The sequence below is a fragment of the Rhinolophus hipposideros genome (assembly GCF_964194185.1).
Source record: "Rhinolophus hipposideros genome assembly, chromosome: 9".
Lineage (NCBI taxonomy): Eukaryota > Metazoa > Chordata > Mammalia > Chiroptera > Rhinolophidae > Rhinolophus > Rhinolophus hipposideros.
The window spans coordinates 21,814,174-21,958,352 of record NC_138055.1 but is presented as its reverse complement, the minus strand read 5'-3'; the positions used below and the strand labels follow the sequence as shown (position 1 = coordinate 21,958,352).

Sequence of the window (144,179 nt, the reverse complement as noted above, 5' to 3'; positions counted from 1 at the left end):
CGAATGTTGACATAAATATTCCAGTTCTTGGTAAATAAAATAGCTTTTTTATTTGCAGTATATATTTGAGCATTCATCTTTTTGATAACAGAATTTACAGGTATTTTTTTCCTATCAGAGGTACCGTTAATTATACTAGGCTCCCCAAATACCAGCAACTCAATTCAATTCCCACATCTGTTGGGTTGGGTGAATTGGAATTGTATTACATTTATCATTGATTTTAGGAGTATTTACATCTTTAGGGAATTGAGATTACATTTTAATGAACGTGGTATAACTTTCCATGTATTTAGGTCCTCTTTAACACATTTAAATAAAGTTTTATAATTTTCTTCATAAAAATCTCATCAATATTTTATTAGACTTATTCCTAGACACTATTTTTGGTTGTTTTTATAAATGATTTCTTTTAAAAAAACAATATTTTTAAAATCTTTGTTGTAGGTATATTGGAATTAATTGATTTATTTTATACATTGATCTTCTATATAGCAACCTTACTAAATTCTTAATTTCAATAATATACAGTTTTTTTATTTTCCTGTGTAAACAACCATATCATATACATGTACATACAGTTTGTTTTTTCTTTTCCAATCCTTATAGCTTTTAGTTGTTTTTCGCTGTTAATTACACTGGCTAGAACATTTAGTATATTTTGAATAGTCACAACATTGGAAGACTGGTGATTTTCCTTTTTATTTTATAAAGTAAGCAATGTGTTTAAAAAGATTTTTTTATCCAGCACTAAGTGTTTTATGCTGATAGAATTCAAGCTATCTAATGTGAGCTATTGCTAGACTTATAGCCTGTCATTAATCATTTCCCATAGCTTTACCTTTTCTACTAGTTGAATTGCTCTTTATACACTTTCTAAGTTCATGTTTTAAAATTCATTTTTTCTTATTTCCAGTGGTATATTTTTGTGAACATGAATATTGATTACGAAATCAGTTCCTTACTGAGAAATTATCTTTCTTCATTCAAATTACTTCTTAATCTCATGGCTTCCAGGAAAAACTTAATTACAAGTGAAATTACTTTCAAAGACAATGAGATGACCGTGGATCCACCTAACAGTTCAGTGAAGTTTTCTTTAAATGTTTCTAGTATTTCAAACATGCAGGTTGCTTTGTTGCACAACATCAGAGGCACCACACATATCATTGTCTCTGTGAACGCTACGCCCTGGTGTTGTGCAGTGCACAATTAGCTTGCCTATATATTTCACTTTTCTGTCTAACTAGGAATTTGGGGTCTCTCTCAAGCAAATAGTAATAATGTGCAAATGTCTGACTCCAAAAACAAACCTAAAAGTGTTTCAAAAAGACTCTTTGGCTGCAAGCAGAGAAATATTAACATGTTTCCCTAAAAATAAGACCTAACCGGACAATCAGCTCTAATGCATCTTTTGGAGCAAAAATTAATATAAGACCCGGTATTATATTATAGTATAGTATAGTATACTTATATATTATAATATTATGTATATTACATATATATTATGTATATATTATATTATATATTATATTATATATTATAAGGTCTTATAGTAAAATAAGACTGGGTCTTATATTAATTTTTGCTCCAAAAGATGCATTAGAGCTGATTGTCCGGGTAGGTCTTATTTTCGGGGAAACACAGTATGTCTGCGAGACATGTTACTATAATGTAGCTTTAGTAGGGTCTTCTACCCCAAATCAGTATTGCTTCAATGTTCTTTACTGTAGTATTATGTGATTAAGTGAATTGTCACTTCTGCTTATATAAACACAATTAGAATGAGGTTAAAAAATGTGAAGAGTGGGGAGGAATTCCTGGGGGAAAGAATCAACATAAAACTAATATAGTTATAAATCTCATAGTCATAATAATAATATTTGTAATGAGATAATGATAATAGTAAGGTGGTAATGATAATAATGAATCCTAGTTGTTTGGCTTAGTTCCAAATTTAAGCTGCATTATAGCTTAGTTTTTGTCATAAAAATATTCTTTAAAAGAGAGAGAGACAAGATCACATAGCAAAGCTGCTTCTTTCTCACCAAGGGAAGTCAGTGTTGATGAATGCCAAACATATAGTGACACCAGATTTTCAATTGTAACTTTTTGAACTGCCATCTCATGTTCAAGCAAGGTCAAAGTATATTTTATCTGACTGAAACCATAAAGTTCTCTTTAGAAAGGCAGATATTTAGTTATAGAATAAAAAGGGCATTATATATATTCATTATATATATTTGTGGAATGATTTTGCTCCGTGTTCATTCAGTATTGAATAGCACAGGTCTAGACCTCACAAGTGGTAATACCACAAAGGAAGTAATATGTGCTAGGTGCAAAATAAGTACATGGAACTGGGTTGCACTATCAGAAAAAAGCACTGGATGGAGCCAAAAGAAGAGTGAAAATCAATCGTGACCTTGATAGAAAAGGATCAAGTTTAAATGCTCTGACCTATTTATAAATGATGATGATAGCTAAACAGAAGGCAAAAATAGAAATCAAAGGTTATAAGAAAAAGTTATGAATTGTCACAAGTTCCAAAGCAACTTAAAAAGCAAAGGTAGTCTACATGGGCAACGTATAAGATATCACCAGTGCCGGGCGCAGAATAAATTCTCAATAAATATTTGTTGAAAATGGAGGGAGAATGATCAATTAAATAGCTGTGCAACCTAGTTAAAAATATCCCAATTCACCAACGTCATATGTGGTTAAAGAAAATCTGTTTCTGAGTTGTTTTTGTGGGTGTGGTTCCCAGGCAGCATGGGTGACGCATCAGGAAAGATGGCAAACAGACTGAGAAAAAGTGCTGTAAAAAGTGATCTCACTATAACAGCATGGGTGGGCCTGGTAGGTCAGTTCTCTCTACAAGCACATTCATTCTAGAAAGTTCTAATACGAATAAGAAGAAGCTGACAGAAATTGAACAGATTTCTTCATTAAACAAATAGAAAACATCAAATAGGTAATGGAAAATGTTAATTGAGGACAGGAAGAAACATTTTTACTTTCATTACAATCTCTTGCCTCTTACATTCCCTTTCGCAGACTCAGTTCTCGCCTCCCTTCTCCCTCACCCGCTTCCAACCGTACCCAGTCAAGGCAGGGATGTTTCCCTATGATCAATTCAAGAGCACTGTCTTTGGAGATTAAGTAACTTGCCCAAAATCACCAGAAAAGAGACAGCCAGGATTTGAAAAGTTGGAATCTAGAGCTGTTGGCTATTACCATTCTACTAAATTAGATTATGCTGGATTATGCTGTAGTTGCATGGCAGGTAGAAAGCAATCTGCCTTCAAGTACCCCCCCCATTCCATCTTTAAGCAGCAATTATCTTTCAACTCAATCAAAGATTCTGACCTTTCTTACCGGAAAAAGCCACCCAAAAGTTTCTAAATTACCCATCCATATAAAACAATAACAACAAAAAAACAAACACCAAAGACCCATAAATCTCCAGGAATAAAGAATAAAGGTGAGAGAGGACATGGTGAGCATGTTACCTCCCAATTAACTTCATTCATATAATGGGAATAATAACACGTATTTTTATAGGTTTTGATAGGATTAAATAAATTAATTAAAGCACTTAGAATAATGCTTGGCACATAACATTTAATAAAAGTTAAAACATAATAAAAAAGTATTATATTTCTTTGTCCTTTCAAGTGCTGTGGAAATATTTTTCTTTTTCCTAATTAGCTTAAAGAAAATTTCAATATCATTGAATGTCTTTATATTCTGTAGTCCAAGAATGTGATTTCTAGCATGTAATAATATTTCCAAAAACTCTATACAACTTATTTGGATATTTCTTGTAGTGAAATACAACATACCATAACTTACCGTTCATATTTTAACAAAAGTAAATTAAAAGATTATTTATCATGCTACAAATGTAGAGGTGAAATGGTTATGAGCCCAGACTCTGGCAGTCTAACTCTAGTTTAGAATCCCAGATCTTTTACTCATTAACAGAATGAATTTGCGCAAATTGTCTCTCCTCTGTATGCCTCAGTTTCCTCCTCTGTAAATTGGGATAGTAGTAGTAGTATCTACTTCATATATATGTTATGAGGATGAAACGAGTCATTATATGTAAAGTTCTAAGAATAGTGTCTTGTACATAGTATGCACTTATGTGAATTATTATTTCTTTTATACTTTTTCTATATAGCTGAAAATATATTTTGCTAATTAATTAAAAAAACATATCAGTAAAATGTTCATAAGGAAACATTCAAATGTCCCCACTCTCAAAGCCTGAAATATATTTAATATGTGGTTGAAATTCAAGCCTTTCTAACTATATGACTAATTTTGGTATATTGTAATTATTGCTTTAATTCTATTTTAATCCTCAGATACTTAGTTGACTTTATTGTCTCAGCCTGTTACTTTTCGCAAAACCCATGCATAGGTTTAAATTACAATGTTTATGTAATTTTAGAGCAAATTCCCTGAAAAAGCAAACTGTTAGAATATAGTAAATGTGATAAATACTTACAATTTTTATCTTTTTATACAGACACTGCTAAACATCATAAATCTTAAGACTCAAAGACTAAACAAAATACATGTACATATTTTTCATCTTTATGCTTTTGTTTATGACATATTGAAATTAACAACAGGCTCAAATCAAGCAGAGAAACATGCTAGTGACTCATCACATTTTAATGCTGCTTAATTTTTCAACTTCCTGTGTGCATTAGCTAAGAGATACCACAATTTAAAGAATAATGACTAAAACCTTTACTATTTCCTGTTCAATTTCCTTCTAAAGGAATGTACTGATTTTTAAATATTACTCAGACATTCTCTATGTAACGAAAAGCATGGAATTTGAATTCTCTTAACAAGCATATCTTGTATAGCTAAGAATTTCGGATGAAGGAACAAGTGAATAAAATAAAAGTATTTTCATACGTTTAGAAAGGATGGGTCTATGTAGACTGAGAATTAAAAATTCAATCAAATATTGTCTGTGTTACGTTGACAGAATACTATTTTGTGAATGTTACAATTTTATTCCAAAGTCAGGCATCAGTTACATACCTGCACACCAGGTGGGTATAAGTGGCATTAGGACAGCACAATTGTGATAACCTCCCCTTGGGAAATAAGATGAATAAAGTGCCATTTAGGTCACTCCTTGGAAAATGTCAGAAGCATAATACAAAAAAGAACTAAAACTATAAGTCATTAAAATTTACTTATAAAGAAGTCAAAGGGATCAGCTTTCTTATTTATAATTATGAAAAACATTGCATTCACATTACTAAGGGTGTAGATAAGATTTTATTTAACTACAGCTAAGTCCTCTCAGCAAAGGGAATATTTTCTAATGTTACATAAAAAATTTTAAAACTAGTTATTTAAAATCAATCGACTATCCAAAAACTTGTGTCTTCCTCTCCTTCCATTTCATGATTTATAAGGAATTAGCTTTGGCACTCTTTTTAGAACATAAGTTGAAAAGGCATTTTAATTTCTACCTCAGAGTAATTTTAAAACCACATCAATTATTTTTCATGTGCAGCTGTTTTTTATCCACAAATTATTGCTTTAGGCATTTTTACTTCACCACAAGTTTCAAGAGAAGGAATGAAGCGGAACCAGCTAATCTACAAATATTTCACTAACAGTAGATCAGACTGAAAAAAAAATTTGACAGGGGGTAGTTATGAACCAAAACTTCTTTAGAAATAAGAACTGCTCATTAATAGTCTAAACATTGAATACATAATCTACTTTACTTGCATTTAATGATCACTAAAGAGTTGATTCCCCATTTACTTTCCCTCCTACCTCTTACTCATTCATTAAGTATTTATTTATGTGCTAGGAAACATAAGTGAAGCATAAGACTGTTCTCAAGAGACTTACAGTGTGATTAGGATTACAATAATTGCACATAAGACAATAAGAGAATAATATAAAGCAATAAAACACCAATAGAAACTGGGTTGCCAAGAAGGAGGAAGAGGAGGAGAGGAAGAAAGCTGCATGGAGATGATGATAAGATTTGGATAACCTAACGAGGATAAGGGAAGACACCCTCCAAAGCCATACATGAAGATTTCAAGTTGACTAAGGAATGTTTGGGATACACTGGATAGGCATGTTTTACAGGAGCAGGGTACCCAGAGGCGAGTAGAATAATAGAATGTAGCACTGGAGGGGAGCTTAGAGGTCATCTTTCTGAATGTGCAAAAATCTCTTTTATAGCATCTCTGGATGACAGCTATTTAACATCTACTATGACATGTTTCTTGTTTGTTTAAGCAAAACACTATGCTCTGTATACTGTTATAAAGACTTCACAGATACAAGTCAGGTGGTCTCCTAACAACTCTGTGACAGAGGCATGGTCATCCTCCCCACTTTACAGATGAGGAAATGAGGCGACGAGAGGACAAGTGTTTTGCCTCAGGCCACGGAGCTGGTGAGTGGCCGATCCAGGATCCTCATGCAGACAGTGTGGTTGCAAAGTCCATGCTCTGACCAAGTGTTTACCCTTCTCAGAGTAGTTGGCCAGATCAAATGATGAGACGGGAAGTCAAAAAGCTCCTAAAATGTCCCCTACATTTCAGCATTGTGATGTAGATTTGCCTCATGAAAATTCATATTTCAAGCAAAGAACATGGTGGAACGTAGGATTTGAGTACAAGTGAGTTAAAATAGTCACCAAGTATAGTTACCTAGTACTTGTTTAACACTAAAACCAGTGACATCAATTGCATTTTTAAAATTCTCTTAAAGTGAATCCAACTTGACAAACTTAGTGACACTGCATGTAAAAATAGATGTAGTTGATCTGTTCACTTGTGAAAGTCTTTAAACAACCTAATGGCTCAGGGTACTATAAAACATTAAAGTGTACTAAATACTAAAGATGATGGGATCACTTCAGAGGTAGAATTTTCTCACGAATTGGGAGAATGTTTATAAGTAAAAATTCTTCTTGGTAATCTTACAAAATCACAATGCTATTTGGGGAGTAGAGACTGCAAGAACAGCAATAGGCTTCTTATCCCAAAGCCAGATTCACATAATCCGAAATACTGGATTTTATTCTCTCATTCATTCAGTCAGTATTGACAGTTCCCTCTAGGTGGCAGGCCCTGTTTCAGTCCCTGGGGATTCTGGGGGTTATGAAACAGACAGGTTCCGACTCTCATGACACTTAACATTCTTTGGGGATGAGGGGTGCAGGTGGGGTATAATCAGAAGAAGTTTAACATTATTTTCTGTTTTGCCAAAATTATGCCATATTGGATTCCCATTTGCCCCCAATTACTTCTATTGTGTTACTAAGAAAGAGAGAAGACTGCAAGACCTTGAAATGTGGTTACAACTCAATAAAAAGAAGATATAATTTGAGCTAGAAAGAAAGTCTGTTTTTCCAAGGAGCAGCAGAAGGAGGTGGAGCCAGCTTTCTGGAACACCCGGGTCCAATGCTAACACTCCCAGCAGTCATCACCCAACTTCTCCCCAAGCTGAGAAATTCTACACCTTAAAAAGAAGGATAATAATTTTTTTAAATGTCAAGAATTAAGGTAAAATAAACACTTAAATTCAGCACATGGTGTTAGCATCTAAAAACAAAATACTTTACTCTAGAACCATAAATTGACAGAATAATCAAATGTTATTGCAAGATCTTGGCTATGGAAATAGGAATCTATTGATTAAGCCTGCCATGACTCATATAGGATGGTTTCCTCCAAGGAAAAAGTTGGTCATTCAATTAAGCACTCATGATAATAGTTTTTTTATAAAGAGAAGTCAGATATTTCTAAGTTTAAGGCCAAAGAGAAATAGTTAAAAATCAATCACTGAAAATTTACAGATTTTATCGGGTAAAATACTTTTTGTATTAGTTGTGAAAATACTTTTTTCTCCATAGAGAAAATGCTTACACTGATCATTTTGTTTAAGAAAACATCCTAGGGATAATTGTCAATTACAAAAAAGGATCAGTACTCTGGCTCTTTGCTTTAAGCAAACATAATTTTAATTGCCCCAATAAAACAGCTGTATGGAGTCCTTTATATCTCTGATAAAGGCCTTATGTTCTTCTATAACTTTTAGAAAGGGTTGTTTTGGTGGTGAGATAATTAGAACCCAATATAGATTCTCTTCTCTTACAGCAGGTTCCATTTTTCACATGTAATTTCACAGTAGGGGCTATGACTGACTAGGTCTATATAGTCACTGCATCAAATCAGGACTCTAAAATACGCTTGGTTTATTTTACCATGGCCTAGCACACCTATAGTAGAGTGGCAGAGTACGAGAAAAATAAATTCTGGTACCATTTGGTATCATTCTCATAGCATTAACATAATCTCTATTGAGCAAAACCACAAGTTTAAAAAATTGACCCAATTTATCTGTTGTTAACTATGGCCTAAGTAGTTTAAATAAAAGGGTTGTAATGATAAAGAAGAATTCTGAGGCCTTTTGAATAAGGAAAGAATCTGGAACAAAGAATATAAAAAGTTTTCAAGCTTATTTGATTTTGACTATCTTTACACTATATAGTAAAATTTCACTAACTTATATTCACAGAATCAACTACTATCACCTAGTTTGGGTTAAAGGTTACTTTTCAAATATTTTTGATGCACGAAAATCAATAACAAAATTTTTAAATGTGTACTGATAAATTTATAATATTGCATGTTTTACACTTGATAATAGATGATATCATACTGTATATAAATCCTTTGGCAACTTGATTTTTCTAGTTCAATATGCTTTTCAGATTTATTTACATTGGTCATTAGTTCTCATCATGTATAAAATGAAGACAGTTGAACAAAAAGGCACACATTTTTAATTTGTGGAACAATTCCTGGGATTTAGTTTGCTCTATAGGAAAGAATAAGTTTCCAAATAAATATTTTAGCAAATAAATATGTTATTGCATTTTTCATTTTCTTAAATATTCTGACAGGATAAGAATATATAAATACTTTGACTGGTATCTATAAGCCAAATATTTCCAAAGTAGATATTGCCTATGTTTGGTTAACACCTGAATTTGTAGGATTAGTTTCTGTACCATTCATTCACGTGATCGAATTGTTTAGCCCACATCATGTGTGCAGGCTTCAGGTGCACATTCTGGTTTTTGCCAGAAGAAAAGGAGAGTTTAAGACACTTGGGAAAAGCACCTGGGCTAGTGCTTCTGCCTGACCCAGCAGAGGATCCCAATCTGGGGTCCATGCATGAACTTTAAGGAGGTCTGCAAACCTGCAGAAACACACAAACAATTTATGTATATGAAAATTTTCAGAAAGTCCATGGTTTTCATGATTATCAAAGGTGCTTACCCCCTAAAAGAATAACAATAGTTGATTTAAGCAGTCCTCGCTCGTGGAAGATCCAGTGTCCCAATAAACTGCGATAATAATTTTAGATTAAAAGATCGAAAACGATGTCCTTTTCCTGTTGACCATAAATTGAATTTTGAGATTAGAGTCACAATCTTTCCCTGGCAAATCCTTCCAACACCTAACTGCCATTGACAGAAAAACCATTCTATGTAATTTTATTCATTTTGGTGATACTAAACATTTCTTCTGTTTGTCTCTTGTACCCTTTGTCAGTTCAGCTAACAATATTTTTGCAGTCCTATTGTGTGCAGATGTTGAAGATAAAAATGATGAACCAAAACAGACGTGTCTCTGGCCTTCCCGGATGGATATGTAGCAGAAGGCACTCTCATTTTTCCTCATTTTCTACATCAACTGGAGAGAAAAATTAGAAAACATACTCAAGTTCATCTAATACAGCTAGAAAGCTCTCATATTAAACTAAATGCATGAAGTAAAGTGACATCTAGTGTTGGTAAAGTGGCAGTGAAATAGTGTCAGGACACTGGGTAGCTTTAACCTATTCTTTGGAAATAATGTTAAATTTGGCTTGACCAATTCCTAAAATGACAATTTTGCTTCATTATTTAAAAACATTTTACAGTAATTTTGAAATAATCTGAATTTAAATGTTAAGAATATTGTTTTTTACTTTCTTAAAAACATAAAATAGTGAAAGCACAGAAGTATAAAGAACAAAATGACACTTGAGTATCTATCACCTAATTTTGGCAAATCCTAATATTTTGGTATATTTACTTCAGATAGTTTAAAAGTAAAACATAATAGACACATTTGATGCCCTGTGGACTCTTTCCTGATTTCATTTCCATCTTTTTCTCCTCAGAAGTAACCATTATCTGATTTATTATCTCTGTGACTGTTTTTATATTATTACTACATATTTGTGTACCTATAAAATTTATAACATTGCATTTGTTACACTTAATATAAATGATACTATACTGTCTAAATCCTTCTGCAAATTGCTTTTTCTAGTTCAATATTATGCTTTTCAGATTTATTCATATTGGTCATTAGCTCTCATCATTTATTTGAACTGCTGTGTGACAGCAATCCATTGACTGAATTAGACCACAATTTATTGATCTTACAGCTGATGGAAATTTGGGTTTTTTTCCTAGTCTCTTGCTCTTGTAAATTATGGTACAATGAACACTTTTGCACCTGACCCCTCATGCACACATTTGAGTTTCTCTTGGCTGTACACCTAGAAAACAGTGCTTGGATGTGTACTTTTAAAATATCTGTAATGAGAATTTGCTTTCCAAAGTGGTTGCACCAATTTATACCCTCACCAGCAGTGTAGGAGAATTTCTGTTGCTTCACATTCTCACCAACACTTAATATTATCAGGGTTTTAAATTTCTGACAGTCTGCTTGGTGTAAAATGTTATCTCATTGTTATTCAATTCTCCTTACTCTGATTAGTAAAACTGAGCTTCTTAGAAAATGTTTTTACTACCCACGTTTCTTCTCTGAATTCCTTTCTCTCATGCATCTATTGGATTGCTGACATTTTCCTTATTGCATCGTTTGGGTTTTTTGTACAAATTCTTGATACAGGTACTTTGTATGTTTGATGCATGGCAAATATTGTTCCTCAGTTTATGGCTTGGCTTTTCTCTATGTTCATGGGGTTTTTCATTTCAATGGGATCAACTTTATCAATCTTTCCTTTTTTATAGCTTATTTAAGAAATCCTTCGTCAAGCTTTTCTCCTTTATTTTCTTCGAAAAAGTCTTTATTTCCATCTTTGGGCCTCTATGTTGCTAACTTTTGCAGTGTATGTGGTAAGGAATGTTTTTTCCTATGGTTAATAATTGTCCTGACAGTCATTGAAGAGACTATTCCTTCCTCATTGTTCACTGGAGTCTTACCACCACAGTCACTCAAGAAATTTGTTGTAAAATATCTCTTGCATACCGCTGCATGTATAGCACCTTGAGTTTCCTCAGTTGAGTTTCCCTCATGTGTCTATTGCCTGTACCTGTGGGCGTACCCCAACTCACACTCTGAGACCGGTTTGCCATTTGACTAAGAAATATAGTCAATTTCAGGACCATTGTTTCTAATGTTCCTAGATTTTGTGTCTGTGTTCTGACTACTAGTTTTTTCTTGGGGTATTCTGGGTTCTGAGTTAGGATGACCAACCATTCCAGTTTGCCCAGAACTGAGGAGTTTCCCCAGGGTAGGACTTTAAGTGTGAAAACTGGGACAATCCCTGGCAAATTGTGATGGGATAGTTGGTCTCTTTACTTTTTACTTCCAGTTTCAGCTTCCTCCCCTTTGATTCCATGACTCTTTAATTTGGTCTTATTTCTGTGCTCTGCAATCATCTCTACATTGAACTTAAATTTGTTGAGCACCAAATATATATACATATATGTGTATATATGTATATATATATATTTATCAAAAGCTGTGTGAAGCATTTTCACATATAGTACCTCATTGAACAGTTACAACAGCTCTGTATGTCTTCCTTTAACACATGAGAAATGTATTTAATTGGCAAGGATCACATAATTAGTGACACAAAAGCCTCTTGACTGAAAATATTTTATTTCTACTAAACATGCTATCTTCCTAGCCAGAGGAAAATAACAGCTGTAAGTTTCTACAAGGTATATACACTTGTACTAATTGAACTTCTGGGTGGAACTCCATTATGCCTAGCCTCCCACTATCCATACATTTTTGGTCGAATATGATTCCTGGTACATTTGACATATGATTCCTGGTACATATTTGACAGTATATGAACTCAATTTCGTATGTTATAAAGCACAAGTCACAATTCCATTAGTATGCAACAATACAAACATCTCGAATGTTTCATTATGATAAAAATTAAGAAGAACGATAAAAATGAATATTATTGCATGGCACATCACATGGCCACATCCAATTGTATATCTCCAGTCAAAATGTCACTGTGTGGATATGAGATCTTTTCATTTTAATGCACCTACTTTATAAGTCTTTCCCTTGAGCAAGTGGAATTTATTCCTGGGATGCAATGTTGGTTCAATATCTGCAAATCAATTAATGTGATATACTATATAAACCAAATTAAAGATAAAAATCATATGATCCTATCAATAGATGCAGAAAAGGCGTTTGACAAAATCCAGCATCCATTTATTATAAAAAAAACTCTCAGCAAAGTGCGAATAGAGGGAACATATCTCAACATAATAAAGGCCATATATAACAAACCCACAGCTAACATCATACTCAATGGGGAAAAGCTAAAAGTGTTCTTCTTAAGACTTTTATTCAACATAGTATTGGAAGACCTAGCCATAGCAATCAGACAACAAAAAGTAATAGAAGGCATTTAAATTGGAAAGGAAAAAGTAAAACAGTCCTTGTTTGCAGATAACATGATACTAGATATAGAGAACCCTAAAAATTCCATCAAAAAACTATTAGAATTGGTACATGACTTCTGTCAAGTAGCAGGATACAAAATTAATATTCAGAAATTGGTTGCATTTTATACACCAATATGAACTGTCAGAAAAAATATTAAAAAATATAATCCCATTTAGAGTTGCCTAAAACACACACACACACACACACACACACACACACACAATTAAAAAAAAACTAGGAATAAATTTAACCAAGAAGGTAAAAGCCCTGTACTCAGAAAACTATAAGACATTGAAGAAAGAGAAGAAGACACAAATAAATGGAAGTATATATCATGCTCATGGATAGGAAGAATTAACATTGTTAAAATGTCCGTACTATCCAAAGCAATCTATAGATTCAATGCAATCCCTATCAAAATACCAATGGTATTTTTCACAGAACTAGAACAAATAATCCTAAAATTTATATGGAACCGCAAAAGGCCCCAAATTAGCCACAGTAATCTTGAGAAAGAAATACAAAACTGGAGGTATCACATTACCTGATATCAATGGAAGCAAACCAAGTGCCTGTCAACAGACAGTTGGATAAAGAAGAGGTGTTACATATATACAATGAAATATTGGTCTGCCATAAAAAAGAAAACAATCTTACCATTTGCAACAACATGGATGGAACTACAGGATATAATGCTAAGTGAAATAAGTCAAACTGAGATTTCACTTATATGTGGAATCTAAAGAACAAAATAAATGAGCAAACAAAACTGAAACAGACTCATAGCTATAGAGAATAAGCTGATGATTGCCAGAGGGGAGGGGAGTTAGAGAGGTGAGTGAAAAAGGTGAAGAGACTAAGAAGCACAAATGGGACGTGAAGTATGACCTAGAGAATATAGTCAGTAATGTTGCAACAACTATATATAATGCCAGATGGGTACTAGACTAATAGGGGGATCACAGCATAAATTATATAAATGTCTAATCACTGTACTGTACATCTGAAACTAATATAAAATAATATTGAATGCCAAGTGTAACTGAAAAAAATTTAAAAATTTTTTCATTAAAATATTATTCATCTTGAAAAAAAATCTTTCAGGTTTTCCTCCAAACCCAAAATGTTATTTGTAGACTAATACAAAATATTATTTGTATATTAGTTTCCCAAATATTGACAGGACTTAGGTGGGAAATTAAAAATGATGCAATTAGGGCCAGCCCGGTGGCTCAGGCGGTTGGAGCTCTGTGTTCCTAACTCCGAAAGCTGCCAGTTCAATTCCCACATGGGCCAGTGGGCTCTCAACCACAAGGTTGCCAGTTCGATTCCTCGAGTCCCGCAAGGGATGGTGGGCTGTGCCCCCTGCAACTAGCCACGGAGCTGTGCCCTCCACAACTAAGACTGAAAGGACAACAACTTGACTTGGAAAAAAAAAGTCCTGGAAGTACACACTGTTCCCCAATAAAATGCTGTTCCTCTTCTCCCCCCCAAAAATGATGCAATTAGTTTGGTAAACAAACTTATTTTTTTTATGACCAAATGATTTTTTTTTAATTTATTGGGGTGACAATTGTTAGTAAAATTACATAGATTTCAGGTGTACAATTCTGTATTACATCATCTATAAATCCCATTGTGTGTTCACCACCCAGAGTCAGTTCTCCTTCCATCACCATATATTTGATCCCCCTTACCCTCATCTCCCACCCCACCCCCCTTACCCTCTGGTAACCACTAAACTATTGTCTGTGTCTATGAGTTTTTGTTTCTCATTTGTTTGTCTTGTTATTTTGTTGTTTTTGGTTTATATACCACATATCAGTGAAATCACATGGTTCTCTGCTTTTTCTGTCTGACTTATTTTGCTTAGCATTATTCTCTCAAGATCCATCCATGTTGTCACAAATGGTCCCATATCATCTTTTCTTACCGCTGAATAATATTCCATTGTGTATACATAACACAACTTCTTTATCCATTCATCTATCGAAGGACATTTTGGTTGTTTCCATGTCTTGGCCACCATAAACAAAGCTGAACAAATTTATTATAGAACTTCCCAGTCTTTATTTTGTTAATATGCATTGTGACTTCCCTATACATAGATAGTGTAGCATTTTCCAAATGATTTGACCATGAAACCTTTTTGTTTTGTTTCACTTTTTGTTTTCATAACTTCTCACCTTACTTGGAATATACCTACTACATAAGGAAATGTTGTTTTCATGTGTGACAGCAAAATACCCTCCAGAGGGCAGCAGATCCCCGTGGCATATGGCCAATCACCTATTCATTGAACAGACTGACAAGGGTCGTGGAACATGTTCTATTATTATTCCAGTCATGAATGTAAAATTTCTAGCAAGAACAGGCATTGAAATTTAGCTTAAGGGTGATAATAGAATAAATGCGTGGCACTGAAATATACTAGTCAAAAATAGACCAATTGAGTCTCTGATTGGATTGAAAGGTTCAGATCACAGAACACATCTTTTCCTGCTTATCTTCCTTCTTAACTTCAAACAATAAATATGAATCAAATGTTCCATAAGGAATAAAATGAAGCATTAGAATCAGTTTCCTTCTCAAGGAGCTTACTAAGAGATTGGGGAGATATTTAGATAATGCAGCACATTACCTCATTGCTTTTCAAGCCTAACTGCAAATTAGAATTACTGTGGGACACTTTTAAACAATAATAATGCCCAGGTCCCACCTCAGAACAATTAAATTCGAATGTCTGTATTTGGTTTCAGGTATGGCATTAAAAAAAAGTTCTCAGATGATTTAATGAGTAGCCGGGGTTGAGAACCACTGTACTGATGATAAAACTATGTTTTAGGTAAGTGGTTGTCTGACCTTTTCAAAGAGAAGAAATTTAGGCTTGATTTCCCAGGGGAAATGTTTTAAATGTAGAAAAGTACAAAAGAAAAACAGTCCTTCTTACATCCTCTGTCCAAAGTTAGCCTTTACTAACATTTATTCTTTCTTAGCCATCAGGATTGCATACAACAAATCAAATAAAACCCTCTCATCTTACAGTCCCTAAATGTGACATCAGAAAACATTGCATAGTCTTAGAGCAAAATACATTTTTTTTTCCCTCCAAAAATTCATTATAGCTCACCTTAGTTAACAAATAGCCTAACACATTCCAAATAGATCCATTGGACCCATGGGCCTCATCTTTTTCTCAGATGAGAACTAGAGAAATCATGCTGGTTTCGGGGCTCTTACCTGATAGCAAAAAGTGGCTGTGCAAGTACAGGTTTTCTGGCTACAATCTAAGGCCATCATCTACCTATGTAACATTCCTGGCCTCAGCATCCTTACTTGGAAATAAAAAAACTGAAAGGGATTTTTCGTTAAGTTTTCTGTGTGTGTGAATACATAAGCAATATATACATCTATTTCTGAACATTTGGAAAAAAACAGAAAAATTAAAAACCCATAATCTTATCACCCAGAAGAGAGAGCCATTAAACATATTTCTTTCTAGAAAGAGGAACAGAGAAAGACAGGAGGACACACACACACACACACAGAATGGGATATCCATCAGAAACAGTTTTGGAGACAAAGAGGAAAAACTGAGGGTTGCTAGATGGGGGGGGGGCGGTGGGGATAAGGGGGAAGGTGAGGGGATTAGAAAACAGTCAGTAACCACAAGATGGCCACGGGGTTTTGAAAATTAATTTGGGGAATGTAATCAATAATGTTGTAAAGATTTTGTAGGGTATCCGATGGACATGTGTCCCATTTGGGAGATCAACTCAGGGAAGATGTAGATGCCTGACCATGGCACTGTACACCTGAAGCTGAACAATAATGAATGCCAACTATAATTTTATATATATATGTATGTATATACTTACAAGAAGTGGAGAACAGCATTAGGAATAGAGACAGTGGAAATGTAATGGCTCAGTGCGATGCCAGAGGGATAGTAGATGGGAGGAGGGGGGTCCACACAGTGTGAGGGATATAAATGATAAACGTCTAAGTATTACTTTGTCTTGTGCACCTGAAACTAATAAAAAAAAAAGAATGGGATAGCCGAATAACCAGATGTATAAAAGGAAATCAACAAATAGAATATTTATTATTACTTTATGAAAATAAATTAAAACAAGACATGAATGATTCTTAGGAAAATATAAATTACATTAATTGACAATAATAAACAGCAGAAAACCTGAAGAAATCGATAGCTACAAAAAAACTCTGAAAACATTTGCAGAAGCTTACTTCCATGATGTAGGTATCATTACAATCCCCATTTTATAGAATGGGAAACTTCATGGAAAGTCTACCCATCAAGGAATTAGCAGAGCTGGGAATTGCCAATAGTTCCCATGATCAAAATAACCACACTCAAAGAAGGCCTGGACCCCAACAAGAAAAATCTTATCCAATGGAAGGGGAGTCATTTAACAATCGGTAACACAGCGCCTACACTGTTTAGGGTGCAGGGGATGTAAATATGAATAAGCAGGCAATGGTCCCTGTGGTCAAGAAGTTTCTAGTCGAGTCAAGACAGACAAATAATTATACAAACTATACTGCAATGTGTTAATTGCTATACGAGAGGTAGAAAAAAAAGTGTTAAGAGTGATAGAGCCCAGAGTTAGGAGTGATGCCATGGGAGTCTGGAAAGGGCTCATACTGAATGTACCATTTGGGCTGGCTCTGGAACTCAGGCAGAGAAGGGAGAGATGGGCATTCCATGCAGAGGGCACAGCCTGTGCAAAGACACAACGCTGTAAATAATCTATATGTTGACTTCTTCATTAAATCATCTTTAAAAACAATGCAAAGACATAATGCTGTTTTGACAAAAGGCAGTAGTCCTTAGTATCATCCGTTTCTTCTTCCATCAAGACAAAAACTGCTGTTAGTTCACATTAAAATGGTAGGAATATTTGGCAGGAATCTAGTGTATTCTTCCTTACTGAGTTGTCAGAGATTCTGCCATGCCATTTGTCTTCTGAGCAAGTTATTATGAAGGCTGTCAGTAAAGAGTAAAGATGAGGATAAGCAATATATTCACCAGTCAGTAGGGGGCTGACAATCTCTTCATTCAGAATCAGCAGGGGGCCGTGGGAAAATGTCTATTTAAGCAAGCCTATGAAGGACTATCATTCAAAAGAGAGGGTAGGTTTGTAAGAAGCTAAGAAAGTCTTCCTCTAATTTTAATTCCCAGAAGCTGTCTGTGGGCCATCTGTCTGCTTATGGAGAATAAAATAAAGACATTCTGACATGAGTGATCTTAATTTTGACCACTCACCAAAACCTGATTCAGAGACTGACAGATGAATCTGATAGGATACAGAAGGTCATACGTATGGGCGATTAAGTCAACAGTCACATATCTGAAAATAACTCAGTCTGCAGTATAGGAATTTCATTGTCTTACTGAGGCTGTGAACGATGTGTGGAATTAAGATGCTTTGTTTGTTTTCCCTGAGGTTCTTTTAGTTTGGAATAGAAGAGCTAAGGAGCAAAGTTTGGAGAAAGACAGATCCTGGCTCTGAGGCTTGTTTCTTGTGGCACTTTGAGCAAGTTACTTAGCAACTCTAGCTAATCCTACCTACTTCACAGAATTGCTGTAAGAATTACATGATGAGATCATGTAAAGTACTGGCACACAAGTGCTCAATAAATGGCAGCCATAATGGTGGTGGTAGTGGTGGTGCTGCTGCTGGCTTACACATTATTATATACATCCAAGAAGAGTCTAGACTTTTCCCCAAACAGAATATGCACCTACAGGGAGAAGGAAACTTTTGTTGAGTCTAAATAATTATGGACAAATGAATTATACTATGAATAAAAATATTTTCTGCTGATAAATTTTATCTTTTTCATTGTCGATAATATAATCTAACCTGTTATCTATAATCAGACAGAAACAGAACCAGTTTTAGTTCCCCTTCTTAATTGATCACATTTATAAACCAAGATACAGTCTCAACAACGTCACTGCAAAATCTCATTTTACAGTGTATGGTTTTAAAACAATTATATTTTCTTGCCTAGCATTCTCAACATACATGGAAAACTGAAAGGTTTCATCTACAAGAAACTTATTGTTCCCTAAACTGAAAAACTATTCTATTCTTTATCTGGGAGACAATTATAATTAATATTTATTATTAATAATCAATAAACTAAAATTAATTCTGTAATTGAAAATAGTTACAATGCAAGGGACATTTTTTATTTTAATCTTCATTTTTTCCAGTTATTAATTTAAAATATCAAAGAATAATAGTATCAAAGATATATATAAGATAATCTATTTCAATGCCTTAATTTGACTAATATGAAACTAAGACCTTGAGAGGTCCAGGGTCTGAACCACATATTAATGATACCAAGTGTGATGTTTTACATATTTTGTTTTCAGAATTGCAGCAACTATAAATAACATAGCCTGATAATTGCTAGAACTAATGTAGTATGGAATAAACCTGACTCTCACTCCCGGTGACTCTACAAATTAGTGATGTCCGCAATATCCTGTCCTCAGCAGCCTGGCTCAGCAACCGTAGACTCATGCCTATGGCTTCTTTTATGAATCAGTCCATCTCATAGTTGGTCTCCCTCTTTTCCTGCTTCCTTCTATTTTCCCCCCATTACTGTCTTTTCCAAAGAACCCTGCCTTTCATTATGTGCCTGAAGTAGGACAGCTTCAGTTTTGATATTTTTGCTTCCTGTGATGTTTCAGACTTAATTTGCTCTAGGATCCATAAAAAGTAAGATTAATATTTAACATGAGAAGAAACAACTTTAAATACAACTATCTTTATATAGATTACAGAAATATTTTGTTTCCCTTCACCGAGATAACAGCTTAAAAAATAAGTCAAACTTTTAAAGTATATACCAGGGGGCCGGCCCGGTGGCGCAGGCGGTTAGAGTTCCATGCTCCTAACTCCGAAGGCTGCCGGTTCGATTCCCACATGGGCCAGTGGGCTCTCAACAACCGAAAAAAAAATATATATATATATAAAGTATATACCATGTTTCCCCGAAAATAGGTCTTATATTATTTTTTGCTCCAAAAACATTAAGGCTTATGTTCAGGGAATGTCATCCTTATGTTCAGGGAATGTCATCCTGAAAAGTCATGTTAGGGCTTATTTTCCGGTTAGGTCTTATTTTCAGGGAAACATGGTATTGAGCTTTTGAAAGTGAGCTTTAGAAAGTAGAAAAAGCATAGTTTTCAGGATGAAACCCACTGTTATGGCCCTGCACAAGATGAGCCTGTTTCTCATCTCTAAAAAGGGGTCATAACCACTAAATCAGTCTGTGTGGTAAGATTCCCATGATAACAATTGTGAAGGAGCCTGGCACATAGTAGGAACTCAAAGTCTGTACAAAGGCTAAATATCCACCAAATGATGGTGAAACTTAGGGAAAACCCCACTGAACTTTGGGGTAAATAATTCCAACTGTTTGGCATAAACTACACTAAAACAAAATTACTGTGTTCTGTCAAGTGTTCTCCAACATTCATATGGACATTAAAATCAACATGAACATCTATCTAGTGAGCCCTTACATGGCCACGCATAGGACTAACCTCTTCACATTAATTATTTAATCCTCACAACCTCGTGGGTAGTGTTGTTTTAAAAGCCACTTACAGCTGAGGAAACAAAGGCCTTAGGGGGTTAAGAAACTACCCAACACCATCCCCAACAGATGGGCGGAGGTTCTGAATTCAGGCTGCCTCCAGTCTTACCCACTAATCCATAATGCCTCAATACGCAACCTTTAAGCCTAAATTCCAAAGTCATCTCCTTAGGGTTGCAAAAACGAAACCCAAACCAGCACTACTTAAAGCGTGTATTCTCCAAGAACTGCATTTAGCATTTCAGATCTGAGCGAGCTGAACATCTGTACTGGGGAAAAACAGGTGAGATTCTGATCAATACCGTTTTGCCATCAAGGATTAGCCCGTGATAGCGTAAACATCCCCCACGTCCTTAATTATAAATTACATGTAAAAAGACCGGACTGGGTTTCTGCTGGCAATGCAAAACAGATCGACAGGGAGACCACCATACCGTTTTCTAGAGTCAACTTGACCTCATCTGAAATTTATTCTGTACTTTCTACAGTGCGTTTCACCTCCCTTAGTCTAATCTTGCTTTCCCATTTCCTTTAAAGTGGGTTGAAATAAGCATTACAGAATAGAGGTCAGGTAGAAAGGGGCTGCGGCAGAGGAGCGCCCAAATCACAGAATCTGTGGGAAAAGTGACGATAAAATTCTAGAGCCTCAAACTCGTTCTCACAGGTGTAAAAGGACAAAGGAACGCCCCATTAGCCAGGTAGGCGAGAAATCACGTCCATCTCTCAGCCGACGCCCGGAGGCGAGCAGACCAGATACCGGGCGGGCTCCCAGTACTTGCAGCCTCGCAGGAAACCCTCCGGAGTCCAGTCGCCCACAGCTTCCCACAGGCCCGCAAGCAGCGGCGATGGCACAAACCAGCGCAGTATCGCTGGTTGCCAGAGATACTGCCCAGCCATCTCATCCAATCAGCACATATCTCTTTGCGTCCAATCACAGAAGCGGAAGAGCGGAAGTCGGAGGTAAAAGGGCACGCGGCTTTTTGGCGGCCATTTCTCTCGGAGCACCGCGATTCCGGCCCTGCTGTGGGTGCTCCAGTCACGAGGGACGACAACAGCAGGGTCGGGGACTTGTAACCCGCAGCATTTGCCCGTCATCACAATGGTAAGGAGGAAAAGAACAGCTGGAGTCGCCGAAGAGAGAAGGCGGGTGACCCGCCTTCCGGGCCGTGGTTGGTTCGCGCGTTTCCCATTCATCCGCGGGAGGCGCAGCGCCCCGCGTCGCTACCCGCTTTCTTCCTGCTCTGGGGTCTGGGGCGCGCGCTCCTTCCGCTGCCCTCCGCTCCCCAGGAGTGCACCTGCCCCGTCCCCCCTCTTCGTTTGCGCCTGGGGCATCTTTGCTGGCTGGAGCCCCAGGGTCAGGGGAAAGACTCAGCGGTGTTTCGCGTCCCACTTACCACGCTGCAGAGTCCCCCTTTCGTTCCGTGATGTTGGGACTCGCAGCCCCGCGGCGCTCCGGAACTCTGAGCTCGGGCTTTGGAGCATCCACTTGTTCATTTAGTAGATACTCAGCTCATGCTACCTGGCAGATGCTGTGCTAGGAGCTGGGGACATACAGTGAAAAGTACGGATGCGAACCCAGTCGGCTGTGGGAGGCCTTGATCAAATAGTAACGGAAATACGGCATTGCAAGTAATGTTAAGTGCTAAGAAAGAAGTAGACAGGACGCTGTGGTGGTGCATTAGAGGAGTGGGCAGGGATGGCGTGCCCCGGAAGGGGACAGATGTCATCTGAAACCTGAAGGACGTGAAACTACAGCGCCTCACAAAGCAGGAGGAGTGTACCAAGCACAGGGAACCTGAGCATGGGCCCTAGGTACGGAAAGAAAGCTTGGCCACTCAGAGGAATCGCCGGAAAGCCACAGCTGCTTGCAAGAATAGTGGCTATGAGCCAGGGTCAGGGAGGTCTCTCCGCTCATGGTAGGAGGTCAGCATTCTCCAGGTGCAAGTGGCAGCCGTCGATGCATTTAAGCAGAGATATAAGATGATTAAAAAATAGTGAAAATAATAAGTTGGAGAAAGACAGGAGTGACTCGTTAGGAGGTTATTGCGATAGTCCCGTGTCCTTTGAGATCACTGAATATGCTTATCTTAAATGGGCTTAGTATTCATAGCTAAGTTTCTTGGTTCTCTTCTTTCTTTGGGCTGATGGGTGAGCAGATGAGGGACGGAAGAAATGTCTGAATTCACTGAGGATACTCTGGTTTGCAGAATAAACAAACATTAAGTAATAGCTCCTATGTAGGAGGCACTGCTGAGTCAGGTAAGACCCAGTCCTAGCTCCCAGAATGCAGCGAAAGATTGTCAAATGTGATCTCTCCCCTGCTTCATTCTGTAGCCTCATATATGGGACTCTGACGACACTGAATTGTTTGTATTTCTCTGACATCACTCTGTTGCTTCATTCTTCCCTCTTACATAGGTAGCCTCCCCTGACTATTTTTACCCTCTGGAAATAACTCTCATCCTTCAAATCGGAGGCATTATTTCCTTTCCTTTTCTCTTGATGCTGGATTAGTTTGGTACCCTTATACATAGCATATCTCCTCTTACTACAATGCAATATAAATTGTCTCTCTGTGTGTGTTTTGCCCTTCCCCCTCCCACTGTGAGCTTCTTGAGGACAAGGATTGTCACCTGCATTATTGTTATTATTTTCTTTTTTCTTTTTTTTTTAACTGCCTCTACCTTTGTTTCTTTATAGCCTGGAACAGTGAATGATGCATATTAGGTATTCAGTGTTTCTTAAGGAAATGATACTTTTTTATAAATTTTGATGGGTTGAAGAAGAAGTTGGCTAATTAGGTATTTAAATTTCTCTGGTGCTCTTTAACAAATAGAAGTGAAAATTAATGTGAGGAGGCAAGAGTTTGCTTCATTTGGATACCATCAAAGTTTGGTGCTTTGGTAGCAAAGACAAGGTGGTGGGAGTCTTAGTTCAGGAAAATGATTGACTGAGTTCTTTTTTTGTTCATTTTGCAGAGTTTGCCCCTCAATCCCAAACCTTTCCTCAATGGATTGACAGGGAAGCCAGTAATGGTGAAACTTAAGTGGGGAATGGAATACAAAGGCTACCTGGTATCTGTAGATGGCTATATGAACATGCAGGTAAGTTAAAGCTTTATGAAGATCATTAAATTGTATTTATTTTCTTCACCTTGTTCCTCAAAGGTTTAGTGTGACTTATAAGAATAAAATTAATTAAATTGACAAAGCAAAATTGAGGAATAGAATCAAGGATAGGATATTATAACTGATAAACTACGTATGAGAAAGGTGTTAAACAAAAATTCAGCCACAGACTTGACTCCTAGTGGTTAAAGTAAGAAGAGCTCAGATGTCTGATTCATAATACCATAAGGAAAACACACTGGTTTTCACAAAAAGCAAAACGTCCCGGCACTTTGCTCTGAAAGAAATTTTTCAAGTGAAATTCTTAAGTTTTTTAATGAATGCTAAAGGCACAACATCAAAGTAATTCCATAAAAGCATTTGTTGAGGGAGAAAGCATACCAGCCAAAGGAATTGATTAACTGACTACATGTCTGTTACACTAGCTTCTGTAAATGTTTCAGCCAGGTTTTTAAAAATATATATAACATAAAATTTACCACTTTAACCATTTTCAAGCATACAACTCAGTGGCATTAAGTACATTCACATGGTTGTGCAGCCGTTATCAGTACCCAGTTTTCCCCAGTTTTTTCATAAACCCAAAATGGAAGTCTACCCATTAAACAATAACTCTATACCCATTAAACAATAACGCCCCCTTTCCCTTGCCCCAACCCTTGGCAAATACTATTCTTTCTGTGTATTCCAGGTACCTTATGTAAATAGAATCCTACAATGTTTGTTCTTTTGGCTTATTTCACTTAACATTATTTTCAAGGTTCATCCATGTTGTAGCATGTATCAGAATTTCCTTTTTACAGCTGAAATTAATATTCCATTGCATATATATACTGCATTTTAATCCATTCTTCTGTTGATGGACATTTGAATTACTCCGCTTTTTGGCTATTGTGAATAATGCGGTGAACATGACTGTACAGATATCTGCCAGAGTCTCGGCTTTCAGTTCTTTTGGGTATATATCCAGACATAGAATGCTGGATCATATAGTAATTCTTTGTTTAATTTTTTGAGACACTGCCATACTGTTTTCCATAGCAGCAGTGCCGTTTTACATTCCACCAGCAGTGCCCACAGATTCCAATTTCTTCATGTTCTTACTAATACCTGTTGTTGGTTTTGGTTTTGTTTTTTTTTTTGGATAATAGTCATCCTGGTGAGTGTGAAGTGGTATCTTCATTGTTTTGATTTGCATTTCCCTAATTAGCAGTACTGAGATCTTTTTATGTCCTTAGTGGCCATTTATACAGTCTTCTTTGGAGAAATGTCTAGTTATGCCCTTTACCCATTTTTAAATTGGGGTCTTTGTTTTTTGTTGCATAATTATAGTTTCCAGCCAGGTTTTTGAAGAAACAATTTGAGGTTATATTTTTCTGAAACTCAGGTATTTATGAGACTGGTTAATGGCAGATGGATGAATTTTAAAGGTTACCTAGACAGGTGGTCGATCCAACGATGATTCCAGGTATTCCATGCTGGTAGGACTTTTACTTGTAGGCAGAATACTAACAGGATTACTTGCAGGCAAAAAGCTGAGATTTTCCTTAATTTAAGAGTTTACCCCCTGAACAGATGATGCTCAGGTCCCCAAAATTCTTATAGAGCATGGTTTTGGCTTGGAAAATTCCCCAAGTAGGAATCGTTTATGAAGGCCATAGAAGAATCTGAAGAGTGCCCCTTGTGCTGAAAATGTTCCAGACTTAGAACAACTTCCAGACTTACACAACTTTATGAATATAGTTAAAACCACTGACCTGTACGCTTTAGAAAGTGAATTTTATGTTACGGGAATTATATCTCAGTAAAAAAAAAAAAAAAAAGGGAACAAAGAGTACCCACCAAATATTTGGTTTTAAAATGGAGCTTCCTGGTGAGCCTGCTAGTTAACGGAATGTATCTCTAAGTAACCAACCACATTGATGATGCTTTTGGGTTTGTTCACTCGGCACATATTTATTGAGTACCCATTATGTGCCTGGCACTGTGAATACACCAATGAACAGAACAAAGTCCCTACCTTCAAGGAGTTTACGTTGTATGGTGGGAGATGGTAAAATAATATGATGTGGTATCAGGTAATTATAGATGCTAGGGATGAAAAAAAAGAAACAGGGAAGAGAGTGACAAAAGTGTGCAGTGCCAGAAAGAGCCTCTCAGGAAGTAAATTTAAGCAGAGACCAGAATTGAGTGAGCAACTGAAGAGAGTTGCTGAAAAGATAATAGCTGGAAAGAGAGCACCCTAGTTAGAGGGAACGGCGAGAGCAAAGCCTTTGTGGCAGGAACATGATTGGTCTGTTCAGGGCACAGCAAAAAGGCCAGAGCACAGTGAGGTAGCGGAGAGTGGCACAGAGGTTGGAATGGTAGTCCGAGGGCCTTTTAAGTGATAGTAAGGACTTAGGATTTTATTTGAAATGTGATCAAAGGCTTTGGAGCATTATTGTATGATTTAGAAACCGTTAAATGTTGAATATCTGCCAAAATAATCACCTTTAAAAGTCAGTTGATACTAATACCTTATTTCTGAGAGCTTTTACATACCAAACTAATTGTCTCAACAATCACATGTATTTCACACAAAAACCTTGGGTATAGGTTACTTTTTGTTCTCTATAGGAATCGAGGGAATAGCATCCGGTAGCAGTAGTAATTCACTGACGTGTTCAAATACCTTACTTCATATCCTCTGTAATCCCTAGTTTTCTGGCTCTTTGCTGCTTGCCCAGCTAATGAAGGAAACTTGTCCCTCTCCTTTCTTTCCTGTTCATTTATTTTGTGAGTCCCAGGTAGCACTGGTTGTGGTTTTTAAAATTGTAAGTTTATTACCTATATGTAGAAGGAAAGCTAAACATCTTGATGTAAAATTAGAAATAATATAGTTCCCTAACTATAAAGGTTATTCTTTTTTACTGTTGAAACATGAAAGCTTTCATCAAACTTCAGGTCAAATTTTGTTTTAAAATGGAGCTTCCTGGTGAGCCTGCCAGTTAGGGAATGTATCTCTAAGTAACTAACCACATTGATGATGCCTAAAATATCATAAATAAATGTTTACCACAGGCTAGATGTGTAACCCACCAGCCACAATTTAGTAAGGAAAATGTTGAGTTTCAGTATTTATGAGTGAATTTCAAATGCCAATTCCTAAGGCGTTTTGGGTCAAAAATTTTTAATGAGTTTATTATTATTGTTATTATTACTAAAGTATAGTTGCTTAAAACTATGTATTTAGTTTTAGGTGTATACCATAGTGATTCAACATTTATATACCATACAGAGTGATTACCACAATAAGTCTAGTAACCATCTGTCACTGTACAAAGTTATTATATTATTGACTGTATTCCCTGTGCTGATAATTACATCCCTGTGATTATGTATTTTATAAATGGAAGTTGGTACGGTCGTACTTAATTTTTAACCTTTTAAGAATTTCTTTTTTTGTGTGTATTAGCACATGATTTAAAAAAAATTCTTATTCAGTTCTTTGGTTTGGTTGATGACTAATATAAAAGTATTTGGTATTTTAGCCATAGCTTTTGTATACCCATTGGGTTCCTCAATATGGTACTACAGTGTAACGTCGTTACTCCAAGAAAAGTTAATGTCTGCTTGCTTCTTTGCAATTGAATTTTCAAAAAACTTTTTTTTTTTTTTTTGTTGAGAGCCCACTGGCCCATGTGGGAATCGAACCGGCAGCCTTCGGAGTTAGGAGCATGGAGCTCCAACCGCCTGCGCCACCCGGCTGGCCCCTCAAAAAACTTTTTAATTGAAATTTACTCATAAATTGGGAGACTGCCTTCCTCAATACATTGTTTTAATGGCTAATAGAAAAACGTATTACACAACTTAGAGATTTAAAAAACTGTGTTGAAATTAGCTTTACTATATATTCTATATCCATCAATGTTAAACTTTACTGAATATTTATATGAAACTAAAAAGTACTACAATAGTAATAGAAAGGTAATTTTCTAATATTAATTATAGATAAATGTGAGTTGGTATAAAAAGGTCTCAGTTAATAAGTTCTCTCACCAGTGTTAGGTGTTTTATACTATTTACTTTCTGTATCATACTAATGTATTTTCTCTTTATTTAAAGCTTGCAAACACAGAAGAATACATAGATGGAGCATTGTCTGGACATCTCGGTGAAGTTTTAATAAGGTAACCAAACAGCAGTAATTGTGTATATAACGAGTATTAGAAATAATTTAGTGCTTCAATTTCAGAATTACTTTTTAAGTTCCTATTAATTTAACATAATATTCTACAACTAGACTTCAGGAGTCTTTGAAATTGTTCAAGTTGTCAAAGAAGATTTAAATATTTTGGAGCTATTCATCCTTAAGATTTTTCTAGGATTGATATTAAACTTCTAGCTCTTAGTTGTAACCTTTTTGAATGCTTTTAGTTGTAGGAGCTTGGTTTTGAATTTTAGTTGTGTCTGAATGCATTTTGGGGATTTTTGTTACACTCATTTTCTAGAACTAACTTTACACCTAATTTAGTCATTATTCTCTTTGGAAGATCATGAGGTACCATTTTATAACAACCATGTGGTAAAAAAAAAATAAGTGCCATGTGCTTTTTAAAAAATGGTAGAAACATTTTTTTAAAAGAGAAAGAATAAATGATATATTGTAAATTTAGCATTCAGTATTTTTTATAATGAAAAAATCTAGTAGTAAATCATATCTTATGTGGTTTCCAATTGGAACAACAAAATGGACTGTTTTTCTATTTACAGGTGTAATAATGTGCTTTATATCAGGGGTGTTGAAGAAGAGGAAGAAGATGGGGAAATGAGAGAATAGCATCTTTTGTGGGACATTTTTTATAAAATAAAAAAACTTTTTCATTTGACTGGTGAACTATTCATATTCAGATATTTATGTGCAAAGTTCAAATGTTGAAACAATTGAAAGATTATTCACAGAAGTAATGCTAGAAAAATCACCCAACTTCATTCAAGCTGGTTTTCTTTTGTAAGCCCAATACTCTATTTTTTTCTAAAAGGGAAAATTATTTACATGCTTTATGTTTATAAAGGTGAATTTCATCCCTTTTCTTGTAATTATATATTAACTGAGACCTTTTAAAAGCAACTGGTTTTAAAGTTATTTTGAGCCATTTTTAACATGTATAAAGTTAAACATTTCCTTAGAATTAAATATATAATGTATTTTACTTAGTTGACAAATTACATAATATATCAGTGTAAGCTAAATAATGTACACATATTATAGCTAAAATTGAAACATCACCTGAAAATTTAAATGATTGTGGATGTAGAACACAACAGAAATTGTAAACACATTTAGGCTGAAGACATGGTTTGCTCACTTAAGAGAATTAAGTTTTCTGAATGTGAACTTCTTAATGTGAGTTAAAAACCAGTCTTACAGTTATATTCTAAGAACATAACCTAATGGTTTTCATTTCAGTTTTAAACTCCTCAGAAACCTTTAAGATGTATTAGAGTTGAACATTAAAATCTATACGGTGATAAAATGTATACTGTGAACTTTCCTGTGGACTGGTTTTTTCAACCAGACTTTAAATGGGTCATTTAAAGTCTGATGTTGACAGAGACTGCCACTACTGCAATTTAATGATCGTTCACCATGTAGTTACATCAGTAGACTTTAGATGTGAATCCCCAACTGGGACAACTCAACGTGTAGATATATAATGTTTAGAATAATACTTAAAATATGGATAATAAAAGGCTTCAACAACAAAACAAAATAACTCCCATTCCCAATCCTATAACCTTTAGAACAAAGCCTCTCTTCAAATTGGGTAGGCCAGCATATAGGGCAGAATATTGCCATCATTGAAAGCCAAAATCTACAAAATATACCTAAAACATTACTGCTTCAATTCAAGTGAAAAAATATTCATCCTCTACTGATTTTGTTTTCGTATCCTTGATTAAAAATAGTTCGTGTTTGTCACTGGATGGAGGTTTTGAACGATAGACAAGTCGTCTTCCCAGCTGAAACAAAAGAAAAAATATTTAATATTCTTCAGCATAACCTATTGAACCTCTATTGAAGTGTAAATAAATTACTGATATTAACTTGATTTTTTTCCCCCAAGGAATAATATGGTTTAGAATAGTAAATAATTAGTTACAAAGGGATTGAGAACCTTGTGCCAACATGCTTGGCAAAGTAAAGTAACTGATGGCACGCTAGAGTATGCAGAAGACAAAGCAGTTAGGTTTTATGGGGAAGTGGGGGAGATTTAGGTCGATTCAGACATGTCAGCCTAGAAAAGGACCATGCCTGAGGCCAGCATTTATTTCTCAGTGCCACATCTAGTTTTTCTTCCATTGGTTGGAAGAGATTGCTCTTCTCTGTTGAGAGTGCCTGTTGACTAACATTTTAAAATCCTGTTAAACAAAACTTGAGAAAACCATGTACTGTCTTCAACACTAGTAATCCTGTTGACTCGTGGAAGTGTTCCCACCAGGACAGGCTCAGGGAAATCCCTAATTTCACACCTATTCATTCTCTCTGGGGCATACACTCAAGTACATTGTGCTAATTATTTTTCTCTTTTAGTCTTTTATCCCCCATAATCTTTGTTTTGTTTTGCTTATATATCTGAATTTGTGTAAATTAAATGGATGAGAAAACTATTTATATTCTACTGGACTTCACATTTGATGGGACATTGTGTCTCAAAACTGGCGCTACCCCTATGTGAAAGTGTCCCCTGCATTGGAGAATGTTTGACATTCCTGGCCCAGTGAACTAAACAGTAGTGTTCCTGCCTATCATACCAACAAAAATGTCCTTAGGGGACAGGAATACCTAAATTACTTTTTGAAAGTCAATTTTTTTTCCTACTGTCAGTGATCTCCTTTGGTAACTTTTGGTATTAATATGTCTGAGAAAATCTCCAGTGATGAAGTGTCCCAACTGGGTAAGAACTTCTATCCCAGATCTTCATGTCTTGTCAACTTATCAGATCATTATTTTTTTTTCCAATTTTCTTCCAGTTTTAGTTTTCATTCTCAATTTTAGTTTGTTAATTCAGTAAGCACTTATTGAGTGTTCACTCTGGCAAGCATTGGGGATACAAAGGTCATAAAACTCATTCATGGTCTAGAAGGAAAGATGGATATATTTTTAAATAATCATTTCAATTTTGTGGGTTTATTGAAGAGCATATACATATGGGAGGGTGATGAATGGTTAATTCTTTGGGAAGAAGAGGACAAGTCAGGTCTTAGGAAGAGTTGAACTTTTTAAAAAAGCACAGACTTTTGAAAATGTTTATTTAAATAAAATAATTTATATTTAAATAAATAGTTAAATAAAATAAGGTAATTATCACTTTTTGACATACATATTCAGTTATCATACTTCAGAACTTTTTTCAAGTACTTCAAAAGGCTGGTTGTGAGGTACACAGCATTCACTGTAGGTTAGCTATTTCTATGGTAAGGATCAATGTCCACATTAGCTTTGCCGATAACTATGAAATTGGCTTCCTGGAATATATTTTAGACTCTAACTTAGAGGAGGGAGAGTGGCATCCGGAAACAAAAGGCCCTGCACACACAGTGCGGAGGCATGGACCGTAAGCACTCAGTGACTGCCCAATCCCCAACTTCTTGCTACAGGTGATCGTGTAATATAAAGAACCTTGGCTTCTGGTCTTGCTTCTGCTGCTAAATCTGAAGTGACACTGGGTAAATCATTTTAACTTCGACCATTAATCTCATTATTTTTACAGTGTGAGGATTGGAAGACCCTTCCAGTTAAATGTAATTCTCTGGGTTCACTATCTTCATTGTTAAGTAAAAGAAGCAAAGTTCATAGCTACCATTTATAAGAAGAATATACACAAATATATAGGATATTTTTGGAAGGATGGGGATGAAAGTGTCAGCAATGGTTGCTTCCAGGGAGGGGAATTGAGGATGACTTAATTTTCACTGAATACTTTTGTATCTTTTGAACTTTGAACCATACACTTGTACCACCTATTATTTTTAAAAATAATTCTCTGGTTTCATGAACCTGGAGCTAAAGAAAAAGAGGGAGAGGGTTCAGGTTTCTTTTACTAAAAAGGAGGTCTGATGGAGAACTGTTACCTAGAAATTTGAATGCTAAAAGTAGCAAGGAACCAGAGACCGATTGAAGCTGTAAGCAAGAAAGATTATTTTACTGAAGTTCATCCTGGATAAGTTAGATGGATTTGGCATTTTGTTTTCATATCACAGAAGTACTCACGTTGATGTATCTGGACCTATTAATAACAAAACACAAACCTTTTTCTTTGGTTGTGCTACTGCTCTTTCAAGAGCAGCTTTTAGCCTTTCCTCCTGGTGTCTTTGTTTTTCTTTCATTTTCTCTTCACGCAACCTGGCAAGAGGAGAACATTTTCTTCTAAGTATAAATCACAGTTGGAAGGTAAAAAAACACCTACATCATTACTATTTGGTAGTGAACTATTATTAGATTTCCATTAAGGTTAAGTGAAAATAATAATTTATCTGCAGCCGTAACTATGGCTTTTGAATATTTATGTGAAGTCTCAACAACAGATCCTGTTTGTGTTGAAATGGGAAGAAATTGCATATTGCCATTTTGGTAAAAATCTGTTCTGATCTTGGTCTAAAACAAGCAGTTCAGCCAAAACCTCATTGCTCCACTTAAATTTCAGCATTTCGTAGTTTATCCACACAACAGCCACTTGGATTAACTGGCAGTTATTTCCTCCCCTTTTAAACCTTTTTATTGAACATGCAGAAAAGTACACAAATCATGAGTATGTAGTTCAATGAATTATCACAAATGTGTATTTTCCAGTTAATTTTTTAATGGTATTTTCAAGACCAAGAAATGCTATTTATCTTGTTTTCTTTGGGGTTGTGAAAATAAACTTAGATGACCTATGCAGTCTCTACTCCAATACCTGGTGCAGAATTGGCAGTAAGTGACAGCTATTTTGTGGACATATTTAATTTTAAGTATAACAATGAACATTTTTTTAATGTAAAATTAGTATTAGATGCATCCAAACCATGGGGAAAATAAACTAAAATCCTCTTTTTTGATAAGAATGATAATTACAATTAGAATCATGTATCACTACTGAAAATAAGTTGTAATTATACTTTGATGACAATTCATTTCCTACTATAAAAAAGTTGCAGTGTTGTTAGTGTAATTAAACACAGGTCATGTTATGGGAATCATCTTTCACTTATAATTTTTTAAAAATTTGCTTTATATTTGATAAAATTCCTTCAGGACTACCTTAATATATACTAGACTCCATTTTTATATGGGGGAAACCATATAAACCATCATGCCCCATATATGGATAATGTAAATAAGCAATAATAAAATATCTAATATTAATGGCTAACATTTGAGTACCTATGTGCCAGACACACTTTAGTGCTTTTACATAGATCATTTAATCCTCACAACAACCTTACAGGTTATTACTGCCATTTTACAGATAAAGAAACTGAGACTTGCAAGGTTATGCAGCCTGCTGAAGGTCACAAAAGTTGTACATGGTGGAACCTGGGTTGAACCCAGGCAGGTCGGCTCTCATGCCCCTACTTATAGCCATAGTACTAGTCGGCATCCCAACATGCTTTTCTGCTATGTAACATGAACATTGTTCCACCTGTAAGCATTCTGTACGTGCCATATTATACTAGGGATCATATATTTATAATCATTGCCTCAAAGGTAGTATATACATAAAATCCTTGCTTAACTTGGAACAGAAATTATTGGTAAATCGATGCATTCCCCCAAAAGACCCCAAACTAAGCAAGGATGTGGCAGGGTGTGGCATGTTCCAGGGATGATAATCCTCATGTGCTTGTGAGGAATAGATGAATTGATGTGTAAATGCTGTGTATGGAATTGTTGGCAGTTACACACACAGGAAAACCCTCACTGCATGGTTCTTTCAAACAATTCTCTCATAGATTGAATCTCCCTGCAGTTTTCCAATAAAGGGCTTATAATCTGTGCCTTGGGTTTTTCAACACAACTGCAGTTCTCCTTCCACATGATAGCTCTTCAGAAATCATGTAAGTAGTGAATGAATATTCACCCTTAAAATTCACTTTTCTGGGCTAAAAGAACCCCTTGCCTATCCCAAACTAAGTTAGTTGTCCCTGGTGAACTTGCTATTCACATGGTTCCTTCCTTCACAGTGCCCATGGACCATTGGTAGTGACACATTTGTTTCATAAGAATATTTGGTGAATATATTTCACACTAAAAAATAGCTCTTAGGAGGGCAGGGCTGGGTTTGGTTCCTCCCACTGCATCTCTTGTGGTCATCCTTGCTACATAAGTGTTGATGGAATCCAAGCAAAAACAGCTAGTTATTAAATCATTCACTTATATAAGACATTGTACTTTTGCCGTCGTTCTTTCTGTTTTATCCTTTCAATTGCCTCCACATTTTCTTTAGGAACGGTTTCAATGAGATCACTCAGTTCCACCAGGCGAGACTCTACTTTTACCAACTTTTGAATAGGGTCGAGGCTGCCAACCTCTCCATCTCCAATGCAGACTTTGTAAACTTGATTAATTTTTTTACTAAGAGAGTCTATCAGTTTTTCCTGAGATTGAGAAGGAGAGCAGAAAACATCTCATCACTATTTGCTTGTTCAATGAATGTAAAGTTCTATTTTACATATTATAATGAAAAGGTTTTTATATGCTACAAATATTTCTTTGTTTAAAAGAACTTTAATACAACAGAAGAACGAGGAAAAATGCAGCAATGATAATTTATAGTCAGATCATTACTAGAGTAATGTGTTGGATTATTTTCTTAAAAATATTTCAGTCTAGGTATAAATATAATTATCATCTTTTTGTTTGAATGTTTTTGTATATCTGATTCTCTGAGCATTCAAGTAGAGACAACATACATTTTAAATCCTGTTTTGCTACTCCAGTGCATATCCTGGCAGCACAGCGTATGCGCTCCTTTATTTTTTGCACTTAGCCTAATTGCTAAAACTAATTATACTGTATGATAGTTATTTGCATACATGCCTTGTCTCCCTTTCTAGACCGTAAGCACCTGAAGCGCAGGAACTATTATGTTTACACTTAATATCTAAAACAATGCCTTGCACATAACTCTGCACTTAATAAATGTTTGCTGAATAAGTTAATGCATTCTCTCAGAGGAAAAAGAGTCACAAGCAAACAGATGCCCAGATTTGCCTCCAAAAGCCTTTTGAGGATTTTAATTTTCTACTCTCTCCGTTGGGAAGCCATTGCAAGTACTCTAGTGTAAGCAGAGGCTTAGGCCAAACCTTGCTGATCCCTGTACCTCGCTACTGCGCCGTTTTAAGTGGTGGTGGAGATGGCTGGAGCTTGTATGAAATGTGATTTGGGACCTCGAGAAAACTCCTCTTTCTCCACTGTGTACTGGACATTCACAGTTATAGGGCCTCAGCAAAATGCTGGGCAAAGCAAATCGCTCTCCAGGTAGCATTCTGCCCCAGTGCCTGATTCTGCCCAAGAAGACGAGAAACACCATGAAGCCAAGGACAAATAACAGTCAAGACAGATGCGGCTCCTGGAGCCATGAGAAATCCTTTCTGAAACCACAGACGCCTTATGGAGCCACATACAATTACAAGTCAAGTCCTGTTACCAAGAGTTGTACTTCCAACAGCTTGTCTCTCCCACCTCCTAGTTTAACCACCTTTCTGATGATCCTATTTACCATAAACCCCCCCTTTTTTCTCTAAAGTAATACATATTGTATTTACTATTTATATTTAAAATGCTTTTTAAAGAAAACTTAGAGAAGTACAAAATAATATAAATGGAGAAAGTAAAAAAAGCAAAAGTTGTATTTGCCATAAAGCTCCTTTTTTCTCTCCCTTTCTAAATAACATTTATTGTATTTTCTATTTATTTAACGCATTTCTTTAGAAAACTTTAGAAATACAGAAAAATGTAAAAGGAAAAAAGTAAAAGTGACCCGTTGAGGGCCTGAAATGTACATTGGATATGAACAATATTGCAGCAATGTGAATCATTTTAAAAAATATATTGAACGCTGATTCTGAGGAAAAGCAACTTTAATATGAGAATGGTTAGTACCTGATAGAAATTTCTGAAGACCTCTTGAACCCTTAAGAGTTTTAGAAATTGGACAGGGTCCTTTCAAGATGTCTTTTAAGTTCCCGTCAAGCAGGAGAGGAAAAGACAAGGAGAGATATTTTCCTAAGATAACAAGGTAAGAACTACGTAAGAAATAGGTTTAGGGAATGAGGTTAAAGAAAATACTCATGAAAAAGCGATTGAGGGCCTCACCCAACAGAAGGGCAAAGAAAGGGAGCTCAAGGCACAGGTCTCCTGATGACAAGCCCAGTGTCAGGCCTATCCCTGGAATGGCCACCAGATGGCAGGCCTCGCCCAGAGCACCTCGGAGAAGGCTGCTAGGAAAGGCTTCTAGGATGGGAGAAGCTCCTGCTGCTCTGTGAGGTACAGTGGGGCAGGATTGTGCAAGACTGAAAACCAGGTAAGAATCTCGGATGCCTTCCAACAGTGGATGGGAAGTGATCTGGCCAGAACAATGCGTAGAAGGAAGAATTGAATTAAAACTGGGTAGGGGAGTGGGGAGATGTCTAAATGTCATTTAAATTTCCAACTCGAGGATTCTGTAATTCTAAGCCACGTCACATTCCGTGTGCTTATTATAAACAACTCTCCCAGTTGAACCTGATAAGCTCCCTGTTTGAAAGAAAAGTTAAACCAGAGATGAATACCTTCTGCAAATTGAAGTGGAATAGGTTACATTCCATTCCATTTTCATTGAAAATAACTGCTAGGCAAAACAGCATGGATGAATCTCAAACAGTGTTGAGAGAAGCCAGATTACATGATTCCATTTACATGAAGTTCAAAAACACGAAAGCTAATTGATGGCAACGGAAGTGAAGATGGTGGTTACCTTTGAGGGAAAGAGACTGGAAAGGGGCATGAGGAAGGCTTCTGGAGGTGTTGATAATGGTCTCTTCCCTGATACAGGGGCTGGGACACGGGTGTGTTTACTTCGTGGAAATTCTTTGAGAAATACACTTTCGATTTGCGCACTTTTCAATGCTACATTATACCTGAATTTAAAATTTTTAAAGTAGTATGTTAAATCAATGAAAAATATTTTTAGGGGATTAAGTACAGTTAGAAATGAGGAAATTCAAAGAGTAAAATACCGGTTTTATAGTCATCATAGCTCCAAAGTAACATAATTTATGAATATCAAAATTAGGTGCATCTATGTTTATTTGCTCATAAAGGATTATGTTTTGCACATTTTGAGATCGATCTGAAAGAATGGGAGTGGTGCTGCAAGCAGGAAAAGTCTAAGAATATTTTTCCCTTACCAATTTTCCTGCTCTCCTCCCCCTTTTCACCCCTGCATTTTGTATCTATAGGAGAGTGTTCATCTTCCCAGAGTGTGTAATACATGAATGCCAAAATTATACTTCTGACCCAAATCTCACTCCTTTACAAAGATATTTTCAGATCAATTGTACCATCTCTGTTTAGGGATTCGGTTGCCTCAAAGTTTAAGAGTATTGAAAATGCTACTTTTTTTCATAACTGCCCTAAACTTGCATGAAAGGGGCTTGGTGGGAGGAAGGGGTGATATCATATTTATTTTGTTTTTCATGTCAATCAGCTTCAAAATTATTTAAAATAGAATTGAAGGGTGGAAAGAACCCAAGTGTCCATCAACAAATGAATGGATAGATAAAATGGAAATTAATAGGATATTTTTTAGCCATAAAAGGAATTCTGACACATGCTACAGCATGCACAGACCTTGAAAACATGCTAAGTGAAATAAGCCAGACATAAAAGGACAACTATTGTATGATTCCATTTATATGAAGTATCTAAAGTAGGCAAATTTATAGAGACAGAAACTCGAATAGAGATTTACCAGAGGCTTGGAAGATAGGGGATTGGGGAATTATTGTTTAGTGCATACAGAGTTTCTATTTGGGATGATGAAAAATTCTGTAGATAGTGGTGATAGTTATACAATATTGTGAATATGCTTTATGCTACTGAATTGTACACTTAAAATGGTTAAATTGTAAGATTTATGTTATGTATATTTTACCACAATAAAAGAGAAGTTTAAAAAATCCAGCATTGAAGAAATGAAAGGTGGCTGTCTTCTCACTTCTTCCTCTAGCACTGCATGTCCCTATCCCTTCCTAACTCGGGGTGCTGTACCACCCTAGGAAATATATGTGTGTAAAGGGGTGCCTTTCGTAACCCTACCTATGGGTAGGCAAGGACTATCGTCTAGTGCAGTTCCCCCAAATCTACTTCTGTTTGAAAATCAAGTTCATAACCATAAGTGTGATATTAGCCTCACCTATTAGCTTGAATTTTATTTGAGATTTTTATAAGGAAACCAATGTTAACTGGAGTCATTGGCCTAGAACCTAATCTAATCATTCAACAAACATTTATTGAGCACCTACTTTATAGGGACTAAACTTAGCCAACTAAGATGAGCAAGAAATCCCTGCCCTCGAGGGGTTTGCATCCAGCTGGAAGAGACTAACATGTAAATAAATAACTCGCTACTGTGTGTCCAGGTGTTCTTTAATGAATCTGTCCGCAGGCCCAAAGAGGTCCAAATCTATACAAGCTCAGTGTTGATTTAGTGCTTCCTCTGTTAATTATTTGCTCCATAGATTACTACCAGAATGATCATAGGCAGTGAACTATTTCATATGTTTACACTCTGACTAAAAGAAGTAGGGGGAAAAAATCTCAGCAGCATTTTAAGAGAACCCCCAATGCCAACTTGAATGCTTTCTATCTACTATGTAAATTGACTGTTACATACTAAGAAAGGTAACTCCCAGCTGGTTTTCTGCCTTTATCATTAAGCTGGGACTTCTGGTTTCCTTCCATTCCGCATTCCAATGTGCAGTATCCAGGGAATGCAAATTGTATCAAGAGCCAAAATAAAATTACCATAGGCAAAGAATGATTACCTGGGCATCTGAGTTAAATTGTCCAAAACTAAATAGCCTGGACCTTAATTCCAGTTCTGCTGCTTTTTCCTCTTCTCTCACGCAGTTGGCCTTAAGAATTTCCTTGTGCTCCAAAAGAAACTCTATGTTGCTATTTCTATTGCAAAAGAAGAAAGACCCTTGTCCGTAATTTGTGGTTTAGTGAAATAAACCATCAGTTAGGAGCTTCAACACTCCTTCCAGATCATGTGTTAGCATCCTATGTCTAGCAAGCCAAATCCGAGTTTATATTTTTAGGACATTGCCAAAATATATGCAACTTTTCAGATCAAAATAAGAAAAATGCACAGAGGCTGCTTTTAACTTCCATCAGGAAGCGTTTCTTCTCCTCTACTACTTTTGTAGTTCCCATGTGTCCCCCAAATAGAGAGCAGCAAAGGTGAGGTGTCAGGAGCCCAAGTTGTGGTGAGATCTATTATGTCTGGGTTGTCAAACTTGGTAATCAGAATATCTGGGGAACCCAGGGGAAAAATAGACTCCTGAGTCCCTCACCTAGAGATTCTGATACAGATCTTCTAGAGATGGATTCTGGCATAGATCCCATTTTCGTGCCCAACTATGCCCACTGCATTCCCCAAAAATATTGTCAGGGATGGGATACCATATGCTGTGAGGATTGGGATTAAAAGGATACATTAGTGGTAACGGGGGAGGGGGGGCAATGAGATCATGGCTTTTAGGTTCTTCTAAACAAGTTAATTTGTTCCAAAGTCCAATGTAGTTTGACCTACTATTTTAAAAGATTGCCATCTGCTGGCCAGAACACTGTTCTGACAAAGGTTGTACACATTTTTAATAATATAATGGGTAGATATAAAGATTTGTTCTCTGTGACTTGAAGCTGTTTTCCAAAATTGACATAATACAAAATTTTAGAGTAAAAAGGAACTTTGTGAGTCAGCAAATCCAGTCTCCTTCCCCTGACAGAAATCCCTTTTATACCAGCCCTGATATATTGATATGTACTTTACAAAATGATGCAATATTTAAGTCACAAAAATTGCTGTTTTGCTGAGGAGAGTCACAGCCAAGAAAAGTGCACTTACTAGCATTATCATCCAAAAGCATGATTTGATTAGCCAGATGGTAGGGGGGAAATTGCAGTGAACAAAAATTAAGGCAGCAGGGGGACACTTCGATTATTTTTAATCTTTTGTTATTGCTAGCTAGGAAAATATTTTGATGAGTGAAAGGAAGTGAGGACTAAAATTAAAACCAGTCTATTCTGTGTAAATATAACTTCTACTCTTTATACTCCGCAATGTAAACTATTATTAATAAAAACCCACCCTAAATCCAGAGAAACCACAACAAAGGGCCACACATGAATGAGTTGGACTCTGTCTCTGGTCAGAAATCACTTAATAGAACAAGTCTACTTGTTTTTAACAACTTACATTTTATCCTGTATAAGTTTTTCTCTTTTATTCACATCTTCAAGATTTTCATCTACATCTTGGGAGTACTGTACCAAAGTAAGATTTTGCTCTTCCAGCTCTGTAAAGACTTGAAGTAACTCCTCTGGTTCTTTGAAATAAAGCTCTGGCTCCTAATCAATAATGAAGAATACAATATGCTCCTTATGCACACGCTTATGACTTCTCTAGGAAAATACAGTGGGGCCAAGGAATACCATTCTGATTATGAGGGAGACATAAGGAGAAAATGACAATGGAGCCTATTTCCATGTGAGAGCTGGCCCTCAGGAGGAGGACATTTGGGGTGTTGGGGGAAAAGAAAGAAGAGGGTGAGGAAAAGAAGCAAGGATGGAGCTAAAAATGAGGCCAGGGCAGGGAAAGGGGAGAGGTGGGTCTAGGGAGAAGCAAAGGAGAAGAAACAAGAAAGATAAAGACAGGGAGCTGAGTGAAGGTCATTTTTCTCCCCGCATTTTAATTATTTTACATTTTCCAAGATTTTAGGAACAAGTATATATTACTTTAATTTTTTAAAAGATGACTTGGGTATTTGCACACCCACATTCATCATATTTGCCAAGAGATGGAAGTAACCTGAATGTCCATCGATGGGTGAATGAATAAAGGAAATGTGGTTTATCCATATACTGGAGTATTAATCACCCTTAAAAAGAAGGAAATCCTGTCACATGCTACAACATGAATGAACCTGGAGGACATTATTCTAAGTGAAATAAACCAGTCACAAAAAGACAAATGCTACATGATTCCACTTTTATGAGAGACCTAAAGTAATCAGACTTTTGGTGAGGAGAGGTGGCCGGGGCTAGAAGGAGGGGCCTTAGGAGAGTTGTTCAGTGGGTCTAGAGCTTCAGTTTTGTAAGATGAAAAGTTAGAGATTCTGTTGCACGGCAATGAGCGTGTTGTTAACACTACTGTACCATCCACTTAAAAATCGGTACGATGGTACAGTTTATGTTTTTTCACCACAATAAAAAAAAAAAGGTGACTTGGGTAAGGTGTGTGATATATAATAACGGATGGTGTTTTAAAGTGGTTTTTTGTTCCTTTTGAGTTTGGTTGTATTCAGGGTGGAGTGAGCTCAAAGTTAGTCTTGTATCCATAAGGGGCTATTTTGTTAAAAGTCAATTTATCTTACAGTTCAGCTTCTCAATATTTCTCAAGCCCCAATAAAATGAGAAGCAATCAGGAAATAGCTATTTTTACAGGAACACTGTAGATGATATATATCTCCTAAATTATTACCATGTTACAGACATTGAGTTTTTCATAAAATGTCTGATGGACAAAGATGAACTATATGTACAACTGGGGCACAGTATCAAAATCATATTTTCTTCTGCAAAGTTGTGGACTATTTGGAATAGGAAATTTTAATTTCAAAACAAGAAATGAGCACCTATACATTTCACCTGACATAATATTTAAATCAAGAAATAAAACCTGGTTACCAGATCATAGTCCATATCATCATCTAAAAAGAATTCCAAACTGTCTTCTGAGCTTATACTTTCAGATAGGCTGAAAAAGAAAAAGAAAATGCCTGATTTCTGAGCCTTTTTCTGTCAACAGATTTGCTTTCACTTCTACATTTTCTTTAGGACCTAACTGTAACATTGTTCTTTTCAATAGCCTGTTTAGCCTTTCAGGGAACTGCTTATTGCAGAAATCAATGGGTTCCATGAGTATGCAAAATGAAATCAGATTCACCCAAACAAGGGTGACATCTGCAAACAATGAGACCACAGGGAAGGGCCATACCATACAGTACCAATTAGTAAGGGTTGTTTTGTTTTGTTTTGTTTTAAGAAACACATGACCATCTACACTGCCACATCGATTTTGTCCATTTTAATGCAGTCTTCTTGAGAGAAACTTAACGTGCTCTAGTCCTCAAAACAAAGCTTGTGCCCCAAGTAATACAATATTTGTCTTTTTAAGAGAAGATTTTACTTTTCAAAGTATCTTCCGATCAGGCTGAGGAAATGTTTGAGGGTATGAGTGATGAGGTACATTCTTAAAGAATAATTACGTGGCTTGCAAAGTGGCTCTGGAAAAATTCTTTAGAAAGGAAATATCGAAAATGATTGGACCATTAAAGGGATAGGAACTTTCAAGTAGAGGGTAGTGATCATGGGAAAATGGGTGAGGGGAGGGAGGAGAACTAGAGATACAGGACAGAATGAAATCATAGGAGAAATCAAGAATAGAAAGAACTACTGGGGCCAGGAGAGAAGCGACAAGCATGACTCCAATGTTTGTAGTCTGTGAGCTGGGAATAATGGAGGTAGCATTAACAGGAAGGAAAACAGTGTAAGGATGGGATAAGAAATACAGTAATATTTGCTTTGTTCATGTTGACTTTGAGGAGACAAAATAGCTACCAGGAGCTGCCTTTTAAACAATGGGAAATAAGGCGTGGGAAAACAGAGAAAGGGCCGTAGGAGAACATGGCTATCTGGGAACTATCCCCCAAGAGAGCATTTCATACTACTGCCCACCCCCTCTTCTCCTGGATTCAGTGACATCAGTTTCTCATCAGTCTTCTCCCACCTCTCTGAAACTTGTTATTAGGTTCCTTTTCTATAAAAAACGACTGCTACCTCAGCCTTCATCCCCTCTCATTCTGTTCATTCTTTGGGGAAAGGTGTCATTATCTTCCCTCTTGGATTCCACCACTGCTAATGTACTAATGACTCCAGCACCTCATCTCTTTCTCTTGAGCTCTAAACTTCCATGTCCTACTTGCCCTGGGCATCAGTAGTCATTTGACTGCTCCACAGGCAGCTAAAACTAACATCCAAAATTACACTCCTTCTCTTTGTCTTTAGGCCTGTTCCTCTTACTGCGTTTCCAATATCACTGAATGGCAGCACCGTACACCCAGTTGCTGCGCTAGAAATTTGGGAGTTATCTTTGACCACTCTCTTTTCCTCACACTTTCGCCGATCTTTATGCAATCCTTTCAGAGCCTGTCAAGGCCACTTTCCAGATATGTCTCAGTCTTTTCTTCTTTGTTCTCATGGCCACTGTCTGGTTGAGACAGTTCATTATCTCTCACCTGAATTGTGACAACATGCTCCTACATGGCCTCTCTACCTCTAGTTTTGTCCCACTCCATTTCATTCTACCACATCATCCATTTTTCTAAAATGCAAATCTGAGTTTGTAACTTTTTTGCTAAAAAGCCTCAATGGCTCCACAGGACTCTTGGGACAAAGCACAGACTCCTTAGGATGGCACCTCCGCTTACCTGCTTATGATACAATACAGGTATAACTCAGAGATATTGTGGGTTCAGGTCTAGACCACCACAATAAAGTAAATCGTTATCTTTTTTGCTAGTGGAGGGTCTTGCCTTTGGTGGTAACAAACACATCTGTGACATGCAATAAAGCGAGGCACAATAAGGCAAGGTATGCCTGTACTTATTTACCCCTCAGGCCTCTCCCACTTTCACCCTGCGAGCCAGCCATTCTGAACACAGCCAAGATCTGCCACTTCTGTGCCCCTCCTTCTTCTGGAGCTTGTCCTCACTGATTTCTCCTCTCACCAGATTCAGCTTAGATGCCACCTGTTCTGCAGAGTGTTCACTGATCCTGCCCTTCCTCTCCCACTGCCTCACCTCTCTGGGTTAAGAGTCCTTCCTTTGCAAGCCTGTGCCACTCTAAGCTTCTCTTTCCAATGGCATTATCATATATGATAATGACCAACTAATCCCTTCTCTGTCTTTATCTCTAGATGGTAAACTACTTGAGGGCAGAGACTGTCTTTTATTTATTGTTGGGTCTATAGGCATTCAATAAATATTTGTTGAGTGAATGGAAGAGACTATGAGAGTGGTGAGCTTTCTGAGGGAGTGAATGTGGTGTCTGCATATTACTATGCATCAACAGGTGCAGAAAAGGCATTTGGCAAAATTCAACACTCATGATAAAACCTCCCTGAAAAAAACAATATAGAGAGAACTTCCTCAACTTGATAAGAGTATCTTCATCTACAATAATCCTACAGCTAACATTTGACTCAATGGTGAAAACTGGGATCCTCTTAAGACTGGGAACAAAGCAAGGATGTTTGCTCCTAGTACTCATTCCACACAAGAAATTCTACCCCCTGCAATAAGGCAAGAAAATGAAATAAAAGGCATACAGATCTTGAAGAAATAAAACTATTTGCAGATGGCATTGTGGTCTACATAGAAAATCAAAAGGAATCTAAAACTCAAAAAACAGAAACATAATTTCTGGAACTAATAATTGAGTTCAGCCAGGTCAGAGTATACGAGATAAATATACAAAATCAATTGTATTTCTATCTACTAACAATGAACACAAGGAAATTGAAGTTGAAACTATAATACTATTTACAATTGCTAAAAAAATAAAAAATGAATACTTAGGTGTAAATCTAATAAAACATGTACAAGACATGTATGCTGAAAATGATGCAAGACTAATGAAAGAATAAAAAATAAAAAATAAGTAAATAAATAAAATAAATAAAAAATAAAAAATGTACGAGCTCAGTCACCTGAGGAGCACGCAGAAACAGCATCCACTACCTCCAGCATCTGTTACAATGGGTGTGAGTATATACTATACATTGAAGAACGGCCAAAAAAGATAGTTGCTAAAAGACATTCACAGTTGCCAAGAGAGTTAATTAAGTATGTACTGTACTTTGATAAGGATGATTTCTTAGACTCTAGCATGACAGTGGGTTTCCTGGATGGTTTTCCTGTTCAAAATGTCCAGGCGAGGTCCATGTCATTGGTGATGGTGATGGTGAAAAGAAATAACATACAATTAGAAATTAATCCTTGTACGTGTGCAAGCTATTTATTTTTCCGCATGGATATGCCCACTACCTTTTTAAATTATTACAATGATGATTGTATAGAAAATGCAGCTCTTTTATTTTACTGCAATTGGGTTCTAAGCATAAGAATAAAATCAAAGGCACACTGATTAGTCGTGGGAGTGTGTGGCGTTTGTCAAAAACATGATACATGTCACAAATCAGAGATATAAATTGTGAAATATAAGCCATGGTTCTATCTTTACCTAATCATGTATATTTCTAATCAGATATCTTAATTGAGAGAAAAAATTAAAATGATGGCCACTTCAGTCATTCCATCTTGTGGAGAAAGCTGCCATGGCCACATTCAAGTCACCCCTGCACTTGGCCCCCACTCATCAATGTCTACCCCGACCCTGAGTCTCAGTCTGAGACTGAGCCCTGGACAATAGTCTTGGATCTTTTTATCCAGCGGTGGCGCCAGGTCCCCCCAGATCACCTTTTCTCACCCCAGCACTCATGACTTCCTGCTCTTCTGTCTTGAAACCATAGCAGGCCTCGCTCTTCCCACCCTCTCTTCCCAATTAGCTTATAGGCCGTTGGTCTCCAGATCAAAACCAGAGGTGGGCACCTTCTCTGGTTTGACTTTTGTTAGTGAAATCCCAAATCCCTTGTGTTACCTTGGCTCCCTCTTCCCAGAGGATGGTCTTCTATAAGTGATGTACCCCTCGTGCCCTCACCACTGCTCTGTTTTTTCTTTGTATTTAATTCTAGAAATGAAAAATAAAGAAGAGAGAGATGGGGTGGGGGAAACCACTTGAGAGAATGAGAGCTTTATCTCGGAATCTTTGTGAAAACGTCCAGGGAAAGAAATATAAGATGGGGACATTGTAATCAGCAAATATCTGATATAGATGACGAGGGCCAGTCTTTGGAGCAGGTGGGATGGATGAAGACCCACCCACAGAGCACAAGGTCCCTGTCTCCCGTGTTCATCTGTCATAGCTTCTAAAAATCCCAGTGGGAGCCATTCGCTCCTTGGACTGAGACTCATTACTTTCTGAGCATCCTCCAGTTAGATGACAAGTGTAGGAGCCCCGAATCTTAAGCTGTTAGATGCAAATACTTCTCACTTTTCTTTTCATTTGTTTTTTCTCTGGTCAAGAACCATGTGTTGAGTTTAATCAAGTGTCCTCACTGTGCTGGCTATTTCACACACCACGATCGAATTTCATCACACCCAGCACAGTGAAAAAAGACACAAGAGAATTGAGCAGGGCAGCCATTTGTGGTGTGCTGGTAAATGTTTAACAACCAGCTCTCCGGGGGGGAAAAATTCTCCCTGATTTTCAGTTTACTGATCTCTGTGATGTAAATGTTCTTTGCCCCAGAGTCTCAGGATCAGCTGTTCAGCTGAGGACTGCAGATCTTCAGAACTCTCTGGGTAGCTTTCTTCTCTCCAGTGCTCCTCTCTAGAAACTGCAGTCACTGGCCTCCCTGCACCCCCAGCTCTGGCTTTTCAATTCATGGGGACTGCTGGGCACCCCTGGACTCTCCCTTCCTAAGCTCCGTCCTGAGGCCATCATAAGACTTATCTCATTCATTTCCTTTCTCTGAAGGATGACTTTGCACTGCTCCTTGATGTGCAATGTATGAAAACTGTTGCTTGACATAGTTTTCAGACTTTTCAGGCAGGAGGGTGTCTCATTCTTGTTATCCCAAAGTTACTAGAAGTGGCAGTCTTCCCATTTGACTGGTGACCCCACTTTGATCACTTATTAAATTGTTATACACATACTGGGATCTATTTCTGGTCCACTGAGCTGACTTCCAAACCCCAGCACCATACTGTTTTAATTCCTGAGACTCTTGTCAGAATATGTTATGTATCTTAAAGGGTTAGTAACACCCCTCTCCATTACCTCTTTGCTTCAAAAGTGTTTATTTTTCTAGATGAACCTCAGACTCATTGTATAAAGTTCTCCCCAACCCAACACCCAACTCCTTGATACATTTTTGGTAACATTTTTATTATAATTCCATAAAACTTATACATTAATTTGAGAAAATTTGGCAGCTTTACAATAGCAATATTTCTGTCTAAAAACACAACATATTTCTCTATCTGTCAAATCTCCAGGTCACATAATTAAGGTTATTGTTGCTTTCTTGGATTTAATTTTCTTGTATATTTTCTAATTAATAAAGAGTTTATTTAGGTTAATAGGTTAATAAAGTATAATTGACTTTGTGTTCCTCTTTCACTCTACAGAACCCTTTAATAAAATCAAAGTTTTTCAGGTGTTTTACAGGTGGAACTACTAGGTATAGTATCATCATCTGTAAATAATATATTTTCTATTTGTCCATATATATGTTTTTATTGTTTTTTTCCTAACATTAACCTGAATTTCCCAATTAATAAGATATACTATCAGAGATAATGGTGATCCTTGTTCAGGTTCTGCTTGAAATGGAAACTGTAATCATTTAACAAGTAACAAATACTGAAGCAAGACATTTCACAATAAAGGGTATTTGCTTAATTGAAATTAAGAGTATATGACTTACTCGTTAATCTTTTTGCAAGACTGCCACTCATACTTTCTTTACTCTTTGACATCTTCGCCCTTTTCAGCGCTTGCTGGATTTGCCAATGTTTTGGAGACAATTTTAGCAGAAAAAATCCATATTTCATATACTCTCTAAGGAGGAATTCTGTTTTTGATATTTCACTACTCAAAGGAAACAAAGGTATGTTTTAAAAAGTATGTTCACATAGATATATGTGTGAAAGCATATTCATTTTTGTAAAAAAGGTTCTACAAAATTCATCCTCTTGATTATGTATTTGCATAACAATTTACTTAGCAAAAATTATAAATATGACCATAAAAATATGGGCATCAATAAGATATGAAATGAGAAGATTCTGTAGGAATGCTATTTGAATAAAACATGCTCCAGGTAGGATAGACTGATTGTAGCTTGACTCTTATACATTTCTGAGGGAAATATTATATTAATTTTTAGACATAGGGAGAAATTAGAAGGTAGCAATAGATGATACTTATGTGAGGAGAAGGAAAACACTGAGCACCTACTACGTACTAGGCAATACACAGGACACACTACAGATATAATTTCATCCTCAGTACAGCACTTTAAAATAGGTATTATCATCCCTATGTTTTGGAAGAAGAAATGAATGACTTGCAAAGCCATGTGTCTGGTAAATGGCAGAGCCAGCACTCAAGACTAGGTCTGTCTGACTCAGATGCCCAGACTCTTGCCAACAATCCACAGTAGCCTGGACAGAAAGCCTTTCCCCAGCCTCACCTGGCTTTCCCATAATCACATGTCAAAGTGGACTCTGAAGAAAAGTTTAATATCACAATGAAGGCCCTCAGGGAGCGAGTTCCACCCTTATCCTTCAGAGCTTTCCTATCCATACCCTCATCAGTACACTTATCAATATCACTCCTATATCAATAGCTTCAGCTTCTGTGCTTCTGTTGGTCAGAGCCTTCCTGAAGCCACGGTGTGTGAGAGATATTCAAGAGTCAAACCTGGATGTTTTTAACTACGGTCAAGTGTATCTCACTTGATTTAATTTTAAATATCTAAAGAAGCTCACATATCACCAGTCATGGATGTTGGAAGCCCCTCATTCTACCACCACTTTCTTTTTAGATTGAAAGCCTCCCAGATGTGCTCTAAAAAACAGGGTTAAAATACCTAGAGTTGCACCGCTTCCAAGCAAAAACTTCAGAACTAGCTCCGGTTCCCTTTGTAAACAGATTTCCAGCCATGCCTGCAGTGGAAGACCTCCAGGGGCCATCTCTAGCCCTTAGAGAATGAAGACGGAAGTAAATAGCAGGTGCCTGCATTCCTTGCTGTGTTACCAGCTTGTTTTCCATTACCTTTTGCACCTTGCTAAGATAACGAGACACACAAACAATCAGCAAGTTCTCTTCAGCAAGGCTGTTTGGAGGATTTAACTGAGTGGCCCTCGTGCATAAATACACTGCTTTGTGTGAACATAGAGGCTACTACTCTAGTTCTGTAAGTAGAACAGAATCATCTAATTACATCATGGAGTCAAGGAGGAAAGGGAATGCTCCATCTTGGAGCACCTTCAACTAGACTCTCAACATAGAAAAGGCTGCTGTAGCCAGAATGTGCTTGAAACATACATTTTGTTAATAACAATTGGTTTCAAAGAAACTACCATCCAGTCCATTTGCTGCATTTTAGACAAGGCTATTGTCCAGCTCCTCAAAAAAGTACAGGAGGAAAGTTTAGGATTTGGTTTTAGAGGTGAGTTAAACATCAAGTCCTCAAAAAGAAAAAACAAATTTTAACATGACTTGATACCAAGATTACAGTGTTTCCCAGGTCATGAAATTACTGCCCAAGGATGATGACAGAAGGGAGCTTCTTTAGATATTTAAAATGAGATTAAGTGAGATATACTTGACCATAGAAAAAAATATTTAGATTTGAAAAAAAAAAAAAGAGCGGCAGGTGGTATAATAATTTTATCTCAACTCTTGCTCATGTATTTTTGTCATTATGGATAGATCCCGGTTTCTAATATCAAGGCTAAATTAAACTAAGTATAAGTAAAAATATAAAGAATACTGCCAATTATAATGTAAGATAATTGTGAAATGAATCCCCTTTGAGGAGATGTTAAAATGTGGGAAGAAATGTGCCTTAAAATAAAAGAAAAAGGACACTTAGAAAATAATTTGTTTACTCCTAACATTGGTTTGCTTTTTTTTCAACTAATTTCTTGGCTTCTGTGTTGACAAGTTAGAGAAACTTTTCAGCCAGAGATCACTGTATAATCCTGATACTCAGGCAGGCATGCTCTTTGATAGGCAGGTTACTCATTTTAAAAATGTGGCCATATTTATGGAATCATCAACTGATAAGGATTATTCTCACGTAGGTCTTGCTCGGCACAAATAAGTTTTAATGGGGCGTGGGCACTTGATAAGGAAAAGATGATGTCCTGTCCTCACCTTTTCACTGCCTGTAACTCCATACTGGCTTTCTTTAGCTCTGCCATCATTTGGAGTTTATTTATAGTTTCTTGTGCAGCACTGAGAAGTAATAGAGATTCGTTAGTTTATTTTGTGTTGTGTTGTGCTTTGAGAAACTAAAAAGAAGAGGGAGGTAAAAAGCAATTTGGTCAGAATGAAAAAACGAACATTTTAAGGGCGTCTACAGATCTCTGGTCATTTTCTCGAAGGAATTCTTCAAATGCGATTGCATCTTCTTGGAGCTTTGTTTCTGCTTTCAGGAGTTGCCGTTCCTTCGTTGCTATGTATTTATCAAACTTTGTGATTGTATTTCTTTTGGTTGACAGAGCATACTAGCGATATTGAAAACAGAAGTGCATTGAGAACATTATTCCACATTTCCAGCACATTTCCAGTACATTTCAACAGTCTGATAATAAAGGGGCGAGCGGAGGGGGGAACTTGCATTGTAAGTGATCATTTGTATTAGAAAAAAAACGGTTTGACAAAATTTGGGGGCCACGGCCTTTATTTCATGAAGAAATTTTATTTTGGGGATAATTAGACGGGAGACTAATTCCTCTCTTTCACTTGTATGAAGAGGTTCAATATTGTTCCAAAATGGCTATGCCCCACAAATCAAAAATAGCTACATATTGCTCCAAAGAACTGGTCCACCTGGTTTTACCCAGCGTCCCTCCAATACTTTCTGAGCATTGGAAAACTGGGCTGTCTGCAGCTAGAGCCTTCTCCCATAGGACGTACCCAGGGAGAATCAGGTTCCATTGCTGCTGTACCAGTGAGGCATGCCTCCAAGCCAGCCCAAGGGTGGAAGTGTTTAACCTCAAAGAGCCCCATTTAGGTCCCCAAATCCAAGTTTGACATCAAGCATCTATATTTTTTTGGTGTAGAATATAAGAATCCACTTGGGCTTTTAATGCCATGCATGGAAAATAAACTATAAATAAACAAAGCCACCTACATGATAAATGAACTAAAAATATGTAAATGAGATCATTTTAAAGAAACACAACCAATAATTAGATACGCCAAATTTATAACAAAAATATATTTCATTTGCCAAGTATTTATTGAGTGTCTACTGTGTGCCAGGACTGTTTTAAGTGACGTTAATAGAGCAATGAACAAAATAAACACTATTGCTTTTATGGGGTATACATTCTAGTACAGGTGGGAGTCGGATAAAGGAGAATAAGGACCCCAGTGGGGAACAGCAGGGGTTGTCATTGTCATTATGATAGCCAAGAAAAGCCTCCCTAATATGGTGAAAATTAAGGAAGTAGGGAGCAACTCATGTGGATATCTAAGGGAAGAATGTTCCTCCCAGAAGGAAGAGCCTCCTGGGCAAAGGCCTGAGGCAACAGCATAATTGGTGCGTCCCAGGAACAGCAAGGAGGCCAGTGTGGCTGGAGCAGATGGAGCAAGGGGAGAGTGGTAGGAATGAGGGCAGAGAGAGAGCTGGGCACCAGATAAGTCATTAGTGGTCTTTAGAGAGAGGCATGTGTGAGAATACACTCCTATTGCTGTGTGGAGAACAGACTGACTGTAGGAAACAAAAGTGGAAGCAGGAGATCAGTGTTTAGAAGTTATAGCAACAATTCATGCCACAGATATTAGTAACGTGGACTACACAATAACAGCAGTGACAGTCAGGAAAAGTGGTGTGATCCTGGAAAAAAATACATTTGAAAGTATATTTGAATGTGGGTTGTAAGAAGATCGAGTTGAGGATAACGCCAGTATTTTTGACCTAAGCTACTGGAAAAATGGAATTAGCCTTTACTGGGTAGGGAACACTGCATGAGATGCAGATTTTTGGGGGTAAGGAAGAGTGGAGCAGGGGCAAAGGTTTAGAAATGTAAAATCTGAGGTGTCTGTTGAGCATCTAAATTGAGATACTAAGAACTATAGTTGCATTTGTGAGTCTAGAGTTCAGGGAAAAGGGTCAAGCTAGAAACATAAGTTTGGAAGTTGTTAATATGGAAGTGGAATCTAAAGCCATGGGCCTGGAGGAGGGTAGATGGAGCACGGGGAGGAGTGAGCCCTGAGGCAGCCCAACATTTGGAGATCAGGGAGAAGAGGAACAAGAAAACGGGAAAGGAGTGAGCAGCTGGTGATGTGGAAGAACCAAGAGACAGTGGGTCCTGGAAATCAGCTGAAAGGGTTTCAAGCAAGAACAAATGGGCCAACTGCTGCTGAAAGTTTAAGTAGAAGGGAGACTGTGAAAGGACAATTCAAATTTGGCAATAGAAAGGTAGGTCATTGGTAACCTTAACAGAAGTTGTTCTGTTGGAATGATGAGGACAAAAGCCAGATTGAAGTGGGTTTAGAGGAGGATAGGAAAGGCAATAGATCTGGGTATGTAATGGAAAAATAAAATGTCAAGGTGAAAATTTGGCAATGCTATGCAAGACGTTTTCTATTTGTCTAACGGGAGAAAAAGTATTTTTACTACCTCAAGCAGAAACCTGTCTCTTTGGTCATTAATGAATTCATGGACAGTCTTTTTTGTGTCCGCACCTTTAAAGAAAATTGAAATTGACTTAGGTTTAGTTCATTATCTCTCAAAAATGTATAAAATAAAAGTTATGTAATTAAATTATAGCATATAGTATGTATGGACTTAAAAACTAATTCAGTAAGAGTAACTCCCATTTATTTTGTGTCCATATAGTCCAGGAATTTTATTAGACAATTGAAATACATCATTTTATTTATTGATGTATAACACAATAACCCCACTAAGGTACTTATTATTTCTCTCCCCATCCTGCATGTGAGGCCCTGAAGCTCAGAGATGTCAGGGATGGGCTGTTCCTTCAGTGCAGGACTCAGTGAAAACACCAAAGTTGACAAATGAATGAGAAGCAAAGCTCTGTTGTTGCAAGCCACTCAAATTTAGGAGTGGTTTATTACTATAATGTGCATTAGCCCGAGTGGATATATTACTATTTCTACGTTATAGTGGTATTGTGAGAAGGAAATGAGGTAACATATTATAAAACACGTAGTAATTTCTTAAGAATGGTTAGCTGTTTTTATTTTAAAAATACAATTGGAATGGGTAATCACTTAATTTTTCACTAATAGTAGTAATAATGATTATAATTATTAATAATAGTTCTGTGAGGGTGGGTGACAAACAAGCAGCTTTGGAGTCAGACACGCATTGATTTGAATTCTCACCCCCTTAGTGACTTTGAATAAGTGACTCAACTTCACTGAGCCATTTTCATCAGAGAGGAGGCAAAATCTAACATACACGAAAGTAATAAGCACCTTGTGGAGGACTGTGGGGACAGAGCCAGGAGAGCAGTTTCCAGGCTCTCGGCCTCACATCAAGAGGTGCTGGCTCGGGTAGTAGATGGCCATCAGCTGTGACTAGTTGGCCATCAGCTGTTACCGGTTAGCCATTAGTCACTGATATAACTGCCGTAGCTGAGCTAGCAAGCACGGATTGCAGTTAGCACGGTGGATTGGGCTAGCAAGTGCGGTTAGCAAGTGGATTGCAGTTGGCAAGGGGTTGGTTGGTTGGCAGAGAAGTGGACAGCGGATTGCAGATTGTGTGGCTCCTGCTTCCTGTGTCTCCAACCCAGCCGCTGGCGAGAATATAGTGGTATGAACCCCCCCATCCATGGCTCCGTTGGTATCCCTTTTTGGCTTCACCGTATCCTGCGTACTTATGCGGGGAGCAGAACTAGAGACCCGGCATGACAACAGGTAAACTTATTTCGATCTATTAGCTTGTATGGCCTGGACAATCAAGACTTGTCTTTAGAAAGTTTCTATATCTCTACATCTAAGAACTGAATTTAAATGGCCAGAGCCATTGTCTTTACTACCATATCATTTTGGCAGTGACTTTCTTCCTTAGAGCCATGAAAACGAGTAACAGTCTATTTCTTGGAAAAGTATGTTTTCTTATTTAAAATAGATTTTATTCCAAATCTCAACCCCCATTTACAAAGACCCCACCCCACACCATATTATGAAACAGCACACCTTATGTTTCTTATCTCCAGAAAAGCCACCAAATCTGATATTAATAGTAAATATTCAAAACGATGTTCTTAAACAAATAATAATTTAGACTTACCTTCTGTTAATCTGAGAATAAGAGTGGGATCTAGTTCAAATTTTTCAAGTGATCCACCAGCCGTGTCAGAGTAAAACACTATTTGACTCAGGTGTGAACGACTCTTCATTCGGGATGAGAAAGTAGACTTTTGGTGGACTTTCATGTTGCGGTTCAAAAAATTTTCCTGCCCAAGTAGAAAAGTTTAAAAGAATTTCTAATATACCATAATAATGTTGTCTTAAAAGTGATCATATATAAAAACTAGCATTTTCAACAAGTTTTTCTCATTACTAATATATTACTAATACATTACTAATACATTACTAATACATTACTAATACATTAAACAAGCAACCTCAAGTTCTAATCTTTGAAGAACTGTGTTTAGTTTTCAGTTCCTTCCCATGTAAAGCTGAACACAAATGTAAAAATATTCTACCTTTATGAAAAATGTACATGACAAATACAAAACTGGAAAATGTTGCTCTGGCTTTATTGTCACAATGTTTTCTTGCCCAAAATGCAGGGAACTTGTAAATTCCACTGATTTGAAAAGAATAGAGTGATCCTGCGAAATCGAAAACTAGAGAGGAAATGCATTTTCCCAGTAGACATAAAAAAAATCAGCCTTCTGACTTTGTGAATCTTTTCTCAATTTAATTTTGAATACATTCAGTCAAACTGTTGAACACATGTGTAAAACTATCACCCCACAGGTGAATCAGCTATGGAGAATTTCTGGATATTCTCCTCAATTTTTTTTTTTTTAAATCCTGCAATCAACCATTACTTCTAGGAATAAGGAAAGAAAACCTCAAGAAATCTGAACCATGCAATGTATGTAGTGAGATTAACTGTAAGGTACAGCTGGAAAGTTAGCCTCATCGCTGACTTAGCTTCCTACCAAGTAATTCTAAAACGACACCCCCTCTTCCACTTCTTCCTTCCTCCACCACCCTCCCCAATACATACATATACAGTCTCTCATCTGTATCTGCCTGGCAAATGTTGACTTATTCTTAATTCTGCTCCTGTTGTCTCCTGAGTAGACTCTTTGCACACACACACACACACACACACACACAAATAAAACCACCACCCTCCTCTCCCACTTCTCGCCAACAACCACTTTCTCTAGATTTCCTTTGTATGCCTCTATTACTATATTTCATCAACTTTAAGATGCCATTTACTGTAAGATGCACTATTTTGTGCACTGCCAGTTATGTATGGCATTCCATCCCTAGAAGCTGGATCCCAATTTCAGGAATGAGAAAATGTATGAAAATGTGGGTGTTAGAATCAATGAAGTGAGAGTATGCTGTACATGGTCGCAAGGGATTGTAATGGTGTGTCTGTCTTAGAAAGACAGGAGGGGGTGATCAGTAGGTCCTTGCCATGAGCTGGATGCTATTCTGTGGTGGGTGTTTACACCGACCCCCAGCACAGTGTGGGGCACATGCATTAACATCTGACCCCATGTCTAAACTCAGCAAAATTCATAAAAGTGATGGAGAAGCAAATATGTTTCTAACATTAATTGGACTGGGATTTTAACAAAACCTTACCTTTTTCTTTGTCATTTCATCTTCTTTGTAAAGAAAGAGATCTTTAAAAAAGATCCTATATGGCCTCTCCTTTTTGAGTGAGTCATCTTTTACTTTCTCTGTTAAGAAAAAAGAAAGAAGGAAAACTTCTGCTATCGCTCCTCTGTTGACCAGATGGCCAGGCTCCCACCAGTCAGGGTAGAGTAAGTGGGATATGTGGGTCTTCCAGGAGGAGGATGAAGTCAGCCTCGCCACCCCAACTGAGGTCGGGATGAGGAGCCTGGATCTAGGGGACAGGAGCCACAGGTCATCTGTTTCCCATGGCACTGGGCATAGTGCTTAGTGATTCGTGGGGAAGGATTCTACATTTGTTATGTAAATAGATACAGGCGGCTATTACAAGATAGTGGGATCATATTTTAAGATACTGATATGTTGATTCTTCCCACCACTACAAATATACCCACCATTACTCTTACACTATCTTTTCCGCCACAATAGACACGGCCAATACTCTTAGGGAGATTCACAGTCTAGACTAGAGAGTCTTAAAAGTCAAAGATAATAACAATTATGTCAAGGATGTGGAGGAATTGGACCCTCACACACTGCTGGTGGGAATGCAAAATGGTGCAGCCACTTTGGAAAACAGTCTAGTGGCTCTTCAAAAGCTTGAGCATAGAGCTGCCATATGATCCAGCCATTCTACTCCTAGATATATACCCAAGAGAAATGAAAACACTTATTCACACAAAAACTTGTACATGAATGTTTATAGCAGTGGCTTAGCTTAGCTCCCTCACGGTTCTTGACAAAGTAATATAAATCCTTTAATAAAAAAGGAACCATTCAATACATACTCTTCTACTGTTCTGAATTTTTTTCAGTTAACAATATATTTAGTTGTTCTTTTCATATATATGTATATGAATATTTACCTCATAAAAAAAATAGCTAACTAGCATCCCAGCATCCCATTTTTTGGATGTATCATATTTTACATAACCAATCCCATACCAATGGACATTATAGTTGATTCCAGGCTTTTCCTATTATAAATGATACTGTGATGAATACTCTTGTACACATCTTTAATCGTGTGCAGATGTGTCTGTAGAATAAATTGCCGACATGGCCCTGTTAGGCAAAATAATTTCTGCTGATTGACATGACGAAGGCCATCTTAAGAAACAAGTTGCTGTCAGTGACTGATAGGAATGTCCTTACATAGATAAGTAAGCCTATTAAGTTGTTTAATGCTTTGGCATATACAGTTCTTAACAAGTAGGTGTCACTTAGCTACAAGCCTTCTGTGTTCCTGGAGGCTGTATGTATTAAGCCTCCATCCCTTTTTGGGTGAGGAGATCCACCTTTTTGTTGACACCTTAAGTTTGCTTAATAAACTCTTTGTTTAATTCTGGAGTTCTCAGCTTCTTTCCTCAATCTCTTGGCCTGTCTTCCTTTGGAAGTCAGTTTCAGTATACGTTGGGAAATTTTCCCAATACCCTATTTAAATGCTTTTAAAATATCTGGTGGCCCGCCAGTACCCATTCTCCCTTCTCCTACAGGAATAGAGCCCTTAAGTCTGGCTTGGCATGTGGGCACCCAGAGTAAAGACTGCATTTTTCAACCTCCTTTGGAGCTGGATATATCCATATGGCTAAGTTCTGGACAAGGGGATGTTAGGGGAAGTGGTGAGTGCAACTTTAGGTCACATCCTACAAGAGAAGGCAGGCTTCTCCCCTCCATTTTCTCCTCCTTGCTGGCAGGAATATGGGTGTGATCACTGGTGTAGAAACAGCCACTTTGGATCAAGAATATAGGCCAGCAACAAGCTAGGGGAAACCTGGGCCCCTCATGTGAGCCTCCACGCAGGCCCTGGAATGCTCATGTACAGACTTTGTTACCTAAGAGAGAAGTAAACTTCTATCATGTTTACCCCACTGCGATTTTATATTTTCTGTCAGTTGCAGCCAAACCTTTTAATTCTAAGTATAGATAAGGCCAAATTTCCTTTAAAGACAATTCCTATAGAGTACCTGTTACCCATAACAAACTCTTGCTGTTATCTAATTTTTAAATCTTTGTCAAATTTATAAGTGGGAAAAAAAGCTATTCTTGTACATTGATAAATACTAATTCCTTGTACAGTCGTGAAGAAGTGGGAGGATAAGGAGAGAGGGTGCTAAAGGAAAGGAGAGGACAGATTTTGATAAAGTATAGTTATTCATGTCCTTTATTATAACAGATATTAATAATTGAGTTGGTTTTTTAAACCTTAAAACTTTATTTCAGATTAATTAGTAAACTAAATAATATACATAACATATCATTTAACATTTAAAAAGCATATCAATGGAGAAAGTATTAGTTCAACCTTAAATCTTTTTTTTATTTTGAGTTGTTTTATGTCTCAAAAGATTCTAGTATCTAGCTAGATATGACAATGCTCCTCTAATTTGAAGACTTTTGAGAATTAAAAAGTAGACGAGAACCTTCTCAGTGGGTAATTTATAAACTCTTTCCATAGAGAGACCATGTCTGATGCTTATTACATAGCATTCTCCTTTTCTTACTGTCCCAACCTACTGTAGAGTATGACCATGCTAGGCACAAAGAACTCATTGATTGATCTCTTCTTTACCTTCAGAAGTCAATGGTATTGGTGAAAAATGTGGTGACATTTTGTCTGCTGGCCCTGTCCAAAGAAAAGAAAGTACATTTAAAATTTTTCTGTGAGCATTGCATAAAGCCATTAAATTCAACCGCCAGTAACTCCCAAATAGGCTCTATTGCTGTTAATTTATTATAAAAGGAGTGCGCACACAGTCTTTGACCCAACATTTCCACTTCCAGGAACTTATCTCAAGAAAATAATCAGATCAGTGGGCAAAAAAGTATGTACAATAATGTTGGTTGCAGAGTTATTTAATAAATAGAGAGTTAATTAAATAACTATAGTATAGCCATAAAATGAATTTCCATGTGGCCCCTTAAAACTATGTTGTAGTCACTATTTACCTTTTTTACTATATAACTAAAAAACAAAATATTTTAAAAGGGAATAGTGTGAATAAAAAAAGAAAAAAACATGCCAAATCAGAGAGGCATTTGAAAAATTGTTCACCAAACATTAATAATGGTTGTCTCGGATTTAGAGCAATCTCTCCTTTACTTTTCATCAGGTTTGGGATTAGGGTTAGGTGGGTGAGGCACTCACCTTAGCTGCGAAATTCGAGGAACTTAGTTATCAACATGAGTAACATGTTAATACAATTAAAAAAGTTTTCAAAATTACTTCAAGAAAAAAGTGAAATATCAAAATTTTAAATATAGATAGGTTCTGACTCTTCACTTATATGATCCAGAGTAAGTGTCTCACTGCCACACTCTTGTCCCAGACCACAGTCTTGTTTTTATTTAAAATTGTGATGTGTTGTTCATTATGGATTTTTTTACATTAATTTTTATTTTTTTAAACAGTGAATTGAAATTTTATTTTGATTCCTGTGTTTTTGTCTCCCCCTTACATTTTGCACACAAGGCAAGTGCCTTACTTGCCTCACCCTAATCCTTGTGTATCTTGAATTTTTATACTTTTTCGTATCATTCATATTTTTCAACAAACTTGTCTAATTTTTACAATGAAAAAAGTGGCAATGGTATTTTCATTTTGGGGGGGGAATGGAATATTCAGGAGTTTATATAAAAAGGTATGCCAACCGCAGGAGCAATGGGATAAACATCTGATTTCGGGCTGCCCATTTCAATTTATGCCTCAGTAACACAAAGAGCCATGCTTAAGTGCTAAGTGTCCCAGAAGCACTGTAGCAGGTGACTAAGAACGCAGACTTTGCAGTGGACAAGACTGTTGGTTTGGCATTTACAGATGTGTGAGCAAGTTCATTTAACATTCAACAAATATTTATTGAGTACCTACTATGTGCCAGGTACTGGTCTAGTGATGGAGATAGGGCAATTAAAAAAGACACACACAAAGGACAAAAACCATTGTCTTAATGGAGATTACATTTTAATTACTTAGCATCTCTGAGCCTCAGGTTCCTATTTCGTAAAATAGGAATAATAGTCCCATTTCTTAAGGCTTTCATGAGGATTCAAGTGAGGCAATGCATGTAAACAACGGAGCAGGGTGCCTAGCATACAGACAGAACTCAATAAGCGGTTGCTATTATGTGCTAATATTTACTAATTTGTATGCGATTTTACTTGCAGTAATTATAAAAATAAAGATGAAAAGGAGAAAATAAATTATACTAAAGAGAAAAATAAAAGAGAAAAATTTAATAAAAACCTATAGCATTGATATTATAGTTTTTCAGATTACTGAAGATTTTTTCACAGGGATTAGGTTCATTCTGACAGGTGGGAAAGAATAAGGCTGATGAAAAATTGATGACCATCTGTTGGGTTGATATGTAAAGTGATGAGGCAGAAAAGTGTTCATAAAAGTGAATCTGAAGGGGGACTGCCCAGACCTGCATCCCCTCCCCAGGAACCACCCAGCCTCGTCCCCTAGAAATAAATAAAAATGTCCAAACCCTCCTAAAAAAAGGAGTTAAGACCCTAACTGGAGTAATCTGGTTTTGACGCCTGCACAAACTGTTAAAACCTGTTCATTAGTTGAAGTCTAGCCTCATTATAATAAAATTAAAATAAAACAAAAATTAAGGCTTCCCCCACTTTGGGTTTTTCTATATGCAGTCTGGATAAGAGCACGCACAGAGAGAAACTAGTTATATAGCCAATATATGTCAATCCAATGACCTCAGTCTATACGTCACATCTCCTGCTGTAAGGAAATTTACCTACCCTTTCCTATATAAGAAAAAGCTAACCTAAAGTTAGGTGCAGTTGTCTATCCTGGCAACTTCTATGCTGGCATCTTTCTTCTTGAATAAACTTCCTTGCTCTCCTCATTTCAGGCTGAGTCTGTGAATTTATGCAACTTTTGCAAATGACCAGGGGTTAATTCCAATGACACAACATAAAGATTTGTAGGAGATTTTCTTTGTAATTATCCCCACCCCTAAGGTTCTGCTAACCTCTTTCTTGTCATACTTCTGCTCCTTCAATCATTCTGTCTATCTGAATTCACTCCTTTCCCCATCCCCACTTCCATTCCCTTTATCCTGAAAGTCTATCTGCAGTAAACATCTTTATTATGGGTTCTGGCACTTTTTCACTCACAGAAATGCCGCAAGTTCCTGCTCCTGTACGCCAACTGCTACTAGCAGATATCTGCTCTTGTTTCATCTCTCCAGTAATTCACAGAACACATAAATGGAATAAATAGTCTCTAGAAGTTGTTATGCTTCTCTAGTTCTGTATTAAAACCCCTACTGATTAATGAAGGATTGGGGGAGAACACAGAGAAGGTGAGAACCAGCTATTCTTAGGAAGGGATTATAAAGTTCTCTGAACTAAACCAATATGATATGCCAACCAGGAAAAAAAAGTCAAAGCTAGTAAATGTCTTTGTTATGCAAAATAAAAAATCACATAATGACTAAGTAAAGGCTTTATACCAAGAGAAGGAAAATGTTGGATTGTATAGCAAATGCCTGCAAATTCACATCTAAACTACATGTTCATATCCAACTTCTGACATGAAAAACCTAAAGAGCTCAGAAAAATCAGGGATTTAAAAATGGTGGTGTGTGATTGCAAGCCTTCGTTTTTAAACATAGCATAGGCTAGTGATTAAGAACATAGGCTGTCATTGTGCTTTTTAATCCTTACACTTCAATTTCCCCATCTTTCTAAAGGGAGGATAAGAATAGCGCCTACCTCGTGGGATTGTTAGGTGAGTTAGCACATGGCCCGCCTTTGGACAGCATCAGGTACACAACAAGTGCCATGTGAGTGTAACCCACGGAGAAAGCATTCTAAGGAGCATAGGTGTAGGTACCTGTCGTGTTTGAAGAACAGCCGGGACACCAGTGGCACTTCAGCACAGTGAATGAAGGGAAGAGTGACAGATGAGGACAAAGAGATAACAAGGGCCCTGGAGGTCGTTTACTCAGTGGGATGGGAATCACGAAATGAGTGACTCTGACTGCTGAGCTCAGAAGACACTATTGAAGGAGAATTGAATAAGGAAAATTGAATAAGGAGGGTTGAATAAGGAGACCTGTTGGAAAACTACAGCTATTAGGAGGTGAGAGATAATGTGGTCTCGGGATAATCGTGCATTGGTGAGAGGTGGTCAGATTCCAGATATATTTGAAAAGTATATATTGACTGATAAGAATTGACTGATGGTTTGGATGTGTGGTATGAGATAAAGAGCTCAGGAAAGAAAGGATGGAGTTGCTATGAGCGGAGACAGAGAAGGCCGTGGGGGAAGGAGCAGTTGGGAAGATCAAAGCTTCAGTTTGGAACATGTTAAGTTTGAGATATCTATTAGCTATCTAAGGGACATGGGTATAAAATATACTGTTCTTCCAAGTGAACACCATGCTGGTTGATTTAATTCTTGCATTCCTTTAACATTATGCAATTATATGTGGTCACTGGGTTAGGTCCTTTGATCTGTATCGTCACAGAAGTGGCATGAAGGCCCTGTGGAAAGACCTGGCTGTTGGGAGCAGGCAGGTTTGAATTCTGCCTCCGACTCTTATCAACTTCTTTTAGGCCTATCGAATTAAATTCAGTACCTTAGGATCTTCTACCAAGTATAAATCTCATACGTTTCTTCTTGGCTTATTGCAATTTTCAAACACAGATAATATGTGCAAAGTGCCTACTCACAGTAAGATGACAGGGAATTAAATAATTGCTTATACTTTCCTCAAAGTACATATCCAGATCTGTCCTCTTTCTAGACCACTTTGTCTCATGAATAACTACCAGCATTGGAAAATAAACTGACAGCTAGTTTTCGTAAGAAATCCTGAATTAAAGTTCTTGAAACCAAATCATTTGAGAGGAATCTACCAGCAACATCAGTGCAAATTTGGGGAACCTGACCCACCTTAGTGCAGATTCTTAAGATCCCAAGCTTTGCACAAGTGGAGAAAGAGGAATGGAGTTTTATAATGCCCAAACCTAAAGCCCTGGACCAACTCAAAATAAAATTAACACTATCTACCAGCTATTATTGAAAGAAGTTTGTGTGTGAATTTCTCAACAATTCTCTCTACAAACTCAATGAAAATCGATTTCTAGATTCTCTCAACACTATAAAGAGCTTTATCTCTCATGCAAATGAAGATTTACACAGATTCTCTCAGACCCAATGCCTTTCAATGTTTTCCCACTTCCTTCCCACCCACTTGGACTAATACTAGGAGAAAGGGTTATGACCCGTGTCCTTGGATGGTGTGTAGAGACCAGAGCTAGCAATTATTTTGTTTACCCATGAGCCAGGAACCCCTAGGTCCTTGGCCTGCCCCGATGACTGCCTTTTTGATTAGGTCAGAAGCAGAGCACAATGATGAGGAAATAACCTTCAGCTTGACTTTTAAGGCACTGCTGGCGTCAAGCTAACGATTTTGTGTGGACTTTTCTGTTGACATTTCTGACTGCACCTTTTGCAAACTTAGAAAAACAAAACAAAACATACGTGGAGGTCAAGTGGAAGGAAAAGTAGGGGAAAAAAAGTCAGCCAATCCAAGTCAGATGATGTGAAAAGTACTTTGTAAACTAAGAAGAGCTCTAGGGATATTGGTTATTACGAAGGAAAAAAATGTGTTGTCCTTACCGCTCTAATTATTTAACCGTGACCAAGGAGGAGAGACGTCCACTCTCATCCTTCTTGCTCTGCAAACCTCTTGTTTGCAGGGGCTTTTCAGGCAATGTTGTTTATCTGGACTGTAATTGAATGCACTCAGTTCACCCACAGATATAAATCCCCATATTATAAAAGTACAATTTTTTTTAGACTTGCCAAGAACTTAGAAGCTTTAAGTACATGGCACATTCTGTGAAGTCAGGAGGGGACCTAGTGCTATTGGCTGAAATCTAACTTAATTGAACAGCAAGACAAATAACAGGATTAAAATAAACTAATCGTAGTAGTAGTAATAATAGCTATGACTTAGTAGAGCTAGGCACTGGGCTAAATGATTTACATTTCATCTTATTTAAAGCCCAAACAAGTCCCTAAAGTAGAAAACAATTATCTCCATGATATGGATGAGAAAACTGAGCCTCAGGGAAATTAATTTCCTAAGGTCAAACAGCTCATAAGTAACAGAAATAGGATTAAGACAAGTATACTGAACCCCAAAGCCTTCTGTTTTCCTATCGTTTCACACCATCTTTTATAATTGGATAGTTTGCAAATATAATTGTAAAATGTAACAGTCTTTAGTAGAAATTTTATCATATAAAACTTTAGTATTTATGAATTAGTGTTTGTGTTTCTATTTCCACTATTTCTACTTCTCTCTATATTATTTCTCTCTATATATTATACCTTTCTTTTTAAAACTGTGTATAGACACATACACAGCTGTTTGTGATTGTAATCTGTGGATTTTTGTTTTTTCTTTTGGGTCTCTTGTACTTACATTGTCTATTGAATTCTTTTCCAATATTCTTTCCTTTCTTTCCTACCTGGCTGGTCTCTCTCTCTTTTACAGCCACAATAAGAAACTAAAAATATATTGTTATTTGTGTTCATCTAAAGGAGTTTTTGCTTTCTGTTCTTTTTTAAAAATGGCTTTAAAATGACACTAAATTGACTTACTTTTGTATTTTATGGTTTTACAGGCCCCAGCCTGCTTTTTATGGTGTGTTATTCATATCCATAAAGTGTCTTCCTTTTGACTGTAGTCTGTGCTGGGCAGGGAAAATGCCCTTCCTGTCTGTATGTTCCACAGGCCTAACACAAAGCTTCTACTAAATGTATGCAGACAAAATGAAATACTTAAGAAACTCCAAGCAAAATCCTGCCAGTTTTCACAGCAATTGATAGGCGGGAAGAGATGTAGGTAAGAATTATAGACTATCTTCTTTAAATAAACTTGATTCTGTCTCCTACGTTGGATGCAAATTGAGGGTAAGCCCCACTGCCCCACCAGATATAGTTGAGGGTGTGGGGGACACAGAGTTGGAACCAGTTTTACCTCAGCGAGTTTGGATCTGGGAGCCGTTTCAACCAATCCTTCAGGACAGGCGTTAGGGGAAATTTAGGCTGAGGGGCCGATCGATTCTCCAGTCTCGGCTCTATCATCCCCCGCCCCGGTCCCCCTTCATCTCGGGGACCGTCTGGTAGGGGATCCCGGAGCGGAGCTGGTCAACCGAAAAGTGCTGGACACCCGCCACTCTGCTTGGTGGCCGCGCGGACTCAGGAGCAACGCCCCCACCGCATCCCCCTCCCCTCTACCCCAGGTCCCTTCAGCAGGCGGCCCTCCGCGTCCCAGGCTGCCGCCCAGTCCCCTGGGCAGAGGCTTCTCCTCGCTGGGTCCCTTCCCTGGGCTCTGTCCCAGATGCCCTCATTTGCCTCTACCAGGTTTCCCCCACACATCGCCCATTAGGGGCCCTGGCCCAGGATGACCCCCTTCCGTCTGGCCACGTGATCGTCGCACACCTTTACCTCTGCAGGTGACAGAGCTTCAGTTTCCTTATCTCTAAAGTAGGGACAATAATCTCTACCACATTTACCCAGAACGTGACAAGGCGACCAAAAAAGAGGAGATTCCATTATAACAGTAATTACTAATCAATATTGTCCTTGTTGGTACGGTACTGTTACTGTCATTGCTATGGTTGGGGGGGAGGAGCTCATTCCTCCAGGGGTTGGAAGGGCCGCCACTGCCAGCGCCCGCCCCTGCTCCACCCTCCTGTCCCAGGGCGGTGCCGCCAGCGTGCCTGCACCCTCATCTGCCGTCCCGTCTGCGGCCCTAATCCAGTGTGACCCGCGGCGCAAGGCGACATGGCGGGCGACCACCGCCTCCTGCTGGAGAACGCGCGGCAAGTAGTGCTGGTTTGCGCCCGCGGCGAGCGCTTCCTGGCGGGGGACGCGGTGCGCAGCCTGGCGGTGCTGGAGGGCGCCAGCCTGGTGGTGGGCACGTAAGTGGCCGCGGGCGCAGGGGGGCTACCGGCGCCCTGGCCGCGGGCTGGGAAGACCCGTAAGCCAGGGCCCGGCTCGTCGAGCTTTTTCTCCCTTGTGCGCTGTGGAAGGAAACCGGGTGAAAGCTTTCTCGCACCCAGGGCGACATTGGCAGGCCTGCCTTTTAGGCACCTGTTGCTAACATGTTTGCTTCGGGTTGGCTGTCGTTTGGTGGAAAAACGCACTCAAGCTGTACATGCCACTGGGACGCATCACGATCGCGCTTCTGTTGATAAAATATCATTGTCCAACAGTCAGAAGGGGCTGGGGTTTTCTCCGATGCTTCTTGAAGTGCGGCCAGGGGACCACCCGCATCAGATGGCCTGAGACTTTTTTTAAAGACAGATTTCTGCTCCCTACACATGCCCCCACCCCCAGATCTTTTGACTCAGCATCTCTGAGATCTGAATTTTTACAAAATACTTCTCCGACCCACTAAAGCTTGAGAACCAAGGAAGACATTTAGATGGTGATAGTTTTGGGTGATAGGAAATTAAGCTTCAGCCACTGGAAAAAGAGGACATTTTCAATAATTTTCATTTCAACTTCTGAGCTTATTGCCAGACGTGAATAAAACAAGAACCAAAGTGTGGGCAGGAGGGCCTGGAGTGGGAGTGGGGATTGGATGTGGATTTGAATCGGAGAGCCCCATGGCACAGCGATTGCACAAGATCAGTCAGTCTCCCCCTTATCTGAGGCTGCTTAGGGTTGTGTAAGAGTCCAGCTTTTAGGGACTTTGTGTGTGTTTGTTTTTAAAACAAAACAAAGGAATATAAACATTCCCACTGTTACTGTCAAAAATGTGTTAAAATCAATTTACGGAATTGCACAGAGGTAGGAATCCAGGCCTAGTTGATGGCCATACTCTATGGAGTCCCCAGGAGCCAGGCCACTACTATCTTGCACTGCTGTGCATAGCCCTCCTTCTCCAGTCACTCCATCATCCACGATGGCTGCTCCATCTCTCCTTATGGTGTCTACATTCCAGCCAGTAGGAGATAGGCAGAGAAAACAATCTTACTGGCTAGACCTCACCCACATGGCTACACCTGGTAATGGGAGACTTGGAAATGTAGTCTTTATTCTGGGTGGTCATGTGTTCAGCTAAAATTTAGGAATCTAGCACTGTGGGAAAAGGAACAATGATCTTGGGGAACAATTAGCATTCTCTGCTACACACGATTTGACTTTTTGCCTTGCATATGGCTAGAGTCACTTTTTCAAAGACACCTTCAAGAAGAAAACATAATAAATGTTGACTGACACCAAAGCACATCAATGACATTTTAAGTCATTAGTCAGATTTCTCACAATGTTTCCCCAAACTTTACTAATTATTTCTTGATTTTTCTTCAGGGATGGGTTTATAAAAGCCATTGGTCCTGCTGATACTATTCAAAAACAGTTTTCTGAAGAAACGTTTGAAGAAAGAATTGACTGTTCTGGGAAATGCATCTTGCCGGGTATTACCCTCTTTTCAGTAAAACCCTGAAAGCAGTTTTAGTGATACAAAGAGGAAGAGTAGTAGCTTGTTTTAAATGGGGTGTCACAATGATGTTAAAATATAATAATAGCTACTATTTATTGCATTTCTACTATTAAATGTCTAGCTGCTTTACAAACATGTTTTCATATTGAATCCTTATGACTGCCCTGTAAGGTAAGTATCATTATCAGTATGTTACAGATTAGAACACTGAAGATTAGGGGTGAAATATCTTACCCAAGATTGCCAAATAGGTAAGGGGCAAGCTGGGAATCAAACCCATTCATTCCACTTCTTCCCATTCACATGATGAAGAGAGACCAGCTGTGTTGTGTTTAGGTTCAAAAACTTTTGGAAGAATTTTATTAATCCATTGCATAGGGGAGGCAAACAAGGCAAGCTGATTGGTATCTTGAGTGATTGACAACAGAATCAGTTCACCTACTATCATCTCCTATGCTGTCAATGTTTTTATTTCTTTCTTTTTTTTTTAATTGGGGAAGAGTGTGTACTTCCAGGACTTTTTTCCAAGTCAAGTTTTTGCCCCTTCAATCTTAGTTGTGAAGGGTACCGTTCAGCTTCAAGTTGTTGTCCTTTCAGTCTTAGTTGTGGAGGGTGCAGCTCAGCTCCAGGTCCAGTTGCCATTGCTAGTTGCAGGGGGCACAGCCCACCATCCCTTGCAGGACTTGAGGAATCAAACCGGCAACCTTGTGGTTGAGAGCCCACTGGCCCATGTAGGAATTGAACCGGCAGCCTTCGGAGTTAGGAGCACGGAGCTCCAACCGACTGGGCCACCGGGCCAGCCCTGCTGTCAATGTTTTGATATTATGTGATACGGCTTCATATAATGATGTGAAACAAGTTTCACAAATTTTGAGTTCTATGGAAACAGAAGCTAAGATTTCTATTTTTAAAGTGTGTACTGTGTATATCTGACAGAGCTTCTACCTTCTGGCTCTTGGGAGTTAGAAGACAAAAATCAGGGTGAAACCTTGTGAGAAACATAAGCAGAATATACTAAAAAGCAATCTGAGTAGGGACTTTTGATATTATTCCGACCAGAGCCGCCAATGTGCCATTTGATCCATCAGGTATTTTGAATATTCTGGAAGGACACACTTTACTGAGTTGTACCTGGATAAACAAACGTTCCAAGTGATTGCTTTATAGTTTCTCTTTAATTAGAATATAATTTCTTTCTTGAAGAAATCTTCCTCTTTCTGATTTCATATTTTTCCTTCTTAAGGTTGAAGGTAGGGATTGTATGATTCTATTTTCACACCCAGATTATTCCTTGGAGTATAGTCCTTGGTTTTGTTCACCTAATAGATTTGACATCCTGTTTTAAAAAACTTGCTTGGTGAACATGGACTTAATGGGCAAAAGGAGCTGTATTTTTTAAAGGAATATTATCATCAGGTTGAGTCACCCTCCTCCATTAGAGCCTTCTAGATTAACTATGCAGAGAGTCCTCTTGTTTTCTCTCTGTCTAGGGAAGAACCATAGAGACAAATTCTCCCTCCCTCATCCCTCCAATATGTCTGACTACCATCATGCTTTCCCAAGAGCGAGATGGTAGAGTCTGACTGCTATCTAAGGGCTTTGTAGTTCTTAACTTTAAAAATGGTTTGATTTATTGATTACAGGTTTGGTGGACGCACACACACATCCAGTATGGGCTGGTGACAGAGTTCACGAGTTTGCAATGAAGGTAACTGCAGTAAATGACGGCAAATCAAAAAGAAGCACAGACATATAGACAAGTCTTTTTCTAAAGAATTTGTAGGCTCTCAGGCTTTGCAACCTGTGCCTACATGTTTTTTTAGTATATGTGCTGCCGAAGCGAGCACTCTACATATCTTTTCAATGGATATTTTTACTGGCCTTGACAATGGAAAATAAATCCCAACAAAACTAATTTATAACTGTCCCAAATCTTTACACTATGCACAGGGCTAGCAATCATTTTAAGTACAATAGTTTTCAAAAAATGTTAAATGAAAATTTCTCCTTTTAATAGAACTGAGCTGCCTTGCTCACTAATCTCTCCTCTCTTTCCCTTTCCCCATTCCACGCCACCACCTTGGTGGCCTTTGAAATAGTTTGAAAATCACCGTTCATTGGTGTCAAACTTGGAAAAATATATTACTAATCACAAAAATGTTTCAGAAAAATGAGACGAAGAAACATAAAATGTAGTCTATGTCAGTCATTAACTAGTCATAGTTAACCCTCAAATCCCTGATTGGAGCCATTTTCACATTATTTATCTGTTTTTAGTAGACTTTATTTCTTAGAGCAGTTTCAGGTTCACAGCAAAACTGAGCAGAAGCTCTAGCGGCATCTCATATGCAACTGCCCCCCACCCCCAGCCTCCCCTATTTTCAACACCCCCCACCAGAGTGACACATTTATTACAATGGATGTGGTACATTTGTTACACAGACACATCATTGTCTCTCAGAGTCCATAGCTTACGTTACCGTTCACTCTTGGTGTTGTACATTCTGTGGGTGTGGGCAAATGTATAAGGACATGTACCCACCATTGTAGTATCGTACAGAGTAATTTCACTGCCCTAAAAATCCTCTGCGCTCTGCCTATTCATCCCTTTCTTTCCCAACCCCTGACAATCACTGATCTTTTTAGCACCTCCATAGTTTTGTGTTTTCCAGAATGTCATATAGTTGGAATCATATAGTATGTAGCCTTTTTCAGATTGGCTTTTTTCCACATAGTAATATGCACTTGATTTTCCTCCATACCTTTTTTTTTTACAATGTTTCTTTTATAGTGTATATCCCAACAGCTAAATTGGATTATTACAGAAAAAGAAAAAAATTCTTCTGATATTGTGTACCTGTCTCAACAAACTGGAGCTGTTTTTAAGACTTCTTTATTAAATCACAGATTTTCAGAGCCAAAAAGGAACCTTAGAGATTTGCAGTCCAGTTCTCTTTATGTGGATGCAGAAAGTGAGGCCCACAGACTGTACAACACCAAGAGTGAACGGTAACGTAAGCTATGGACTCTGAGAGACAATGATATGTCTGTGTAACAAATGTACCACATCCATTGTAATAAATGTACCACTCTGGTGGGGGGTGTTGAAAATAGGGGAGGCTGGGGGTGGGGGGCAGTCGCATATGAGATGCTGCTAGAGCTTCTGCTCAGTTTTGCTGTGAACCTGAAACTGTGAACCTGAAGCTGTTGAGTGAGTTCACCAGCTCACAAGGCAGAATCCAGATGAAAACTGGCAGAGACCGAAGGCCGGTGCATTGTGTTTGCACCACACTCCTTGCTGCTCCAGTAACAAGAGCCCAGTGGGATCCCAGAAAGAGCCTCTTTATTTGCTTGAATGACGGAGGTCAGGCCCCAAAGTCTAGGGGCCAAATACTGAGAAAAAGAACACTCTTCCTCCCCTTTAGTAGAGATGTGAATAACTGCAGTGGAGCTCCCGAATGTCCTAAGCTTTGTTTTCTCACAGGTACTGGGGAACAGGTGGAGACTTAACTGGTACACACTGGGGTCTATTGGGTTGTTAAAATACTGAAATACTTCTGTGGCGGTAAATTGCCGCTGCCCTGAGACCTGAAGTCCCCACCACATCTCCCATTTCTGCCACCCCAGGCCCTTCCTGGGCCCCACCCCACCCCAGCTCCCCACTACCGGGTCGAGGAGAAGTTTTTAGGACTGCGTGCCTCAGCGTCCTTTCTGAACGGCTGGTACCTGACAAACCGATTGTGAATGATTTTGAGTATCCCCCCTGCGGGTAGGCTATAGACCTACCCGCAGCCTCCGCGCATCTGCCGGGGACTGAGGGTGAGCTCTGTGTTCAGTTGGCAGGAGCCACATACATGGATATTCACCAGGCTGGAGGAGGGATCAACTTCACGGTGGAGCGCACGCGCCAAGCCTCGGAGGAGGAGCTGTTCCGCTCCTTCCAGCAGCGGCTGCAGTGCATGAAGAGGGCGGGCACCACGCTGGTGGAGTGCAAGAGCGGCTACGGCCTCAGCCTGGAGGCGGAGCTCAAGATGCTGCGTGTGATCGAGCGCGCCCGGCGGGAGCTGGACGTCGGCATCTCGGCCACTTACTGCGGGGCTCACTCGGTGCCAAAGTAACCTCAGCAGAGGAGGCCGGGGTTTAACTCGGGCGTTGAGGACGAAGGAGGGGCCCTGTGCCGCCTCCGAGGGGGGCTGCGGTCTCCAGAGGGGGAGGGGCCTCAGCACTTGAGTTCTCGCAGCACTGCCTCTCGAAGAGGGTTCTGGTTCTAACGGTCAGTCACCTCACACACGTGGTTTTAGGAAGGCGATCCCCACTAGCCCCATCAGCATGCGAGTCCTTAATGATGAAGGAAGGAGGAGATGTTCGAGACGCTTTTGGTTAACAAAGAGAAATGTCTCCCTATAGGTCCTTTTAAAATGACAGCTATTAGTCTGAGTAGTTTCCCCATGACGGTTAGCGTAGAAGCACATGAGAGTTTGAGAGTAACACTCTAAGAGATAGACCAAATCTTCAAGTCAAGAGGACTCAGAACAGTTTTATTTTTGTTTGTTTTTGTTTGTTTTGCTTGTTTAACCACAGCCACTTTTGTTTCATTGTTGTGTTTTATAGCTTTCTCCTTTATCGAAGAAGTTTCTCCTGTCTGATTTTACTGTAGAGAATTCTGTCCCCTTTTGCATCAGCATCGTACCTGTCCTGGAATTTCTAGACGGGAAAGTCCGCGGTTCTGAAACTAAACGTTCTCAAAGAAATCCAGGATGTGAAAATTCACAGGGCTTTTCCAAAGTTTTAGTGCAGTTTTCAACTTTGATAACCTAGATATATAAATGCTACAGGCTTACAAAAATTATTTGAAAAATAGTTTACACATTTTAATAATGTCTTCAGTTTTGTGAACTTTGAAAAATAAAATTTTAATGGTAATTTTGTGTTCATCTTCAGAGGAACTAAAACAACATTAAAATGCATTAAAATTCACAAAACTAATTAAATAGAAAAGAAACATTAAGATTTCCAATGATGTTTATTGTATGTTTTTAGCACTTATACTTCTGAAATGGCACTAAAACTTTTTGGACATCTTGTCTAAAAGAAAGCAGATTTTGTTTTTCAAATGGAATATAGGGGGTAGTGTTTTTTGCTTGTTTGTTTGTTTGTTTGTTTTCCACAGGTAAAACAGTGTTACATGGTAGAAAAGTCTCAGGCTTTGGAGCAATACCTGGGTTTGAATCCAGCTTATCTATTTTCAGCTGGGTGATTCTGAGGGCATCACTTAACTTTTTGGACATGAATTACTCATCTGTAAAACAGCTAAATAACATCCTATTCTATATGGTTGTCTTGGGAATTAGAAACAACATATATAAGTGCCTGTCTCCTCATAGTCCGTCTCTATCTACCCACCCAAATGGTTGTTGTTGAATGAGAGGCTTCTTCTATGTGCCAAATACACGGCTGAAGTTTTACAGAAATTTTCTCCAACTGCCAATGAGCCTCTGAGATCTGCATCTTGATCCCCAATGACAAAGCCTGAAGCTCAAAGTATGCCAAATTACATTTAAATAACGTGTCCAAAAAGTTACGTAGCCAGCAAGTTACGTAGCCAAGCTCTGCGTATATCTGACTTCAAAAACCCAGCCCCTTCTAATATATAACTACCCCAGAATCTTAGAATTTCGGGGCCTCCTACTATCCTCTTCACCCATGTCCCCAAATGATGAGACAGGAAGCCTTAGGCAGATGCTTCTAGAAACAGTAGGGAAGAAGAAAAAGGCAGGGTGATAGCTGGGGCTTAGGTAAGGGGCCTGCACTTGGGTTGTCAGGAAGCCTCCAGATGCCCTCTAGGTGTCCTTGACAAACAGACTCATTTTTTTCAGCCAGAGACCTTACTGGCATTCCCTAAGGCAATACCAGTGTGCCAGAATGGATGAGCCATTTGAGTCTCTGTTTCCAGGGTCAGTACATCCAGAAGTCTTGTCAGTATCTCTGCTATGTGGGCAAGTTCCAACTGTTAAGAGTCCTGAGTTACAGCTTTGATGATTTCTCTACCTTTCTGTGTAGTTTGAGGTCATTTACCTACAGTTTCTCAGGTTCTCCAAACACCGAAAACCCCTTCTCCATTTAAAAAAATATATATTTGCCCATGGTAATCTCATTTTCTTCAGAGGAAAAACTGCTACTGAAGCTGCTGATGACATCATCAACAACCACCTGCCAAAGCTGAAGGAACTTGGCAGAAATGGGCAAATTCACGTTGACAACATAGATGTGTTCTGTGAGAAGGGTGTCTTTGATCTTGACTCCACCAGAAGGATTCTTCAAGCTGGAAAAGATATAGGGTTACAGATTAACTTACATGGGGATGAACTCCACCCAATGAAGGCTGCTGAGGTACGCTTGACCTCTTGCTTTTCCTTTGTCAACACTCATGCTATGAAAAACTTACTTAGTTTGTTCAAAGACAGGAGTGGCCTGATGAAAAGATAGAGAGCGGGGAAATTTGAACAATGTAAAGATTGGTCTGGTGAGCCTTGGAATCCCTGACCTCTGTTAGAAATGTAGTTTTTTGCTGGTCATTTACATTTTCGTCAACTGCCGATATGTTACTAGAAAAACAAGTACCTTTGTGATCTCATTTACTGAATTCTCAGCCTATTTTGGTTGGTACACAAAGCCGTACTACGTAGCAGACTATTAATTGCACATGCAGCTTCTAGAGTCTTTCTGTGACATCATCCAGATGAATTTTAGTGCCATTAATAACCACAAGGACATGTAGAGGGCATGGTTTTCAAATCTATATGTCTTGTCCAGATTCATTGATTCATGCTTTCAACAAATACTTGAGTGTCTACTGTGTGCCAGGCACTGAGAATTCATCAGTGAATAAGACCGACAAAATCCTGCAGAAGTGAGTCTAGATGTTTCTCTTTTAAGCCCTGGGGAGACATCTAGTAAACAACTACCCTTGGTGCATAAATATAGATGTACATACCCTACATGTGTCTCAAGCATAGCATGTCCTGCTTGATCTCTTAATATCACTTCCGAATTATGTCCTGTGTTTCCTGCCCCAGTGAATGACATTCTCTATCTATTGCCTTCATCGTAAGTCAAAAACCCAACATCATTTGACTCCTCCTTCCTCTTCCCCGACTACATTTCAATCAACCAGCAAATCCTCCCAATTCTCCTAAGTGTCTCTAGATCCATATCTCTTCATCCTACTGTCTCTTTCCAACCACCGTCAGCTCTCATTGGATTCCTGTAACTGTTCTTGCCTCCAAGCTTGCCTCTACTTTAATCTGTTTCTTGAATCCATCCCCCGATGCTTCCTTCCTCTCCATTGCTTAAAACCATTTAAAAGCTTACTGTTGCTCATAGGACAAATTTCAAACTCCATCCATGTAGGCTTGCTAGGATCCTGCCCTTGCTTACCTCTCTATTTTCCCCTCTCTCCTCTCCTTTTTTACCTCCCTCACCCTGTCTACCATGAACCAGCCACAATAAACTACTTTTAGTATATTGAATACCCCGTACCTCTGCACATGCTGTTTCTCTAACTTGAACACTCCCCCTTGTCTGGCTAACTCGAACACACTTCCTTGTTTCATTTTAACTATGGCTTTTTTGGGATCCTTCCAAAACCTCTCCAAGAGTGGCTTATAGCACCTCCCTGTACTTATCCCACTGGGTTAAAATTACCTCTATAATTCCGACTGGACTGGAAACACATGAGGCTTGCACCCATGTCTTACACAGCCCTATCCCTGGAGGTTAGCACTGCGCCTGGCATACTGATGGCCTTCAGTAGGTAAATATTTGTTGAATGTTTGTTAAATGAATGTGAACTGAATGATCAACAAGATGCTTTTGGTGGTAGAGAGTGGTGAATTAAATCAATAGAGGTCAATGCCCAGGATGAGCAAATCACGTTTGGAAAAGTGAGGGTGATTCCAAGGTCAGAAAGGAACTCCCTTGGGGGAGCCTAGTCTGTCCTGTGGATGCAGGGCTCCCCAGAGCCCAGTTCAAAACTGCTCTTAGACCTGAGCCAGCTGCTGATGAGGGGCCAGCTCTTTTGGAAATATTGTCTACTATCCTTACCTTGGAATATGTTTCCTTAACATATTACCTTTCAGCTTGGGGTGTGTGTGTGTGTGTGTGTGTGTGTGTGTGTATGAAAATTTTTCAAGCTCAGAAGAAATCCACTTTAATGCATCATTTCATGATCATCATAGCATTGCCTCCTCTTGGTTTTCTTCTAACAATCTAGACCTAACTTTTCATCTGGAGAGAAATCAAGCTCAAGTAGTATTCTCAAATTATACATAGGATTTCACATTTTAAAAGTTTGTTTTCTTAACTGATCTGTTTTCACTGAGAGCAATGGCATTTCAAGATACCTTTCTTTATTGTTGATTTGATGATGCTCTAATAGATATTATTACCAATATTACTCAAAGTTTTATTCTGATCGATGTCATAACATTTTCTTTTTTTAGCAAATGTCTGAAGAATATCAGTAAGCATTTGTGTTTAGGAATAGTTTTTGAAGTTAGCACACTACCTAATTTTCAAATGAATGTCTATCACAAACTTTTACCCATTTTGGGGCTTGTGCTTACGAGAGGTAGTTGGCAAGAAATCCTCATCATAGAGTGATGTTTATTTTTGTAGGAAAAATCATTTGATGGCACTTTACTCATTTGTTGTTGCTATTGATCAGACTTCTCTCTCTGCACATTCTGCTTAGCTTGGGGCTGAACTGGGAGCCCGGGCAATCAGTCACCTGGAAGAAGTGAGTGATAAAGGCATTGCTGCCATGGCAACGGCCAGATGCTCTGCTGTCCTTCTGCCCACCACGGCCTACATGCTGAGGTGAGGTTATTCTCACCCCCACACAAGAACTGCAAGTACAAGCAATGAAGACACAGACTTCCAAGATCTGCAACTGTTATTTCATTGCCCTTACAAATTCCTTAAAAATGTAGATCAAGAAAACTTAGCTCATGGAAAATGCCATTTCTGGAGTGATGTTTATAAATGAATTATCCTGAGAAAGGAGCTTAGACCCCAAGTGACTTTGAGTGGTGGGATTATTGAGGAGGGGGCACTTCCCCCCCCCTTTTTTCTTAGTTTTTGGAATTTTCCAATTAAAAAAAAATCAGTATGCATTATTTTTGTAATTAGAAAATAATGAAATAGGCTTTATACTTCAAAAAACACGCATGAGATGTTAGAGCTATTTAACAGTATTCATGATCTGCATGAACTGTTTTCTGAGAGGATGTGAGTAGATACTCCTCATAAATCCTGGGGGTGGGAGGAGAGAGGAGGTGTATATTTTATAAAATCTCCCCAGGAATTTTGCTGTATGCCCTCTATGGATTGAATATACTTAGTACATTTTTTTATAGCTGCCATTGTTCTAGTTCTACTAAATATGAGGCTGAGATCTTCTGATTCTTTCCATTGTACCACTTCCATGACAGCCAATGTGGTCGGGGAGGCCAGAATTCCAGAAACAGTTTATTCTCTTAGGACAAAGTGCTTTCTGTGTGGTTGGGATACAGGGTTTTCGGGGCGTGGTTCTGCAGTTATGGCCTTATGGCAGTGGTTGTCAACTTTGGGGTGCTCTTGCCCCTCAGGGACATTTGTCAATGTCTGGAAACATTTTTTTGGTTATCACAACTAAGGGGTGCTACTGACATCTAGTGGATAGAAGCCAGGGATGCTGCTAAACAACCTACAATGCACAGAACAAAAAATTCGCCAGCCCAAGAAATGAACTGTGCCAAGGTTGAGAACGCTGCTTTAGGGATTGAAAAGCCAGGCTTTGAGTAATTGTTATAAGGAAGAAGAAAGAAGTATTTCAGTGCTTTTCTCATAACGATTTTATACACATACATTTATACATTTTTATTATTATTACTATTGTCTTATTTTTAAGAGTAGACATAATGTAGACTACAACCAGGAAAAACACTTAAACTTGAATTTCTGTTTCTTCTTCCAGAAGACAAAAGGGTTGTATAACTTAAGTCTTCTTCCATTCTGATCATCTATTCTACAAAAGCTCCAATTCTGGAGACTGATACCTCTTTTTCCCTCCCTTAGACTGAAGCAACCTCGAGCCAGGAAGATGTTAGATGAAGGGGTAATAGTTGCTCTGGGCAGTGATTTCAACCCTAACGCCTATTGCTTTTCAATGGTAATTATTTTTAATGTGCCTTTCTGAGCAGAGTGTCAAACTGCTACCCAGCATATACATAATTTAAAAATATTTCTGTTAAAATGCATTGATGATCTAAAACTAATTTCCTGTGAAACAAGAAAAAGAGGTACAGATAGTAGTGTAATTGGATATTTCAATACCACAGGCATGCCTCCAGGCATAGAGAAAGTAGAAAAGTCCTACTTGCATGATTTTCTGATTCAGCCCTGGGCATTGTGGTTTTACAATAACCCATTTCCCCTCTTGGAGAATAGCATCAAAGAAGTTTTAGTAAATAAGCATGGAGGGGAGCTTCATTTTATACAGTAAGTGGTCTTGAAACATAAATAAATATTAAATGCACACGTGGTAATCTCTGTAATAAAGGAATCTTTTCTAAAGCATATGAACTTTTATTTATTAACTTAAATTTTCCCATGTCAATTTAGCTATTTCCACCTATACATTTAACCACCATTATTTGTTGTGCTGTGTTGAGAAATGTCCTACGTCGCAGTTGCCGTGTGGTTACTTTCCTCCAGCTCTTTCCTCTTCCTGCCTTAGCCAATGGTCATGCATCTGGCCTGTGTAAACATGAGAATGTCCATGCCTGAGGCCTTGGCTGCCGCCACCATCAATGCAGCTTACGCACTGGGGAAATCTCTCACACATGGATCATTGGAAGTTGGCAAACAGGGCGATCTCATCATCATTAATTCATCCAGGTGAGTGGAGCTGTTGTATTTTATGCCCGTTATACTACGCATGTAGACTTGATTTACATCCCTTTCCACTAATGATTAGTTGCAGACTCTGTGTAGGCTCAGAAGCTATCCTGTCCCCGATATCGTCATCCTTTTATCACCAGAAAGCCTCCCTACAGGTCCTAAACTACAGGGTGGACTAAGTTTTCTGGTCTCTTCATTTGTCTTACATCTTTTATAGAGCTCCAGGCTTCCGCTCTGGACTTTGGACTTTATGTGCCTCCTGGCATGGGATTTTGTTTTTCTGCTTGGCTTCTGACCTCCTGCTCACACTGGATTAGGCATGATCCACCTCTCGTTTGTCACCCTTGTTCTGATTCTTTACCGCTCTGACTTCTCATTCCTACTGGATTCCCAAAATCCTGTCTTCAGATTTCCTGCCCTGGTTTCTTATTATTCTTGTACAATCTGCTGCCACCTGGGCCTCCATTGTGATAATTTGAGTTTTCTTCTAAATCAGAGCCTTGATCCTAGTGGGTCTATCACAGCTTTTGGACCTCAGCTCAACAGAAGCGAGTGGTTCTATGATTCTATTCTCTATGATCGTAAACCACTCTTTCTCTGTTGAAAATAATGCTGATGTTATTATTTATGCATAATTTAATTGAATAAAATATTTGAAGATCAAATACTATGATCATTAACATATCATAGACTAGCTAGTGATATGCTATTTTTTTATTTAAAAAAAAGCTCAATATCAATAAGTAGGTGTAAACAAATTTTTAGAGAATGTATTTTTAAATTAGCATTTAATGACAGTGATAATTTTGACTTACAGGCACTGAAGTAATGTTTGATTTTTTTTCTAGATGGGAGCATTTGATTTACCAGTTTGGAGGCCATCATGAACTAATCGAATATGTTATAGCTAAAGGAAAAGTCATCTATAAAAAATGATAGATCTGAAAGAAAAGATTCTTTGATTGTATAAAATAAGTCAATACAATTATATTAAAAGTTAAAATACCTTAGTCGTTTACCAGAATGATGTCACTTAAACCTAAACGTATTTCAGTGTTTTGTTAACCCACTTATAAAACACATGGGATTGATTTATTTTAATGTGCACCTGGACATATAAACAGGTAAACCAATTGTGATGATAATCTCAAAACATTAAATTATTTCACAAAGATTTGTCACAAATATTCTGACGATTATTTTAATGGAATATCACAAAAATGCCTCTGTGGGGGAAAGCAGATTGGCAATTAGGTAAATGTAGCTTGAAATTCCCATTTTGTTTCTGTTTTTCAAATTTCAGTGTTTAGACTACATTTATTGAAAATTGGGGGAGGGAGGAAAATCCAAGTGATATGCCCCAAATTAAGTTCAATTGTAACCTTCTATAATAAGCAAATAGATTTTCCTATCCCCATAGTGTGTCTTTCTAGATGCTCTTCAAATACATTAGTGCCCCCTGAGGGAGGGTGTTCTTCCATTTCTAATTTCTTCTCAACCCTAGCTCAAAACAGCCTTCACAGCAGAGTTCAAGATCTGTCATTTTATACACGGGGACCCGGGCCTTCCTGTAATGGATGCATTTTGTCCCAATACAATAATATAATTTTTAAAAATTGTTTTTAAGTTTTTACAAAGGTATAGAAAACATTTTATAATTCCCAGTAAATATTTGCTATTATTATTATTACTGTTGCTGTCTCCTTACAGCCCTGAAAGTATATCAGTAGTCTTGTCTATTAGAGCCCCTTAGGAAATAAACAAATTACTTGTGAAGAGTGGATGAATATCTATCTATCTATCTATCTATCTATCTATCTATCTATCTATCTATCTATCTATCTTTCTATCTCTCTCTCTCTCTCTATATATACACACACACACACACACACACACACACACACACACATATATTTCTAAAGCTGCATAAGTTTACTTGAAACCTGTTTAAATGTTTTCATCTTTATAACCACAACTGTGTTATCAAACTTTGTCCTATTTATGAAGAAATGATTTGAGAAGTAAACATTAACTATCCAAATTACCATCCATTTCAGGTTAATAGAGGCTGAATCAATGAGGCTTTACTGTATTCAGTATAAATCAAATCAAGATACCCTTTGTTGGGAGGTTAAAGGTAACATTGCCCATGGCCGTCGCCCCCTAGTAGTATGGGGGCTGTGGAGCAGCTATCCCTCACATGCTTGGGAAGGAGTCTTGAGGGGGTGTGAGAGGTGTGTGATTACTGTGGGTGATGCCTCCTTTATGACCAACCACCTTGTCACCGGTGGGATGCAGGAGATAGATGTAAAAGCTAAAAATAAGTGTTGGATCTGTCCCGGAAGCCAGACCATGAAGATACACACACACACACATATATATACATATATACACATATATACATATATACATATATATATATATATATATCCTTATACCTATGGAATAAGAAGGCAATGCACACCTTATTTTCCTTATAGAAGCCATTCATTCTAAACAAATAGTGTTCATGTCTTTTTTGAAGGAAAGCAGAGGAGGATACCCACCCGGAAGTGCCTTACTCCTCTTAGGCCAGTGTCCTGTAAGCCCTTGCCACTCAAGGGAGCTTTCTAGAAATGCAGAACCTCGGCCCCACCCCAGACCTGCTGAATCAGGCTGCATCTTAAGAAGCGCAGGTGATTTCGGTGCCCATTAAAGTCTAGACTCCAGCCTCACCAACTTTCACCATTCCTCTAAAACACCACCTGCTTTCGTTGTTCCGGGCCTTGTAGCACTGTTCCCTCTGCCTGGAATGTTTTTCCTTTCTTCTCTATGTGGGAAATCAGAGCTAGTTACTCCCCAGCCCCACCATTATTCCAAACCTCTATGACAGTCTTTATAACATTGTAACTTATATGTCTTTCCCTTTAGATTGTGAGTTTATAGAGGGCAGGGACCCCTTGTCATATCCCTAGGATCTTGTATGGGGACTGGTTCATAGCAGATGATGAATAAATGAATTAATAAAGGGCTACACAAACATACAAGTAGTCATAGTGAAAATTGCTTATCAAAATACACTAAGCAGGCCAGCCCAGGGATGCAGTCGTTCTGTGGATTGGAAAGAACATATGAATTCTTTAATATAATGTCAAAGGACAATACTCATGGGGGAGTAAAGTGTAAGAGTAAAACTAAACAAAAAATAGTATCAAAGTTAGGTGGGGGTAGGGTTTGCCATTCTCAGCTTTGGAGGTTGGAAGGATTGTGCTAAGAGGGAAAGGTTCCAGGATGGAACATCATGAAGTGTTTGAAAGATAGGTGAGATGAGTCCTCCTAGAGCAGAGGGTTCAGTGGGGAGCTAGGACTACAAAGTCAGGTCGGATCAGCTTTCACAGGACTTTGAACATCAGTCTCACTAGTTGGAACTTCATTTTAAAATCAGGGAAGCCACTGGAGGGTTTTGAACAGTTTAGGACCAGCACAAGAGTGTTGCTGTAGGAAGAATAACCTGGTTTTAGTGTACACAGCAGGCACGCAAATATTTGTTGTGTGAGTGGACTCTGGCGAGACACCTTGACCAGGTCATTTGGTGGAGAGAGTAGGAGATATCAAGTGCTAGAAGGAGGGGTGGGAATCTTTCGCAGTGGCACGGTGAGGGGTCAGCACGACTCTACACGCCACATCGGGCTAGATCAACGATCCTTTTCTCAACCTTTAAAAATGACCAGGCCACTGTTCCAGGAGAACATTACATTTCTTCCTGAGGGATAAGAGTTTTTCGGATAAGCTTGAGTTTTGGAAAAGCACAAACCATAACAACATGTAAATTTTTTGCCTCCCCCAAACCAATTTCATCCCCTTGGAGGTCAACATTACCCCCCATTGAGTTGAGGACGCTTGCACCAGATGCTGTGGGAGACAGGTGAGGCAATGTGATACGCTGAAGGGAACATAAATCTGGCCCTTGACATCTGGGCTTTGATTCTTCTCGAATGCTTTATTCATCTATAGAGGTTGGATTCCTTCCATCTCTGAAATTCTGGTTTGAAGCTGGGCCCTCCCTTTAGGGAATTTACAACCCAATTAGGGCAGTGAGTCTGACATTAAAGGGTAGAACAAAGGCAGGTAATATTAAGAGCTGGTTGTCTTAAAAGGAACTCTAGGAAAAACAGTAATTTTTAAATTTAAAAATTTTTGCCAGATTTCCCCCCAAAGCGTGAACATCTTGGTCTTTACAACAGTAAGCAGTACGTAGAAGGATAAAGTCAATGCCAGCCTCTTGGAGAGATTTTTTTTTTCTGATGGGAAGTTATTCCAAAATATGAAGGCACATGTTTTCCCATTGGTTCTGCTGAAGCTACTGCAGGCATTGGGAAGCAGGTACCCAGACAGTAGAAACCACCATTGAGCCACAGCCATCTGTCCTTGCTCACGCACCCTCGAGATCTCAGAGGCGGTTAGTGCTGGTGGAGTTTTGCTTTCTTTACTGTACCATTAGCCTGGATGCTCATGCTCTCAATGACCTGGCTTCTATTTACTTCCCAAGCTTCCCATCTTATTGCTACATGTTGTTGTTGTTTAATCCTCCGGCCCTCTGCCTAGGCGTTAAGTCGCGAGGGCAAGGACCAGGACCATGCTGGTCACCATTGGTTTAATGATCGAAATTGACCAAACATAGAATGGTTTCTGGCATAATGCCTTTTGACGTTGAAGTTCAGCTCACATTTCTTCTTTTTCTCCCCTTTCTATCTGACTCCCATCACTCAAAGCCCAGCTTAGTCACCTCTTTCAAGAAGCCCTCCTGATTATCTAAAGGTGCTGTAGTTATGGTGCCTTCCTCCAGGACACATGCTTAGTAAGTAATTGCTGTCTCCTGTCCCCAACTAGATGGACAGTCTTTTACATCTAGTGTTATATGCTATATGGATGCCCCATAGCTCCAGCACAGCACCTCACAAACAGTGACTGTGGTGGGTAGAATTCTGCCAGCTGCAAGAATCAATACCTGACTAAAACTGGCTTAAGGAATGAGGAAGTTTATTGGCTCAGCCTTGGACATTTCACAGGAAGTCAGACTTCAGGAATGGTTTATCCAGCAGCTCAATAATTCTGAAGACCCAGGTTTCTTCCCTCCCGCTGCTTTGCCACCCAGTGTTGGTGTCACCCCAAGGCCAGATTGTTCCTTGGGTTGAGCTGGCTGTCAACAGGCATGAGTGCTCCATGCCTCCTCATCAGCTCCAGTAGGTGGGCGAGAAGGCTGGCTGCTGTGGCTCTCAGGAGAGAATACAGATTCTCGAAGCCTCCAGTAAAACTCTTCTCTGTTTCATTGGCCCAAATCGCAACCTCAGCCCTTTCTTGAACTAACCACCAAGCAAAGAGAACAGGAATACCTTGAGACAAACCAAGCCTACCCTTAGAGCTGAAATGAATTTCCGCCAACTCTTTTTGTTGGGGGTTTTGTTTTTTTGGTGTATTGTCAGTGTTTAATTTGATACATACCTTTAACAGGAGTAGCCTCCCAAGTGCAAAATGATCATGTTATTCATGCGATAATTAGAAGATGTAATAAAAAGATAATAATCCAGTGACCATATCTAGAAGTGAGACACAAGTTTAAAGAAGTTTGAAGTTATCTTCTTTCAAAATTTTTGGGTTATGTATAGGATTTTGTGTATGCTGTAGATTGTTATAATAGCAGTTCCCAAATCATATGCCCATGTCCCAAGTTGTCTTTGACTTTCTTTGGCCAACAGGAACAGCAGAAGCCAGAAAAGCCTCTCTGCTTTTGGGCTTGGCCTATGGCTGCCCTAAGATGGTTAAGAAGTCAGGTGTATCTCAATGCCTCTAACTCTTGCTGCTACTCAATGGGAAAGAGAAAGTATACTGAGTCAATCACATTTTCTAAAGATACTTTTTCATGGGTGAACAATCATTGATAAAATCTTTCAGAAACTTGATTAACTGCAGTTAGAATAGCCTTTCCCTAAGAAGGAGTTAAACTTTGTTATAAAAATCTAAGAATACTGTGACAACCTAAGACAACTGAGAGTCAGTTTATTCCATATTTACCTTGACATTCCCTGGAAGGCATGTGATGTCAGTTACTAAGAGAGCTGTGTGCAAAAGCTCAATGACAAAGTGCCCCAGAGGACCATAGGGGCCTGTGGGATCCAGCATTCCCAAACTGGAGTGAAAAGCAACCATCAGACAGTGGGGTTTACTGGCTCAACTGCAGCTCGTAGGTAAGAATGCATAAACTTCATTCGTGTGTGTGCACATTTTAGCAAATAACAGCATCAAGAATAACCTTTTGGCAAACAAGTTCCTCAGCAGATTTTTTGTTCACTGAACTGCTGTAGGCAGCAGTTTTCACTTCTATCTCCATCTTTCCTGTGGACTGGTTGCAATCTAGAGTGAAAACTCTATTACGAAATATTCTATTAGACCTGTTTGAGGCTGCAATCAGGTAGGCAAGCTGGCAAGTACGTCTGTCTTTTCCTTACCAGTTGCAGGTTTTAGAGCCATGATTTCAGACTCCTGAACTTGGAAGGCCTAGCACATGTTTGAACAGTTGGATGCAAAGTCACGGATCTTGGAAGCCATGAGGCCATCTGACCCATCCTTCATCTGCACAGTTACACTTAAGCCTTCCCGTAAGGTTCTTTATCTTCTTTTGAGTAGAGGACAGATTGGGCAATACATCCTAGGGGCCCCATTTGATCTTTGTCAAAGGGACCTCATTTTAATGGTTATCATTACAGGGAAGGGTTGGTTAACTTCTGAATATCAGATTCTTTGTCTGTGAAATGAGGAGGCTTCTTAATGCAGGGTTATTAAAAGAGTGTGAATCGAGTACTAACACGTAGCAAGGAAGTGATAAAACTGACCTCCAACTCCAGTTTAAGCATCTGAGTCTTTTTTTTTATATGTGTAGTGGTATTTGATAAATATGAAATACACTGTTCAATAAGGGCCACTTCGATAGCAATATTTATATTTATTCCTTAATTCCTTTACACAAAACCTCTTGTTGACCTATTGACCGTTCTTTACTATGACTCAATTAATACAAGAAAGAGCAGCTGAAGGACAAATTATGATTTAAAAAGGGTGGTTGATGAAGACATATTAAGAAACATTAGTCATATCATGGCATAGTACAATCAGCCAAAGTTAATCAGTGGAGAGCTTTTCAAAGCAAAAAAAGATTCACAAAAGTCTAATGTTTTTAGGAAAGAATGTCATCAATCTGTTTCAAGATCTGAGTTCACCTAATGTTAAGAGTAAAAGACGCATGCAGCGTGGCTGCTCTTCTCACCCTTAAGAGTGAATGGCCTGTTGAGATCATCAAAGAAAAACTCCTATAACCTAAAAATGCCTACTGCATCTTGAACCAGGTCCACAAGAAGACGTTGCTAGATTTAGCAATTGTCTGTGCACCCTAACGCACCCTAACGAAAGTAGGTTTTAGAAGGACTGAATTACATAATGAATCGCTCTACCTAAAAAAGTTCTTGGGTCTCTCCTTCAGCACGACACTGCTTGCTGTTGAAGTGCAATTCCAAGACAGCCCATCAAAGATCCCCAGACTCTGGGATTTTGCTGGATTTCCTGTTTAGAGATTCCAGCGAGAAGGCCGTTGGAGAAACAGGTCTTGATTCTGGAATATGCTCCATTCTGTATTTTTCAATGTAGGGTGAAGCTACTTCCCAAACCTGAGAATCAAGGACAAAACAAAGTCAAAATGTTGACAGCATTGTTTTCACATGTCATTAAGCATCAGCTTCATCTGAAGCCGAAACATCATCTATACCTGACAGCTGTCTACTTGCTTTTATTTTAAGCAATGTGACACACAATTAGTCTTTGGTGGCATTCACAGCTTTTCAAATACAAAGTCCAAAACTTTTCTAAAGTTACCATAAATGTTTTTAGCTGCTTACTCTTCAAAAGCAAAACAAGCCAATAAACAAATAAAACCTAGAGAATTCAGTGTGGACAGAATTAAGGAAAGTTGCCCAAGGTCTGACCGTGAGTTTTCTAAAGAAAGTCTTGAATGATAAAAAGCAATGGATTTCCTCATTAGTTCTAAAGCAGGGGTGTCCAAACTGCGGCCCGCGGGCCAACTGTGACCCGCAATCCATTTTTAATTGGCCCGCAGCAAATTCCAAAATATATTTAGTTTACTTAAATAAACCAGGTGAGGCAATACATACTTCACCTCGAGTGAGTAGCCCAGCTGTTTGTGTATTTTACCACATATGGCCCTTGGTAAAAAACGTTGAAAAAAGTTTGGACACCCCTGCTCTAAACCCTGCCACACTTGCTCTGTCTCTTAGGCCCTTGCTACTCGAAAGTGTGGCCCTGAGCCAGCCAGCAGTACCAGCATCACCTGGGGCAAGTCAGAATGTCAGCCCCACCTGAAACCTGCTAAATCGAGATCTGCATTTTAACAAGACCTCCAGGAAATTCACACACATATTACAGTTTGAGAAGCACTGCCTCAGTCAGACCTTTGTTTAGCTTTTACCTCCAACCACCAACCTATTCTCTGTCAAGCATATCTTCTCAAATTAAGGCCCTGTTTTTGGTTTACAGCTGCTTTTTATCTGATTGCCACAAACAGCCAAGGAGCACTTTGTGCTATTCTTTTGTATCACTTTAGAAAATGTATTCTTTCAAAGGCTAACCTCCTCAAAAAGGTATCGCACCCCCATGTTCATTGCCGTTATTTACAATAGCCAAGCCATGGAAGTAACCTAAATACCCATCAATGGATGAAAGAATAAAAATAAATGTTATAATAGAGCTATTGTTCAGCCATTAAGAGAAAGGAAATCCTAAAAAGAAAAAAAGAGAGAGAGAGAGAAAGGAAATCTTGTCATTTGTGACAACACAGGTGGACCTTGAAGGTATTATGCTAGGTGAAATAAGTCAGACAAAGACAAATACTGCATTATCTCACGTATATGTGGAATCTAAAAAATAAAATAACACCAAACTCATAGACACAGAGAACAGATTGATGGTTACTAGAGGTGGGGGGTAGGCATGTACAAAATAGGTGAAATGGTCCAAATGTACACACTTCCAGTTATAAAATAAATAAGTCATGGAGATGTAATGCACAGCATGGTGACTACAGTTAATTATACTGTATTATATATTCGAAAGTTGCTAAAAGAGTAGATCTTAAAAGTTTTCATCACAAGAAAAAATAATTTTGACTGTGTGTGGTGACAGATGTTAACTAGACTTATTCTGATCATTTTGCAATATATACAAACACCAAATCACTATGTTGTACACCTGAAACTACTATCATCTTATACGCCAATTCTATTTCAATTTAAAAAGGTAAACCTTTCACATGCTTCTGTACTAGCAGCAAAGTTGGCAAGTACGGGGCTCCCTTTCAAAGAGTGAAGGGCACTCTTAGAAAGAACAGGTGTGAAGTTCCAAGGGAAAAATCGTTCCCCAGAAGCAGAGCAGAGCAACAATTCCAGGGGAAATCAAACAATTCTACAGAACACAATACCCACAAATTACTAAAAAGGCTTAAAAAAACTTTACAAAACATATTTAAAAAATGAGTCCGCATGCTAGGTGTCTGTCCCTATCAGACAAATCGATAATCAAAGCAGCTAGAGGAAATCAGCAGTAAAGGGAACTGTCTCTCATCTAGGATGGTGGGCAGGACACAATAGCACTAGACAGACCCACAGCCCTTTGAAGCGAAAACCTGGGACTTTGTTTTCTCTTCAGATCTATGCAGGCATTGGGCCAGGTGATCGCCATAGCGTTACAGGAAGAGAAAGTCCTTTTAAACGAAAGAAAGCACGTTCTAGGTAAAGGGGGTCCATGAACCTTTCATCTCATTTTCTCCCCACAAATGCTTGTTCCAAAACTCCAATTAAAATAAATTTCAGCTTCTAATCCTTAGATATTCATTGTCTGGGTGCAACATGGGGTATCAGAGCTTATCAAATAGCTTCTTGGTTGCTTTGCATAAGAAACATTTTTGTTGCCCTCCAAGGAATAGCCAGAAAACAAAAGAATAAGACCATGTTGTTCCACTTCCCACTCCCACTGTACTGTCCCATAATGACCCCAAACTAAGACATAAGCCAAGTAGCCAGCTTGCCTTTTGCTCCACAAGCAGCCTGTGTGCTGCTTCGATGTCTGGGGCCATGAAGCGATCTTTTATCCAGGGCCTACAGAGAAAGCACAGGAAATCGTCAGCCAAACATTAACACTGCCAGTTCACAGTGCTGAAATGGTGTCACTTCCAGGGACCTGTTAGACTTTACCTTACAACAGAGCGCACCAGGTCATAGACCTTCTCCAGGGGCGTGGTTGTTCTCAGGGGCCGGAGAAACTCTATGCCCTGGCAGGCTGCAAGGAGCTCGATGGCCAGCACTAAAACAAGAGAGGTGGAGGGGACCACTGATTAAATCTGACTTCCTGCTCGAGGGCCAGAAATCACACGGAAGTTGACTGCCATTGCCAGCCAACTTACAGATGGATGGTTCTCTGTCTACTGAGAGAATGAAGCTGCCTTGATATTTGGTTACAGTTATAAATCTGCTTTTCTAACCCCCTGTTATCTTTAATGGTGTAAAGGGGAGAACAATCCAGGTAAATGTCTCAGTGCTCCCCTTCTCACCACATCTAATCAAGCCGGATGAGATCTGTTTCCTATTTCCACTTCTGTGCAAATTTCAATTTATTTTTAGACTTGCTGGTCCCTTTGGCCTAAAATACACCGACTTTCATCAAAGGATTTAAGGAGCCAGTGAATGAGGCAAAGAGTCTTTTGTTGCCGTGGGACTGATTCTATAATGTCGGTTTCAAATCTTCAAACTCAAAGGCTCCCAAGTCCACTAAAACTGAAATTCTAGAAGCTGGTGTTTGGATGTCTTCTATCTTCATTGCAATGCATCCCAGAACAATTTATTTTGTGCATACCTCGCTTCCTTTACAAAACTAATATTGCATCCTTCCCTCCAATTAGCTGGCCCTATTCATTCTTCAGGTCTTAATCTTATATACTCTTTCAGAGATGCCTTTTCTCATCCCTTTAGACTACATTAGGTTCATTTATATCCTCCTAGAGCTCTATTCTTTAATCACAGTTTTGTTAAGTGCTACAAAGAGTTGCCAAATTATTGTCCAATGTCCTCTTTTTTGGTTAGACTGTAATTTCCAAGAAGGCAGAGAGAAAGAATATCTCATTCATTGTTTAATCCACTGTGGATTATCAAGTGGTAGCTGTCTTTCCACCCCAACCAGGTGGAATTATTATCTTTCTGTGCTCCCTATGCAATGAAGAATCACTAGGTGCTGTAATAAGCAGGTACTTATATTGTACTTTATATCCAGCACCATTGTATTCCAAGAATTACAGGTATTTGTTTAATATCTGTAATCAAAGCAAACTTAAGTAAAAATGAACATGCTTGAAATACAAACTGCCAAACTTTTGTTTTAAATTGCACCCGCCTGATATGAATGGATAGAACTACATTAGAAGAGCTAGATCTATAATTTGGACCTATAGTGTTAACTTTATTGTTATGCAAACATCTGAACACCAAGTCTGTGCCAGGCACTGTTCTAGGTATTCTAAGTCCATCCAGCCAAGATCCCTGCCCTCATGTAGCTTATCTTCCACTGGGAAAGACAATCAAGCCTAAGTATGTCAGGAATACGAAGTGATATTAGGGAAAAAGGGGGGGGACAGAATGATGGGTGCTGTTTTAGCAGATTAAACAAGGATGGCATCTGAGGTGAAATCTGGGCAACTAGGTAGATGGAGTGAGGAAGTAAACCATGCGAAGTCCTTTGCGAGCAGTGTTGTAGGCAGAGGGACCAGGGAGGACACCGGTGCGCGAGAGAGATGTGTCCTTGGAAGGTACAATAATTGCACTGTGGTTCCAGGGTAGAGAATGGGATGGAGAGAGGTGGCAGTGAGAGCCAGAAGCCAGGTCATGCTCTGCATGGTCCTTGTAGGCTACAGGAAGGGGGTGGGATCTTGTTTTGAGCAATAGGAAGTCACTGGCAAATTTTCAGTAGTGGCACGGTATGGTCACAATTACGTTTTAAGAAGCTCACTCTGGATATTGTACATGGTGACTGCAGAGAAATGGTAGTGAAAACAAGATCAATCACAAGGAGATGAAAGGGCTTGCTTTGGTGTCTTTTGAAGGTAAGGTTGATTTACTGATGAACTGGAGAGAAAATCTGAGAATTGATTAGGGTGGCTCCATAAGCTTTTGGCCAGAGCAACATGTTCAATGGGGAGACCATTTTAAGAATGAACATTAAGAATACACTGTGGTAGAGAGATAATAACAAGTGTTGGTGAGGATGTAGAGAAATCAGAGCTCTTTGGTAGGAATGCTGGTAGGAATGTAACATGGTACAGCCATTTCTGGAAAACAGTCTGGAGGTTCCTCAAAAAAATGGACATAGAGTTACCATATGAACCTGCAGTTCCACTCTAGAGAAATGAAAACATATGTCCACACAGAAACTTGTGCACATATGTCCATAGCAGCATTATCCATATTAGCCAAAAGGTGGACAGAACCCAAACGTCCCTCAACTGATGAATAGACAAACAAAATGTGGTATATCTATACAATGGAATATTATTTGGCCAGAAAAATGAATGAATGCTACAACATGGATGAACCTTGAACACATTTCACTAAGTGAAAGAAGACACTCACAACCTTCCCCCCCCACACACAGATTATATGATTCCATTTATGAAATGTCCAGAATAGGCAAATCAATAGAGAGAGACAGTACATTAATGGTTGCCTAAGCCTAGGGGGGTGGGGGATGGGTAGGGAGTTTGGGAGATTGATAGGTAAAGAGTACAAGTTTTCTTTTTTGAGGTGATGAAAACATTCTAAAATTGGTTGTGGTGATGCTTGCACAACTCTGTGAATATATTTTTTAAAAAGCTGAATTACACTTTTTAAATGGGTGAATTTATGATATGTAAATTGTATCTCAATACAGCTGTTTTATATATATATATATATACATATATATACATATATATATATATATATATATATATACAATGCTCTCACATTTATCAGATAGTGATATTCTTTTGTCAGCCAACTGCTTCCAATACAGTTGCAAAAACCAAAAAACTTAGAGAATAATGCCTAAAGGAAGGCAATTTCCCTTTAAAAAACAAAACAAGCAGTAATTAAGAAAGCAGGGAGAGGTGGGCCTAACCCAGGGTCCACTTATGAAGTATCTTTGCCAAAGAGGTTGGGTCAACTGCAACGTACAGGAAATGCCTGGAACAGAGAGCAAGTTAAAAGTACCACCACCAGGAAGCTAACAGGTAAGTCCAAAATACTGGTCTCTATCAGAAAATTGACCTGTTTTTTAAACTAGTTAATGGCATGGACAAAAAAAGAAAAATGGGGGACATGGGACTGTTCTAGATGAAAAGAAGCGTAAAACCTTGATCACCAAATTTAAAATGTGGGCTTTGAATCCTAATTTGAACAAACCTACTATACAGACATTGAGATAACTGGGAGAATTTGAATATGTACTCAGTGATGATACCAAGACTCATTGGATGTGATAATGGCATCTTGATATTTAAGAGTTAAAGTATGCAGGAAGAAAATAATATGGGGATTTGTTTGAAAATAATTTGAGAAAAGCAAAAGAAAATACGAAGCAAATGTGCTAACTGTTGAATCAGAGTGAAGTGTGTCTGAGGTTCATGGTACTAATTTCCTACTTTTGAATATATATTGAAAGTCTTGTGTTTTAAAAAAGCCAGTGGATGAACCGGCTTAGCCAGCAGGTGTGTGTCTTAATCTTCAGCAAGCATCAGAACCACCTGGAGGGCCTGTTACAACCAGCTTGTTCTGCTGTCCTCCCTACAGTTTTGGATCCAGTTGGTGGGTCTGAGGAGGGGCTTGAGAATTTCTAACAAGTTGCCAGGAGATACTGATGCTGCTGGTGGAGATTCCACTCTGAGGATCACTGGCAGCGTCATTTATCAGCCAGGCCTGCCACCCGAGCTGGCTGAGGTTACCTTGCTCCACGTGCTCAACGACTCTGAGGGCTTTCCTTGCTGACCATCCTCCCATGGAGACGTGGTCTTCCGTGGCCGCGCTGGTGGAGAGAGAATCCACAGACGACGGGTGGCACAGAGCCTTGCTCTCAGAAACTGCAAGAGATCAGTGCAAGAGAAATATGTTCCCAACAGGAAAAAGTGCCCACATGACCTGGGTTTTCCCAAAGTGCTCCATGGCATGGAGTATCCGCTAGTTATCCCAGCACCAGATGGCCCAAAATTCTTTGGGAAAAAGGAAGTAGGTTGTTGTTTTCTTTTCACCCCCGCGAAGCGAAAAGGGCTCGAAAGATATACTGATTTTTGAGATAAGAGTGGGATGGAAATTGTAATATTACAAAACGCTGGAAGCATTGAACATACCAGAGAGACTAGGAAAAAAAGAAACGTGGTTATTTTCAGGTACTGGAGAACAATTTGGTTGTGTCACCAGAGGAGGTGGGGTTGGAAATCAGTTGTGGCATTTGGGGAGTGAGGCTGGCCTTACAGATCTTGGGCAAGAAGTTTTAACAATTTAGTCTGGTCAATGATGACATAAGTGGATGTTCTGAGTTTAAGCAAGAGGTTGATGGCTGCCAGAGATATCTTGGGGAGGTAAGGGAGCTTGAGAGATGACCTAGATTAATGTCTCTCAAACTATAATGTGCGTATGAATTACTACTGGATCTTATTAAACTGCAAATGTTGAGTTTCAGGTGGGGCCTGAGATTCTTCTGTTCTAACAAACTCCCAGGTGGTGGCTGTAGTTTTGGTCCAAGGACCACATTTTAAATAGCAAGGACCTAGATTACAGAGTTCCTTCTCCACAGCGTCAGAAGCCTGGAAATGTTAAAACATCAAAGTATTTTCCCTCCCTTCTGTGACATTGAGAGTGACGCTTCCATTGTTTTCTAGGCTACAAGGGATCCTATCTGAGATAATGTAGCTATAAACTAGGGTGATCAACTCATTCTGGTTTACCCAGGACTTTCAGTTTTAGCACTGCAAGCTCTGGGTTCTGGGACCTTGAACTTGCTGCATGGATCAGCCGGCCGTAGTTGAGGCTTGTTCAGAAACATAAAGTACAAGTGGCCAAAAAATACCGCCAGTTTCATTTTATAATGAAAGCAAGCTGAACGACTTTAGTAGGCAGCCTGGGAAACTATACACATTCAAATGGGGCTTCTCAAAGTCCATAATATTCTCTAGAAATTAATTACCACTCCACCTGCCATATTAATGTGGGAAATCGCTACTCTTTGGAGTGGTATTTTAGTAAGCAGCTAAGTGAGCAAATAGAATATACTGGACAGAGGAGAAGGTTAATTCAGTGGCTCTTTGTTTGTTATCTGTGTTGAGTTTTGGTGTGAGGCTTAGGTATGAAAGGGGTTAGGGATAATATTAACTAATACAGAGGGTGCCAAAAAATGTATACACATTTTAAGAAAGAAAACTATTAAAATTATAATGCTCAATATATACCGATAACAAAAGATGAATACAAGTCATGTTTGACTTCTGCAATTACCAGAGGGGCTCAAAGTGGTTACCATCAGTATCCAGACACTTCTGATTATGGGGAACTACTGCTTGAGCAACATTGACCAAAGTGTCCCCTTGAATACATTTTTTTGCACCCCCAGTATTTATTTAGTGCCAGGCATAGTTCTAAGGCTTTATATGTATTAATTCATTTAATCCTCAAAATGGCCCCACTAGGTAAATTTATCATGCCTGTTTTACACAGGAGTAAACCAAGGGTAAATAGGATTGAAACTTGGTTCATATCACACTGTAAATGGCAGAGCTAGGATTCGAACCCAGAATTTGTTCTCTTAATGAACCACCACACTATCCTGCCTCTTGGGTGGGTTTGCCAGATAGAAATACAAGATGCTCAGTTAAATTTGAATTTCAGGTAAAAAATATTTTTTAGTGCAAGTATGTCCCAAATAATTCAAATTTAGCTGGGCCTCTTGCACTTCTATTTGTTAAATTTTGCAACTATGTTTTAGGATTAAATATTGATTTAAATGAGATCCTCATTAAATAAAATGAAAGCACAGATTTGGGATCCAAAATGCCTGGGCTTCAATTTTGCTCTACTTCTTACTAGCTGTGCACTATTGCATGAGTCACTTCTCAGATCTTCAGGTATTTATCTGTAAAATGCAGATAATATCAGTACCTCCCTCATGATATTGTTGTGACAATTAAGTGACTGAATGTAAGTGAAGCCCTGAGTACTTCCTCTGTGCCAGGCCCTGTTCTGATGAGTTACTTATTTGTCCCTTACAGTCTTGGCTCAGAAATCAGCTAGATTGAAGCTCAATTTTCATAAAGGCATCCTCCTTCTTATAAGCATTATTGCGTGCTGTAATCACAGTGTTCATGGCTAGTATATCTAATGAAATGTTTCCAAAGCGTGATCATTCAGGTCCTTTCAAGTTTCACCATTAAGTATAAACATCTTTGTCTTTTTCTTTCTGATAATCTTCAAATTGAGAATAGGGGGAAAATTACGCAGATTAAGTTCATATGTGATGTCAAATTGCTTCCTACAGAGAAATTGTGGAAACCTTGTTGTTTACAACCTCACTATGTATTCTTGTGTTTCAGTATAATGTTGTTTAGGTTTTATTTTATATTTTTTCCCCTAAAAACAATTAAAGAAGCAACCTGCTTCTTTACAACAACCTGCTGTATTTCTATTGAGAAAAGTGGGATGCTAATGAAGTTAAAAAAGTGAAATCTCACTCAAACAGAAAATTTGGTATTTCAGGTAAAATGGAAAGGACTTTCAATGAACAGGCTTGCATTCTGGGAAAAGACCAGTGTCCTTACCGAGGGCTGCAGCTGTGCAGTGGGCTATCATGAATCCAGAGTTCAGACCACCTTCAGCCACCAGGAAGGCAGGCAGCTCGCTGAGGGAGGGGTTGCAGAGCCTTTCGATTCTTCTTTCGCTAATTGCGGCAAGTTCATGGACACCAATGGCCAAATAGTCCAGGGCCTGAAAGAGTTTCTCAATTCAGTTGGCCTATATTGGAATATGCTTTTAGGGTCAGCAACAATTCTAAAAAGCTTACTTTGGCTGGGTATTCACCATGGAAGTTTCCTCCAGAAATAGTCTCTCCCCTGTTGGCAAACACCATCTTTCAAAGTAGGTTAAGGCTTGAACATACATTTGCTGATTACTTCAAGTATAAGTCTTTTCCAATCTGCTTATTTTTAACATTGAGGTGACAGCTTTTATAAAATGTGGAAGGAGAGTCTCTCCACAAGCAGTTGTTGACATAAAGGGACACACAACACAAGCAAATAAACAAAACCTTAAAGAAGAGTTGTGTATACGCAATTGGGGGCTAAAGAAATATGAGGCATGAAATGATGTTCTCTCTTGAGATTAGAGATTCTTTAGCACCATAACTGTACTAATCTGGTGGTTAGTACTTGCCCTCAAAAAGTTTATAACCTGAAACTAACAGCAGAGACCACGAACCAGTTCAAGAGCAAATTCTATTTTTTCAATGGGCACTGTGAGCCTGTGCTCCATAGAAGAACCTGCTGAATGACCAGACTGTCTGGGACAATTGATTCAGGGAAAACTTTCAAATTCTCTACTCAGTGATCGCAGCAATGGCGGCCAAAAGGTCGTCCCAAACCTGTTTAAGTCAGACTCACTGAATGTTAGTATTCTGAGGGATCATTCCGTTCTTTCATGCACTTCACTGAGACCAACAGGCACCCAGACAAAGGCAATAACAGACCCTCCTTCTAGGTTCCAAAGAGCTAATTTTCACCTACTGAGCTAAAGAATATTCACTACTTATTTACAACGAGATCACTCTGTGTGAGAAATGGTCTGACTTCCAAAGAGCTGGAGCTGCGTGTGTCATATTACCTTAGTCAAGTTTGGAATTACCCTTTTCTGTACATATAACCATGAGCCTGTTAGGCCTCGCTCATGTTCTTCTCCATGAACCCACCCCAACCACAGGACTTGGTCTTCTCTCCATTCTCTGAATCCTGATAGCAAGTGATCTTGGCACCAATTTAGAACTTAAGCACATTCTGTTGTTCTTTAGTTGTTCCAAATTTGTTGGCTATTAGAGTATAACAATTAGATGTTAACTCCCGTAATATCCAACAACTTTGTAATAGGTGCTCTATATCTGCAAAAGAAAATTGAGAAAAATATTCTTTCAGGTAACACCAGTATTGCAGGAGAACTCCCAAAGATTAGTCTATTGGAAATTCATCAGCAATTAAGAATCTTTAATTGAGGGAGTAAAGGATTTTTGGCTAAAATTTTTGCTGAGGCAAGTGGTAGGGGAAGACTTTAGAAGGGAATTATTACCTCCCCAATTTCCCATAATTTAATGTGTTTTTTTTTAACTCTATTTAAGATATCCTTTAAAGTCTAAATTACCCTTTCAAGTCTAAAATTATGTTAAGTGTAGAATGGATACCTCTCTGCAGTCCATGAGCTGAAACTGAGACAAGACTACATGGAGTTCGAGAAAACTAATACTCCATTTTGGGAGTGGGATAGTGTTGAGGTAGGTTAGTGAGCTGAGTATTACTTAATGTGGGTTTGACTTAACTGTAAAACAGTCTGAGAGGACATAAAACATACATCCTGAAGTAAGCCTGTCAGAGAAGCCACACAGAAAAGTTCTTGTGAGAAACCTTATCCAGCTGTTGTGAACCAGTCTTCTAACCCCGGCTGTGAACTGCTTTCAGGGCTGCTGATTCAGCATTTCCCCAGTGTTTAGAACTGAGGCAGACATGAGTTTGCAACAAATAGATTCCTAGGGGGTTTGGTGGTCTTCAGGCAGTATTGTCTCTGTGAAGACTTTGCCAGTGTGACCCTTGACTGATCACAGCAGCTCCTGGGGGAACTAAGTGTTCACAGAACATTCCACAGCAAAAACTGCAAGACCCATGCCATGACAGAAAGAAGAGCTCCACCTTTGAGAAACGGGTGTTGTTACTATTCTTAGTACAAATATGGAAACACTGATTTGAGTAAAGTTCATGTCAGGCACAAAAACTTGGGATAGGGAAAGCCATAAGTCTTTGATTAACACTTCGGTACGTGTTAAGAGGTTGCCTTTTGTTTAATGCAGCATGCAGTCAGTAGAACGAGGAAGGCTTGCCTACATGCCAACCTACCCAGGGTCTACACAGCCACAGTTGTGTTGGAGGTCTTCATCCTTCTAACAACAACCTCAGCAGTGGGTTTTAGGGCAAGTGTTTTCATGAAAGTTCTCAGCCAATGCTGGAAATATCTCCTTTAATCTCTAATGGGTCAATTTTGAAGGCACAGCACATTAGACTCCAAACCTGAGATCAGGTTCAGAGCCAGGCCTCTGCCACTTACCAGCTCCCATCTGGAGAAAGTCACTTAACCTCTGGGCCTCAGGTACTTTGTGTATGAAATGGAGTGACAGAACAGAGAGGCTACAGAAAATGAGCACTTCAGAAGGTCTTAAAATGACCGGCTGAAATTCTATAATCACAGTCAAAAGATACAGGATTATCTGTCGCACTGTTTAGTTCCGTGGTAATGATTTTCTTCACAAATGCTATTGTGTCATTCGCCACACCATGAACCTAAAATATAAGATTAAATAAGTTAATACCTGGAAGACACTCATGGTGCCTGTCACAGAATCTTATATTCTTATTAGAATAGCAAGAATATTTGAAAGTGGGATTTATTTTTACTGTAAATTCTTCAGCAATTCTTCCCCGTAGGCTGTTTTGATCTAACTAAGGAGAATAGGACTTGCTCAGTACTAGGAAGTGAGGGTATTTACTCTAGAGTGGACTCTATTACCCGACAGACTGGAATTTGGCACAAGCTGAGCTATTGTTTCATTCTTAGTAAGTCTATTGATCTCTCATTCAACTAGCTACCATATGCAAATGAGTTGTAACATCTGCCAACACAGGTCATTTACATTTTTTATGTAAAGTTAAGTCTCACAGACAGATTCATTTATGATGATTTATGTCTGCCTATTAAATGCAGATAAGGGTGGCACTTGAATTTTGATTCTTTCCTGTGAACATCCCTGAAAGGCTGGGTCTAGTTTTATCTAACAGGAAGAACAAGTAAAACTCCATTAACCGGTTAGGATGATGTTATTATTAAGAATTTTAAAAAGTGAGCACACTAAATTAACACGGCCAGCTTTCTGTTAGATGTCTCTGCAAGGCGGCTGAGTAAAGCAATTGAAAAGGAAACAAACAGCTTACTACGCAGACTAGAAACTTTACAATAATTGGACAAATGGAAGTATGATCTACATAATTTTTAGTAGAGGCAGTAAGAAATTTGGGTTATAATTGACAATGACATGATTTTACAACGCCTTCCTCTTTTTGGGAGGCGGATGTGGGAGAGAGAAAGGAAGCTTTTTGTTTGCTTGTTTACCTGTGGACAGCAGCGCAAGGTGTATGCGTCCTGAACATGATCACAGAACCTGTGACTTTCTGCGGAAAAGATGAAGAGGAAACATCATGTTATCCATCCCCCCCCCTCAAAAACCAAATAAGCTCACTCACATAAGCATGCCCAGACCTGCTATTTCTGATGGATGGTGATCCGAGTCCAAGAGTGACCGAAATCGAAAAGAAACTTCAATTTGCCCAGGATGAGGGCGAAGACTATGAATGTCTAGAATTGATAAAGGAGAAAAAGTCTGAGCAACTCTTATATTAGAACGAACTACAACGGATGGCTCAGGACCATCCATGGTGTGCTAACACAGCCCTCAAAATCCCAGGGTTCCTTAACCTCCACTTAGAATAAGAAAGCGAACACCAAAAGCAAGATTTTCCTGTTGTCTTTATTCTTTCTACTTTCGGTATCTGAGTGCAAATTATGTGTTGAGGCTACTGGGAATTCACCTGAAGACACTGAGCTACCCTAAAAATATTTAGGCTTATAATGGAAAGGAGCCCTGTAGTGGCTTAATTTAACTAAGTAATTTTTAGACAGTTTTTCTGTCCTACTATATATAACAGTGGAAAGTCTTTCAAACTCACTACATTCTAGGTAAGCTACCACTTCTACAGTTTTCTTTTTCCTTCCAAATTTCTAATGGGGACCAACCTGAGTTCCACTATAATTCTAAAACCCTGCAAACAGATTCCTACAACAGCATATAGTTTGATGGGAGTCAGACCTGGGTGATCTGGGACAGGTCATTTAACTCTCAGGGTCAGCATCTGTCTGTCAAATGTGACCATTTCAAGGACCAAGTGTGGCATAATTTAGATGAAACTGTTGCAGCATTGGGAATGCCATAGGCACTTGGGTGTTCTCCTTCTTTCCTACCACCCACCTCCACCACTCCTGTGACTAAAGACCTCAACCAGCCCACCCTACCAGCTCTGGTTCAAGGAATAGCAGCTGAAAGGAAGAACCACGCTGACCGGTATCGAAGGCTCTGGTGGTGCCTTTCAGCACCTCCAGGGTCAAGGCGGCCACGATGTCAGCCTGCCGAGCAATAGCACTGGCTCTCTCCACAGCTTCGCAGCCCAGGGAGGTGATCATCTGTGTCCCATTGATGAGCGCCAGACCCTTTGGGGAGGGGGAGAGAAGTTTCCTACTGCATTTATTATAACAAGCCTGTGAAGTTGATTTAGTGTCTTTTGCTTTCCTAAGAGAAAAGTTAGGCTGTCAGCTGACGGATGCTGATTCAGGGTTTCTGAAGTACAGTGCAGAAGTGCTTATTTAAGCGCTGGAGGACTAAGTGCCATCCTATGTGAAGTGGTTACTATAAATCTGCCAAATGGAATAGCTAGTAAGTATCCCTGTTCTCAAGGCAGCAGTGTAGCTCCAGTGTACAATGCATATAAAATCTTTAGCTCTTAATTATTCTGCATTTCTTTTTAAACTTCTCATCATTGTAGACAAGACACCTTGAAACATGTGTGGTCCAAAAATCTTGGTTTAGAGCATCCTAAGGGATGCTGGCTTAGAGTATCTCTTAGGGATCCCTAGAGATCCTGGTGTGAAGTTTAAGTTCTTAGGTAAGAGAGCCCCTAAGCACGTGTGGCATGAAGAATCTTTTAAAGGCATATGGAGGAGCCCTTTCTTTGGGGGACAAATTTTAACAGACATGTAAGTCACATTTATTTTAAGAAACTGGTGAGACTGAAATTAAGACTGAAAATAGTGCATAAAGACTTGTTAACACAAGCAGATTTTCCTTGAATCTCCTTACCTCTTTTGGTTTCAAAATAATTGGTTTCAGCCCATGGGCTTCCAGGACCTAAAGAATAATTTAAAGAAATATAAAAAATGGGTATCAAATGAAATACCAGCCTATTTCTAATTTCATGAGGGATCTAATGAAAGATCTTTAAGCCCACAAGTCTGTCTTATAAAAGATTAGACCTACATGCATTGGTTCTGTTCATCATCTCTGGTCTATTCTCTAGTTCTATCCTTTAGTCTGAAAGCAGACTTAGCTCTCATATAATATTCGTACCTAAATCAGGGGCTCTAGTGTCTACAGAGTCAACCCTAAGTTTTGATTTCTATGTGCTTTGTGTTCAGTGCCCACTTTAATGATTCACCTTTCTCCTGCTGCTCCCTGGGCACATATGCCCACCTGTACTGTGCTAAGGCTGGGTTCCTGACTATCTGTCTACACTTCCCTGCCTCCAGAGCTTGACATAAGACATCCTCTCCCCTCCTCCTAGTTATCTAAACACTGGCAGAACCTCAGAGCAGGGCTTCTTACTTGTGGGGCAAATGTGTGAACACCAGTGAAGGTATGGGGTGGGGTGGGGTTGTTGGCCTAACAGATGGAAACACAATCCTGAAGTGAAATGGGCTGAATAATCTTCCTCCAAAATAAAAGAAGTGGAAGCAGTCACTAGGTTAAGGTCTCTATAGGCAAGAAGAAAGACAGAGCAAGCACCATTTACTAGGTCAATTTCACAAATTTATGAGAGTCCCTATTAAACACCCAATTCTGTTCTAGGTGTTGGACTGGGGCTGGGTTAAGAAAGACGAGCTCAAGGGCAATTACAGTGATAGAATATTAAGTGCTGCAGGAGGTAGGAAGTGGGTACAGTTCAGTGGAATACAATCGCATAAAATGCCAGGAGAGCACAAAGGAGGAGCAAAAGGGACAGAACGGGGTGGGGGTGGAGGGCATGTGGAGCCAGAAGAGCAGAGAGGGTAGTTTCCCAGGGGACTTATCAGAAGGAGGAACAGGAGTGAGAAGGGGAGAGAAGAATGGACCTGTGCTGGTCCCTCTGCCTGGGCCACAACACATTCCAGCTGTAAGGCCCCTCCCACATCTGTGATGTTGAACCTTGGCAGGGAGGGATGAAGGATGCCAAACAAGACATCCCTCCTGTAGGCCACTTTGAGTTCTGCCTTTCTTCTAAGGGCAATGGGAAGCATCATGGGTTTTAGCCAGGATACGTTCAGATTTGCTGTGAAGGTGGTTGGAGAATACTGCACATGCAGACATCATCAAGATGGGGCTGCATGGCAGAAAGGTGATCTAGAACCTGTATCCCCATAAGGATTATCTATTGCTTAACTTCTCCCTCCTTCTTAGTCCTCGCCCTCTTGCTTACTGTTTGGGGACTTCCCAGCAATTGATCAGAGATGGCACTTCAAATCATTCTTTGGGCTTCTCTGATGGAATTTGGAGATAAATGAAGAAAATATTAAAGTTTTATCAAAAACAAGCCTTTCTGATTAGCCACCAAGGTGGGAGCTTGGGGAGGGAGGAATGGAACCTGCTTTCCAGAGGCCATAGAGTAAGTGTTACGATGCTTAGCTTTGTACCTGTGAGACCAGCAACTAAAAACTTGCGACAATGTGTGACCTCCCGGATAGGCACTGGAAGTGTTTTAGATGCAGAATAAATTCCTGGATCAATACTGGTAGCTGTATCTTTTCACCAAGGTGATCACTGAGTCCAGAGGCTGACAGGCCGACAGTAGAGTATGGAAGCTAAGAGCCTTGCCTAATTTGACTTCCAAGCTTTGATTTTCTCATCTATAAAGTAAGGACAACAGCTGCTCCCTCCCTGGGCTGCTGTAAGGATTAAGCGAAATGAAGCATGCAATATACCCAATGCCCAGTCTAGGAAAAATACTGCACATGGAAGCTGTTATGAAAGTCTTACGTATTTAGCGTCAGCCCAGCCACTTTTTGGAGACCACATCTTCCCTTCTCCAATTAGCCCAAGGGCAAGGTGAGAGAGTGGAGCCAGGTCTCCACTGGCACCCACGGTTCCTTTCTCTGGAACATAGGGCAGGCAGGAGGCTGGGAAGGAAGTAGGTATCAATTACTTCAGGAGTACTTCATTCTGGCTGTCCCCATTTTGCCAGCGAGACCAACCACCCCCAACAGGATCTAGTATCACTTTACAGCACAAATGGCACAAATACCTGAGGAAAGACAATTCCTCAACCACAACTAATGCTTAGGTGACCTGGCTGAGCTACTATAGAAAGAAAGAGTGAGGGGGAGGATGAGAGAAAGAAAGGCAGGAAGGGAGAAGGGAGGAAACGAAGTCCGGGCACGAAGGGAAGAGGACCCTCCCAGTAACCAAGCCTTCTCTTGTAAGCCTCTCTACGTTTAGACTTTCTCCTAAGGACAAAGGGAAGCAGCAGTACAGGTGTTAGCCAGGGTATGCTCAGATTTGCTGTGTGAAGGTGGCTGGCGGAACATTACATGGAGAAACAATCAAGATGGCAGAAAGCTGATCTGAAACCCATATCCTCATAACGATTATCTGTTAACTTCTTCCTTCTTGGTCCTCTGCCCCTTCACTTACTGTGCATGTTCCAATCTGACCTAGAAATTTCAAGAATTCTAGCAATGCATCTTAAAGACGTGATCAGGAACTAACTGTTGTTCCTTATAGACTTGTCTCTAAGAACAAAAAGTTACAAAAGATCTCAATATGGAATTAAGAGATTTTCCTATGACCAAAAGTTGTGTGTTGCCATTAAAACCTGTTGGAGAATGTCTGGAAACATGTAAATATTTACATTAGAAAAGTAATATAAAATGTTTCAGGCGGATAAGGTTCACCAAAATGTTGATAGGGATTCCCTGGAAAAGAAAGTCATAGGCAACATAATCTCTTCTTTTTGCCAGATTCCTAGTCACCCGGTCTGCCACCTTAGTACCACTTATAAGTGGACATAGTTTTATAGGAAATTCCCAGTAAGTTACAAAAAAAAAAAAAAGGCTTTGTTTTTCTAAGTAAATTCAGATGCCTGAGAGCAGTGTTTTTGCCACTGCTAAATAATGTCAATAGAACAAAGCAGTGCCACCCACAAACCAACTTCCAGATCGAAGTTCAAGTCACCCTGGGGAATTCTCAGAACCCTTAGGGACCCAGGGGTGCCTTAGACTCGCCCATAAAGCATACATATGTGGGTTCATGGCCAAAATTGTACTAGCTGGGATTGTAGGGCAGACCAGGATGGGAGCAGAAATAAACTGGTGCTGGAATCATGACTGGTCTGTTTAGCACAGCCCCATGCACAACAGAGGGTTCATTCAAATTGCTATTCACTGATCAGCATATCACATCTATGAATCACTTGTGTCCGTAGAGTGGGAATTCTAGCATGTGTTTTGGTCTATGTGACTGCCCAGCCCTGCTTCTCCTCCCACTCCTTCACCACAAAGAGTGCCTGAGCCTCTGCTGACCTAAATGTTTATCATTATTTGTGAGAAGGGACAATGGCCTCCCAAGCATTTCAAAGCTTGTCTCCATATTTTAATTTTGCTATCCCCTGAAGTAAGCTCCAAAGAGTTGAACTGCATCATATCCTAGCACTAGATGGCTTCACGATCACAAGCAAGTCTTTAATCTCTTTTCTGTTCTGTCTTTGGGAGAAGTTAGACTTAGTTATTTAAGTCTGGCAATCCTACCACTTGGGGAGCATTATGATTTCAGATTCCCAGGCACCAACCACAACTATTGAGTCAGTCTTTGGGATGGACATCCAAGATTCATGATGTTTCCCAGATGATTTGATGCAACTTCTCTAACTACATTCGGGCACCACTGAATCAAAGTTCTCTCCAGCCCTGAACTTAAGCCCAGACTTGAGGGGCTGGTTCCAGTCTTAAAGATGCCAAATACTAAGGGAAGGATGATAGAGAATGGGTTAAAGTACACAGAGGTAAGCTTCTCTGCCATAATCCCACACCTTGGTATCCTCCTTGCCAAACCCATTTTCCATTCATCTCCATTATTTTATGTCTTCTTGTCTCAACCGATTCTTCACCAACCCATCAATCAAGTCTGCCCTGTGGGACATGCCTCAGTGGACGGGTTGGGGATCCACTGCATTACCATTAAATGCTTCGATAACTTGTTTGAGGGTCTCCAGGGAAATGCCGCTGTATCCCTTAGCTAAGACGTTGATCCTTAAAGCCAAGAGCATCCGACATCTCTCAGGGATTAGTGGTTTCCCAACACCTACAAAACAGAATTGATGTTTTCTAGAAGAGAAACAATATCTTTTCCACCTTCTGACTGCCTTTATCTCTCAAATCTTTCTCCACTTCTTGGGACGGCCAGATGGCTCAGTTGGTTAGAGGGCGAGCTCTGAACAACTGGGTTGCTGGTTCGATTCCCACATGGGCCAGTGAGCTGTGGCCTCCACAACGAGATCAAAGGACGACAACTTGGAGCTGATGGGTTCTGGGGAAGCACACTGTTCCCCAATATTCCCCAATAAAATTTAAAAAAATGTCTTTCTCCACTTCTTGACTCAGGTAGTTGTACTGCTCTCCCTCCTGTCTTGCTTCTTAAAGTCCCATCTTCCAGACAAAGGTGAAACCCCAGTTTTGCCTTCTCAGTTCCCCTTCTTGGAACATTTTTAGTGAGCCCCCACCACTTGCTCAAAACCTTAGACTAGAGTCCAGACTCCTTAGCACAAGTTCCCTTGCAATCTGATGGGAGCTGATTCTTGACACACTGTCCCATCTCTCCTTGTCCTGACCCACTCATTCCCTGACTTTCAGCTTTAATCCATTTCCTGAACGCACCACTCTCTTGGCATGATTGTATCCAGGCTTCGGTCCCAACCCTATCCTTCCACCTGGCCTGTTCCTTTTTTGGAGATTCAGCTGGAAGGTGGTCTTGTCTGATGCTTCCTGCTTCCTTGCCTCCCCTCCAGCAGAACTGGCACCTAGTCCTCGTGGCTGTTACAGGATGTCCCACACTGAGCTGTACTTTATTCATCCAATCCAACAAGACCTAGGAGGTACCCAGTGTTTGGAATGGTTTACCTGCAGAATGTGAACGGACTAGGTTGACCTGGAGCTCCCTAGGAGAGAAAGGAAAAAAAAAAAAACAAACCCTCTTAAACACCTCTTGGTAAAAGTTTCCCTCAGCTGGAGAAATGAAAGGAGGGATAGTTAAACCTTCGGAGGGACAGGATGAGGTAGCGTGAGGCAATGGAAGAAAGCAGCAAGCCTGTGTTTATAATACCAACTCCTGGGCAAGTCAACCCAAGCCTCATCCTCCTCATCTGTAAATTGGGGCAAATATGAATTACTTCCCTTTTTGAAAGAAATCTCAAAGATGGGGGTAGGTGGCATGTGAATGTGTGTGCGTTTGGTGGGGAGGGCAGGACTCCAACTTACTCTAGCTTATTGATAGGAATTACAGTTCTGGCAAATTTCCCAAAACCAGTGGTAATGCCGTAAACAACTGGAATAAAAAAAAACAACCAAAAACCAGATGTTACACAATTAGGTTCAGGCCATGTTTTTTAAGTCTATGAAAATAATTGTATGACACAAAGGGGAAAAGATACCAGTTTTTTCTTTTATGATGTGGTCTATGACTTCCCTGGATTTTTGCACCTTCTTTTCAGCAACTGGGGTGAGCTAGGAAAACAATTGGTTAGAGCTGAACACACTGAAGACTTCCACACACAGCAGAAAAAAAGGCAGAGGACATCCTTCTCTTCCCGCCCCCATACCTTTATTTTGTAGTATCCCTTGCCCAAATTGACCAGATCCTCTGTGGTCAAGCTGTCCCCATCTAAGTCGATGTACTGCACAAAAGAAGGGAATCTCCATCAGTCCGAACAGCTCAGTTGCTTGTATAAGCGAGAAGGGAAGCCTTAAGCAGAACCAAACTTTGACACTTCAGAGATTTTTATCATTGCTGGGACACACTAACATGCTCATTTAAAAGACAGCGTGCTTAAGAGGAGGCCGAGTAAGGAAAGTTAGAAACAAAAAAGCATAATGACTTTCCCTACTACATAGAACTGGTCAAAGTCCTGTCCTAACTGATAGTGTTTGCTCATAGATTTTGCTGACTCTCCCCACCCACTTCAATGGGGGGTGGGGAAGGGGGCTTAATTTTCTTAACAAAAGAGCAGTTGTTTTTGAAGCTTACCTTTTCAGGCTCTCGGTATTTGCTGTATCTGAAGCCAACCAGGTAAAGAAAAATACTGGGGAGTATGGAAGAGCCCCAGCCCCCAGAGCAGGCCAAGGAGCCTGCAGGAAAGGATACAGGTAAACTCCTTCTGGCTGCGATGGAATGAAGTCAGGCGACATGGCATCCCCTTCTATAACTGGAACAAGAACCCAAGAGGAGACCCCTTACAGATCACAACCGAGAGCCACTTTTGGCCTTGCTGGCAAACCAAGGAAGGACTCTTCAATTGCCTTTGAATTCTATAGACATGGTCGCTTTAAAATGACTTAGATACTATCAAGTGTTCTTAGCGTCTTTACAAAGAAGGAGAGCAAAAGGCAGAGATGTAGGTGACAGGCATTGCCCCGGCTTTAAGTGAAAGTTCAAGATCCAACCCCCACCTCTACCCCTGGCTTTGTTTTAGATATGAACTCCTCTGTGCCACTGGCCTCTAGTGGGTGAAGTTGTTTTGAAGGGCGAAAAGATCTTCACCTTCAAGTCTGTAAAAATAATTGTGTAACACAAAGTAATTCAGTAAGTGCAAAGGGGTTCAGACCTACAGTCCTGAGTTCAAATGTGATCTTTGCTTCTTACTAGATGCCTGAGGAGAGATAAGACCTCCTTTTAGAGTCTATTGCCTCATTATAAAAGGTGGATAAGAATCTGACCTTTCTCGCAGGGCTGTGTGAGAATCTGAGGCACACAGAGGCCTAGCGGTGCCTGCACACAGCCCTCACGCATTTTCCCTGGAGTGGGGATGACAATGCAACCTCCCTCGGAGGGATGTGAGTACTATGTGAGGCCATGCCACGTCACATAAGCTGCTCCCCTCTGGCCACTCACCCACTTCCACGAACTCATTGTCCTCCAGAGCCACCTCAAGTGGGTCCTCATTGTCCAACAGGCCCAGGCCCTTGCAGCGGCGCACGAGAAACTGCACGTCGTCCACTGAGGCAAAGCCACCATTGTCTGGCTTGTTCTTGACGTATCTCCGCACGGCCTCGCGGCCTAGCCAGCCCACCGTGAGCTGCGCATCCCGGCAGGGCACGGCCAGCCATTCTCCACGCACGTGCACTGTGTACCTGGGCATGGCTCCCTGCCTCTCCTGTGGCCCGATGAGGCCACCACAGCCAGGCCGCGCCTGCACCTATACCGGTGACAGTTACTGGTGACAGTCACCAGGAGGGGAGAGTTTTATCTGGCAGGGACTCCTGAGCTGTGGTTGGTGGGGAGGCCAAGGATAGACTTTCAAAATATGCCACCTCCCTTGACTTGACTCATTCACGCGTTGGACAAATATTTATTAAGGGCCCAACGTTGTCTCTTTGGGTTTTTGCAGTTGAGCTAGGGGCAGAAGTGGGGGACCTGGAGTGCAGGCAGGCCAGCCGCCTGTCCACCTGTGACGCAGCCCTGCTGGCAGGAAGGCCTGGGGGTCCTATTGCATGCTGGCCCCCTTTCTTCAGGGTCCCTGATTTCTCCCTCTCCTGGCTCGGGTCTGCATTCTCATCTCTTAGGGCAGCTTATAAACACCATGTTCCTGTCTTTATCTGGAATTACTCAACTGTAAAATGCACCTTGCTGGCCAAGTGTGACACCAGGGAGTGTGGCAATCCTCATTCATTTGTTTATTCCACTAACATGTGTTGAGCAACTACTCTTTGCCACTGCTAAGGTTTTCTGAAGCTGTCCCTCCACAGAGGGAAGCTGCAAAGGCCAGAGATCATTTTTATAACTAAAGGTCATTGTCTGGATGAAAGAGCCACCATGGCGTGGACATTACAGCTCACACAACCATGGCTGGCACTCCAGCTCCAGCAAGTATTCTCCAGAAAGTAAGTTATTAATTAGCCTTTGCTTTCTCTTCAATAGACAAAGATGCTAACTGTCTCACTGCAGTATTTCCTGAATCTACCTGGGATCAAATCCTGGCTCTGCCATTTACTAATTGTGGGACCCCTGGCAAGTTATTTGACTTCTCTGGGCCTCTGTTTCTTCATCTATAAAATGGAGATAATAGTACCTATTTTAAAGGGCTGTTGGGAGGATTAAGTGAGTTCATATGTGTGTGTGTGTGTGTGTGCGTGTGTGTGTGTATATATATATATATATATATATATATATATATATATATATATACCTTAAAGTAGCACCTGGGACATTAGAAATGCTACAGAGTGTTTGTGATTATTATTATTTGGACTTTAATACTCGAGATACCTATATTGCTTTATAAATGTTCTTTAATCTTGGTACATGGATAGCTCTAATCCAATTAAGCTTCTTCAATACAGATAACTGCTCCCTGCACCCAATTCATTATCACTAGTATGAGGGACTCTGAACAGCAGGAAAAAGGAATCAAGCAGCATTTTAGTAGGAAGCCAGTTTCTAGAGATTTGATTATTGCAATAGGAAAATCCTGAGAAAACTGTTTCCACTAAGATAGACTTCTGGGGCTAGAAACATTTGCTCACAGAGAACACCCACACCCAGCATCTATTTGACAGCTTCCCAGAATGTGTACAAATCAAGAGATACCACCCATTCAGCCTTATTGAAACTTGCGCTTGAGCCACCCACACCCTGACCACACTGGAATTTGTCCTCACCTGAATTCGATATCCATAAATCTTAAATTCCAATACTCGACCTTCTGACCATGACCTTATAGCATTCTAGCTCTCCCCTTACTTCACTCATCTCTGCCCTTGGACCTGACTTCTGGTGAGTTCCTTCTTCCATCCACCTCCCACCAGCTTCCATACTTCCTTTCTTAGGAAGCTGGTGCCCTAGTTGCTCACCTGTACCACTTTCTTCAGCACTTTGAAATTCCTTTATGACCCTAAACCTATGCCTACACTCTGAGACAAACAGAGTCCTAACAACAAACTTCTATCTGTGTTCACCCAGCTGAAAGGTTCTGCTACAGAAACTCCTGTGATGGTGTAGAACATGGCATTGGCTGTGTACATGCCACGCCCCCTCAGAGCTTTCCAAACATTTACCCACTCCTCGAGGGCCTTTTCAGTATCCACCTCCCCTAATTCTCAGAGGACAACCTTACCTCCTCCTTCTGAGAAAACTGAGGCCCTGACACATGAAGTACCTTAATAAATAAGATACAGTGTCTGCCTTCATGGTGCTTACTCTCTGGTGATGACATATCAGGTGGACTGATAAGTAGTCCAACATCCCTGTGTCGTAAGAAAACCCAAACTATGCAGACACTCCAGTTGCCAATTCCAGCTGACCTCAGCTTTTGCGTAATCCCAGGCCAGATATCAGAATATGAGGGAGAAGCCTCCAGATGACACCGGCTCCCAGCGGTTTGAATCACAACCAGCCATTTGAGGATTCCAAGCACAGGCCCTAGATACTGGAGCAGAGACAAATTATTTCCACTGGCTCCATCAAGATTCATGACCCAAAGAACTCCTAAGTCTACACCTTTACTTATGTTATTCTTTCTCCACCTAAAACACACTTCCACATTTGCTTGGCTAGATCTTCCTTATTCCTCAAGTCTTAGTTTATGCCTTCTCTTTTCCATGAAGCATTCCCTAAACCCTTTGGTTGCGGTTAAGTGGCTCTTCTCTGGGCTACTTTAGCATTCCTCGTCTTTAACATTCTGCAGACATTACCTATCTTTATTCACCCAGAAATTACGCATACACCCAGCCTGACACCTAGACACTCAACATGTTTATTAGAGGTGAATAAATGTAGAGAGCCAGCCCCAGGTAAATCTGTGTAGACGCTTGTCTTTAGCGCCCTCTACCTTCCTCATAGCACCCTTCAACACCACCCTTCAAACAGCCCTTGCTTTTATTCACTTTCAGTATCGTTCATTAGCAATAACTGAAAAATGACCTTAGCTTAGAATGTAGAATATGCTTAGAGCGCAGGGCAGGAGAAGCCTTCAAAAACATCATTTGGGTCCATGGATCTGCTGAAGTCTAATCACTTAAGAATGTGATTACATACCAGGGATTTGAGGACTTTGTCCTCTGGTATCCCTGGGACAGAAGACAAGTGAGAGCAGCGTCTTGAGAAACAGAATCACATTGCAGTATAGATACGTGTCCAAACAGAGAGAGGGGCTAGGGAGAGTGAGAGCAAGGGGAAATCTCAGGAGTACAGGAATGGACAGGACTCTGTCTCTGGTATCTGCCCTACTTTTTGGGTGATTAGTCCTACCTGTTTTAAGACTTTTGAGGGGTATTTAATGATGGTATACCCCACCCACATTTATACTCTAAAACACGACTCCTCTGTTATGGTTTATTTGGCCAGGGGTGGACCCAACCTGGGTCAGTCTCACCTCTGGAGATTGGAAATTGAGAGAGCCTCTCCATGAGGTAAGAACTATTTGCAACAGTAAAGCCGGGGTTAGCCAGACTATATACAATGTGGACTAGAGAAACAGAAATGAGTGACAAGAGTATTGATGGCTCTGCAGTCCCTGGGTGTCAGTTTCCTTCTGTCTGCCCACAGGTTCTGAAATCTCCCCCTACCCTGTCTCCTTAACATAATCCTCCTTTCTTCTTTCTAACTTCTAGTCATTTGGGTTGCTGCCACTTACAATGAAAGAATCCTGACTAATTCAACAGTGGTTCCCAAACTGTGTGCCAAGATACCCCGGGGCACTACACAAAGGTATTTTTGTTCTTCTTGTACTCGGATCAAGCTGTATTGTTTCCGATATTTCTTTCTATGTGATGTATGCTCATTGTAGATGAAGAATGTTTGCTGACCGCTAAAGAGATGAGGAAGGTTGAACAGACCATCAGGAGACTGATGGGACGTACTGTTGTTCAGGGCGGCCGCCTGACGCTAATGGACAGGAGAGCAGGACCAGTCCCATGGATCTGCAGGTGGATCCAGGCACAAGGAGCAGAGTGCTCCCACTAGAGTTTATTATACATTGTGGTAAAGGAGGTCATCCTATGCCCACCAGCTAGGTGACGAGCAAATCCAACTGAGTGTTCATGTTTAAGGTTATTTAAAAAGCAAAACCCTAATCACGTTGAATTTTTGGTGCATAGCAGATTCAAATGAAAGAACTTCACAGGTAAATAATAAGTTGACATATTTTGTGACCATCATGGGAGAAAATAAATACGAAACTGAAGATTTTACATTGGTGAATCAAAAGATTAAACTGTGCTAAAATTCACTTTATAAAAAACATGGCGTGGGGCGGGGGGAAGGTAACTCAGCTTTATTTATGAAAATCACTGACAAAACAATAAAGAGCCAAAAGTAAAAAAGATAGTTTTAGTTACAATATGAGCTGAGTTTTATATTTATTTATGAATTCAATTTCAAAAAGAAAAATGTCTGAAATCAGCAACAGGCAGGTCCTTAATCCACTTTTAAATCTTTCCCCACCAGCATGGCGGTCACAGGGTGCATACTTGCTCTATGCTCCTGGAAGGTACGTATGGCTTGATCACGGGACTTGTCAAAGGCAGCAAGGTCCCTGCAAAAAAGAAAAAAAAGAAAGAAAGAAAGAAAGAAGAAAGATGGATAGTGACTTATTTTGGCAAATTTTATTACACTTGTGAAGTAAATGAAAAGTAAACCGATTAACGTGAGTGTTTATGTCATGGTTATATATTTTTTGGAATTCCTATCAAATCCATAGTCAAAATAATTTCACTGAAATATTCAAGATACAACTTTTTCTCCTTTTCTCAAGCATTCCTTTGTTATATGTCAAGCAACCTACCTTTCCACCTCATTGCAACATTTAGATCAAAAAGTTTGGCTTTATCTGCTATCTGCTCAATTCTTCTTGCACTTAACTTCAGACTCTTTTCTAGACCATGCCCACCCACCAATTATCTTCTACTTGCTTTTAAAGATCTTTCTGTGTGATCTTTCTGTTTCAAAGAAAGTTTGTTCTTTTTTTCTGTGTGTATAAGATTGTCTTCGATTTATTTCCTTTTCACCAGTGTCTAACCCTATTTGGCCCATATTAGGTAATCCATAGATAATACTAATGAAATTATCCCAAATTTTAAATATTTAGAAGTGTTAATTCTTATTCCAAAATTATACCTATAATCTTTAACAAATGTAAAAATATGTATTATTTTTTAGATTGCATTGTACAAAGTGTTTTAACAACAATAAGAACATTCATTTCAGATTTTTCTTCCCCATTCTTTATATGAATTCAAAGCATAGTTTGATTTGGTTCTTACTTGAATAAGGGTCGTGTAAACTTCATTCGTCCTTGTTCAGTCACCATTTTTAAAGCCAAAGGAATTGCTTCCTCCCATTTCGATTGAATGCAGAGCCGTAACCATCTGAAAGGAGGATTTTAGGGGATATGGGATAGGAAACGAGGAGGAAGAGGCAGGATATGACAGGTACACCTGAAAATTACTTTTGTAATGATGAATAATCCCATTATAGTTACACTGTGCACTATATTATGTCTTTATTTTGAGAATCTCATATAGACATATATATATTTTAACAATTGGAGAAGAAAAGGAAGAGGAAGGAGTTTGTTCTTTTTTAAAAGATCATACGTTTTAAAAGGTCTGGATTATGTAGGTGCTCATGTACCTTATATGTGCAATTTCTGAAGGAATTAAACTTTGGTTTAAGCCTTACACTACAAATCTGAATTAAGAAAGATTAATCACATAACAGAATCAAAGATTTCTAACTATTAACATTCCCATTTCAGAGTAAATTTGGCTAGTTGTGAAAGAATGCCTATTTACCATTGAATCCTTAATTCTAGTATTTTTAAAAGGCAAGAGAAGCTTAGAACAAATTCTAATAAAGAGATTAATACTATCATCTTATCGATACTGCAACTATTCCTTAAAAAACACTATAATTATATAGAAGCAATACATTGGACAAGGATTTTTCAAGACTCATGTATGCCTCATACTTTGCTTTCCCTTTCTCCACCTTTTAAACTAGTTTTCCACTTTCTTCCACAGAGACAAGTTAAAATGATGTACCTGAATCGTATTTCAGAATTGTTAATGGCATTGAAGTTGTACACCTCTTGCATTCGCTTTATGTGCCCCAATGGAAGAGGTGCCTAAGAGCAAAATAAAAACGTATAATGTATCATTTCAACAGGATTCCTTGGAAGAAAGGAGCTGGAGAGAAATTCTTAGCCAGATTAAAATCCTAAATATTTTGTAATAGAGAAGTAAGTTAGATAAAAATAAAAGAAACAAATGCACACCAAAAAAAATTTGTGCAAATTTATTCTGGGTAAGGATGTGCTAATGGGAGCAAAATGATAATTTAATTTGCCGGGTACATAGAGAATTAAATGAGAATTACTCTCCTCAGACTTTTTGGTATATATAAATATTAACTTTCAGACACTTTCCAGAGTTTTTCAAGTTTTTTCTTATACCTTATCTATTTTAAATTTATCCCATTCTCCAGATTAAATCACAGTTCCTTGATTTTTTTTCTCACTAATTACCCCCCCCCCAGGTTTGTCTTGGTGTATTTTCTCTGAAATCCCTTTTAAATTATCAATATCCCTACAAAATAACAGTTTTTAAACTTTTATATTACAGACCCCTTTCAGAATCTGACAAATAATATGGACCCTTTCCTAGGGAAATAAAATATGTATTTACCATATAAACACAAATTTCTATATCCAATTTCATAAACCTCCTGGGCACATCTTAACCCATGCTAACAGGAAGAACAAGTTTGGGTGAAGAAAAGAAAGAAGAGCTCAGTTTGGACAAGTAGAGTCGGAGGTGCCTATGGAGTGCAGGCCGAGGTAGATGGTAACTCTCCTTTCCAGCCACAACCTCATCTTACGAAACTCTTACTCTGCACTCACTAACCATCTTGTCCCTCAGTGATGGCTAGACCTTTCCCAAACTATTTAGTTTCAACTAAACTGCAAGTCCCACCCTGGTAGGTCCGCTGGTTAAGGTCACCTCCTAGGCTCCCCTACTTCCCTCAGTATTTACCATTCCTGTTCCTGAGTCATCGCATCATGTTTTCTTTCTTCCTGATCCTAAGCCACATGGCAGTGCTACAGACATTTATGCAACTGTGATGATTTGATGCGCTAAATAGTGATCCTCGAAGAGCCCCGTTGCCTTAAAATCCCATTGCATTGATTCCATAAAAAATCCTGTTCAAAGGCTTCTCCATCCATCTCAAGGACCTTAGACCTAAGAGCTCCCTGTCATGTAGTAATACTCAGCCATTGTCTCCCTCTCAAAAGGCAGCATCTCCTTTCAGTTTCACATATTCTTTTAATTATTTGGGTTTGAAACCTTAAAATTGGTTTGGACTCTTTCCTGTTAACCCCCTAATCCAGTCATTCACAAAACCTTATGCTTTCCATGTAGTCTCCCTCTCATCTGTCCTGTTCTTTCCTTTCCCACCAGCCCTGTCCCTCATATCCTGCACTCCTTTGAGTCTCCCAACTAACTCCTCTACCAGCGTGCCTCATGTCAATCCAGCCTTCACACTACCCAAAGAGTGGTTTTCATAACCACCATTTCCTCAAATGACTCTCTCGTTCAAAATATTACATCCGTTCCTATGGGCTAGAATAAAATCTAAAATTCTTAGCATTCAAGACTTACCACATCTGACCCGACCAGACTTTCTAGTGTTATCTTCATTCACTTCGTTACCAGAGCTACGACTTACTCCTGCAACACGGGGCGCGCTCCGGCACCTGCTGCTCCCTCCAACTTGAACTTCTCCCTCCCTGCTGACACTGCTCTGCTCAAACAAAGCTTCACTCCTCCACAATCCTTCCTCGATCACGCAAGTGGGAGTCCTTCTTCACTAATTAAGTTTTTCTCAAGTGATATCTAAAATAGACCTCCTTTTATTGCTAAATTTTGCATGTGTGATCTTACTAGCTTTGTAAATTTTTTGAGGACATGGTGTATTTCTTTCTTATATGTTTTTATATTCAGCACAATACTAAACATAGTAGGCATTCAACAAATGTTCAGTAAATGAATGAATTTTATAAATGTTTTTTCCATTAGTTTCCATATTAATATTGTTTTCCAAGTCAGGTCCGATATAAACACTGTGCCTTTCTGCCCATTCTAATTGCTAATGTTTTCAGGTAGTACTTACTCTCTGAAGCATCTGTGCTAAAAATTCATTCAACTGATGAGAAGAGAGATCTTTCAGGTCTGCTGAGTTGAAGGAATTTAAATCATCTTCTTTGGCCTAAGATAAATGTTACCCGGTTATTTCCATTCATGTACAATTTAATAATATTTATTGGTTTATCTGACATAGAAGTAAAAATTAAGAAAAAGACGGAAATACAAGAATGCATAAAATTGTAAAAAATAAGTTTAAGCCTCAGCTACTTTAATATTTCTGAGCTTGTGTCACTATGACTCCTAAAATCTACATTAAGAAAAATCAGACTCTTAATAGTAAGAGTGGAGGAAACTTTTGACATCCTTTATACCATCCACGTTAGTCTGTCTTTTATTACAGGGATCTCAGCTAAGAATTCAGAGGATACAGGGAAAATTCTTTTTCTTCCCCAAACAAGAATCATTCCTAAATTTTTCATTATTTTCTTAGACGTGAACAATAATACTGACAGAACAAAAATGCCTCAATTCTTCCCTAACAGTTGGCATTAGTGGTCACCCAAGATCATTTTAGGTTTATCTGGTATGTGTAATGGCTATATTTGAAGTAGTAGCTTATAAAAGATTTATGAGGAAAAGAAAAAAGGGAAAATGCAAATCATTTTGCATACTTTTTTTTAAGAGAGGAAGAGCAGCAAGAAAAATCAGAACCATCAACGTCTACTTGTTTAAACTTAACTACACATTGGGAGCTGGTATGGTATCACTTTGGAGAAACTTGACTTACAATTAGCCTTTCCAAATACATGAATTCATGAGTAAAATTCCCACAACCCTGGGCCTCACCTCCTTCATAGGTAGAGACATATAGATACAATCAAAACAAGGAGTCAAAAACCATACTACTCACAGTAATCCATCTTTGACTTAAGGCAATACAAGCATTTGTCAGAGTCATATCATAACTGCAATGACAAAAAAAACATTAAATTTTATAAAAATAAATTCTTTTGCATAAATGAAATTTTGAAGTTACAGAGCATATTTAAATTTCAAAGTTCTTTTAAAATAAAGATAAAGAACTCCAGAATGATGGAAATAGGAAATCTTCTACCTGACTTACATGTTATAGGTGTCATCTAACTTGGAAATCCAAGGAATTAACAAATTAATGAGACATCTGATTATCCTTTGGAGAGAATGCTAAAACATCTCCGCCAAGACTGTATAAGCTTCACTAGTGCGTGCTGAAGTAGCTGGGACTCAGCTGAGCACACGTAGTGTGACAGGAGCAGATCTGGGCACTTGGGACAACACATAAACAACATGAAGTCCTTGCTCTCAGGGATCTTCCATTCCGCTGTTCCAATCATCTAACCATCCAACAAATCTGTGAGCACTTATGTGACGGCACTGTTCTAGATGCAGGGGAAATACTGGTGTCATGCAAGACCCTTGGGTGACGGAAGTCCTGTGATGATTTCGTTCCTCTTTGTTCAGACAAAAGTGGAAATAAACTTTGACCATTAAGCCGAGCAAGTTACACTAAGTTTCGTTTGTTCTCACCTTAGAAAATAAATAACTCATATGTTTTACAACAATGGAAAAGACCATGTAATATGTGCGAAATTCTTGCAAAGCATTGTCCTCTGTCTGTACATCACGTTTGTTTTCGGTGAGACGTTTCTATTAGAGAACAGAGGGGTATCTGTCCTTAGGGCCTAAATGAAGTAAGCTTTGATTAGAAGTTGCCATTGAACCTAATTCAAGAGAGTGTACGCCCTAGAGGAGATAATAAAGGGGTCAAAGCAGTGACCTTCTTTGAGTCAACTGCCCGTTTATTTTCATGAAGTCGTCAGGCTGTGGACTGTAGGCAAACCCTTTGTTTGTCTTTAAGATCAAGTGGGATCAGAGGTCCTGGATTTCTCAGGCAGTAAATCACATTCATCTAGAACATTACTTAGCACTGATTTCAAAAGGAATGATAGTACAGTGGCTGATCTGTTTCTTGGTGTCCTGAAACTTCCTGCTATTGTAAGGAAAAGAACTAGGTTGGGATTAGTCCAGGGAGAGAAAGCAACTCTTATTTATGGCAAAGTCCCAAACAAAGGAATGAGCAAAACCAGATATGAGCCCTGCTTTCATGGTGCTTTGATGTAGTAAAGGAGAAATATATTAATAATCACACAAATAAATGTAAAATTACTACTGTGGCAACAGCTACAAAGAGGCAATACAGAGCACTGAGAAACTCTAAAGGGGAGACTTGACCTGGTTACAGAGGTCAAGGACTACATCCCCGAGGCAGCGCGTCTAGAGCTGAGATTGGAATTAACTGGGTAAAGGGTAACTCTACATGGAAGGAACAGCATTCCTGGCTGGAACGTGCAGTTTGCATCCTCACAGGACTCGTGGAAGACCAAGATTCCAGTCCCTGATTGCGAAAGGTGTTTAGTTTCAAAGGCACTATATAGGAGGGTTTGAATCTCAAATCTAATTCCTTACTTGCTGTGTAACCTTGGGGCAGACACTTTACCTAGCTAAGCCTCATTTGCCTCCTCTGGAAATGGGATGATAACTTATGACACTGTTACAATGATTAACATAATACTTACGTTATTTTCCTTATTGCAAAGGTTTTCAAAGAAAGGGCAATATGTTACTCTTCTCTATCTCTCACCATCCTTGTGTAGAAAGGAGGCATTCAATTATTACTTGCAACAAATTGAACTAATTTATATCTATAATATCATATTTTCCTTTTGACCTCAGGGTTGATTCAAAAACACCTACATAAGAACTCTATTCTTCTCACTAACTAGTAAGAGCTTAAGGAAGGCATAAAACCCTTTTAGATATTTTGAGGAGCTCTCTGGATTTAGGAGAATGAGAAAGAAACCATTAACAGAGTAAGTACTGACTTGGGTTTTACAGGAGGCAGTCCAGGAGAGTAGAGCCAGGTATTCCAATCAACTTGATTGAGAATATCAACCTGTGAACAGTAAGAACACCCAGTTTGCTACAGAACAATCTTTTCTATTGAAAAAAAAAATCTAATATAGACTTTTAGGTCCTCAAATCTATAATTTTATCTATACTAACATGTCAAGATAATTTCAAAGTAATCTTTTTGAAAATAAATTTATATTAATCGTGTTCTGTTAAATAATTAAAATAGGAAAATTAAGTACATATAAAAAATAAATTTCTAAAACACTATACAGATCTCTCTGAAATAGGGAAATTCTACACATTGCTTCATGTTGTTGAGATCACAATTTGAATAGGAAAAAATACAATGAAAGATGGACTCTTAATTCAAATCAGCCTAACAAATAGCTATTAAATAAAGATATACTGGGCATGAAAAATAATAAAGCTTTTAAAAGCCAACCTTATCTTTAAAGTGAGAATACAGGAAATCCTTCCAGTCATCAGTGGTTATGCTCTTGTAGGAAAATTTCTCAACATAAGCCTTTAAAAATCCTAGGAAAACCTCTAAGAGTTTAAAAAAAAAAGTCTATTAATGGAATGGTAGTTATTTAACTTCTTTTTTTTCGGTGCTTGGTATTGTACTGTTAACCACAAAGAACACTCAGAGAAGAAGGAAACCAATAAGGGCTTTAGGAGTGAAGAATGTTTTAAAAAGGAGGTAGGATTTCAGTTGGACTTGAATATATGTAATTTGGTGAAAGGGAGAAGATAAATCCTAATTACAGGTAAGGGATAATACAGAAATGGAATAAAGCACACGTTCTGAAAGCAATGATCCTAGTACAACTGGGAAGGAGAAAAATAAGATTGGCCAGGCAGAATGGGTCTAGATGAGAATGCGACTTTGAAGTCTAACAAAGGAGAACACTGAAATGCCCAGCAATGGGGAATGTGACATAACTCAGCACAATTATATAATGAAATATTCTGATGGCATGAAAAAGCATAAGATAGATTTGTATGTTCTGATATGGAGGGATGCATGTGAAATATTGAATTAAAAAAACAAATGTAGAATATATATATAGTGTGATCCATTTTCTGTAATTAAAATAAGTATATATATTTGTTTGTCTATTTGTTCATTTATATTTAGAAAAAGATCTGGACCCAAACACACCAAAGTGCTAACAGAGATTACCCTAAGGAGTGGAAAGGGGCTGAGGGACTCTCACTTATTACTTTTATAAACTTCTACACCACACAAAATTTTTTCAATGAGTAGATAGTATTTTTCTAATTTTTAAAATGCTGATGAGTGGTGTTTTTTCTTTTTAAAGTCAAACAGCACAATTTCAAACTCATCCATCAGTCAAGTTTTAAATAGAGCGTTAACATTAGAAAATGATACAGATTTCTTCAGTAGCTACATACAGAATGAATTGGAAGAACACAATGGAAACAACAGTTTAAAATTCTTCCTTATTCTTCATATTACCCTAAAAAAAAAAATCAGAAAATGCAACGACTTGCCTGGTCCTCCAAGAAGCTGTTCAAGGTAAAACAGTAAAGCAAAGCCTTTCTCATAAGGGACTGAAGAATATGCTACGTCGGGGTCCACATTTGTCAGATCAACCACAAGTTTGGTGAAAGGATGGGTGTCTCCAAAAGTCTTTATCTGCAAGACACAAAATCAGATGAATGTTCTGATTTCATTTGCGAATAAGCTAAGAAGGAAGCATTACTTCATTCAGTGCCACTTAATTCAGTGGCATGACTGTAGGGGAGTCTAGAACTTATGCAAACTTAGAGACTGAAAATTGTAGGATATGTTAACATAAATTGCTGGAACTCTATTAATGGAAAGGCTACTTATGATATTTCTTGCCCAATAACAGGCTTTAGTCTTATAAAAGGCTAGAAAAATATTTCAACGCTTGCTCAGCAAATTCAGCTTTCAGGAGAGAGCACATCAAAATGACATAAATATACCAAATAAAATTCAAATACAGTAATTGACTATTTTAATTGCAAAGATCCAATGGATCTGACTGGTCACGAACACATTTAGGGTTAGGGTTCAATAGAATATTGTACCAGCTTGATTTTCTACACCTGTAAATCTGCTTGATTTTCCACACCTGTAAAAATGATTTTTGTGTTGCTACTTAGGAAAGATGCGTTTCAAACCTAAATTTTTGAACACCTATACAACTTTGGATGACTGATTTTAAAGGTATGACTCATTTACCGAATTCTGTAGTTCTCCCCATCCTCCCAGAGCATGAAAATGCCTGAACTTTTCACCAAATAATCGTCCACAAATGTGACGTTCCAAGTACACAGTATGTCCCTCATTTAACCTGAAAAACAAAACAAAACAAAACAAAAAAACAGTGACATAGTTAAGAGAAAAAGTCATTTTAATCAACAAGATATTTTGGTTTTGGCTTTTCTTAAAGGAAAGCCCCAATTATAAAGCATAAGTACAGTACAGTCAAAGCAGACTGCATAGGTGGCTTTCCTACATTTAATTCAGAATAATGGAAAGTCTGGCCCAGCAGATAGCAGCAGGGAAAATTAAGCCATGCTTCTGGTTTTACACATCCATGTCCTAAATTGTGACTCTATCAGGAAGTAAATAACAAGCATAAACTGACTACCTCTACTCTACCTAACACTGTGGCAAGCGTTGCAGCATTAAAAAAATAAAAATCCCTTTGTATCAAAGAGATGGTATCAAAGAAAAAATGTACACAAGAAAAAATTCAGAGTGGTAGGAAGCAGGGAATGAAATTAATCAATAACAAGAACCAATTAAAAAAAAAATCATACCAAAAATGATCCCAAGTTTTGTTCGTCACTAGATTTCCTGTCCAACTATGAGATATTTCATGTGCAATAACCTAAAGGAAAAAATGGAAGTGATTAGTAGTCAAGTTGATTACCTTACTCTAAAATAACTCATTATGTAAGCATTCTAATTCTTTCAATTTCACATTGTACTTTTTTTAGTATTAACTGAGAGATTCAGGGAGTTACTCATCCATCAAAATAATAATTTAGTCAAAGACAAAAATTTTTTGCATATTTAAAAAATTAGAAACAAAATATCATGTAGAAAATATTAAATGAATACATCACTCCATTAAAAAATATTTCGTGAACATAGGAAGAGATCAAACCATAAAATGTTCTTAAATCTGTTGAATCTAATTGTTAATGTAATAATGTCTTGCAATAAAAATCCTCTGGTTATCTTTTAAAACCGTATCGACATAATATAATGGATTTTTTAAAATCAGTTGACTTAATACTTCTTGAAGGTAAGACCAACACAATAAATTTTTAACTTACATTGGAGAGTGATTTGTCACCTGCCTAAAAAAGAAAAAAAATACCTTAGTATTTCAGTTCTCAAAGTACAGAATGTCTCTCAAAAGACTACCTATAACAAGATAGAGTATTCTGGCATTAATGGTTCACTGTACTTCTACATGGCACTCCAAAGAGTTCAAAAGAGACATGTATTAAGAAAATAAAACAAAAAAAATGCAGGACTCAAAAACAGCATAATTCTTTCTCTTCCTCATCCTAGAGAATTTTTTTCAATACCAGGCGGGCCCATGTACTTGTCTCTAACTTCCAGGAAACATTTCTCCTACTTCCATTTTTTTATATCTGACCTTATTTACCCTTATTTACCTTCTTTCTATCTATTACCCACAATTTATAGTGTCTCCTATGATGTATTTTATCTTACCTATTTAGTTACTAATCAATTATTCACTTGGTTCTAGAAAGGATTTGAGGTACCTTACAACAGCATATAAAATATAGCGATAAACTGTTGCCTAATCCTCTCCTCTACATGGTAAACTGAGGTGGGTTTTTTTTTTTGTTTTGTTTTTTACCAGTACCTATATGCCAAGTGTAAACAGTGTAGTTTCTTTGTCTGGATACATAATTCATCAATGGATTGGTGTTATGGAGCCCCTCCATCCCTAATATCCCCAAACACCTTGTACATAACATTCTTTTCTCCCAAATGGCCAAATTGTTTTCTTTTGTAAAAGGAGAGGATGGTAAAAACCACAATAAGCAATAAAATTAGAAACAAGGGTTCTATCAATAAAAGATTTTTAAAAATATTATTAGGAGTCTAAGGTTCGTCATATCTGGGTTTATGTTTGAGGAGAACTCAATTTCAAATGAAGAAATATTGGCACTTACCAGCAGAGTAGGAGTTACAAAGGTGAGGCAAGGGTTTTCCATGCCACCATAAGGGAAGGATGGTGGCAGAACCAGAAGGTCATACTGCCCCCAGACATATGGGCCTCCCAGATCTTCTGCAATTTTCAGCATAGATTCAGTCTGGAAAATGAATGCATATATATTTGTATGTCTTCATCATTATAATAAACTTCTTTAAAGTATATATTGTTTTCTATGAAGGTTAATGATGCTTATGTTAAATGAAAAGGATACAAAAAATGTAGCAAATGCAAATTCACATAAAACAACACATATTTGATTCTTTTACCATGTCACTTAACACCATCGCATTTCATAATCAAAATCTTAAAACAACTGTCTACCACAGTTATTAAAATGGGTGAGTATATGACCAACCTCAGAAAATTCATAAGCTGACTTTTCCACTTGCTCTTTCTCAGACCAGACCAATGTTCTTGGGCCAATTTGCCTGCAAAATTAAAAAGTCTAATAAGAAAGAAATTCAGGCAAATTATTCACCTGGTTCTAGGAAAGATTTAAAATACTGTACAAAATCCTTACAATAGGAGTGTGATTTACCATGTGCTTACGGGGTAGGAGGAAGGTTAAAAGGCCTCTCTGAGACACAAACCCACTGTTGCAAATGCAGCAATAGATATGAAGCACTGTAGGGAGGCCCAGTCTGGGCTAAATAAAAACTGAGACCTCCAAAAGTGCCTCCAAAGGTTAACTTACTGGCTTATGGTTAAGACCTTTGGGCAACTAGTTTCCTCCCTCAATCTCATAACTGTAGAAACCCAGTTGAGGCTCAGTAAGAGATTATTCCAGAACAGGGTCGATGTAAACTTTGTTATACACTTAAAGGCTGAACATTGTTATATAAAAGAGCAAACAGAAAAGGAAGAAGATCCTGTCACGTGTTACAACATGGATTGAGGACATTACGCTAAATGAAATAAGCCTGTTATAAAAGGACAAATACTCTATGATTCCACTTATGAGATATCTAAAGTAGTCAAATTCATAGAAACAGAAAGTAGAATGGTGGTTATCAAGGGGCAGGAGGAGATAGAAACGGGGAGTTGTTGTTTAAAGGGTATAGTTTTGGTTTCACAAATGAAAAAGTTCTGAAGATTTATTTCACAACAATGTAAATATATATAATGCTACTGAACTGTATGCTTAAAAATGGTTAAGATGTTAAATTTTATGTCTTTTTTTTTAACCACAATTCAAAAGGGAGGAAACAAATAGACCTACATATCACTTAGAGCCTGAACTCAAAAATATTTTTTCATTCAAATTTCATTAAAAAAATTTTATGTAACAAAAAATCCCACGTCTTGCGTTGGTATCCTGCCCCAGAGAGGCCGTGGACTCTAAGGCAGTGCTTCTCAAACTTTAATGTGCATGAAAATAACCTGGGGAGTTTGTTAAAACACAAGTTTTGTTTTAGCTGGCCTGGGACAGGGTCTAAGAAATTACATTTCTAAGCAACATCCAGGTGATGACAAAATTACTGGTCTGTAGACCACACTGAGTAGTGGCGGCAACTAGTCTTATCCAACATAAATTTAATGAGAGCCACAAACGTGAGGTGCATATGTAATTTCAAATTGTCTCGTGGCCACATTGAAAAAGCAAAATGAAACAGATGAAATTAATTTTAATAATATATTTTGTTTAACCCAATGTATCCAAATATTATCATTTCAACCATGTAATCAACATTAAAAATTACGAGTGAAATATTTTACATTTGTTTGTTCATACTAAGTCTTTAGAAATCCAGTGTGTATTTTACACTTAACAGCACATCTGAAGCCTCAGGTGGTTAGAGGCTGCCACACTAGCTAGCGCAGAGCTATGCTTCATGTGTTCAGATGACCTCGGTTTGTTTGCGTCCTGGCGCTGACATTTCCTTGCCACGTGACTCTTACTATGAGGCAGTTACTAAAACTCACTGAGCATCAGTTTCTTCACTGGTAAAATGGGAAAAAGTAATCGTATCTACTCCATAGAATTACAAGGATTCAATGGGATAATGCCTCAGAGTTGGTACATGATAAAACCTTTTAGTTGTCAGCTGCGGTGACAATTATCATTTAGTGAGTCTCTCCATAGGCCAGGAACTTTACATATGTTAGGTCTGTTAATCCTCACAAAAACCCTTTGAAGTAAATATTATTTCTCGTTTTCAGGTGAAAAAAGAAACTTAAAAGAGGTGAGTTGCCCGAGGATGTAGTTAGTAATTGTTGGGGTTGGAATCGGAATCTGTTTGCCTGACTTCTCTCTCACATCCATATTTCTGTCAATTTAAAGAATATGATTATTATAGGAACCTAAATGTTCAGTGGTTTAGAAATAAGAACAAACAAAAAACTTAAGAAGGAAGGGCACTCTATTGGTAAAATTTTAATAAAATCTTATATTTCTCTAATATTTATAGGCTTCCAAGAGCTTTAATATATTTTATCTCATTTATTTCACATAACCACCCTAGGAGAGGCAAGATAGGGAGACATAATTTCAAGGATGGAATGGAGGTGATGAGAAGTGATTTATTTAAGCTTACATTAGAATCCAGGTCACTAACTAAAGTTTAGAACATGCTCGTTCTATAATACTTGGAAAAATCTAGCAGTCAGTGACTGGGAAAGAGTTTTAAAAATTTAAAATTAATTTGTTACTTACATTTTATAATTAGGTTTGAATTTTTCTAGAGCTGTCAACTTGATATCTTAAGAAATACACAAATGATCTACCAATTAATCCAGACAGAGGTTCAAGATGCCTGAGGTTTGATCTTTTCATCAACCTCAAAATTTGTCCAAAAAGCTCACCTGCTTTCTAAAGCTCCAACAACTAAAGCAATCAAGTAGCAGGGGATTGGGACCTAAAGGGGGCAAACAAAACACATCACATGCTCAAATTAGTGTTTGAAAATGTTACAGAGTAATTCAGTGTGTATTTAAAAGTAAGTGAATTCCTTTTGAAATCTCCAGATATTGTATGAATTACTTTCCTTTTGTACTTCTCAAATAGTTCTCATTTTTAAGGGCTAAAATAGTTCAAAATTGTGATGTAAAACATTTCAAAACATCTATTTCCCTTTTATTTCATTAGGAAGGAAAGCTTCTGAAATATGAAAAACATGATTGCACATAATATTACAAGGTACATTTTCAGCATTTCTCAAAAATTAGCTTATAATAAGGCAACTGTGCTTTTCTCTTAGGTTTCTTGTTTTTTCCTCTTGACTTAAATTTTTTTTTTTTTAATTCCTTTCTTAAACCATTCCTGGTATATTTGAAAAACATATAAAATAAACCAGCAATAAGAGGATGCTGAAGGTTTGGGAGCTTGGAATCTCAAGCTAGGGTGGAAGCTACATTGTCCACCGTGGCTCAATTACATGTTATATATTAGGGAAGTTGATTTAGAAAGCATACATAAACACACACACACACACACACACACACACACACACACACACACACTCATTAAAGGTCAAAGATACAAGTCAAATTATTAGGTTGGTACAAAAGTAATTGCAGTTTTTTGCAATTATTTTTAACCTTTTAAACTGCAATTACTTTTGCACCAACCTAACACCAGCTACATAGAAATTTTAACTTCAAGGACTGTAACAGAGTGCTTTTTTGGCCTAAGACAGCTCTTCCATTTGTAAACACTAAACAACCACACCACATTCTGGTCCCAGGGCAGGCGACAGTGTAATTTAGAGGGACAGGAAACCCACTACTAACTGGGATGAGGAAAAATGGGATCTGGCGCACTCCCTACAATGTCTATCCAGCAACCTCTTTCTTCAATACAACACTGTAGGTAGGAGAACATATTTTAAAAGCACAAAAGAAAAAAAAAATGACGAAAGCAACACAGAAGCTGATTTCTAAATTCTGAAATATTTCAAAAGAACTTTTGCTCTCTGGATGGATAAAACTATTTGTAGTTCACTGCCAATGAAAATGAAAATCTAGGCCCTAAGATCTTACTTTTTGGCTGAATCTGTATATTTTCCTGCTCGGGTCTTCGGGGTCAGGTGCTTCTCCATCACGAATGGCACTCATAAGTGCCACCAGTTCTTTAGGGACAGATACCTAATGGAGAAGATGAGTCATTTCCAGTTATAAATAAAAGGTTCTATGTATCTTGACTACTTATGTAAAAAAACCCTTTTCTCCCCTTCGTGACTATCTGTATAATAGACTGTGAACCCAATAAGATCATATGTGTCAGTTTCATAAATAGAATTAACAATATGTAAAACTGACTTCTTTAAAAACGAATGTGAAATATCTACCTATCCATTCATCCATCCATATTAAGAGCATTTGGTAGAAACCAGGTTAAAATCCCAGCTCTGCTACTTATTAACTGCATGCACTTGGGCAAATAATTCTCTGAGCTTCAGTTTCTCTATCAAACAAGAGCAATACTTCATAGGGTTGCTGCAAAGAATAAATAATATAAACATGCTAAGAAGATCCGCTTAGCACCATGTCTGGCAATGGTAGCCACCAACCCCCATACCCCTCTACACCCCAAAACAGATTCAAAAGGATGTCTATTCACTCTAGGACAGAGAATACAGTTTTGAGCAATTTTATACTTAAAACATAAACTTGGGAGTTAAAAATAGAAGCACTTTTTAAGGGTCATAATTGTGAGACACTAAAACTATTGCCAAGAACCGTGAAATAATTTTCACTAGAAATCACTTATGACAATCTATGTGGTCACTTAAATGTGTACCCTAGCTCCATGATTCTGCAAGTTTTGTTTCTAATAAATGCCAGAATCAAGGACTATCCTCTGAACATTAGTGATCTAGCAAGCATCCATTCCAGTAAGTGCCACTTTCATGTTTATCTTGCATGGCCCAGTAACTCAAAGCTATTACTGTGGCAGGCACAGAATCAGGAGCTCCAGAACCAAGTGCTATAGCAACGCCAGATCCTAGCGCTAAAAGTGTTCAGGAAACATTTTGGTTCTGCTTCCTCCCCTCATTTACCCAGCGATATGTTATACAGGTGAGACGCCTGAGGTTGTGAGGTCCTAAGACTCGCCCAAGGTCATGCAGTTCCTGAGTAATGGAGAAGAGCCCAGAAACTGAGATTCTTTGTCTCCAAGTGGAGTTTTCTACAGTACCACACTAGGTATAGTTAGGCTGTGGGGTGATCTGGGAATCAAGAAGGCCCCATAAATACAGATTGGTCCTCAATTCTATTTACGTGGTCTACGAAGGTCTGGCGTCTGGGATAGAATTTATTTATTAGTTATACCCCACCTTTTCCTAGTAGTAACTATGACAAGAAAAAGCTGGAAATGTATGCAGACAAGTCTACACTATATGCTCATTAGAATACCTAAACAGATGTTTATAAGGCTATAGAGTGCATTATAGAACTTTTAACCCTGTAAATGCCAACTTCTAAAAGTGAAAAACAAATTGTTCCCAAATTCTTGTTTTTAGGTCCAGAATTCTACATTCCTTTTAAAATCAGAACGGTACTCATTTCCCTTTTTTATACTTATATTCAAGGCTGCCTTTAAAACAGAAATTCAAAATGAGGCCCACAGTTTCTTTATTCCATATTTCAGGCAGAATGTAATTACATGAAATATCTCCATCTATAAAAATTTAATTATTAGCTCTGCTTATCATTTATACCACATTTATGTATAGGGATCATTTAATTCTGCAAATAATGTGTGGTATTTACCTCTGCACTGTAGGTTAATTTCACAGATGGAGTGTCCTGGCAAGGCAGAATTGCTCTGCAGTGGATAGCCTGGGAAGGGGGAGAAAGAAAAAGAAACAGCTATTCCCATTCTTAGAAACCAAGTCACTCAGAAATCATTAAAATTGCAGCACTGTTTTTAGACACATTCTTTTTAAAAATAAAAATACATCTCACATTTCTTTGGATCTTTTAAAGTAGCAAAAATCGATCTGTAGATTTAAAAAATCTGATTTTCCATTTTAATGCGTGGTTAACACTCCTATTTCAGTTGAAGGATGAAGCGGTGTTAAGCAGTGTTTCCTGCTCTGGGCTTTGAGTAATAGCAGTGCCCAGTGAGAGGCTGTTTGGAACCCTGAGAACAAAGGGCTATTTGGTGGAATACGTTTGGGAACCATCGCATTCAACATCCCTGTCCAGGAACACTGGCCTCCTAAAGGTTCTGAAAAGACCTTCTGTAAAGAAACTGGCCTGATTTCTCACACTTATTTGAACAGGAAACCCATTTTTCTCTGTTATATAGTTATTAACCTCTAATGGGATACCAGTGTTCCGAGGAACACAGTTTGGGAAATGTTGTTAGAGTCTTGATGTTTCTATCTTGCAGCAAATCTAACAGAATTAGGTTTCTTTTTTTTCAGAAGAGAGTTTGATCCTTATCTTTGTGACAGGTTATCTCTAATTATGTGGTTTATTCTTAGTTTTTAAACAGAAAGAGTTTAAATCATATTGTTTTTAAAGGTACATTTCATATATTTACCTAATATATGCATTTGTAAATGTGTAAGAAAAATCTGGAAAGGCTATACACCAAACTCAGTGGTGGTTACCTCTGGGCAATGGTGTCTGGAGAGAATTAGAACATCTGATCTTTCACTTTCCAGTTCTTTATTATTTGCAATTTTTGTAATGAGTACATATTTTGTTTTATTATATTTTCCTTTCATTTTATGACCACTTATTGAATGCCCAATCTATGTCAAGTTCTGTGCTAGGTGCTGGAGCTATAAATAGAAATATGACTTTTATAGTCCAATTTAGGTAGACATGTTTTCAAATTAAAGGAAGTTTCTTTTTTTAAAGTAATATGTGAAAGTGTTAATAGTGAGAGATACAAATAAAAATATATGTTGTTTTTACAATGTAAGACAAATTAAAATGCTATCTTAGCTAAGACCCATGTATCCATAAGACCGCTGTTCCCTTTGCTTCATTCAGCTTCATGAGCTGGGAATAATAAATCATTCCGAATCCTTTTTTACCTGGCACTGACTAAAGAGATATGGATGTTCCTTCCCAGAAGTTTGTTCAGGTGTGAGCCACTGAAGAGCAGAAGATTTTGGAGATGTCTCAAAAGAAATTTCTATAACGACTTCTTGATTTCTATATAAAACAAATAAATGTATTAGTAGAGTATAATTCAATCTAACTAAAATTTAAATTCATAATACATATACTGAATAATATAAATAATATTTTATGAGGCCTTGTTACTGATTGAGAGTAAGCTCTAGGATATTTAGCATTCTAAGTGGGTAAGTTTGCCTCTCACGTTCCTACCTGAATGCCAGCCGAGGTGTTCACTCTACCAGGCTGAGTCCTTATAAAGCCCAAACAGGAACCAGTATTAGCTGAATACCCCACTGTGTGTCATATGCATTTTTCACTTTGTGATACCATGCCATCTTTTATGATAGTGGGAAAGTGGAAGAGATCATTTTGGCCCTTCGATAAACACAGTAATGGGTGCCAGAGCAATAGAGAGCAGTGCTGGTCTGCAAACTGTTACTGGATGAGTCCAGAAATTGAGAATAAGCTTTTAGAAACTTTTAGAGTAATTTTTATGTTTGTGGGACCTAGTGATAAAAAACAATGAGTATTTAGTCTCTTAATCCTAGTATTTCATTTGTATTGCATTTTACAAAAGTATCAGTCTGTGATGAATTGGAAATAACAAAAACTGGTCCTTCGCAGGGATAATTTGAGCAGCACTGATAAAGAGGAAATAGCAAAAGCTCTGGAGACTAGCAGCTGTGCTTGTATTTGAATCCTGACTCTACCACTTATTGGTGCTGTGAACTTGGGCAAATTATTGCACCTCCTTAAGCCGTAGTTTCTTCATCTGTAGAAAGGGGTTAATGATATCTACCTCAGAAATGATGTGGATGTTTCCTTTCTTTTTCATAAGTGGGATGAGAATGTATGAGAACACTGGCTACTGAAAGATGGGGGTAGATTGTCCTTGTTCCAGGCCAATGGTTTTTCTACCCTTTTGCCTTCCCCAATATATCGAGGAATGGGATATGCTCCCAATATGACAATTCTGGCTATTATTTTCTTGAATAAGTTACTTCATTTCTCTGAGGTTCCCTTTCCTCAGGTGTAAAATGCAGATCATACCCCATACAGTTACTGTAAGGATTAGGTAATAAGTTTGCATCTAAAGCTCTTATCTCAAGATTGCTACACAGAAATGGTTCTATGTTGTCATTGTTATTATTCCATTAATAAAATGGAATTTTATTAATGGCTGGCTTCTGGGGTAAAGATGAAAACAGTGCAGTTTGTAAAAGCTTCCCAGGTGATCCTGAAATGCCTCAAGATGGCATGCTCTCACCGTCACATTTTACTAGATATTATGTAGTAAAATGATGAGTAGAGAAGTAACAGTTATCAAAAGTCCTATTCTTGAGTATTTCATACAAAGAATTTCTTTAGTATCTTAAGAACATGTTAGGTTGGTGCAAAAGTCATTGCGGTTTAAAAGGTTAAAAATTGCAAAAACCGCAATGACTTTTGCACCAACCTAATACAATTTTTTTATACAAGCTTCAATCTGAATAGCATATCTGTAGGAGTAGTGTACCAATTACTACATACACACAAACTAAAAATAGGAAAGAAAAAAATGTCTAAATTAATTAAAAATATATTTCCCCCATTATTCAGCTATAAAAGAGAAAGATAACATTCATACTTGCTCAGAGCAATAGGAAGAGAGATTTCCATTGGAGATCCTTTGTAACTTTGTCTTTCCCCAAGAGCGTATTTGACTTCTTGTCCATTGATGACCACTTTTTCTATTGTAAGGTCCTTTGTATCCAAAATCTAGAATTAAATTAATATTTTTCATTGATAAGAAAACTAATAGATATAGGTTAACTACAATGGTTACAGAGAACTAGTGGCTTAGGGAGAATAAGATACAGAGTGAAATTACAGGAATTAAAGGAGTCAAACATTAGCATAGGTGCCATCTCTTGGGACTAAGCTTCCTGAAAATTTTTGGGTTCTAAGATTTGCATATATGTTGTTAAGTAATTCTGGGATAGTCACATAAATTTTGTGCTTTAAGTAAAAGTCAAATCTAAATTAAAACGCTTTTGCTTCTGTCTCCTAAAACTTCTGTGCTATGAAAAAATTCATCTATAACTTAAGTTTCTTTCATCACAACTCCTCAATATGTCTTCCATATGTTTCTTCCTAGAATTCATATAGTCCAACTCCTAGGTACTTCCCTATATCCAAAAATTAAAACAAACCTTGGTACTTGTTAGCCAGATAAACAGACTATAATCACTGCTGTTGTGTATCTAGAAAAAGCCCAACTTAATATGGCAACTCTGAACAAATAATCCTATGGAGGAGTGGGAGAGCATATCTACTTCTGATGGCCGATCAAAGACAAGTGCTTTGGCAGGAAGGGAGTGGCAGCAAATATGAGTATTTTCAATCCCCAAAACCCTCTGACTAAGCCCTAGACACCATACACTTTCATTATCTATGAACTAATTTCTCGTTCTAGAATCTTCAACCTATCTTTACCATATGACTGCCTAAACAAGCCTCCCATATTATTTTTAAAACTTCAGTTGATCCATCTGCTCACTCTGATAACTATTCATTTTTCTCTTTCCTTTCTTAAACTCCAAGGGCAATCTATGGCTGCTGTGTCCACTTCCTCATCAACCTCTCCTTTCCCGCTCTTCATCTGGCTTCTAGCTCCTCTGTTGGTGAAAGGGTAAACCTTTTGATCGACAGGTCTTTTCTGTTCAATAAGTTTGACCTCTGTCCACTCATAGCCTTTATGGACCACAGCATCTGTTTGAAGTCATTTCCTTGGCTTTGATTTTATCCATATATAGCTCTCCTACATGTCTAATGCTTTTTCTTCCCTCTCCTTTCTAACTCCTAAATATGGATATGTCCATATGTTCCAGCCTTGGTCCTTAGATTTTCTTACCATAGTCTTCACTTTCTACCTCTCACTCATGTCCATATTGTCAACTAATACCACTGTGCTGATGACTATCTGTCTATTTCTACAGTTGCATCCCTTTCCCAGGATTTCAGCTGGATCTAATTACCTACTTGACATTTCCATGGGAAAGATTGCCTCATATTCAACAGGCTTCTAAAAATTCTAAAAATGAAGCCACCATTATGTCCCCTGAATCAGCTCTCTCTCCAGATTTCTCCATTTGGTCAAGGGTACTCAAAGTCTGAAACATTCAAGTAATCCACAGTTGGTCCCACTTTCTGATCCCACACAGCCAATTAACAAGTTTTTCTTTCACACGGTCCTCATACTTTCTTTTCTTTCTTTCTACCACCACTGTAGGTCAGGTCCTGCCTTAGAACTGCCTACCATCTGATCTCCCTACCTGTAACATCTTTTCCTTGAAATCTGGGCTGGAACAACATGGGGAGTTAGAAGGCCATTGCCTCTCTTTTATACTCACTAACTGTGGGCAATAAATTCAGGAAAAGTCACAGGGTAATCATTAATTTGATTCTCACCTCTCTAGAATCAACACTATTTGGTTGGGAAGAAATTTCCATCCTGGTTTAATATTTTTTTTTAAGAGCAGCCAGATTTGTCATGAGTACCATCTGTTTGCGTCCTAATGGACAATTATTTCTTTCAGGTTGCTCTCCTTTGGGGGTCTGTTGACTGTTGCCCTTGCTCTAGCTTAGTCGAACTGGTTTATCTCCCTGCACTTGCGTATTCACAATACATGGTTTTATTAGGTTTATTTTATTAAGAGAGTTACTCCTTTGTCCCTTCATATTCTAGAATCTCTTTCTGAATACCTGATTTGTTTTAAAAACTTTATTTGAATATCTGTGTATATAACGACTCATGTTTATACTGCTCTTATAACCACACGGAAGAATTAATTGGATCATTTCCCAATGGAACACATTCTATTTTCTGTATGGCCTAAACTTTTCAAATCTGTTCAGAATCGGAAGAGTCAGGTTATTATTATGACTATTGTTCTCATATCCTCTCTACTAGTTATAGTAGTTGGCCCAGTTCTCTCCTACAGTACTTATTGTGCTGTGTTATAATTTGTTTTCTCCACTAGACTAAGAGTTCTTATAACAGAGAATGTTACTAGGTTTGCATTCCCAGGGCTTAGTACAGTGCCTGAAAAAGAGTAGGTGTCAATATATGAACTCCTGGACCAAGAGAAAATAGAAAATGCAATGTTTAAGCTGTATATCTCAAGTCCTAAGCGTCAGCTGTCATTCCCAAATTAAGAATTCCCCTTCAAGTTTCACTGATAAATGTTATTAAACAGTGATCAAAAATAGTAACAAGAAAGAAAAGCAAAAGAAACTGGATACCTGACGAGTTGGAATTAGTATTTTTCAACAAATACTTATTAAGCACCAACTATGTGTAAGGCTAAGATACCCGTATGTAGTTACAAGAAACGGTCCTACTAATGGTAGGAAGTTACTAAGGATATAATTTACCATATCTCACAGTATCCTCTTTGAATAACACCGGAAGCAGCTGGCCAGTTGCCATGGACTATATAACTGATTCCCATTTTGCACAGGGGAGTTTGCTGGGAAGTTTCACGTAAATCTTGGGGCCCACTGCTGGTTTTGTGTCTAGGGCTTTCCACCATGTATATTGCTTCTCCTATCCTGATTCTCTCTTGCTACAAATTCTTTCATTATTTTTTAATCTTGTCCTAACTGCACATGTTGTTTTAAGCAGTCTCAAATTCTTTCTGCAACAAAGCAGGGTTTAAATAAAAAAGTGTTATGCCTCATTATTATGTCTCTATTTACATTTTTCTAGTTGCTATTTGTAGGGTGCTGTAATGAAAAAAACCATAAGGTTATGAGTCATAACCAAAACTGAAACCAAAAAAACACCTTGATTTGATTCCCAGCTCAGCCATTTACTTAGTGCAGTCAGAAAGATGTGTTCAACTCCTGACTTCTGCCACTTATGATCCTGGCCAAGCTATTAAAACCTTCTTTGAGTCACTAACTGAAAGAACACCTAAAAAGTTGAAAATTTCAATATAATTTCAATAAAAGAAACAAATACTTGAAAGTTATCACAAATGAGTACTAAACTTCAGTGCAAATAACAAAACGCTTTAAAAGGATTTTTAGAGAAGCTGGGAATTAGTATTAGAGTTCCTTCAGCATTCACCAGGATCATGGACAAGAATGGGAGAAGGAAAGAACACCCAGCACTGGTCCTCTCAGTGGATGGTGGTGAGGTATGATGCCATCTCATCTTAAGACATACTCAGTAGTATTATCAGTGCAACCCATATTAAGCTTAGGCACTGCTTTCTACCTGAATTCATTCATTAATTCATCAAACTTTTGCGTGTTCTCTACATGCCAGGTGCTATATACTAAGAACCTGAGCTACACAGAGACATGAAACACCATCATATGGACTCCCTTCAAGAGTCCATAACCTAGTGGTGGAAATAAGCTAACTTTAAATAAAATGAAACTCTTGGTCTCAGGTTATTGCTACAAATGAGCAAACAATTATAAGAGATGTCACTGTACTACAACTAGGCTTCCTTATATAAAACCTAACATTATTATAATTCCAGGCTCTATTTACTAGACAGACATGCCAACCAGAAATCATAATTTAAATGTTTTCTCTAGATTTTGGGACTGTAAAAACAATCTCCAGGTTTTTAGATTGGGACACTGAAGGGACATTCTTTTCAAATTTAAGCCTCCTGACTCTTGCTTACTCATGGAGCAGAGGTAAATCTTAAAAGGTAACATGATATTCAAGAAGATCAAAGTACAACCTACAAGGAAATAGTTACCTTCTTGCTTATAATACTTACATTTATTTTCTTCCTTTTGGTGACTACATATCAATACATAGAGGAGTCAATCTCTTTTTCAAATCAGAATTAGTCTAGCAAAATGTTAAAGGAAAAACAGTAATGTGCTATATTTGTTCATATTAATGAACTCAAAACACAGACCTATTACACAAGTAAGAAAAGGAATGAAAACTACAAATTCTCATTTAAACTTTAGTAGATATCACCACATTACTTTATGCAAAATACACTGTAGCTGGTCTTTTCTTGTCCCTCTTATTTCTAAAATGCATACCTGTGAAATTCTTCAGGTGAAAGGTACAATCCAAATACCATCAGGCAATTGGAGTAAGAACACTGTAAACAGGTTTTGTTATACAGATAAAAAAAATTTAATAAAATTCCAGAGCTTGTCGAAGTACATCTTTTCTAAGAAGCACAGTAATTACTTACTCCTTGGAACCAACTACTAATACATTTGTATTGCGACATCCCTAGAAAGCTTGAATGGCACACCCGTCCTTAAATTATTCGAAGAGTGATAAGAAAGAATCAAAGGTAGGAAGGACCATGACCCTGGAGAAAAAGAGCTGCATCTCGAGTTAGTGGAGGCTGGTAGCACCGAAGCAGGGCGGAAAGGAGAGTCAGGGAATCCTAAAGGGTTTGAGAACAACTGGCGGGGAGACTGAGGGAGGAGGGCGATCGGTCGTATCCCGCAGACTTGCCGGCTGAAATATAGGCGCCTGGGAGGGAAGAGTGGGTGGGATCAGGGATCTGCAGGATATGGGCCCCAGGCTTGGATGAGAATGTGGACTGAAGAAGGTGTGCTGGGAACTGGACGCACTCTGGGGCCTACGGAGGGAGTTCAGGGCTCCAGGACGAGGAAACGGGGAGGCCACTGGGGGTGTTACCGCTGGGGGTGTTACCGCTGGGAACCAACATTGTGGGGGTGGAGGGGATTCGTTGGCAAATGAAATCTGAGAGTTGGGTGAGGAGCGCGGCGTGGATGTGGCACCAGGATGTGCCCAGGGAGCCTGGGGGGAAGGAGGGAGACACTGAAGTACCCGCAGCGGGTGGGGGAAAGGATGCAGACGCGTAAGTCAGCTAGGGAGGGGGCGCAGTAGGGCGAGTGGGGCTGAAGAGGGCGCGGAGAAATGCGAGGGGGCTACGGAGGAGGTGCAGAATAAGGGTTGAGGCTGCAGAGGAGCACCAGGGATGCAGGAGCAGACCCGGGCGCGGGGCTGGGAAGGGGCGGCAGCAGGGTGAGGGACGAGAGGCCGGTGGCTGGGGAAGAGGCGGGCACTGGGCGCCCGTCCCACCGTACCAGGCTCCGCAGATTGTCCTCCTGAGACTGGACCGTGAGCGCGGCGGTCCCGGTCAGCGCCCGGCGAGTAAAGTCAATGCTGCAGCGCAGGTGCAGATGCTTGGTCCGGCAGACCGAAGCCGGAGAGGCCAAGGAGCACGTATCCACGATCTCTGGCATGGCTCCCGGGAGTCCTGCGGTACACCGATCGGTACACCAACATCCAGCTGCCAGACTGCTCGACTGAGAGGCGAGCGGTGGAAGGAGGCAGATAAAGAACAGGAGGAGGGATTCGCGGCGCCCGCCGGGAAAGGAAGTTTCTTAAGGTCAGAGGAGCGTGGGGAATGGCGCGGGTGGAACTACAGGTTCCGTAGTGCAGCGCGGCAGGGCGTGAGCTGTGCACCTTGGGAGTGCGCGTGGAGGGGTGGAGGGTGGAGGACCGAGATTGCTCCTGAAGCTGGAGGAGTCGGAAGAGGCGAGTGACAGCGACGTAAATAAGTGGAGTGGGGAGATGAAACGGAACGTTTGCATTTTAGTTCTATTTCATTTCGGTAGAAATAGTAATGGCAATAGAAAAATATCAGCTCATTTACAAGTGTATGTAGCAGTCTGGGCAGGGTGAAAAGGGATAAGAGGTTATACAGAAGACCTTCGTTCGTGTAGTTCCTCGTTAGTATAGTGGTGAGTATCCCCGCCTGTCACGCGGGAGACCGGGGTTCGATTCCCCGACGGGGAGGCACGCAGGCTTTTTCTTCCTAAACGTGAAAATGAAAATATTCGACAAATGTAAAAGCTAATGTGACGGAATCTTACCTGTTAAGGTTTACGTTTTAACATGTGTTTTATTGCTGGTTTGTCGTGTTGGCAACCCGGTAACAAAGCTCAGTTCTGTCGGTTCAGCAGGAATTTTTGTTTTTGTTTTTTTACAGCTTATTATGCACATTTCCAAGCCTTGGAGATCTAAACGAAATAAGCCAACATTCCCATCTTGCAAATTTAGGAAGATTATTTCAATATTCTGGCACGAGAGAGTCCTACGATACGAGTGTGCACTGGCCACGAGGGAAACGCAGAGCGGGGGCATCGCCGTCAGGTACGGGAAAAGGCGGAGAAGGACCGATGGATGACTTGCCTGTAGGATCAACCTCAGAGTTGAAACTGGGAAACTGGAAAAGTGCAGATCTCAAAGGACTTTCAGCAGCTGGCCCTTCAATCCTGAACGCATGAATGGGGGACCCACTGAAGAATTTTAAGCAGGGGAGTGGCGTGGTCAGGTTCATGTTATCGACCTGGTAGGATTCAGAGAATGGATATGAGGTATGACAGTCAAAGGCAGGAGAGTTAGGAAACTATTAAAATAGTCCAGGAGGGAGAAGCTGGGGGCCTGGCATTTGTATGCAGTAAGGACACAGAGGAAGGAAGCATTGGAAGGAATACTTAGATAAGTGGATTCTCAGATTGAGAAAGAAGGAGCCTAAAGTGATCTTCAGGGTTTTGGCGTCAATGGCTGAGTAATCATTAACGACTGATAGAGACTTTACGAAGAGGACAAATTGAGGTAGGAAAGATCTAAGTTTAACTTTGGACTTAGGGAGGTTGAGAATGTACCGAAGTCAAAGTGAATATGTCTACGAGTCACTTGGATATTTAAGTCCATAGCTCTGGGGAAGTTTGGGGTAGTTATGGGAGCGTCACATAATGTGGTGGATGAAACTATGACGGGGGGTAAGCTCAGCCCAAGGAGAGTGTGTAAAGAGCAGTGAAAACAAGCTGGAAGCTGGGAGACGACCAGAATTTAATAAAAAGGAGCTAGATGATTGGGGCAGTCCTTTCACAATGTACACGTATGTATATCAAATCACCATGATGTACACTTGAAATAGCTTACAATTTTTTTTGTCAATTATGCCTTAATACAGCTGAGACTTTTTTTAAAGGGGGGGGATTAGAATAAGGAGCTCATGAAATAAACTAGAAAGAGCCGACCAGCAATGTCAAATGCATCCTAAATGTCCATTAAAATAAGAAGTAAAAAGCCTCATTTGGATTTGGCGAAGGATTGGAGGTGGGGAGGATGGTGGTTTTGTTGAGTTTTGTGGTTTAGCTGAAGGTGGGTGCCAGCGAGCAGTGGGTTGAGCAATAAAAAGGGGAAATAGAATACACACTGCTCTGTCAAGACATTGCCAATGTGAGAAGGGAAGATAAAAAAGGAATAGACAGAAATGTGGCATTGAGAAAGTATTTTTTATTTTGTAAGGGAGAGAGAAACTTGAACCTGTTGGGATGTAGAAGTGAAAGGGTTTCTAGAAAAGAGGAAATTGAAGACTTAAAACGTGTAGGGAATAGTTGAGGGATTGAGCATTGGAGAGCGCTGCACAGCTCCATGCTGTATCAAAGTGGTCTAACAATTAAATTTGGCTCCAGCAACAGAAAAAGGTATAGCCAAAGGAAAATAAAACATCTCAAACTATGAAACCCAATACCTTACCCCTACATAAGTCTTAATTTCATAGGGTCTAAGAATCATGACATGATTGATATTTGTAAACATTGTGTGAGGCCTAAAAGTTTCTGGGTATTACCAAACATAGGGTGACAAATATGATGCAATAGAACTGATACCACTGACCCACAAATATAGAGTGTATAAAATTAACAATTCACAAATAATAGGAGTATTATGCATATCCAATGGTGGATTGAGAATAGTTTAAAAAAGGAAGCTTTCTATTGCTTCTGTGAAATAAGGATAACATCAGGGTGTATATACTAACGGAGACTCTGTCAAGGAGGAAAAAGATGATCTATATAAAGTTTTATGAAAAGAAATAGTACATGTATTTACAGAGCCATATGAACAGAAAGTGTTCCAGCACTACTGTTCACCCGGAAAAGTTAGGCCTCAGTCCCCTCAACATAAATTACCTTCTTCCTGGAGTTGGTGAAAGGATGAAATGAGGTAATGTAAATGAAGTGCTTAGCACTAAGCTTGAGTCATCATTTGTCATGTGTTAGCTAGTATTACTATTTTGGTTGGCTTTTATTTTGTTTATTTTAATAATTTTAATATTTTTTCTTGTTTGTTAGCAACAGTTTTTAGGAAGACCTTTGAAATGAGAAGCAACGAAAACATGAGAAATGAGAAGCAGATCATGTCGAATTAGGTCTCTAAAGAAAGTTTTTGTCACTACTAGGGGGGGAGGGGGTGGGGGAGGATGAAGAGGCTAAAGGAAATCAAATACAGAGGGTGCCAAAAAATGTATACACATCTTAAGAAAGAAACAACCATTAAGATTGTAACACTCATTATATACGGATAACAAAAGATGAATACAAGTCATACGTATACAGTTTTTTGGCCCCCCTGGTATATGGTGACAGAGGAGACTAGACTTTGGGTGGTGAACATACGATGCAATATACAGATGATGTATTATAGAATGGCACCCCTGAAACTTATATAATGTTATTAACCAATGTTGTCCCAATAAATTTAATTTTAAAAAATAAACAAATTTTATAAAATGAACCAATGTCAAATAGTGGAGAAAATGGGGAGAAACTGAATCACTCATACATTGCTGGTAGGAATGCAAAATGGCACCGCACTCTGGAAAATAGTTCGGCAGTTTCTTTTGAAACTAAACATGCGTTCACCATATAATGCAGCAATTGTACTCCTGGGCATTCTCAGGGAAATGCAACTCATATTTACAGAGAAAACTATGAATGAAAGTTCATAGCATCTTTATTCATTTAGCCAAAAGCTGGAAACAATCCCATTGCCCTTTAGTGGGTGAATGGTTAAACAAACTACAGTACATCCATAGTACAGAATACTACTCAGCCATAAAAATGAATGAATGATTGACGCATGCAACCACTTTGATGGAGCTCAAAGGAATTAATACTGAGTGAAAAAAGCCAATCTCAAAAGGTTACAGACTGCATGATTCCAATTATATTACCTATTGATACACATGACAACATTGGTGGAACTCAAGAGAATTATGATGAGTGAAGAAAAGCCAGTTTCTTTTAACATCAGGCTCTCAGGCAGGAAACTGAAGAATTTCGTCTATAGAACCTGAGCATCCCAGGGGAAAGAGCCACAGCTATTGCTAACAGGGGCTTCCTAACAAACTTCCAAACTGATCATCCTGTATTGCAGTTCACAGCCAACAAGCTCTACATATGTTCTCCGAGCTTCTAAATCAGCTTTTTTGTCCTTGACTCTTAAACAAGAGTTGACAAGCAAGAGTTTGCCAGCCATTTTAGGAAAGTCTCTAAACCAAAAGGTACTAAAGCTAATAAATAGAAAACAAAACAAACTGTAGGAAAACAAAGACTGCTGGGAGAAGAAAACTTCTCATACAACCACTTACTCAGGGAGACAATGGAATACATTGCACGCATGGAATAAGAACAGGATACTATACAAAAGGAGCAGTCTGGGAATAAGAAAAACCATAGGGATGCAAAAGATGATAGCAGAAATAAATCAAGAGAAGAGTTGGAAGATAAGGTCAAGGATATAGTGTATATGGGTGTGTGAGAAAGAAGGGGGAAAAACAAAGTAGAAAATAGGGTAGAAAGGAGAAGAAATTAAAGGATCAATACATCCAACAGATCCAGAGAAAAAGATTAGAGAAAATGGAGGGTAGGAAACCATCCATGAGATAATTCACGTAGAAGATAAAACATATCTTTACTATAGCAGTTTCAAAGGAAAAAGTACTATGACAAGAATTTATGAGAAATAAACCCATCACAGAATACAAAACAAACAAAAAAGGGAGTTTGCAACATTAGCAATGATCATATGTCTTTGAAATACGTTTACATTTAGGAAATTCAGGAAATTGCACTTGGTGCGTTAACCCTTGCCTTAAAAGGGCAGATAGACTTCTCATTGTTTTTTCCCCTTATTTCACAAAGACCTTTCCTTTCTTTAAATAATCAATGCAATTTGCAGATATTTATTAAGTGCATTTTACTACACTGAACTACCTAGAATAGAGTTGGGGAAGGCTCTGTCCTACCTGTTGGATAATTTACGCACTAGTACACAGTTATACGAATGACCTAAGACAGCATGGTGTTAAAATGAAGGCCGAGGCCCAAGGAGAAATATAAATGATATTCTAGAGAGACAAGTTCTATCCCTTTAGGAAAAGTCAGGAATAATGTCATGGATGATATGATATTTGACATGGAGCTTGAAGAATGAGCAGGATTGTAATAGGAAAAATGGTAGGGGCTATAGCATTGAATGTGAGGTGGGTAGCTTTCCAGGTAGACACAGTAGCAGGAATCCAGGCATGGGATCAGAAGCAAAGATGTGTCTGGGAAAGAAGAATTCTGAGGGTACATAATCCTGCAAGTTAATGCAATGCTTCACATACTTCTTAATATAGCTGGGTTTCTTCCTCTCCAGGTTACGCAGAGACCATTAGTTGTCTCCCCAATATCTATATTTCCTTTTATCCTTAGTAGTAAAACTGTAGGTGTTTAGCTGGACACACGGCCTCCCAGAAGATTATATTTCCAAGCCTTATTTTGCAGTTGCAGCCATGTTACTAAGTTCTGGCCAATGGAAAGTAAGTGCAATTAGCGATCATGATTTCTAGGAAGTGTCTTTAAACGGGGACTTTTTAAAAAACAAACCCTTCCTGTGTTCTGTTATCTGGATGCAGAGTTGATGGCTACAGCTCTAACCGCCATGCTGCTGTATCATGAGGTTGGAACCGTGTGCTGAGGGTAGTAGAATAGCTATGAGCTGGAAGTAGCCAGGTCTCAGGTGATCATGAAACTCCCCGGTGGACTGCCTCCTTCTGGGTTTCTTTTCCTTGAGAGTCATAAAATTCTACTTTGTTTAAGGCAGTGTTATTTGGGGTTTTCTGTCATTCACAGGAAACTCAGTCTTTACTAAGACCCCTGGTCACAGTTGGGTAGGTTTATCAACTTGGCACAGGTACTTACCCTTGTCCATCAATTTGCCACCACTGTATTGTGGACTATCACATGCGTTTGAAAAGTGTTATGTGTCAGATAAGTTTTGTTTCTTTGTGTTTTTTTCAGCTAGAGCATTCTTTCTAATTTAATCATGTCACTACCCTGCTTAAAATCCTTCATGGTCTTACCAATATCTGCAATAGAATTCTCTACCTTTATTGGTAGATGTGACTGCCTGGGAGGAGCTTAGCCAAGAATGTGTGCAAACAGGATGAGAAGATTCCAAAGGTGTGAGAGACTATGAAGAGGTAGAGTCAACGGATTGGAGTTCCCATGGGGGCCAAAGGATGATCAGAATCAGGTACATGTCTGGAAAGATAAGGGGCAGTGTGGTCAGAGTCTGACAGTCTAGGGTTATGGAGGACTTTCTACTTTTGTGTAAAAGAGGGGAGGAGGATATATACACATATGTGTATGTATATATACACACACACATATATATACATATATATAAATAAAATTTGCTCATGTCTATGTAAAATATTTCTGGAAAGATTCTCAAGAAACTTGTGGTGTGGTTTGCCTGTGGGGAGGAGAAGTAGGGTGGTTAAGAAACAGGCGAGAAGTAGATATTTCAGCTGAGTAACCTGTCAACCCTTTTGAATTTTGATGTATGTAAATATGTTACTTATTCAAAACAACTTATTTATTGATATTTTTAAAAAACAAAGGTCACCACAACCGACATCTACAAACAAAAACAGCCTCGTGTGAGTTCCCGTTTACATCAAGCTCTCTAGCACTGACTCCTTCTAGCGCTGCAGTCTCGCCTCCACAGGCCCTGCTGAATGAAACCTGTCTGAGAAAGCGCAGCTTGTCTACTTTTCCCTGCTCTTCCTTCAGCTGGAAGCCTCCGCCATCACCCCCATCACCAGGGACCCCAGTGCTCCTTTGCAGGGTTCTCCTCTCCCCCCTCTGGACTCCGCCCCCTTCCCTGCAGTCTGGGCTGGAGTCTAATAGAATCTCTTTCCCCAGTGGAATGAAGTGTGTGTGGTGGTCCTCTTTCCAATGGGTGAGAAAACAGAAGTTATTTCAGCCACCTTTGTTCATTTGTCTCACAAAATGGTTGAGGCAACCCTGACCCATTTCTCCATTTTTCTG

General features: G+C 38.8%; 5 protein-coding genes across 7 annotated transcripts; 2 read left to right on the top strand and 3 right to left on the bottom strand.

Annotated features, from left to right (window-relative positions):
* Positions 1-21,397: 21,397 nt before the first annotated feature.
* SNRPF (small nuclear ribonucleoprotein polypeptide F) lies at positions 21,398-37,757 on the top strand. The gene is made up of 4 exons (XM_081059216.1): positions 21,398-21,543; positions 23,420-23,545; positions 27,674-27,738; positions 28,322-37,757. The coding sequence occupies exons 1-4, from the start codon at positions 21,541-21,543 to the stop codon at positions 28,386-28,388; spliced, it is 261 nt and encodes an 86-aa protein (XP_080915342.1). The 5' UTR covers positions 21,398-21,540; the 3' UTR covers positions 28,389-37,757.
* Positions 29,459-57,125, bottom strand: CCDC38 (coiled-coil domain containing 38; the record flags this gene model as incomplete). Its single annotated transcript, XM_081058918.1, has 14 exons — positions 29,459-29,572; positions 31,862-31,955; positions 33,984-34,189; positions 38,621-38,756; positions 40,057-40,208; positions 41,547-41,616; positions 42,480-42,489; positions 47,470-47,633; positions 49,929-50,009; positions 50,118-50,281; positions 52,405-52,469; positions 54,046-54,211; positions 55,596-55,693; positions 57,122-57,125. 14 exons carry the CDS (start codon positions 57,123-57,125, stop codon positions 29,459-29,461), a joined length of 1,524 nt encoding a protein of 507 aa, XP_080915044.1.
* Positions 57,126-65,377: 8,252 nt separating this feature from the next.
* AMDHD1 (amidohydrolase domain containing 1) lies at positions 65,378-79,267 on the top strand. Of its 2 annotated transcripts, none has more exons than XM_081059221.1 (9): positions 65,378-65,516; positions 67,012-67,118; positions 68,788-68,852; positions 70,981-71,258; positions 73,309-73,534; positions 75,897-76,021; positions 77,261-77,354; positions 77,922-78,082; positions 78,934-79,267. In XM_081059221.1, exons 1-9 carry the CDS (start codon positions 65,479-65,481, stop codon positions 79,019-79,021), a joined length of 1,182 nt encoding a protein of 393 aa, XP_080915347.1. In that variant the 5' UTR covers positions 65,378-65,478; the 3' UTR covers positions 79,022-79,267. The 2 variants fall into 2 exon arrangements, with proteins under 2 accessions (XP_080915347.1, XP_080915346.1); XM_081059220.1 differs by having other exon boundaries at positions 65,389-65,615.
* A 5,779-nt stretch (positions 79,268-85,046) lies between these two features.
* On the bottom strand, positions 85,047-107,705 carry HAL (histidine ammonia-lyase; the record flags this gene model as incomplete). The annotated part of the gene is made up of 20 exons (XM_081058887.1): positions 85,047-85,782; positions 88,212-88,281; positions 88,378-88,486; positions 92,151-92,285; positions 95,013-95,178; positions 95,255-95,320; positions 97,704-97,784; positions 98,611-98,669; positions 98,758-98,853; positions 99,615-99,762; positions 100,409-100,456; positions 102,338-102,477; positions 104,531-104,656; positions 105,472-105,509; positions 105,829-105,895; positions 106,002-106,074; positions 106,170-106,244; positions 106,595-106,622; positions 106,712-106,772; positions 107,459-107,705. The coding sequence occupies 20 exons, from the start codon at positions 107,703-107,705 to the stop codon at positions 85,642-85,644; spliced, it is 1,974 nt and encodes a 657-aa protein (XP_080915013.1). The 3' UTR covers positions 85,047-85,641.
* Positions 107,706-111,815: 4,110 nt separating this feature from the next.
* Positions 111,816-137,346, bottom strand: LTA4H (leukotriene A4 hydrolase). Of its 2 annotated transcripts, XM_081059843.1 has the most exons (19): positions 137,085-137,346; positions 131,623-131,753; positions 129,908-130,028; positions 128,628-128,696; positions 126,897-127,001; positions 125,721-125,773; positions 123,274-123,346; positions 122,875-123,015; positions 121,999-122,022; positions 121,477-121,547; positions 120,893-121,004; positions 120,175-120,319; positions 119,102-119,205; positions 118,629-118,699; positions 116,618-116,672; positions 115,733-115,828; positions 113,605-113,687; positions 112,825-112,929; positions 111,816-112,097 (listed from the first exon to the last, which is right to left on the bottom strand). In XM_081059843.1, the coding sequence occupies exons 1-19, from the start codon at positions 137,241-137,243 to the stop codon at positions 111,980-111,982; spliced, it is 1,836 nt and encodes a 611-aa protein (XP_080915969.1). In that variant the 5' UTR covers positions 137,244-137,346; the 3' UTR covers positions 111,816-111,979. The 2 variants fall into 2 exon arrangements, with proteins under 2 accessions (XP_080915969.1, XP_080915970.1); XM_081059844.1 differs by lacking the exon at positions 113,605-113,687 and having other exon boundaries at positions 137,085-137,328.
* Positions 137,347-144,179: the final 6,833 nt, after the last annotated feature.

What these genes read in the sequence shown, in the direction of transcription:
- SNRPF (XM_081059216.1), top strand. An exon ending in ATGGCTATATGAACATGCAG is followed by an intron (nt 23,546 to 27,673) that starts GTAAGTTAAAGC and finishes CTTTATTTAAAG; the next exon opens with CTTGCAAACACAGAAGAATA. An exon ending in CTCGGTGAAGTTTTAATAAG is followed by an intron (nt 27,739 to 28,321) that starts GTAACCAAACAG and finishes TTCTATTTACAG; the next exon opens with GTGTAATAATGTGCTTTATA.
- AMDHD1 (XM_081059220.1), top strand. Translation starts at nt 65,479, where the DNA reads ATGGCGGGCGACCACCGCCTCCTGCTGGAGAACGCGCGGCAAGTAGTG. An exon ending in GGGGCTCACTCGGTGCCAAA is followed by an intron (nt 71,259 to 73,308) that starts GTAACCTCAGCA and finishes CATTTTCTTCAG; the next exon opens with AGGAAAAACTGCTACTGAAG. An exon ending in ACCACGGCCTACATGCTGAG is followed by an intron (nt 76,022 to 77,260) that starts GTGAGGTTATTC and finishes TCCCTCCCTTAG; the next exon opens with ACTGAAGCAACCTCGAGCCA.
- LTA4H (XM_081059843.1), bottom strand. Translation starts at nt 137,243, where the DNA reads ATGCCAGAGATCGTGGATACGTGCTCCTTGGCCTCTCCGGCTTCGGTC. An exon ending in AATTAACCTACAGTGCAGAG is followed by an intron (nt 127,002 to 128,627) that starts GTAAATACCACA and finishes CTTCTCCATTAG; the next exon opens with GTATCTGTCCCTAAAGAACT. An exon ending in TAAGTCAAAGATGGATTACT is followed by an intron (nt 115,829 to 116,617) that starts GTGAGTAGTATG and finishes CATTTATCTTAG; the next exon opens with GCCAAAGAAGATGATTTAAA.